Source organism: Indicator indicator, chromosome 6 (genome assembly GCF_027791375.1).
Source record: "Indicator indicator isolate 239-I01 chromosome 6, UM_Iind_1.1, whole genome shotgun sequence".
Taxonomy (NCBI): domain Eukaryota; kingdom Metazoa; phylum Chordata; class Aves; order Piciformes; family Indicatoridae; genus Indicator; species Indicator indicator.
This window is the reverse complement of record NC_072015.1, coordinates 14,790,636-14,932,796: the sequence shown is the minus strand read 5'-3', so window position 1 is coordinate 14,932,796 and position 142,161 is coordinate 14,790,636. Positions and strand designations below refer to the sequence as shown.

General features: G+C 44.8%; 4 protein-coding genes across 4 annotated transcripts; 2 read left to right on the top strand and 2 right to left on the bottom strand.

Moving 5' to 3' along the window:
• Positions 1-6,819: 6,819 nt before the first annotated feature.
• Positions 6,820-24,682, bottom strand: RIPK1 (receptor interacting serine/threonine kinase 1). The gene is made up of 11 exons (XM_054381800.1): positions 24,531-24,682; positions 22,011-22,164; positions 20,583-20,720; positions 19,303-19,531; positions 17,565-17,714; positions 16,260-16,336; positions 13,935-14,025; positions 11,809-12,369; positions 9,961-10,032; positions 8,267-8,419; positions 6,820-7,128 (listed from the first exon to the last, which is right to left on the bottom strand). Exons 1-11 carry the CDS (start codon positions 24,680-24,682, stop codon positions 6,842-6,844), a joined length of 2,064 nt encoding a protein of 687 aa, XP_054237775.1. The 3' UTR covers positions 6,820-6,841.
• A 6,165-nt stretch (positions 24,683-30,847) lies between these two features.
• NQO2 (N-ribosyldihydronicotinamide:quinone reductase 2) lies at positions 30,848-36,527 on the bottom strand. Its single transcript, XM_054381810.1, is given in 6 exon segments — positions 30,848-31,327; positions 32,723-32,824; positions 34,014-34,127; positions 35,110-35,240; positions 36,384-36,503; positions 36,506-36,527. Coding segments are annotated over 6 exon segments (663 nt in total). The 3' UTR covers positions 30,848-31,153.
• Positions 36,528-69,435: 32,908 nt separating this feature from the next.
• On the top strand, positions 69,436-109,624 carry DUSP22 (dual specificity phosphatase 22). The gene is made up of 7 exons (XM_054381534.1): positions 69,436-69,556; positions 75,742-75,775; positions 84,065-84,147; positions 95,996-96,045; positions 101,588-101,662; positions 103,233-103,404; positions 106,023-109,624. The coding sequence occupies exons 1-7, from the start codon at positions 69,536-69,538 to the stop codon at positions 106,203-106,205; spliced, it is 618 nt and encodes a 205-aa protein (XP_054237509.1). The 5' UTR covers positions 69,436-69,535; the 3' UTR covers positions 106,206-109,624.
• Positions 109,625-124,998: 15,374 nt separating this feature from the next.
• IRF4 (interferon regulatory factor 4) lies at positions 124,999-137,986 on the top strand. The gene is made up of 8 exons (XM_054381870.1): positions 124,999-125,202; positions 125,612-125,798; positions 126,800-126,888; positions 127,420-127,561; positions 129,702-129,809; positions 131,182-131,535; positions 135,193-135,305; positions 137,843-137,986. Exons 1-8 carry the CDS (start codon positions 124,999-125,001, stop codon positions 137,984-137,986), a joined length of 1,341 nt encoding a protein of 446 aa, XP_054237845.1.
• Positions 137,987-142,161: the final 4,175 nt, after the last annotated feature.

Sequence of the window (142,161 nt, the reverse complement as noted above, 5' to 3'; positions counted from 1 at the left end):
ATCAAACCACTTAAGACTAAGGTCTTTAGTATGGCTAATTACAAGCAATCCACCATCAGGACAAGCTGCCTTCACTTGTGCTCAGTGACGTCTACAAGCCCCTGCAGTTTCACTATGAGAGGTGACAAAGAGCTGCTTTCGAGGAGCACAGGGCAATATCTCCAGGTGCAGCTGTGGAAGCAGGACCCTTCCAAGATTGGATGCATGTCACAGGTGATCCGGGGAGAAAAAGAGTGTGAATTTACAGCTTCAAACTGTGTTCAACCTGCTCAGCTCACCAGTGATACCAGAAGGTCTTGTGTCTTCAGGTACTTGTATAAGTGATTGTTTTAAAGCAGTACCATGTCTAGCAGAAATGGTTGCACAAGGTCAAAAGAGAGAAGGATTTTAAGGGCAATGCACTTTCACAGTAAGTCCTCACAGGATGCGAAGCTTGAGTGACAAAGGCACTCCTCTCCATTGGGTGCTCGTCGGTTGGTAAATGAGAACAGAAATTACCAAACAAGGAAGAAGCACCCAGAGGACAACTGTAGAAATTCCATCAGGGGTCGCCATGACCCCCTCAACAATTACCAGAGACTCCCAGTGACTACCACGCTTTCATAATAGAAATGTAAATATGGTGATTAGTTCTGGGAAATGTAATGTACATACACGTGTTCAAGAAATGTAAAGCTGCCACCTTGCCTTGTTGGTATGCAAGATCTGAGACACGAGTCTCCTTGCACCCAAGCTCACGCAACCTTCTACTAAAAATGTCCACTTTCTAAAATGTAAAACTGGAGTCTTTGAGGGCTTCCTTAAATAGCCAAACTTTACAGTATCATCAGGACACCCAGTTTTCTTCCTAAAACAGGTTTGGATATTGTCATGGGCATCAGGGAGAATTAAGTGTTTTAGCTCAACCATTACCTCAGAAAAGTTTTCATTAGAATTATTGGCTGAAAGAAGCCAATATCATAGAGTCATAAAATCATTTCAATTGGGAAAGACCTTTAAGATCATCAAGTCCAACCATTATCTAACTACCACATCTGGTGCTAAGCTGTGTTCCTCAGGACCACACCTCTTTTCAGCACCTCCAAGGAGGGGGAGTCAATTCCCTCCCTGGGGAGCCTGTTCCAATGTTTGAAAACCCTTTCAGTGAAAAATTTTCTTCTAGTATCCTCTGGTGCAACTTGAGGGTATTTGCTTTCAATCTATCACTTTTTACTAGGGAGAAGAGACCAACCCCCACCTAGGTCCAACCTCCTTTCAGGGAGTTGTAAAGAGGGAGAAGGTCTCCCCCAAGCCTCTTTTTCTGCAGACTATACAACCCCAGGTCCCTCAGCCACTCCTCACAAGACTCGTTCTCCAGACCTTTCACCAGCTTCGTTGGCCTTCTCTGGACCTGTCTCAGCACCTCAATGTCCTTGTACTGATGAATCCAGTACTCAAAGTGTTGCTTCTTTGGTGCCAAGTACAAAAATATTCTGAGCAAGCCAGACACAGCCTTACCCCTACACATGCTGACAAAGAGCTGAGAGCAACTGGGGCACTACTTCGAGTTCTCTTGTCCACTCCCAAAAATATTGTTATGACACAAAGCTGCATTTCATGGCAGCTTCTGACTGCTGCTGCCAGGAGGATTTTTCTCTGCTATCCACCCAGAGACCTGGAGGACATAAAACTGGTCAGTCACCTGAGATGAACTTTCACAGTCCCTGCAGCCAGGCTGTACTATCAGTGCTGTGTGGATATGTTCCTTGCGGAGCTGAAGAGCAGAGGAAAGGGTGATTCAAATGCCATTTTCTAGCCCACAAGTGTTTTTCCAAACGTCTTGTGAGGGACAGAACTGCATAACAGTGAGATCTTTCAATCTGCCTGTTATTAAGGTTTAAAATACTTTCCTTGTAGAATGTGAGAATTAATTGGGTCATTGCTTAAAATTAAGTTGAATTGAAATGTGTTTTGCTTTACCTAGCAGGAAGAACTGGATTCCCTGAAGCCACAAGTATTGAACTTACGTTGAACTTAGGCTTAGTTACGTGGAGGCCCCAAGGAAGCTGTTTGCTCTTTGCTATTTGAGCTCCCCAAAGAGACTTAGGTGTTGTTGAACTTCCACATTCAGATCAAAGATGTGAAAATGCTGATGTTTCAGTGGTTTGGTGTTGACCTTCCAAACAAGAAAGACTGAGTGGACATGGAATGTTTTTGAAGCTGTGGAGTGTGGAGGGTAGCAGCATGTTGTTGTAGCAGGAGTCCTGTTTAGCTGGAATATTAGTAAAGTTGAGACCAACCAGACTTAGACCACAAAGAAAAGGATGCTTTGTCATAAGCAGAAGAGCTGGTTGAAAAGGATCCCAGATACTTTACATCAAAGATCATTTCAGTCTGAGGAAGAAACAATCACAGGCACACATTTAAGAATTGTTTTATGTTACCTGTTTTTGTCTTATGGTAGCAAAGGGCAGTTGTCTGTCAGCTCAAGTAGTGTGTGTATGTTCATGAATAACTGCAAGATGAATCTGAAGTGCCCAAGTGCTAACATGTCAACGTGAGGTGGTCTCATCATTTCAAAGCTGAATTTGATCTTCATCTTGTAAACATGAGCAGTTGGTATAATTTTTGTTCAGTCAGAGAATTTCAGATTAAGAGACCTGAAACTGCTCTGGTATAAAAGCAGAAAGAGCTTCTGCCTTAGAGAGGCATTCAGAAGATGGTTCTTGGTATGTATATGGAAGAGATTGTATGAATCTCTTAGTGAACTCAGTGACCCAAACATCCCTTCTGGTGCTGCATTTAGTTCTCTTGCCTCGACATGTGTGGGGCATCCAGGAGCTGTGGTTTGTTGTTCAAAATCCGAGCAGTATTACTGGTTTGTTAAGGTGATTAGCCTGGATTTTTCTCTCAAATAGCTCTGATCAGGCATCTCTCTGAGCTCTGTAAGCTTTAATGCTCATTATCTGACCACATCTTAGTTCTAGCAGAAGTTGTGTGTGTACCAAAGAAAAGAGGAAGCTACTAAAGAGAAAGGAAGTGACCTACTTAAAGTGCAGGAGTGGGAGAGGGAAACCCAGTGTACATAGGTGTCTGGTCTCCTTCCTTTCACTCAGACAATGCATCCTCCAGCAAAAAGATAGCTTCAAGACTCTGCATCCTAGACCCAGTTCTGGTCCTTCCTCCCCCAGTCTTTCCACCCAGAGGCTGTGTTACAGGTAGAGTGCGAAAGCTGCAATTTTGTAGTGAGGAACAAATGGGGAGCATTCAGCTGGCTCCTGACGCTCCTTGCTATGCTAGGAGGGAAAAAGGGCATTCTGTGAGGAGCACGGTCCACACTCTGTAGAGACTGGGATAAGGAAGGTAGAAAAAATGCAGACAAGGCATTGGGGTCTAGGAGAGTACTCCTTCCCTGGTGCTGGTTAGCTCTGAGGTGGCCCTGCTTGTCCTGGATAATCCTTTCCACTTTGTTTCTCTGCAGCCCTTCATCACTATGTACAAGGCTAGGCGGGTTTCAGACTTGAAGATTCTTGTTCTGTTTTCCATGTGTCCCCCAAGGCTGAAAGGCAGCTTTCGTTTGTGGCAGTATAGGGATGGAAAATTCGTCAGAGAAAGGTCCCATTTTAGTTAAAACTGCTTGATCAGAGGCCAAGTTCTCAAGTGTTGCCTCTCCTTGGAAACTGGCCTCTGAGGAAAAGGAGCTCTGTGTCCCCGAAAAGGGGAAAAATTAGTGGTAAGAAAGTAACCAAAAAATTAAAATAAATTTAACCAAATCCCTCCCACCCCCTCAAAAAAAAAAAAAAAAAAAAAATTCCCACTCTTCCCAAATTACCCCCCCGTAAAAAATTCCCCATCCAAATTTACCCCCATACATTAACTCCCCAAAACATGGAAAAAAAATCAAAAAGCCCCAACACTCCCCCCAAAATAAACTCCAAAAACCCTCAACCAACTCCACCAATAAAAAACTGACAACATAACGAAAAAATAACATAAATTAAAACAAAGACATTAAGGGAGGAGAAAAAAGTACTGAAAAGTAATGTAATAGAAATGTAACAAAAAATTAACAAAATAATATAAATGCAACATAAATGTAATAAAAAGGTAAGTTTAACAGAAAGGTAACAAAAATGTAACAGAGTATCAGAAAGTAATTACAGAAAAGTAGTAAAAAATGTAGCAAAATGTAACAACAAGAAATGTAACTAAAAAATGTAACCAAAAAACCCCATGGTTAAATAGCAAAAAGCCAACACTCCCAAAATGAACACTCTCTACCCCTGCAAATTAACCAAAAAATGGCATTAAAAACCAAACAAAATTAACAACCTCCTCAAAATAAAGAAAACAAAATCCACTAAACCTTGCAATAAAAAAATAAATGAACCAACCGGTCCCCTAAAACACCCTGAAAATAACAAAATGATTAACAAAAAATTAACCAAGGGCATTTTTAAAAATAACAAAAATGAACCAATAAAAGAGACATGCAACAAGAAAACCCCACAGAAGAAGAGAAAAAGTCAACCAACCAAAAAATAACCAAAGCCCAAACCTCAAACAAATAAATACCAACCTCCTTCTCCCTGCAAAATAACCACCAAAAGAAACGTTAACCAAGAATAATTAACTAAACAACAAAAAACACACACCAGACCAAACCAAAATGGAGATGTTGTAACCCAAGTGCATGACTCAGCACTTGGCCTTGTTGAAGCTCCTCCTGTGGGCCTCAGTCCATCAATCCTGCTTGTCTAGATCCCTCTGTAAAGCCTTGCTACAGAGTCTAAAGCAGTATCAGCCTGTGATGGAATCACAGACTAGTTTGAGTTGGAAGTCACCTTTCAAGGTCATTCATGTCCAACCCCCCCTGTAGTCAGCAGGGAGATCTTCAACCAGAGCAGATTGCCCAGGGGGTCCCAAACAACCTGACCTGAAATGGTTTCAGGGATGGGTGTCTAGGGTTCAGCCGGGAGGAACACAGCCAGGATGGACAGCTGAATCAGCTAATGGGTATTTGATACCATGCTGACATCATGCCTACCATGTAAGGGAAGGGCTGGCTGGGCCAAAGGAGGATGGGACCTGGGCTTCAGACTGTAACCTGTGATGATTCCTGTTTCTGCTGTCTGCTCTCTGTTCTTCAGCTCCTGGACTTCTGGCTTTCCTTTTCTCTGGCTCTGCCTTGCTTGCTTGCCTTTTCTGTGCTCCCAACAAAATCCGGCACCTTTTCTGTCATTCCATTAACCTCTCCCTATCTCAACTAAGTGGGCTTTGTATTTTTCTTTGCTCCCAACCCTCCTTCCTATCCCTGTCGGGGGGATGTGTATGGGAGTTCCACTAGAGCAACCATGTTTTAACTGTGCTGCCAGCTGAGTCAAAACCATAACAATGGGGCATCTACCACCTCTCTGGGCAACCTGGGCCAGGGTTTCGTCCTCTCCAGTGTAAAAAACTTTCTTCCATATATCTAGTCTGAATTTTCTTCTTTTAGTTTCAAAACGTCCCCCTTTGTCCTGTCACAACAGACTCTGCTAAAAAGTTTGCCCCCATGTTTCTTATAAGCACCTTTAAGTAATGAAAGGCCACAACAAGGAAAATAAGGAAAGAAGAGTATCAGCTACATGCTTTTTAAGCCAAAAAATATTTTTTTTGCTTTTATTCACATCACTCTTCTGTTTAATTCCAGACAGCTGTATTTAGTAAACATTATTAAAAAGTTTAAAAAATAATATTAACCTGGAGCAATCTGGGACCATGCCAAGCCTATGGAAGTATTTGCACTAATGGCAAAATTTAAGATTTGATTTTGCTTTCTGTCCAGGTTTTTCAAGCAGTGGGTCAGTCTTTCACATGTGGTTCCTGATTAGCTGTGCTGAGATAACACACTTCTGTGCAGAACTGAAGAAAGGACCAACACAATTCAAGACAGAAACCAGAAATGCAGTATAGCATGTTCTCCTTGAGTCAATACTGGTGTGGCATTTTGGTGTTCTCTTTCTACAACATGTTCTTTTATCTTGTATATTTTGTGCCAATAATGTGCCCTCATGGCCAAGGCTAATGGTTTCCTGGAATGCATTCAGAAGACTGTGGCAAGCAGGTTGAGGGAGATGCCTTGTGAGGCCACATCTAGAGTACTGGGTCCAGATCTGGGCTCCACAATTGAAGAGAGACTGAGATGTACTGAAGACAGACCAGTGGAGGGTACAGAGTTGCTGAGGGAACTGGAGCATCTCTCTGATGAGGAAAAGGCTGAGCTCTTTAGCCTGGAGAAGAACAGAATAAGATAGAATCTTCTCAATGCTGATCAACAGCTAAAGGGTGGGGAACAAGAAGATCCAGCCAGACTCTTTTCAGTGATGCCCAGTGACGGGCAATGGGCACAAACTGGGCGCAAGGAGATTCTATCTGAACGTGAGGAAGGACTTCTTTGCTGTGAGGGTGTCAGAACCCTGGAGCAGGCTGCCCAGAGAGGTCTTTTCCAACCTTATTGATTCTGTGATTCTGTTATGGAGTCTCCTTCTCTGGTGAGATTCCAAACCTGCCTAGATGTTGTGATTCTGGGCAACCTGCTCTGGGTGACCCTGCTTTAGCAGCGGGGTTGACTAGATGATCTCCAGCAGTACTTTCCAACCCCTACCATACTGGGATTCTGTGCTCCTCTGCAAAACCAACTATCTTGACATAATCTTCTTAATTTACTGAAGGTACTCACTGAAAACCACTTGGCAGAAAAAATGCATTCCAAAAGGTCTGTGCAAAAAGGAAAGCTCCAGAAAGTCTGTTCAAAATTACTACTTGGTACTGGAAGGTCCTTGGGGAAAATGCTCTCACTTCACCCCACTTCTCAGTCAACTTATTCCTCATTGATTTCCATCAGACTCGTGAGGAGATCCAGTCTCTGGCAGCCAAAGAGGGCTTTGGCAAGCTTCCCGACCGTGGCGCCTTTGGAGCCCTCCCGCATGCCCCACTTGAGCAACATCTGGTACACTTTCTCTTTCAGTCCATCTCGCTCGTAGTCGTGATCAATTTCATCGATCTCGGGATCACAGAAGCCCAGTTTCCGGGCACAGTGCTTCCACTGCTTAGCCAGATTCTCCCTCACTAGATTCAGATGTTTCTCAGTCAGGACAGTGGTATTGTCTGCAGACAGAAAAAGAGGGTAAGGAAAGGGTGTTGCTTAATGTTCCTCTCCCTATCTCACTGTAATTATCTATTGTCCTCCCCCAGCTATTTATTGCTAATATCTGGGGACAGAGTTTTTGTGGTGGAGTCAGAAGTGGGTTTCACAGAGACGATGCCAGGCAAGAACCTCCCAGTCAGACATGTGTATCCGCAGGCCAGTTTCTGGACCTACTTTTTGAACCAAGGCTGTCATAGTTTATCACTTAAACATCTTCAACATAGAAAAGCTCCTTCCTAGAGCTATTATACAGCTGACTGAGGTCTATATGATATGTTATATCCTAGGACACTATTAATTCCTTACTTAGGAACATACAGTACTGACCAACAAAACCAAATTTCCGTATCTTCTCACAGACAACCAAATGTAGTGGTCATGGCCCCAAGCCTGTCAGTGTTCAAGAAGCATTTGCAAATGCTCTTAGAGATATGGTTTAACTTTTAGGTTTCTTGGTGCCTTTGAGGTGCTGGACTCAATCTTCATGGGTTCCTTCCAGCTCAGGAGAGTCTATGATTTAAGCTACAAGTCAGGTAAGAACCACCAATCCTGACCTTGTTTATACCAACTTGTGTGCTGTTATTCCTCTGGTTCTTGATGCACATACATCTATGCTCGCGTCTGGTGTCACGGCCTCGAGTTGCACCAGGGGAGTTTTAGGTTCAATATTAGAAGGAACTTCCTCACTTAAGAGGTTTTCAAACACTGGAACAGGCTCCCCAGGCAGGTGGGTGAATCACCACCTTGGAGGTGCTTAAAAGATAGAGATGTGGTGCTGAGAGACATGATTTAGCACCAGCCTTGGTAGAATTAGATAATGGTTGGACTCGATGATCTTAAAGGTCTTTTTTCAACCAAAACAATTCTGTGATTCTCTAATTCTACAGGACAAGCAAGGCTCATGGTATCACAGAAAAGGATTAGCACAAGCCTTCACTTGTTTTATATACTCAAGAATGTAGTAGAAAGGACCCAAAAAAAGTTATTTCTCAAATATCAGAGGGATAAAGCTCTGCACTTTCCTACAATCCAAACCAAATGACTCTCAGGCAAATACATGGGGAGAATAGGGTAAAAGTACAAAGATATTTCTTTTACCAAATACACCCAGTGCTTCATAATGCATGTATGGTACTTCTGTGGCAACAGGAGAAGTGCTGATGTGTTGGTTCTGCTCTTCAATCTTCATGTGATTGTAGGATCCAATCTGAATTCCAGAACTGTTGCTTATGTTGTACTTGATTGAGTCTTCTGTATGAAGGAATTGAATACAGTTTTAGGAACAGCAGGCTATGATCCAATATGCCAAGAAGTAACAAGTGGAGGAGGGAAGGAGGAAGAAGTTTCTGCTAATGTAGAAATGGCCACTTACTAACTGGGAGCACACTTTCATTATGCAGTGTGATATAAATGTACTGTAATGAAAGCCTTTCCTCTTCCGTTCTATGGCAGTGTCACAACCAAGGCTTCTATGGTGGTAGTAACTAGATGTTCCTTGTACTTTAGGAATATGTAGCAGCAACAGACTGGTTTTGCTGGCTAACAGCTTCAGCTGGTCAGTCTTTACTGGAAAGTACTCTTTGTTTAAATCTTAAAGCCTTACTCCTGCCTCTCAGCTTTACTTCTCATAGATACTTTCTGGAGAGAAGGAGGCTCAGGGGAGACCTTCTCTCTCTCTAAAAGGAAGCTGGTGCAAAGTGGGTGTTTGTCTTCTCAATTAGCAAGTGTTAGGATGAGAGGAAATGGCCTCAGGTTGCACCAGGAGAGGTTTAGGTTGGAGATAAGGAAAAATTCCTTCCCTGAGAGGGAAAAGGCTGCCCAGGAAAATGGTGGAGTCACCATCTCTGAAGGAGTTTAAAAGCTGTGTAGATGTGGTGTTGAGGTACATGTTTAGTGGTGATCTGGTAGTGCTGGGTTAATGGTTGGAGTTGATCTTAAAGATCTTTTCAACCCTAAACAATTATATGATTCTCTGACTCTAAAGACTATTATCAAGAAGACAGAAACCTGCTGTTCCAAGTTTTCCTTAACCAGAGTGGAAGCATAAACTACTTACAAACTGGACACATCTTGAAAAGGTTAATTAAAGAGTTCAGGGTGCCCCAAACCACACAACTTGAAAGGACCATATAATAACAACTCCTGAAGGACAGGATGGTATTCCTGGTGGAGATATATGCCCAGAGGAAGGCTGATCAGCACAAAGCTTTCAGCTAGAGATGTCTATTACAAATCCAGTGTGAGAAAGAACAAGTGTCCAAATGCATGTAGAGCTGGGTAGAGTCACAGCAATTTGGTGTTTTATGTAAACAGCTGACTGGTTTAGGTGTACAGGAGATCTTACAGTGCCTTCATAGCATCACTTCAGTTGGAAAAGACCTTTAAGATCATCGAGTCCAATCATCATCAAGCCTGATGCTAAACCATGTCTTTCAACACCACATCTATGTCTTTAAATACCTCCAGGGATGGAGACTCAACCACCTCCCTAGGAAGCCTGTTCCAGTTTGTGAATATTCTCAATTAAGAAATTTATTCTAATATCCAATCTTCCTTTGTTTAAAAGCTCTTTTGAATAAAAGATGGTGTCCTTGACCCATCAAATACATATTTAACAATGTGTACAGGTCCTGCTAGAGACAGGAATTAGTTTAGCATGCTGGTAATGTCAGCTCTGGTTAGAGGTATTGAGCAATAATATAAATGATTTCAAGGTCCTGAAGGTTTTTGCTTTACTGATGAGGATGCAATGCCTATTGGCTACAAGGACAGATGAAGGCTACAGCACTTACCTGTGTTCACCCTGGTTGCAGCAGAATAATATGGAAAAGTTCCCCTTGAGAATGAAATGGATTCCTTGTTACCTAAAATAAGAAGGGGGGGGAAAGTACTGAAAAATCATAGAATCATAGAATTGTCAGGGTTGGAAGGGACCTCAAGGATCATCTAGTTCAAGGGTAAGAATATGTTTAAATGAGATGGTTCAGCACCCTGTCAAGCTGGGCCTTGAAACTCTCTAATGTAGGGGAATTCACCACCTCCCTTGGGAGTTTATTCCAATGTTTTAATAGTTCAAATGATGATTTTTTTTTTTCCTAGCATCCACTCTGAATCTCCCCAGTAGCAACTTGTGCCCATTATCCCTTGTCTTTACCATGGGACTCTGTGAAAAGGGAGTCTCCCTCCTCATGATAGCTGCCCTGTATGTTGGAAAAGCCCTTTAATATCATCAAGTCCAACCATTAATTAATTACTTGTACATGGTTACGAGGTCTCTCCTAAGCCTTCTCTTCTCAAGGCTGAACAAACCCAGTTCTCTCTGCTTTCCTTCATATGACAGGTCTTCCAGTCCTCTGATCATTCCCATGGTTCTTCTCTGGACCCTTTCCAGCCTGTTTGCATTGTTCTTGCCTAGTGGGGACCAAAACTGTGCACAGTACTGAAGGTGCAGCCTGACCAGCACTGAGGCAAGTAGGGGAATGTCATCTTTATTCCTGCTTGTGATACCCTTAGTAGTGCAACTCAGCATCCTGTTGGCTTTCTTTGCCACTGCAGCACACCGCAGTTCCTAAAAGTCACATCTTACAGGTCTCTAGTTACCATTTATTTGTACTTCTTGCCAATACTCACTGTTCTCCTCCTTGTCTCTATACCTTTCTACTCCACAGCTCACTAGTAAATACTGAGAGATGCTCCCCACCAACACCACGCAAAGTTCTCTGGAGAAACCATTAATGAGCCTCAGCTCCTCGTTGGTTCCCTCTCAGCTTGCTTCAAGTCAAGCTGAAAACACCCATCTATTTTTGAAAATGCTACACATGTTGTTTCTGCACCAGCTGAACCTACAGCATGAATGTTAAGTTATCATAGAATTGTTTAGGCTGGAAAAGACTTTTAAGACATTGAGTCCAACCATTAACCCAGAACGAGCAGGTCACTGCTAAACCATGTCCCTCAGCACCACATCTAAATGGCCTCTAAATCCCTTCAGGGACAGGGACTCCACCATTTCCCTGAGCAGCCTGCTTCAAGGCTTGACAGCCTTTTTGGGGAAGAAATTTTTCATAATCTCCAACCTAAACCTCCCCTGGCACAACTTCTTGGCAACCTGGGCACAGGAATTAGGTTATTGAAGGTCCCAAGTTCTCCTTTGCTTTCCTACAATGACTGGTAGCAGCTCTTGGGTTTTTGTATCTTCTGTCTGCAATGACTTGGCTTGTAGCTGAAGAGTCAGACATTGGTCTTATGTTCCTCTATGATACTGATGCTTCATAAATGGTTCACTTGAAGTTAACAACCTGTAATCAGTGAAAGTAGAGCAACGAAGTCAACACTAGAGTGATTTGGTGACCCAAATTAACTTCAGGTAAACAAAGAGACTTTCATTAAATCAGTTTATCTTAGCACCCTTGAGCAACCTGGTCTAGAGGGAAGTGTTCCTGCCTATGGCAGGGAATTGGAACTAGATGATCTTTAAGGTCCCTTCTAACCCAGACCATTCTTTGATTCTATGTCACAGATCAGCTGTTAGCAATAAGCAGGTTGTTGCTACAGAAGCTACAACACTCTCTTGGCTGCTTCATTTTTAGAGAAAAAGTGTGCCTTCAGAACCACAGGTGCTGGGGAAGGAGCAATCTCACCTGTATCTGCATCTGCATTCTTTGGATACCAGTTTGAACTGGTCTGTGATGGCTGGTCTGGGGTGGATTCAGGCACAGGAGGTTTGGTTAGGCTGCAGGTGCTGGCTGAACCCAATCCATAGAGACTCTCAGTGTTTCCTGCTAGCAGACTGTTGGGGTTTGACCCATACAAAATGTCCACACCTCCCCGTTTTGGTTTTCTGTCTGACAGGGCTTGAAAATACAGATGAGTGTTTGACCCTGTTTTCTCAGCTCTTGGATACAGTTCACTCCACTGAGGAGCAGGAGATGACTTTGCAAATGGATCATGGGAAACTCTTCTCCTCCTTTCTACCTCTTTCATTTCAGGGGTGTACATGACAGGTGGAGCTGCTTTATCCATCCAGCTCCCAGACACGTGGTAGTTGAATTCACGCAGCAGTTTTCTTTCTAGGTTATCAGCAGGGATGAAAGAGGTCTCGCAGCTCTCCACAGGCTGGTTCTCAAGGGAAACAGGCAGCAGGGCATCGCTAACCTGACTGGTCATGGGCCCTGGGGAGCTGTGCAGAGAATTAGGCTGATCTGAAAGGAAGGAAGATTAAATAATTCCAAATGTAAGTGTATGTAACTTGTTGTGATGATACTAGAATCTATTAATCATCCTTAACATCATGGTAATATATAAAAGTTGAAATGACAATATTACATCATGCATGAATGCCTTCAGTGAGAAGTACAACAGATTTTTATCTAAGAGGATGATTTAAGCTATCAAGTGTCAAAATCTCATTTAGTCAAGCAGTGTCATAACTCACAGCATGGTCTACTTAGATTTTTTTTTTTTTATCTCTATCAATGATCTGGACAAGGGGATTGAGGGCATCCTTAGGCACTTTGCAGATGACACTAAGTTGGGATTCAGTGCTGATCTGCTTGAGGGTAGAAGGCTCTACAGAGGGACCTGGATTGATGGGCTGAGGGCAGTGGAATGAGGTTCCACAAGGCCAAGTGCCAGGTTCTGCACTTGAGTCACAACAACCACATGAATGCTCCAAGCTGGGGGAAGAGTGTCTGGAAACCTTATGGTGGAAAAGGACCTATAGGTGTTGGTTAACAGCAGCTGAATATGAGCCAGCAGTGTACCCAGGTGGCCAACAAGGCCAACAGCAAGCATCCTGGTCTGTGTCAGCAACAGTGTGGCCATCAGGACCAGGGAAGTGATTGTCCCCCTGTGCTGGACAGTGGTGAGGCCACACCTTGAATATTGTATTCAGTTTTGGGGCCCTCACTACAAGAAAGACATTGAGGCGGTCCAGAGAAGGGCAATGAAGCTGGTGAAGGGTCTGGAGAACAGGTCTGGTGAGGAATGGCTGAGGAACTGGGATTATTTAGTCTGGAGAAAAGGAGGCTGAGGGGAGACCACCTCACTCTCTGCAATTCCCTGACAGAAGGCTGGACTAAGGTGGAGGTCAGTCTCTTCTAAAGAACAGGTGATAGGACAAGAGGAAATAGCCTCATGTTGCACCAGGGGGAAGTTTAGATTGGAAATCAGGAACAATTTCTTCCCCAAAAGGCTGCCCAGGGAAGAAGTGGAGGCCCCATCCTTGGTGGGATTTAAAAGATGTGTCAATGTGGTGCTAAGGAACATGGTTTAGTGGTGACATGGCAGTGCTTCATTAATGATTCAACTTAATGATCTGAAAGGTCTTTTTCAGTTATAATTATGTCCTGGTTGTATTCAGAGCACTCACAAGGAAGGCTGGAGCAGAAAAAAGGAAAGTCATCGTGAAATGAAAGCCTATAGACCAAGCAGCTGGCACGACTCAAAGTATGGAAAGAAGGATCAAGTAAGAAAAGTAATTATCAAAAGGAGCACTGCAAAATTTAATGTTAAACCTTCAAGCATGGGAGAGGAAAGCAGTGGAGTGCAAAATGAGATGGGTTCAGAGTGAAGACTGTGGAAAACTTGAAGCAGTATGTGTGACTTTCGGGAGCAAACTTAATCTTCTCAGTGCTTAGAGTTCTCTCTTATGTGCTGAACCACTGAGTCTCTTCATAACCCCTTAATGGTAAGATGACTTACTTTGTACATGGACACAGCTTCAGCTCTAGCAGAAGACACAAAATATGATGGACTAGTGACTCACCTACTTGACCATTACTGGCATCCTCTGCAGTAGCATCGATCTGAAGGGACTGCATCCTGTCCAGCACGTCATTTGGCTCAGGCCATATTTTCTGCACGCAAGAAAAAACAAATGATCAAAATCTTGACCAAAGGAAGTACCTGTAGCAGAGGAAGCAGCACAGCTTCACCATGAAGTGATCCTGTCAATGATAGAATCATAGAATGCTAGGCGTTGGAAGGGACCACCCGTTGTTTTGCTACAGATGAGTGACATTTTCTCATCAATGAAGAGAGTAAGGGCTGCAAGGCAACTGCAGTGTATAACACTCTAAGTTGTCCATAGATGGGACTCCAGAGAGAGTGGGTCTGGATTGTCCGTTTTGTGCTTGGTAGCTAGATTTTCCATGAGAAGATGTTGCTGAGGTGAAGACAGCGAACGTGCATCCTGCTTGTGGATCTTTATTTACTAAGTACATCCAGCAACAGGGAAGAAGTGAGGAAGCAGATTTACATTCAGCTGTGGCCATGCTGAATTTCAGATCTTCAGAGATACAGTACAATTTCCTTTCTTTAAACCCTCACCCTTACGTCACTTGCATGAAGGCAAAAATCCATTCCTGGTCTATACCTTTGCTGTTCCCATTATTCAGACTTTACTGGAATTAAAAAAACTTTTTAATCAGGAAAAATTATTTCTTGGTTTCCATGCTGGTACTTCTTACTTGTGAAATAATTTCTAAATGTAGAGGGTTAGTTTTAATTAAACCCAAGAATTACTTTCACAGATTCCCTTACATTAGAGAGTTTCAAGGCTCAGCTTCACAGGGTGCTGGGCCATCTCATTTAAACTATATTCTTACCCTGAAAGGTTGGACTAGATGATCCTTGAGGTCCCTTCCACTCTGGTACTCTATGAATCTATGAATCTATAAAACTCTTTTATTTTTTAGTGCTTCATAAACATCACATTCTCCAGCCAGAAGCTTTCATTTCCACAACTGGAGACTTGGTAGTCAGAGGAAGTATTTTAAAGATGACTGTAAATGAGTGGTTTCACAAAGGAAGTTGGTTTTCTTAGTTAAAGTCACTGTTTATCCGTACTTCTGAGCCTCGCTTCACTGAAACCCCAAATGCCTTGAGCTCTCAGCAATAGTTGTCACTAGTACTGAAATAAATAGATAAAATCTGTGATAAAAGGATTCCATCATCAGCCCCTTGTTCAACAAGTTCTTGTTCTCTTATTTTCACTCAGGAAATCATTCTTTCTATCATAATCTATAAACCTACAGCCAGAAAAGTGCACTAGGAAAAGCATCTTGTTTTTGAACTTTCCTTGTTACTGCTGCAGAGCAGCTTCCTGCTCTCATGCAGGTTGGGACTCATCAGGCAGAGCTTGGACACAGGACAAAAATCACCAAGAATTTACAGAGTTCTTTATCTTCAAAATCAGATTCTGCCACTTTTGAATTCCATCAAGGCAGAAGGAACCTCTGGAAAAGATGTAATCCAACCCTCCTGCTAAAGCAGGATCACCCACAGCAGGTTGCCTGGGATCACAATGTCCACGTGGGTCTGGAATCTCTCCAGAGAACGAGACTCCACCACCTCTCTGGGAAGCCTCCTCCAGGGCTCTGGCACCCTCACAGGAAAGAAGATTTTCCTCCTGTTCACATAGAACCTTCTGGCTTCCAGTTTGTACCCATTGCCCCTTGTCCTGTCTCTGGCCACCACTGAAAAAAGTCTGGCCCCATCCTCTTGACCTCTACCCTTTAGCTTTGAATAAGCATTGAGAAGATCCCAGATCTCTAGCAATAACGTTTCGTTTCAAGAATGAGAGGTAATGGATATATGAGAACCTCTCACAAAATATTTTCATAGAATCAGACTGTCTCTCAGGTCAGAATTTTCCCTGGGAGACCACAAGTCCACCTCCTGCTCCTGAACTCTGGGGTAAGAGTTAGTAGCTCAGAGCTTTGTGCAATTGGGTTTTGAAAGCCTCCAGGTAAATGAGCCAGAATCATTTAGGCTGGAAAAGACTTTCATGATCATGAAGTGCAACCATTATCTAACTCTACCAAGTCCAGTGTTAAACCACATCCCTCAGCAGCACCTACATGACTTTTAATACTCCTCCAGGCATGGGGGTTCAAACACTTCCCTGGACAGCCTCTTCCAGTACATGTGCTGCTCTTCCCTCACTCACAAGTCCAACCATTTTATCACAGAAGAAAACCAGGTCAGCCAAGCAGGATCAGCCTCAAAGTAGCAGAATCCGGCCAGGACTGGGGTTGGGGAGAGGGGATGCAGGGAGCTGTCACTTTAAAATGCTTAGAAAATGACTCACTTTTAACTCCTTCAGATCATCTTCAATATTTTGTCCTAGATTTTGATAGTAAAATGGCTTGTATCTTTGACTGATTTCTGCAAAGAGGAAAGAACTAAGTGAGGGTGGTTTCCACTGATTTAGACTGTTAATAAGGACTGAATAAAGACTTGCATGAAGTTAGAAACAGGGAAATATATAAATACATCTGGAATCTATTACCATGACTCATTTAGCCTTAATACAGTAACACAAACAGGATGATTTCTAGGGATTTTCATTGCTGTATTGATTTTAGGGATGAAAGCTCTCTATGATCTGCAGAGGGGGTTGGACTAGAGGACCTTTCAACCCAGACCATTCTATGATTCTATGATCTATGGCTGTCAGCACCTTTCCTTGACTGGCTAAAAGACAGTTTGCCTCATTTTAAGAAGTAAGATATATCCAGTTTGATAACTGACTATCCCATCTCTGCTAAAGCTGGAATTACTGAAATCATCATTAGCACAGTAAATAACAGCATTTTGCATGGGTAAAATCCAGATCAAGCTTAAAATTAATCCAGCAGCAGCAGATTTGGTGGGTTAAATATGGAAGTAGTAGCTGGGTTTCTCCTGGCATACAAATTTTCTTTGACTAGTTTAGCGTGTGCCTGTTGTTCGCTGTTGGTGAGCTTGTCTAAATCCAAACCTATATTTCCTGTTACATGTAGGGCTGTCTGTTGGGTTTTGTTTTTTTGTGGTTTTGGGTGTGGTGGGGATTTTTTTTGTGGGGGGTTGGGTTTGGGATTTTTTTGGCACTACTCATTGAGGAAAGAGGAGAGAAAGAATTTCAACTTATCTGCTGAGTGCTCTTAGTCTTCTATCCAGAGCATTCAGTCAAGACTTTTACTGCCTGAAAGGTTTTGGGATCTGACCATCAAAAGGATGATTAAAGGCTGTTGCATTACTTGTGGAAGGTGAAACTGGGCCAGCTTTTGAAGCTAGCTTCAAGAGGGTATTTTTTCAGTCAGATACAAGATATTCCCTGTTCCTTGTTGTTACCTTTTATGTGAGTTACAGCAGGAAGATGATACTGTGCTGAAAACAAATTATCAGCAGGTATAAACTGTCATGGCTCCATCCACTCACTAGTATTCCCTGAACCTGTAAACATTGGACCAGATCCCATTTTCAATCAGGGTACAGGGAGCCCACTTTACTGGGCATGTGAGTTGATACTTGTTTTCAAAGCCAAAACATGATATTTTAAGATGAAAACACTCAAGCTTGTTTTGCTGCATTACAAACTACTGTCACAGAGAGCCCCACAGTGACACGTTACCTGCAAAGGTTGGCCGCTTCTCTGGCTCTTGCTCCCAGCATTGCTTCATTAAGTCAATAATTTCCTCTGGACATTTATCAGTGATCTCCTTCATGTCTGGTCTGTTTCCATTCATGATGCCAAAGCAAATATGAGCTTCGTTTATGCCATCTGGAAAATAAACTTTCTTATCAGGTCCTGCTCATGGGTTTTACTGTCAGTCTGTAGATAAAAGAAATAGCCAAGCAGCATCTTGTTTGTGCATAGCTGAAATAAGATCTCAAAGAAAAGTGACTAATTTCCAGCTACAAAACTCTCACTTCAGTGACTCTGAATCCACTTCCACAAGTCAGAGAGTTATTTTGAGATGAACAGATTTACTTTTATATATACGTAAGACATGTCCAGTATGAGAAGAATTTTAGAATCATAGAATGCATTGGGTTGGAAAGGACACTTAAAGGTCATCTTGTCCAAACCCCCTGCAGTGAGAAGAGACATCTTTCACTGGATCAGGCTGCTCAGGGCCATGTCAAGTTTGACCTTGAATGTCTCCAGGGATGGGCCTCCACCATATCTCTGGGCAACCCATTCCAGTATCTCACTACCCTCACTGCGAACAACTTCCTCCTTATGCCTAATTTAAATCTACCCTGCTTCAAAAAAGCATTGCCCCTTGTCCTGTTGCTACAAGTCCTTCTAAACAGTCCTTCCCCAGCCTGCCTCTAAGTCCCCTTCAGATATTGAAATGTAGCTACAAGGTCTCCGTGGAACCTTCTCTTCTCCAGGCTGACCAACCTCAACTCTCTCATCTTGTCTTCACAGGAGAGCTGTTCCAGCCCTCTGATCATCTTCATGGACCTCCTTTGGACCCACTTCAGCAGGTCTACATCCTTCTGGTGTTGAGGACTCCATAGCTGGACACAGAACTCCAGGTAAGATCTCACCAGAGCAGAGTGGCAGAATCACCTCTCTTGACCTGTTGGTCACGCTTCTTTTGATGCAGCCCAGGATGTCTTTTGCCTTCTGGGCTGCAAGTGCTCCTTGCTGGCTCATGTCTGGCTTCTCGCTCACCAGTAGCCCAAGTTTTTTTCTGCAGGGCTGCTCTCGAGCACATCATCTCCCAGCCTATGTTGATAATAATGATTGCTCCATAGGTGCAGGACCTTGCACTTCACCTTATCAAACCTCATGAGATTCTCCTGAACCCACTTCTCTATCCTCTATAGGTTAGAATAAGGGTGTCAGATCCTGCTCTCTAGAAGCTGAATCTCATTTTGCTCTGCACTGGGTACAAATAAAGTGGCCAGAGGGAGAACATATACTCATCAAAAATTCCATTCCATGTGTGTCTGGAATTCCCTAGCCTGCTCTCCTTGCTCTGCATGAGCACAGTACTGCATGTGGAGAAACAAGTAACTGGCTTTGTGATCCTTCCTGGTAAAAACAAAGCCAACCTGTATCTGGTCTTAGGAAAGAGTGGACATCAAAGTCTCCATTTTCACCTGTCTACTGTTTATCTTACCCTCTGCCACTGAGCACTGATGTCAATAGATGGGGCTCATGCCTGCATTTTGATTTGGATGTTCTCATCCATGCTTAGAAGTCAGGAGTGATGCCACTAGTGCCTCTTAACGGTGCCTAACAGGTGTTGTTTTCAAGCACAGGGAATTTAATTGACTACTCTTAAATTTCTAACTTCAAATGCTTAACCTCTGTAACTTAATTTTGTGACAAAGACCTTCTGGAGTTAACTTACATTCGTATGGCTCCTTGTTAGCAAAAATTGCCCAGATCACTATGCCAAAGCTATAAACATCAGACTTCTCCACAGGTTTGACATTAAGACAGCGCAAATGCTCGGGAGCCATATAGAAAAGAGTCCCAGCATTGTTCTGGCACATGCTCCTGATCTGCTTCTGTCTGACAGTCTCTTCTTGGGTCAGCCGGCTCCAATTCTTGAAGGAGGCAACTCCAAGATCTGCAATCTGAAGAGTGAGACACATCAGAGCTAGTGCTATGGCGAGGAGAAGTATGTCATGTAGCACTCAGTTTTATAATGAACAGCTGGTAATAATAGATCTAAAAATGCCACTATGAGAAAGGAAAACAAATTTCTGGTCATTTTATGGCATTTTTATTCCTAAATAAACTGTCTGGGGATGATTAGGTTGAACCTTCATTATTAACATAACCCCACTTGGAACAACTGCACAAGAGGAAGTAAGTTTGGGTTTGATCATATTGACAGTTACGTTTGAGATCTGCTTGCACGGGTTGTGGCAGAACAGAAGATCCATATGAGAAGAACTCAAGATTCAAACCCAGAAGTAATGAGATGGGCAGATATCCCCCCTCCCTCACTGCTCTTTCCATTTAGACTCCATTTAACACAACTTCCTTATATCTTCCTACAGCTAAAATGATGTGATGTGTGTGGCAAAGAGATATGAAAAAGGAGTGGAAAGAGTTAAAGCAGAGATACCTGGGTACTGTGTGCTTGACAAGGTGACCTTACTGAAACCTAATGGCTGGTGGTGAAGAAAGTAACAGGCTTATAAACCATTCTTTGAAGTAGTCTCCTGTTGCTTTTTTTTTTTTTTTTTTTGGTAGCTGCTGGCTGCCATTTAGAAGTGATGACTAAGGGAAAAAAGAGGCACACAAAAGAGGAAGAGATGAGAGACAAAAGAAGGAAAGGAATAAAAAGGAAGAGGTAAAGGCAGGAGGACAAAAGACATGATCTGTAAGACATCCTGTTTTGCTTCAATCTTTGCTTTTTTCTTTCTAGCTGTTTCGTTATTTCTCGTTCATTAATTCTCAACAATATTTACAATTATTTTTAATACCCTTAGTGATTTTTTTTTCCACTGCAAATCTCAGGCCACCATCCTTCAGTGTCCTACTACTAACAGTTTGTCAGTGATAGCTCACTAGACAACAAAGGAGTTCATCTACCACTGGGCAATACTAACCAATGCAGCTCAACTGGGTTCCTCAACCCTAAGCACAAGCTATCCTCATTGACATTCTAAGAAGTACCTTAATGTGGAAGTCTGTGTCCACAAGAATGTTTTCTGGTTTCAGGTCTTTGTGTACGAAGCCTTGCTCGTGCAGATAAAGCATTCCTTCTGTGATCTCCAGCACAAAACGCCCCTTCACTGACAAAGGCAGGCAGAGCTACGGCAAAGAAGAAGAAATACCATCTGTTCAAAAAATGCTTACAACCAGCAAATTAAAAAGCAGTCTTTTAGAAAAATTTTCTCAGTCCCAAGAGTATAAAATCATAAAGGCTGGAAGACACCGTTAAGATCATCAAGTCCAACCACTGCCAGGTCACAACTAAACCATGACCCTCAGCACCACATATACATGCTTTTTAAATCCCTCCAGGGACGGGGACTCCACTGCCCTGAGCAGCCTGTTCCAGGGTTTGGTAATCAAAGAATGGTAAGGGTTGGAAGGGACCTCTGGAGATCACCTAGTCCAAAACTCCAGCCAAAGCAGGATCACCTAGGGCAGGCTGCACAGGAATGCATCCAAGCAGGTTTTGAAAATCTCTAGAGAAGGAGACTCCACAACCTCTCTGGGCAGCCTGTTCTTAGTGCTCCATTACCTTCACCTTAAACAAGTGTCTCCTTGTGTTGAGCTGAAACCTCCTGTGTTCTACCTTGCACCTGTTGTTGTTCCTTGTCCTATCACTGGGCATCACTGAAAACAGACTGGCACCTTCATCGTGACACCCAATCCTCAGATATTTATAGACATTGGTAAGATCCCCTTTCAGCTTCCCTACTCGAGACTAAACAGCCCCAGGTCTCTCAGTCTTTATTCAGAGGAGAGACATTTAAGTCCTGCAGTCATCCTCGTAGATCTTTCCTTTTGGGAAACAAATTTTTCCTAATATCCAACCTAAACCTCCATTGGTGCAACTTCAGGCCATTTCCTCTCATCCTACCACTTTCATGGAGTTGTAGAGAGTTGAGGAGGTCTCCCCTCAGCCTCCTTTTCTCCAGGTTAAACAACCCCAGTTGCTTCAGCTGCTCCTTACTGTATCTGTTCTCCAGACCCTTCACCCACTTTGCTGCCCTTCTCTAAACATGGAGTACCTCTGCTCAGGCCATAGTCAAAAAGAACTAAGATCTTTCCTGGATCTACATCTTTGCTAAAGTAATTCTAGTCACTCCATATTTACAAATGCTTTCTTCTGTAGCAAACCCTCCACATCTCTCTACAAACACTCCTATAACTTTGAATCTGCAATTGTTGTCTGGTCCTCTAATACCCAGCGAAGTCATAGTTGTCCTCTGCTGTCTCTAGAGAAACCAGGTTGCCACTGGCTCTTTAATACTGAAAAGAGAACGAGAAACTAAAGACTCCGTTCTCTAGAGGTGGCACTAATGTCCTGTGCCTTTCAAGCATCTTATCAACCCTAAGAAATATCAAGGCATGAAGCAAGTCACCGCTCACTTTCTGTAGCACTTTCATCATGTTTCCCCGGCTCACATACTCCATCACAAGTGAGTAGTTTCCATCTTCCAAAATAATACCTAGTAGCTTGACCACACGATCGTGCTGCAGTTTGCGCATAATCCTGCCTTCTTCCAGGAGGGAATCGTTGTATCTGTAAACCAGAAATGACACTGAACTTAGGTGTGTCAGGGTCAATAGAACAGAGTGAGGAAAATGGTGTCGACTCATAATGAAGAACATGGCCAAAAATGTCAACATCCCTAGAGCCACTGCAAGATGAACCATACTTTCAGGCGGTTTAGAACTCATGACAGGTTATGGTCTCTCAGTCTCAGATGCCTGGCACAGAGACTGGCTGCTCAGCCCAATTTCCAGGCCTGCTTTTCAGAAAGCGCACAAGCACTTCAGGACAGGGCAAGGCTGATAGACCCTTTGGACAAGGAGGATGAAGGCACATTCCACTCCTTCTGGTCTAGGAAACTCTACAGCTCTCTTTCCCAAAGGTTCACATTCAAAATGAATTTATCACAAGGGATCCATCCACATACTGGATGGTTATAACATTTGTGGCAGTTCAGGCTGGCTGCCCCCTGCCACTGCCGCATGAGATACACCTCTGGTGTCCTGGGTGCCCACCCACAGGGGTGGACACAGGAAACGACGTATTTCTACCCATAAATCCTGCGCCCTGTAAGGCCATCTGCAAAGTCATTCTCTTCCTCTTTCTTCCCTCTCTGCTCCCACGGGAGATGTCCTCTCTTATCGGGTAATGCCGGGGGAGTATCCTCAAGGCCTCTTAGGCCTGTCTAGGCCTAATGCCAGGAGGAGAATGGAGGGGGGGGCAGTCTCAGACCTGGCCAGCCTGAGACTTGCCTAGCAGCAGGAGGGGGAAGAAAGAGCCCTGGGGGGTTTGGGTTTACCCTCAGGTGGGAAGAAGGGAAGGATTGGGAAGCCTTTGGGAATTCTGTGAGGGGTTCTGTACGCTTTGGGATACTCTTTGTCACTATGCTTTGTAGTTTGTAGTTTTTTTTGTAGCTTCACCAATTGCTTTTCCATTTAAACTTTCCATCACTCTCCAATCCGTTTGTGTGAGTCTCATTCTTTTGTCCCTTTCGGGGCAAGAGACGATCTGTCTGGCCCCAAACCAGCACAACATTTAATAATGATTACTGGTTTAGGATGAATTAAAACCTAACAAGCAATAGGACAAGAGGAAAGAGCCTCAAGTTGTACCAAGGGAGGTTTAGGTTGGACGCTAGGAATTATTTCTTCCCCAAAAGGGTTGTCAGTCCTTGGCACAGGCTGTCTAGGGATGTGGTGGAGTACCCATCCCTGGGTGATTCAATTGCCCTGTAGATGTAATGCTGAGGGTCCTGTGGTGCTGGTTTAGTGGCAGTACTGGGTAAATGGTTGGGCTCAATCATCTTAAAGGTCTCTTCCAAGCAAAATGACTCCATCATTCTTTACCTGGGCTTCAGGCATGGTCACAGGTAATACAACTGGGAGCTCATCAAGGTTATTAAAGCATGGTACCCATAAATAGTCTTCTCTTTACTATTGCTCCTGTTCTAGTCATCAAGCAAAAGGCTGTAAGAAAATCTTGAGACTATGCTGCCAGCTGGTGCTTTCCTACCCTGTGACTTAATAGGAAACTGCTCTCTCCCTCTGTCTTCCTCTAGCACTAGAGAAGAAAGTGGCTGTTTTGTTTGTAGTAGGCTCAGCTGTAAATTTGTTTTAAGATTTTTGGTACATGACTTAGGAGCCTCTGTAGTGAGAAAGTAAAAACACAACCCCAAAATGAAACCAGGCAGACTTGTCCATGTTGTGTTTACCCAAAGCTGTCAGTGAAGTTTGTGAGCTACTAGAAGCTCCTAATTCACTTCCTACTGGCAAAAGAAATGCTCAGTTAATGTATTTATTATAATCCAAACTAGAAGAGCTCAAACTGGGGTTTTGTCTCTCTCTAGTGGATGACTCATGGGAAAGTTTTTGGACTGTTACAGCTGTGAGATAGCAGAGCTGTACTGTGCCCTGAATCCACTGAAATCAACAGCTAATTCCAGTGGGCTTGACTCAACCTGCTTTTTCTCAAGGGAGTGAGGGTATTATACACATGGGGTTGGAGTCCTCCTGATAGCTCCATGGTTTCACTTCTAGTGGACATCTACAGCTGGACAATTGTGTTTGAAATTGATCTGCAAGCCTGAAAATACCATGTGCCCCCTGAACTCCTGCATTTCCTTAACTCCATAAGTGTCTCCTTGATGCCTGACAACTCACAGTAGCGCTCACCTTGCAACAGGAAACAGGAACTGCACTGGAACAGTGAGTTAGAACTAAAAAGAAAATCTCTAGCACAGGTGATACCCTTGTCCTGTTTTCCCCACATACAGTATCTCCAGAATCCAAAAATCTTCAATTATTATACTTTATTTAGACATACTTCCATTGGGTTTGGAGGATTCCTTAGACTAAATGAAATATTAAAGAAAAACAGAACTCAGATCTGTGACTTACTCAGTGCGCGTGGGTCCTGTGTACACTGTTTTTAATACCACATATCCGTGTTTCTTGTGGAAGCACAAAGAGATTGTCCCAAATCCTCCAGCATCAAGTTGTTTTCTTTCAAGCAAATCCTGGGTGTTCATGTGGATATCTTCCAACGACATGTTGGCAGTGTTTGGGGCTTGGTAATTAAACCTGAGTACCTTGGTGCTCCTGGACCAAAAAAGAGTAAAAAGAAGTGTCATTATAAAGCATTTAGCTGTTCTACTAAATAAGAATCTCTTTAAGGAGTGGGACACAAGCATACGCTCTCATGAACCTGATGAGCAAAGGGCTTCAGTTTGAGACCAAAGATGCAGTGGTTCTCACACATCATGATGATTTAGACCTAAAGATCATGATTTATCTTTTTAACCTGTTACGGTTATATGAAGTAGATGTAGAACCATTTCTTTACCTGAGGATCTCAAAGTGCTGTTAATAAACAGTTTAATCCAAATAATACGCAGCAGATTGGTACTATCCCTACACTTATGTGAAGAAACCTGAAACCCAGAAAAATCAAGGGCCAGGGTCCCAAAGGCAGATGGTACCTGATGATTCTGACAAGCAACAAACAACCATAAAGGTTTCTCTGGAGGGTGAAACAAAGAACTCAGCTTCTGTGGGATACTGATTTTCACAGCGTCTGAATTGAATGAGAGAAGTGCCAGGAAGGACTGTGGTGGTGGGGTTCTAAAGTAATTTCACTTCCATACCTCCAAAGAAGAGGAACAAAGAAATTGTGAAGGTTTGCAGCATGTCCTAAGTGCACCACGAGAAAAAGAGAGTTTGTGGGAGCCTATGAGGCTCTGGGGAGACCTTCTGGCAGCTTTCAAGTATTTGAAGGAGGCCTACAGAACAGTTGGAGAGGGACTTTTTAAAAAAGCATGTAGTGACAGGATGAGGGGCAATGGCTTCAAACTGGGAGAAGCTCCATTTAGATTAGACATTACGAGGAAATTTTTCCCTATGAGGATGGTGAAGCATGGGAACAGGTTGTTTGGAGAAGTTGTGGAGGCTCCAAGCCTGGAAGTGTTCAATCTCGATGAAGCCTTAAAGAGCCTGGTCCAGTAGCAGATGTCCCCAACCATGGCGGGGGGTCGGAACTAGATGAACTTTAAGGTCACTTCCAACTAAAATTATTTCATGATTCTATGAAATGGAGAGATAAGTAAAGTCTAGTGGAGGCCCAAATGATTTTAAGCCTTTGATAAAGCTGTGGTGCTCTCTTGCTTAATATATCTCTCAGGAAATAAAAAACCTTAAAAGAAGCCTGGAGACACAGTAGGTACCTCTGGCACATGCCAGCAAGCACAAATGCAAGCCATGATCTCTGGTTTTCGCCTTACTGAACTTTACCTTAAGCTGCTTCCAAGAGATAAGGAAAGGGTTTGCTGAAAAAAAGGACAAAATCCAAGAGGCTGTTTGGTTTCCATTCGTCTCAGGTGACTACAATAGAGATCTGGGAGAAAGGCACTGTTTCAAGGTGCCACTATCAGCAACAGCAGATTATCTCATTTGGGTAATTAAGAGCTCTAAATAGCATGGCAAAGGGATTTCCAAATTTTCTAGACCAACAAGGGGCTACTGATTCCTGTAAACTACCAGGCACTTGCATCATCAAACTCCTAATAGACAAAATTAATTCACATGGTTCTGAGCACCAGCTACAGCCTCTTTATCTGTAGGAGAGACAAAGCAAGAACAACAACAGCTTCCTCTTCCAAGGGTATATATCCGCTCTAGGCTGCTATCATACATACAGGAAACAATTGTTTTGCTGGTGAGTTTGCCTGCATTATGAGTACAGGACTGAGGATATGGCTGCATCCCTCCAGTGAAAATGTAAGTTCTGCTCTGTTTAAGAGCAGATAAGAGGAGGATGGTGTATTTTGGTTGTTGGTTTTAAATTCATTTGCAGTTAATCACATAGCAGAATAACAAATAACTTCTAGCAGTGCCAGGGATACTCACTGCTGCTCTCAAAGCTGAGCTGTTGATTCCCTGGAAGCTTCTAGTGCTAGTTCTCTAGCTTGCTTGGAGGAGTGTGGTGCAGATGGAGTGGATGTCACAGGTAGAAAGGCCTGATTTCAACCACAAGACTTCAGCATAGCATCTTGCTTCTTTATCTGGGGTTTCCCTTTCACAAATTGCTTCAAATCATGTATCCCTGGTAAGTTTTTATGCTAGGAGTAGATGTGTAGATGTGGTGCTGAGGGCTGGGTTAACAGTTGCAGTCAGCGTTAAAGCTCTCTTCCAACCTAACCGATGCCATGATTGTATGTATGGAGGATGTTCCAAAAGCTGTTAATGCATTTCAGTTGCATTGCTATAACCATCGCAATCTCACGCCATCTAAACCTTCCCCTGCTGCTCAGCTTTTTCAGCTGCTGTGAGGAACTTCTCTTTCTTTTGGAAATGGCAAAGAAAAGAGGTATGCCAGGTCAGCAGCCGGTTACAGAGGGGATCCCGTGGGAAGGGGACTATGGAACACGACTGACAGGAGCAGAGGAACGGCGAAGTACGTTGTAAGTTTCACCAGGAACAGAGGGGAGGGGTGACGGGGAAAGGAGGGGTCTGGACAGCGGCTTGCACCAGTACGGCCGGGTCACACAGCTTGTTCTGGTTTAAGACAGATTGCTGGGGAAGGAAGGAGCGTAGGCTGTGGGGGCACAGGCGCTCGTTCTGCGGTGGCTACCGGAGGAAGGCTCTAGCCAGGGCCTCCCGCCAAGCTCGAGGCACCGACTGGCCGGGAAACGCGGGGTGACGAAGCTCTAACCCGGGGTTTCTCCGGCCTAGTTCCTCGTTGGCCAAACCGACGTCCTCCTCCTTCGCCTCCCCGCGCTTCCTGCCTCCGAACCCGCTTTTCCTCGCCGGGCCGCTTCCCATCACAGAGCCTCGGGGGCATGCCCTGCGGGCGGGAGACCCTCCCCAGCACCGGTAACCGGAGAAAAGGACCGGAATGTGCCGCAACCCCTCCGGGCCGCTCTGTCCCGGGGCCCGACAGCCCTGCCCCGGCACCCGCCCCGGAGCCGCAGACGGCTCCCTTAGCGCCGGCGTTTCGCAGCACTGCGGCGGCGGGGATCTGGGTTGACCTCGTCCTGCACCCCGCCCCGGGCCCAGGTGCCTTACCGTGGCTGCGGGCCGCTCTATCCCGTCCTGCCGCCTCCCCTGGCAGGGCCCGGCCCGGTTCGGCCCGATCTGCCCCGGCTCGGCCCGATCTGCCTCGCCGCCGCGCCTGCTCGGAAGCGTAGCGGGGAGGAGGCGGCCCGGGCTTAGCCGAGGGCACGGCGGAGATGCGAAGTGACTCGAGTGAGGCCCGCCTCCACTGGGAAGAAGCGTGTGAGTTGTCCCTGGGGGTGGTACTCAGCGCTCAGGGCGCTGCTGCCTCCCTCTGCTTGCTGCAGAGCTGCCGGTACTGGGAATCGGAGAACGGTTTGGGTTGTAAAGGATTTTGAAAGGCTGCCTAATCCAACAGCCTGCAGTGAGCAAGGGCCATCTGCAGCTAGAGCAGGCTGCTCACAGTCCTGTCCAACCTGATCCGGAATGTTTCCAGGGATGGGGCATCAGCTACCTCTCTGGCCAACCTGAGCCAGGGTCTCACCATCCTCAGTGTAAAAAAAAACCTTTTTCCTTCTGTCTAGTCTGATTTTCCCTCTTTTAGTTTATAAACCATCATCCCTTGTTCTGCCACAACAGGCCCTGGTAAAAGGTCTGTCCCTGTCTTTCTTATCAGTCCTTTTAAGTACTGAAAAGCCACAAGGTCTCCCCAGAGCCTTCTCTTCTCTAGGATGAGCAACCCCAACTCTCTCAGCCTGTTCTCACAGCAGAGGTGATCCAGCCCCATGATAATTTGTGTAGTTTTCTCTGGCCCTGCTCCAACAGGTCCATGTCTCTTGTTCTGAACACTCCAGAGCTGGACCCACCACTGCAGGTGGGGTCTCAGCAGAGTGGAGCAGAAGGGCTAAATCCCCTCTCTGAACCTGCTGCCCACACTGCTGGGGATGCAGACCAAGATTTGATTTGCTTCTGGGCTGTGAGCACAGGTTGCCACGTCATGTGCTTTTCATCCACCCCGGAGTCCCCAGGCTGCTCTCTATCCCTTCATCTCCCAGCCTGGATTGATACCCAGGGTTGCTCCAACTCAGTTGCAGAACCTTGCACCTGGCTTTGTTTAACCTCATGAGGTTCCAGAGGGCCGACTCCTCCAGCTTGTCTGGGTCCCTCTGTATGGATCCTATCTCTCAGGCGTGTTAACCATACCACTCAGCTTGATGTTACCTGCAAAGTTGGTGAGGAAGGAAGGTGAGCTCCCTGTGCCCCCCAAGCCTGTCTGTGTTACTGAAACTGGCAGCAGTTTGGAGTTGGGTGCACGGTGGAAATGCATGCCTGTGTTATGGTTTTCCTGCTAAAGAAGCAGCTTTTTGTTCAGGAAGGATGAAGGCAGGAATTCTTGTTTGTCAGCAGAATAACTGTAACAGGACGGCTGCAGAAATATGTAACCTAAAAGGACCATTGTAAACCATCTAGTCCATCCTTTTGCAGAGGTCATGTGTGTCTTGGGCATCTCTCACAGATTTTCACAGAATCACAAAATTGTTTTGCTTGGAAAAGACCTTTAAGATCATCAAGTCTAACCATTATCAAACAAGGCTGGTGCGAAGTCATGTCACTCAGCAACACATCTCTGTCTTCTTTCAACACCTCCAGAGATGGGGATTCAACCACCACCCTGGGGAACCTGTTCCAGTGTCAGAGAATCCTTTCAGTAAAGAACTTCTAATATCCAACCTAAATGTCCCTTGGTGCAACTTGAGGCCATTTCCTTCTGTCCTATATCTTATTACTAGAGAGAAGAGACCAAGCCCACACTCACTCCAACTCCCTTCAGGGAGTTGTAGAGAGTGAGGTCTCCCCTCAGCCTCCTTTTCTCCAGATTAAACAATCCGAGTTCCTTCAGCTGCTCTTCACAAGACTTGTTCTCCAGCCCCTTCACCAGCTTTATTGCCCTTCTCTGGACCTACTGCAGCACCTCAATGTCTTTTCTTGAAATAAGGGGCCCAAAACTAAACCAAGTACTCAAGCCGTGGCCTCACCAGTGCCAAGTACAGGGGTATAATCACTTCTCTGGTCCTGCTGGTCACGCTGTTGCTGATGTAGACCAGGATGCTTTTGGTCCACTTTGACTACCTAGGCACATGCTGGTTCATCTTCAGCTGCCAATATGTATTTTCCTGAATATTCACTTTGCTATGTTACTCAGCTCACCACCCAAATCATGCTAATGTGTCACTCTGGTTGGGGAGCCAACTGTTAGGTAAGCTGATCAAAGCAAAACATTCTGTTGCTAAGTGAGAAATTCTCCCTTTACAGAATTACAGAATCAACCAGGTTGGATGAGACGTCCAAGATCATCAAGTCCAACCCATCACCCAACCCTATCTAATCAACGTGCCTTACCCAGTCTTTCCTTAAACACCTCTAGGGATGCTGACCCCACCACCTCCCTGGGCAGTCCATTCCAATGGGAAATCACTCTTTCTGTGAAGAATTTCTTTCTAAGATCAAGCCTAAACTTCTCCCTGCACAACTTGAGACTGTGTCCCTTTGCCATTGGCAAAAAAAGAATTAGCAACTCTCAAGCACAAAATAAACCTCTGATAAAGTTCAGTGTAAAAATCATGGATGTTAGATGCCAGCCAGCCATTTTGTCTCACTAGATTCTAGATCATAGCCAGCCTGCAGTCCTGCAGCTTCCCAGGTAGGTTTTTTTCCCTGCCCTTGGAGACATTCAAGAAAGCCCACTGATGCCAGAGGGGATGCACACAGCCCTCTAGATCAAACCAGCAATACTGACTGGTACAAGGGGGCAGGGAATGGAGAGGATTCCATTTTGTACCTAAGGGTAAAAAAAAAATCTCCCTTTTATTTTAGAAAATTACATCCTTTACACATGGGAGCTACATTCTATGGAGAAAGAAAACACATGCACATGGTGCTAGATGATATTTTTTTTCTTTATCTGCTCTCTGTCATAGCTTTAATTACGCTTTGTAAACACATAGAAAAGCCCAAGGCTGTCCATGGGGCTTTCCAGCTAAGTCATCATGTAACCATAAGCCTGTTGCATTATTCATCATCTGGCTTCATAGCTCAAAGGCACAAGTGCTTGTACTTAAAATAAGAGGATTTGCCATAACAAGGTTGAGTATGGGCAGCATATTCTTTGGAAAATAAAAAAAAACAAGTGACAGCTGGTGCAACAAGTGTTAAGCATGGCAATTTATTTACTGTTCCATTAGCAGCAGTGGTTTAATCAACAATTAAATATCACTTGTGTTATCAGTCACTTCTAGGCAGGATGTTGTGTCTATGAGCAAGGATAATTCTTCCCAAAGGGTTTTGCACCCATCATTGAGGAGAATCTCTCAAGAATGAAGATAAGTGCTACTTGTCAGCTAAGCTGCTAGCTGTGATACTCCAGATAGTCATAACACGTTTGTATTAGGAAATTAGCATTCAGATATTGAGATAAAGCACCAAAAATATTGGAAGAGAAAAAAGTCTGTTCTCTGTAGTTTTGTACATGAAGGTCACTTGAAATACCACTCAGATGAGCAGTTTATGGGCTCTTCCTTCCAAAGAGTCTTCAGACGTTGAGCCCAGGCAGTCAGCATCTCCTTCCTCTTCTCCTCAGAGACATGTTCTGGAGCAAAGCATATGTGAGGTGCGAGGACTTTGACACCACAGAAGTGCATGATTCCATGCTGGACTCAAAGCAAACAGAAATGCCTCAGTAAATAGTTGGTCTTCCACTTTCAGTTCAAGCACAAGGAAGACTCAACTCTGAAAGTGTTTCTCTGACCCAATACAAGGCAGGTTTCCTAAACCCTCTAAATCAGGAGAAGGGGAATAAATTGCAAAAGTTCATCACCTATCCTAGCAGGCACTACTGAAGGCTAAGCACTAAACAGAGTAGCATATAATACACTGAAAAACAAGACCAACTTAATTTGTTCTGCTCTGTGGAATTTATTTTTAAGGGCTATTAAACCTGCCAGAGAAACTGGGCTGACTGTGTAAAGCTTCTCATAGAATCACAGAATATATCTGATTGGAAGAGACCTTGAATATCATCCAGTCCAACCTTTGACCCAGCACTGAAAGGTCAACACTAAACCGTGTCCCTAAGCACATCAACTTGAACTCCTCCAGGGATGGTGACTCCACTACTGCCCTGGGCAGACCATTCCAATGTTTGATAACCCTTTCAGTGAAGAAGTATTTCCTAATATCCAGCCTAAACCTTCCCTGCTGAGGTTCTAACCGTTTCCTCTAGTCCTGTTGCTTGTCATCAAGGGGAAGAGGCTGGCCCCCTCCTCGCTCCAACCTCTCCTCAGGTAGTTATAGAGAGCGATGGGGTCTCCCCTCAGCCTCCTCCAGACTGAACAATCCCAGCTCCCTCAGACCCTCTTGATAGGCCCTGTGCTCCTGGCCCCTCCTGAGCCTCACTGCCCTTCTCTGGACATGCTCCAACACTTCAGTGTCCCTCTTGTAGTGAGGGGCCCAGAACTGAACATAACACTCAAGGTGTGGCCTCACCAGTGCTGAGTACAGGGGGCTGATCACCTGTTCCTGCTGACCACAGTGTTTCTAATACAAGCCAGGATGCCACTGGCACACTGCTAACTCATGTTCAGTCAACTATCAACCACTACCCCCAGGTCCCTTTCCAAATTGCGCCTTTCCAATCACGCATCCCCAGTCTGTAACTTGCAATAGTGTTGTTGTGACCCAAGTGCAGGACCTGGCACTTGACCTTGTTGAACCTCATGCAATTAGCCTTGGCCCATCGGTCTAACCTGTCCAGATCCAGCTGTAAAGCTACCCTACTCTCTAGCAGATTGACACAGCTACCCAGATTGGTGTCATCTGCAAACTTACTCCAGACTGAAATCAAGAGAAAGCAGCACAAAACAACTTCAAAACTATGTGGACTTTTAAAGTTGTCTCAAGATTTTAGAACCTAATTTATAATGTGCAGATGCTTGGAACTGACAATTTGTTATTGTATGTCATATAAAACAATAATACAACTGTTAATTTTTATTATTCCAATTATTTTTTAAGGCAAACAACACCCAAATATTCATACATTGTACCTGCATGGGCCACAGGAGGTAGCGAATATCACCATTGATGCTTTCTTTTGTATACATCTCTTTGCTTCCTCCAGTGGTGAAAGAAAACAGGCCTAATTTGTTCTGGAATTAAGAAAGCATCGTTGGAGTTAGGCACATTTAAAGCAGAGTTGCTGAAGGGTTCAGAAGGTGCTCTTGGAAACCTGGACAGGAGAAATTTCTAGGGGACATAATGTCCACTTCCTTCCCAGACCTTATGTGCAGCGGTAGATCTGAGGCAAAGCTCAACAACATGCAACTAGAGACTGGACTGTGTGTTGGGCCTGTGGGCAGAGACAGGTTAGCAAGAAAAGAAATTAGAAGTCTGACAGCTTTGAGCATTTTTCTCCCTGGTGCAATTCTTGGAAAGCTGAAGCTGGAAAGCACTCTGTTACTGAGAACATCCTTATTACAATCCTCCCTGGAATGCAGAAATTGAGCCCTACATCCCCCTTCAAACCTGGGCTTGCTTGTCACTTGCCAAGGAATAGTTTGAGAAGAAATCATTCCTCAGGTGCTTTACACCTCTGTGTTTCTCCTGCTTCTATGATGGTAGCCACAGACTTGTGCTCAGCTTCCATCCTCTCAGTTTTAGCTTCTGTAATGGAAATACCATTTTTCTAGCACAGAATCTGAACTGCCTTGAGCCTGTGCTCAGCACACAGCTATGATCACTGGGGACCTCTCCCATTCATCTGAGTAAGGCAGCTGAAATTTAAACAAATACCTGGAATTCTTGAGATCAGAAATTACAGGGATTAATATGCAGCAAACATAAATGTGAAACTAATATTGATTGTTACTACCTTTCAGACAGTTTTAACGTTCCAGAAAGTCACTCAACATGTTAGCAAAACATTATTTCAGGAGGGCATAAAGGCAGAACTCTGAACAAATATAATGGAACAGAAGGAACAACACCTTCAAGAGCAGTGCACAAATCTTGATCTTAACAAAGCCTTCTCAAAAATAGGAAGAGACTTTTTACAAAGGCATGCAGAGACAGGACAAGGGATAACGGCTTCAAGCTGGAAGAAGCTTGATTTTGATTAGGAAGAAATTCTTCCCTAGGAGGGTGGGGAGGCACTGGAACAGGTTGCACGGAGAAGCTATGAAAGCTCCAAGCCTGGAAGTGTTCAGAGCCAAGTTGGGTGGGGTCTTGAGCAACCTGGTCGAGTAGGAAGTGTCCTTGCCCATGGCAGGGGGGTTGGAACTAGATGATCTTGAAGGTCCCTTCCAACTGAAACCAGTCCATGATTCCATGAAAACATACCTTGAGCAAGCCAGAATCATAACAGTTTGGAAATTCATGAGCAAATCCTTGGACCAAGACTCTGTCCACCCAGCCCTTCATGATTGCTGGCATGCTGAACCAATACAAGGGAAACTAGGAAAAAGTAATTTTTTTTGTTAGTACAGAGTCCTGGCCATCCTTAGGCTTGGTTTGTGTGCAAAATCCTGTTTTCATTTGTTCAGATCTTGCATTTGCCTTCTCCTAGTTCTCTGTCAGGAGAGGCAGTAACTATGCTTGGCAAAAATAACTGAAGTGCTTGCCTCATTCCCCTCTCCTTCCCTTTCTCTTCCCTCCCCTTTTCCACCAGAACATACTCAACTTCATAGGACTGTGCAGACAGGAGGCAGAAAGCAACCACTTCCTTCAGGACTTGCTCTACTATACTTATCTCAGGAGCAGCAGTTTTAAAATTATGAAGTCTTACAGTAAAATGCTGACCTAAGACAAGGTCACATTGTAAATTTCATCTAGAATCACAGTGAAATATATCTAGGTTATGTGTAAGGCCAACAGGCACATATGGGAACATGCCCTGCATGAGCTGCAAGAGAAAGGGATAGCACTGGGCTGCCTGTTAACAGGGCACAGTTCTGACAGTTAGAATTATGGTCTTGTTTTGGACTCTGTGCTCCAAGTTGTTCAATGCAATCATTTCGGATTCAGGTACTGTGGGATCGGTTTTCACAAACCTTACACAATCAGGTCACTTCTGAATATTCATTTTTGAGCACTGTGAATTTTACACAGGTATTTAAGGTTCTGATTTCAGGGGCCTTCCTACTCTAAAAAGGGCAGTATAGTTGTGTGAAACTCTCATACCGTGCAGGCATAGGTAATGTTCACACATGACTCTTGGTATTTTCTAAAATCCAGGCCATATCAGAAAAACCTGACCCCTTGAAACTGCTGCAGACTGTTTTATGCCGATGGCAAAGGCACTGTCTCTTTTTACCCCAGATAGACTGCATGTTCCTAATGAAATCTATAATCTCACTACTGCTTTCCTATTGTTCCACCCCATATTATCACAACTGAAGCCTTTAAAAAATGCAATTTAAAATAATGAAATAATGACCTGAAAAATCAGTAAGTCTGCTTCCTGCACCTTCTTATGCTCTTCTACCAGGTCGCTGGACAGACTTCCTCTCTTATAAGCTTCCCATGTCTCCACACTATAATTAAACTGCTCTGGGTTGTGCAGACAACCTGGATGTAGAAGCAAACAGTCATTCCTTGCCCTGTTTCCAGCATTGCAGTTAAACACAAATTAAATCCACATTGCAATCTACAGTTTTGAGTTGCTGCTATCTGTTTTTTCCCACTTCTCTTTTTTTTTTTTTTTTGGTTTGTGGGTATTTTGCATCATCACAGATGATGGTGACTTGATTTCAAGCTGGAGAGTACTGTCATGTCTCAAAGTACTAAATCTTTCACCTTTATGTAGCAATATGAAGTGCAGTAAGATGACCTAAACATGGCTGTAGACTGATGATGCTGGTGTATTATTTAAGAGGATTTAAGAAAAGTTTACTAACTGTTCTGCCTCCGCGTTCGGAAGGTAACATGCAGCTGCTTTTCAGCCTCCTTACCTGGGAAACTCAGTAGGGGCTAGGGAACAATACTGGCTAGCTCTGCTGACTCCACTGCAGTTGGGTGAGCTGGCTCAAGTGTGTCTGAATTGGACAGTTACATTGACTGCTGATTCAACTCATAGATCATTATCTCCATCAGAAGAGAGACAGTAGCCTCATGAACTAAACTCTAGTAAGTCACAGAATGCTACCAGATGGCATCTCTCATCCATAAGAAATGGACTTCAGAGACTGATTGTGAACGTATGCTGAAGAACGTCCAGAGAAGGGCTACTAAGCTGGTGAAGGGTCTGAAGAACAGGTCTTGTGAGAAGCAACTGAGGGAACTGGAGTTGTTTAGTCTGGAGAAGAGGAGGCTGAGGGGAGACGACCTTGCTCTCTACAACTCCCTAAAAGGAGCTTGGAGCCAGGTGGGGGGCAGTCTCAAGTTACAAATGATAGCACAAGAGGAAACAGCCTCAAGTTGCACCAGGAGAGGTTTAGGTTGGGTACTAGGAACAATTTCTTCCCCAAAAGGATTGTCAAGGCCTAGAACGGTTTGCTCAGGGCAGTGGTGGAGTCACCATCCCTAGAGGGACTTAAAAGCTGTCTTATTAGCTGAGGGCTATTTGTACAAAAGAGGAGCAGCTATTTTTTTTTCTTGGGGGGGGGGGGCACACCTAACAGCACAGTTCTGGGCTGTTAATGCAGCAGGATAGAGAAAGTGAAATTCTGTCTTGTCATTATTGTTGAAAAATGCATATTTGGCTCCTCTCACCAACAATGTCACTTCTGGTGGCTCTTGGCTCAAACTGCATTGCATATAAATCAGACACCATGACACTGCAGCCCTGCTTGCTCAGTTCCTCCACGGCAACATTCTTCAGAGATCCATTGAAGGACTTGGGCTCCTGATGCGCATAGACTATCAGGACTTTTCTCCCTGGAGGCAGAGAAAACCATAAGATACCTTTGACTATAGAAGGCAGACACAAAAGAGCTTGTGGAACCTGTCCTTCATTGCTCTGTAGTGTGTTTTCCAAGCGGCACAAAACTAGAGGGAACAGAATGACAGTGGCAGCATCTGACTCCTGCTGAGCAGCAAAGAGGAACTCATCAGTAAATGCTCCCCACCCAGCAATCTGGTGGGACTCAGTGGAGAGTGGCCATGTTTCCACAGCACATCATGCTTTTCTACATCAGCAGCACCTAGTCCTTTCTCTTGAGTCAGCGTTTGTGTTCATCTGATTCCACTGCCCCCTCCATAAACCTCGCCCAATAGCAAACAAAAGCTGCCTGTTAGTTTAGCTCCCTAGGCTGGGTCAGACAGGCTGCAGCACAAGTGAGGGGCTGGGGTCAAAGCAGTGCCAGATTCCCTCAGACTTGGGACAACAAGTCTTGAGACAAGAAGTCTTGAAAGCTCAGTGCATCTTCCCACAGCAAAGCGGGATCCCCTCATTTTTCAGTGCTGTGCAAATGACAGCGTCGGGGTAGATGTTTAAGATGCCACCATACCACTTTAGCATCATCAGAGTGACTTCAATACTGTGATTTTTTTCATTTTAGAGTGAGCTGTCTAGCGTATCTCCAGCTGCTGACAGAGTGGATTTAAGGTATGCTGAGCAGCAAGATGGATATTTTGGGGTGGAGCTTCTTAAGCTGATGTAACAAGGTGTATCAGAGCTTGCTTGTTCAAAGAAGACCTGTACATAGGTCTTTCAATTGTAATAATTCTCTAAAAATATCATTCATCACTGAACATGAAGGAATAGGTGATCCAAGGAAGAAAGTTTTTACAGTGAGGGTGGTGACACAATGGCCCAGGGTGCCCAGAGAGGTGGTATATGCCCCACCTCTGGAATCAGTCTGGATCAGGCTTGATGAGGCTCTGAGAAACCTTATCTAGGTGGGGATGCCCCTGCTTACTGCAAGAAGGTTGGACTAGATAAGCTTTAAATGTCCCTTCCAACCCAAACCAGTCTCTGATTCTATAATTTCAATGATTTTAAAAAGTGATACCTCCGTATCCCAACTGAACATCATCGATACACCATAGACCAGCATGCCCAGGCCTGAAGCAAACAGCATTTTAGGAGTGTTTGTCCTTACCTGCCATTTTCTGGAAGCACTAGGCAGCTTCTGTCTTGAGACTTAGACGGGGCCTATGAACTGAAATGACAGATATGCTGTGGTGAGAAATGTCAGGAAAAGGTACATGGAGGAATTGCTGCTTCAGTAGGAAATGTGCTCTTCCATGGGGCGTGTGTGTCTGTGTCTGTCTGTCTGTCTGTCTCTCTGCATGTGAGTGCCTCTGTGTGTGTGAGTGCCTGTGACTCTGTATGTGTGTGTCAGTGCTGTGTAGTATCTTCATTGATGATATAAACAGTGGAATCAAGTGCACCCTCAGCAGGTTTGTAGATGACACCAAGCTGAGTGGTGTGGCTGATAGGCCAGAGGGACAGGATGTCATCCGGAGGGATAGGATGTCATCCAGAGGGACCTGGACAAGTGGGAGAAGTGAGCCCGGGTGAACCTCATGAAGTTCAACAACAGAGTGCAATGTCCTGCACCTGGACCAGGACAATCCTCGTTATCATTACAGGTTTGGGGAGGACATGGCAGAGAGCAGCTCTGCAGAAAATGACTTGGGGTCTACCAGTAGACAAGAAGTTGGACATGAGCCAGTAATGAGTGCTTGCAGCCCAGAAGCCAAATTGTGCCCTGGACTGCCTCAAAAGAAGTGTGGCCAGCATGTCAAGAGACGTGATTCTGCCACTCTGCTCTGCTATGATGAGACCTCACCTGGAATACTGTGTCCAGCTCTAGGGCCTCCGATACAAGAAACACAAGATCTTGATGGAGCAGGTCCAGAGAGGACCACAAAGAGGATCAGACGGCCGGACCACCTCTCCTATGAAGACAGGCTGAGAGAGTTGGAATTGTTCAGCCTGGAGAAGGCTCTGGGGATATCTGTATCTCTCTGTGCCTGTCTCTACATGTCTGTCCATACACGTGTGTGTCTGTGCACGCCTGTCTCTCCGTGTGTGCTGTATGCACACAGATACACTGAGCCATACACTGCAACTGCCGGACCTACCGCAGGCCAAGCCAGGCCGGACCCAGGCCCAGTTGCCCCGGGATGGCCGGCGGGAGCCGTATCCCCGCCAAGGCCGGGCCGGGCCGGCCGCCTACGCCGCCTCCCTCTGGGCTTCACCCAGCCATGGGCCGGGAGGCTCCGGCGCGAGTCTGGCCCATGGCCGCCACGCACCAGCCCCGCCGGGTGCCATGCGGGATGCGCTGCACCGAACCCCCTCGGTCCCGGATCTCGGATCTCGGCCCCGGGCCGCGTTTACCTGCTGCCCGCGTCCCAGCGTGTCCCGCCGGCGGGTCTGGGCGGGAGTAGGGGCGGGCTCGACGGCGGCGGCGGCTCTGATAGAGACGCCTACTGCCGTTACTAGCGGTGGCAGCTAATACTACACACTGTGTCACTGTGTATCACTTACGTGGTGGTGGTGGTGGTGGTTCCTTTAAAAGGGTGCTGCTCATCCCTGAATGCCAGCAGGGCGGAACCTGGAACTCAGGATGAGATAAAGGATGAGCAGGGGCGGCTCAGGGATGACATGAAGAAAATTCACAGCTGAATAGCTAATACATCTTATTGCCTCCAGGTTACCGAATCATAGAATCGTTTAGGCTGGAAACGATCTTCAGGATCATCGAGTCCAACAATTAATCCAACACCACGAAGTCACCACTAAACCTTCAGTACCACATCTCCATGACTATTCAATCCCTCCAAGAATGGAGACTCCACCACTGCCCTGGGCAGCCTGTTCCAGGGCTTGACAACCCTTTTAGGTTGCTAAAGCAGGGTCACCCAGAGAAGGCTGCCCATGATCACAATGTGCAGGTGGGTTTGAAATCCCTCCAAAGGAGACTCCACAGCCTCTTTAGACAGCTTCCTCCAGGGCTCTGGCACCCTCACAGCAAAGTTTTTCCTCGTCTTCATATGAAACCTCCTGGGTTCCACTTTGTGTCTGTTGTCCCTTGTTCTGCCAGTGGGCACTACTGAAAAGACTCTGGCCCCATCCTCTTGCCCTTCACCATTTAGCTATTGAGGAGCATTAGGAGGATCTCTAAATCACGTCATCCTGTGATCTGAATGCCAACCATCAAGGTAAAAAAGCTATCAGAGTAAAACTGGTTTAACACCTAGCCTCCTACTCAGGATCAGGGTGAATAACCTGGTGCTGGGCAAAGTAAGCAAGTCAGTGATGATCATCTTCAAGCCTAACACAGCTATACAGAGGGTGTTCCAAAGAATAATCACAGAAAATTGTCCAGTTAGAAGAGATCTCAAAGATCATCCAGTTCAATCTTTGACTCAGTGCTGTAGAGTCAGCATTAAACCATGTCCCTAAGCACTAAGTCCACATGCTGCTGGAACTCCTCCAGCGATGGTGACTCCACCACTGCCCTGGGCAGACCGTTCCAGAGTTTGATAACCCTTTCAGTGAAGAAGTATTTCCTAAGATCCAGCCTAAACCTCCCCTGCTGCAGCTTGTAACCATTTCCTCTAGTCCTGTCACTTGACACCAAGGAGAAGAGGCTGCCCCCCCCCACCTCTCCTCAGGTAGTTGTAGAGAGTGATGAGGTCTCCCCTCAGCCTCCTCTTCTCCAGGCCAAACAACCTCAGCCCCCTCAGCCTCTCTTTGTAGGCCCTGTGCTCCAGGCCCTTCATGAGCTTCATTGCCCTTCTCTGGACATGCTCCAGAACCTCAATGTCCCTCTTGTAGTGAGGGGCCCAGAACTGAACATAACACTCAAGATGTGGCCTCACCAGTGCTGAGTCCAGGGGGATGACCACCTCCTTGTTCCTGCTGCCCACAGTGTTTCTAATACAAGCCAGGATGTCATTGGCTTTCTTGGCCACCTGGCACACTTCTGACTCATATTTAATCAACTGTAAAGCAATACCCCCAGTTCCCTCTCCAAGTTGCTCCTTTCCAACCACACAAGCCCCAGTCTGTAGCTTAACCATGGGGTTCTTGTGACCCAGGTGGAGGACCTGGCACGTGGCCTTGCTCATACAGTTAGCCTTGGCCCATTGGTCTAATGACCCTCTAGCAGATTGACACAGCCACCCAGCTTGGTGTCATCTGCAAATTTCCTGAGGGTGCACTCAATCCCCTTATCCAGATCATTGACAAAGATATTAAAGAGGCCAGGACTCAGTACTGAACCCTGGGGGATGTCACTACTAAGTGGGTGCCAGCCAGACTTAACTCCACCACTCTTTGGGCCTGGCCATCCATACAGTTTCTCACCCGGTGCAGGGTGCACTTATCCAAGCCATGTGCCATGAGTTTCTGAAGGAAAATTCTGTGGAAGACAGTGTCAAAGGCTTTACTAAAGTCCAGATAGACATTGTCCACAGCACATCCCTCATCCCCTTACTGTGGAAGGACACATTATTGTAGGTGGCTCACCTTATTGTGCAGAGGACACAGTTCAAGGCAGAGGTATGGGGGTGGGGTGTAAGGCTCCTCTGAATTTCTGCCACAAAAAGACTCTCTAAGGCTTCAATAGGAGCAAAGGTACGTTTAATTTAGTGTCCCGACACGGATTGATTCAGCAATAAAGGGCGGAGGGTGCTTGCCTGGCCGCAGGCCAGAGGAGGGTGCTGGAGAGCTGAGAACAGCACTATGATACTCTTTTAACTCCTTGGTACACTGTGAGTATATCCTCCTCCATACCAGAGTGGTTTTACTGTGCCGCTGAAGCTGCTAAACACACAGGGAAGCGGTCAAAATCCTTCTGGTGTTTGCCAGATGCAGACGTTCATCCCACACATGTCGCTTTTCACTGCTTCATTTCTATGTGGTTCTTCTGAGAGGCTCTTTTGTTACCTCCAGCACCCTTTCCTGGCCTGTTATATGTATATATATATCAGAGAATCTAGATATCTACACTTTCACCTCTGCATTTCACAGTTTGCTCACAGAAGAGATATTATTGCCATAGTGTTTGATACAAGTGACTAATAATAATAATAGTAAGGTATTGTTGGTAGACAAATTGATGCTTAGAGACTAAGGAAGACAACAAAATATGGAACCACCCCCCATTTGCCCATGTCCGAAATGTCAGCCCTTTAAGTTGTTCTGTTGGCCAGTCTGTGATACTATAAATCCACCTGGTGCAAACTTTCTGACTTAATATTTGTCCAGGAATGTTTTAGGTAATGATTGTATAGCATGAAAAGCAGGAGGCTGCTCCTTGGAGACAGAGATTCAGACTTCTCTCTGCACTGACAGGGCCAACCACTAGGGTCCACACTGGGAGATTTGCTGTGTCAGGGCCAGGCTGGGCAGGGCTCTGAGCAACCTGATCTAGCTGGGAATGTCTCTGCTCACTGCAGGGAGTTTGGACTAGATGACCTTTAAAGGTCCCTTCCAGTCCAAACCTGTCTGTGATTCTGTGATCACCTGTTGCACCAGGGGAGGTTTAAGTTTGACATTAGGAACAATTTATTCCCCCAAAGGGTTGTCAAGCTCTGGAACAGGCTGCACAGGGCAGAGTCCCCATCCCCAGAGCAATTTTGAAAGCCATATAGATACAGGGACATGGTTTAATGGTGAGCTGTCAGTGCTGTGTCAGCAGTTGGACTTGATGATCTTAAAGGTCTCTTCCAACTGAAACCATTCTATGATACTATGAAGTTGTTAATTCAATAATGTGCATGTGCTTAGTGTTTAATGTTTGAGAGTTCTGGTTTGAGAAATATTAAGCTTGTTGCTATAAAGTCGACTCAAATCACCCTAGTCAAATCACCGCACTGCCACATTGCAGAATGACTTCCTTACCCCACATCTGTGCTGCCTGGCCCCTTCCCCTGCCCACTTTGTTGTCTGCTACTTACAGCACTGTAAACCTCCAGAGCAATGAGCAGAGCTGAGAAATCCCCCAAACTCAGTTAACCGTGCAGCTCTTGCAGCACTCAGCATGTGCATTGCTTCCCCACATTGGGTTTTTTGACCTTTTCTGTAGCCCATTGTCATTTAGCATCCTGTGTCACACCACCTTGCAAGCCCAAATAATTTGTTCTGGGATTAATTGCTGTGGTTTGGGGGCTCAGCCTGTAGAGCAACATAGCAGATGCTCTACAGCAAAGCTGACAACACAGAAGGTTCCCAGGAGACCTTACTGAGGCTTTTCAGTACTTAAAGAGGAACTATGTGAAAGATAGGAACAGACTTTTTAGCAGGGTCACTTTCTACTTGGGTGAAGAGTCTGACCCCCATCTTGCTCCAATTTCCTTTCAGGTAGTTGCAGAGAGAAAGTCTCCCCTCAGCTTCCTCTTGTCCAGGCCAAATAACCCAAATTCCCACAGCTTCTCCTCACAAGACTTGTGCTCTAGAAGCTTCACCAGCTTCGTTGGCCTTCTCTTGACCTGCTCCAGTACTTCAATGTCTTTCTTGTAGTGAGAGGCCCCACCAGTGCTGAGTACAGGGGTACTATCACTGCCCTAGTCCTGCTGGTCACACTATTCCTGCTACAGGTCAAGATGCTAGTGGCCTTCATGGCCACCTGAGCACACACTGGCTCATGTTCAGCTGCTGTTGACTAACACCCCTAGGGCCTTTTCTGCTGGGCAGCTTTCCAGCCAGTCTTCTGCAAGCCTGGAATATACATGGGCTTGTATGACTTTCTCCATTTGTCTTCTCCATGTAAATACCACAAAAAAAACCCTCCTACAGCAACAAGCTTGTTGAAGCACCCAGTTTAATGCTGAACCCCATGAGTCTGAAAATCATCTGCAGTGAATTGATTGCATCAGACTGCAGCCCAACACTGTAGCTACTCAGCTTACAGTGCTGGCCTGGAAAAGCCTTCCCAGGAAGACCTTGTGAAAGAGAAGTGGTTGAAAAGTCCTGTGCTTTCTTCCTTCCTCTGTTGGGCCACTGTAGTAGTATCTCAGTCCTGATGCATACTTTGGGGTTTGTTTAACTTTATGTTTGCCTTGCTGAGGGTTGCGCTGAAGGAGTTGGAAGAGAAGAGACTTTAAGCTTGTTCAGTGCAACAGAAGTAGTGGAGGCTGCATGAAGGGGTTAGAAAGGGGCAGCTTCTGAGTAGCCTGACAGCAATGGGGAGGCTGCTCCCAGTGCAGTAGCAGTGTGGCACCTCAGCACATTAATTGCACAAGGGAAGTTGTGAGAGAAAGCAAAGGGACCACATACATAATGAAACCATGTTATGAGTAATGAAGTGCCAGCGAGCCTGGGGCCCCCCTTTCTCCAGGAGCTGTTTGAACCTTCATTTCCTTGAATCCATATTCTGTGACTGGACATAGTTTCATTTCCATGTATGTTCAGAAAACTTCCTTTCTTGGTGGCTCAGAACATCTCACATGTGAGTACTGCCACCACATTCGCTGTGGTTGACTTCCCAAAACAGCATTTTAGTCACATCTAGCCCAGAGATGTCCAAGCTGGATAGAAGTAGATAAAGATGGAGGAATTGGGAGGTAAGATACAGTGGAGCTTAGAACAGACTTCAGCTGCTCTTGGAGCAACAGAAGAAGGGTGGAAGCATCTGCTGTTATTGATTACTGCCTCTCTGAGTATATCCATCCTTTCATCATAGCCTGCTTTGCTTCCTAGAGCTTGGACAAGGACAAAATTTGGCCATTTGGGTGTCCTTCTGGACCTTATGCATATCGTCTTTTCCTTTAATTCTTCAGAAATGGAGTGAAGCTGTACAGTTCTTGTTTTGCTTTTCTTCTGTTCCCTATGGGTTCTCCCAGCATGGTCCCAGTACTGGGGTTCTGTGTCACCTCTTCTAGCAGGCAGCCAGACTTGTATTGTGTTTCTGTGGTTAAAATATCAAGAGCCATAATTTAACCTCAGAGATGAGAATGTCTGCATCGTGCTGTCTGCACCAAATCTACCATCTTCTGGTTGTCTTACTGCTTTGGAAGAGTTCAGCATGAATGAGGAAAGGCTTAGAGATCTGGGGCTGTTTAGCATGGAAAAGAGCAGACTGAAAAAGGATCTTCTCAATGCTGATAAATATCTGAAGGGTAGGGGGCAGGATAATGGGGCCAGACTCTTTCCAGTGGTGCCCAGCAACAAGGCAAGGGGCAATGGGCACAAACTGGAACCCAGGAAATTCCATCTAAACATCAGGAAAAAACTTATTTGCTGTGAGAGTGATGGAGCCCTGGAGCAGGTTGCCCGGAGAGGTTATGGAGTCTCTCCTGGAGAGATTCCAAACCTGCCTGGACATTGCATTTCTAGGAAACCTGCTGTTAGTGACACAGCTTTAGCAGGGGGGTTTGACTAGCTGATCTCCAGAGGTCCCTTCCAACCCCCAGCATGCTGGAATTCTGTGATTCCCATTATTAGAAAAGCTAATTTAATGGATAGCAGTTGGGACATTCAATAACCCAGTTTTCCACTGGTTTTCACAAGTGTAGTAACGTTGGTTAGTTGTGTAAATTTAGGGTGTCCCTGGCAAATTTGAAAGGAATTGTTTTATATTTGTGTAGTCCTGTTAGTTATCAGGGATCCCAATGTTTGAAAAACACATAGGAAGGAGGCAAATTATGTTTACAGCAGTCAACAATGGTGTTCAGTCAGCTGGAGAAGGAAGTTATGAATGGAACTGAAAGGCAATTTCAGGTTTATTAGAAGCTGATTTTGATTAGCGTTTGACCCAGTTATAATCCACACTACTGGGAATCCATAGCTGATGCTTTGAATTTGACCACCATGCTGACCACCTTCACATCTAATATATGCCAACCATCAGAAGATCCCTGATGTGTTTCTGTCCTTCACTGGGCAGCAGCACAGGGATTTCATCTTGTTGTCTCTGAGGGAAGATCAACCCTGTTGTGCTGGTCCCAATGTCTGGCTTCCTTGACATCCAGCAGGGACAAGGTCCAAGGCTGCAGTATGGAATTACTCATGAACAGTTAGTTTCACTCTGAAATGTGCTCTCAAGGAAGAGGAACGCCTTCTATCGATATTTTCTGGTAGCCAACAGCAGCCACATCCTCTGCAAGTGAGAGGCAAGGTAAGGAGGCTGATCGAAGCGGTGTGTGCCTTCTCTGAAACTTCACAGGTCAGGATGACAGAAAACTCCCAAATATTACCACTTGGGCTCCAGTGCAGGGCAACCCCTCTGCCACCCACACAGCCTCTCCTTTTAAAGAGCAAATGAAAGATTGTGAATAGAATGTGATGTTTTCTGGTTTCTGAATGATTTCACTTGCACAGGGTCTGATTGTGCTATAGTCACAGGGTCTGACTGTGCTCTTGTGAAAAATAAGCTGTTCTGGTGTCAGTCTGAGCACAAAGTGCGGGATGCCATGAGGTCTATGGCAAAAAAACAAAACAAATAGCTTTGGAGACCTTGCAAGTTGCACAGATTTGGGATTCTTTTTTCTTTACCCCATTCTGTGCTTTCCTCCTGGTTTCTAGTGGGAGGCAATGGGAGGACAGCAAAATACAGTGTGGCAAAGAGAAATTTCTCAGGGCTCAGTCAAAAGCCAAGTGTGACACCAATTTGGCAGCAAAGAAGATAGATGTGGCCCTGCTGTGGAAGGATTTCTTTTGCCTCCATGAGCTAAGACAACTCTGCTTGCTCTGGTTGTTGTACAGAAAATGTATGGTGTCCCTTTAGCTAGCTGTTGTTATCTGGAGTGTTTCCCTGTCTGAAGTGATTTGAAAATCACTGAAGCCCTGCAACAATCAGTTTAGATCAGATGGTTTGTGTACAACTAAGAGTGCTCACTGGATTCCTTTAGGAGATATTTGACATGGGCATGAAGCAAAGGCACATCCTACAGATACCACACAGGTTCTGGAAAGTGGTAAGCTGCTTGATTCCCTTCATCTGTGTCTAGTGTTTTGTCATTCCCTTCACTATTTCAGGGGAATAGGAGAATGAATATTCAATAATACCTGAAGTGAAGCCAGTTTTGGTTGGAAAAGACTGTGACTTGTCTTCCCCACAGGCATGTTTTTTCCCCTGCTGGTAGTTTCTGGGACTTTCCCTTCCTGGAAAGTTGTTCCCTGGGGCTTGCACCTTAAGGCGGGTTTTCTCTCCATTGCCCATCTGGCACTTTCAGGAGCTAAGCCAGCTTTCTGCTTCATCTCACTGCTCCCACTCACACAAGTTTTCAGAGCAGAGAGAAGTTGCAGATAGAATTGGAAGGAGATCCCTTTTCTTAACCAAGCAGGAGGTCTTCCATGCTGTGGATGTGGGTTACAAACACTTCAAACACTTTGCATGGTCCAGGTGACAGGTCTAGTGTGGGCACTCAAGGGGCTCTTTCTTCATCATTTCCAAGATCTCCATGTGGTGGTTTTGTGTCCATACTTTTGTCTAACCCTGTCCCTTTTTTTTTGTGTGACTCTTGTCAATTGCTACCTGGCTAATTATTTACCAACATGTGGTGGCTGGTGAAAAGAAGCCAGCTTGATGTCTGAGAAGCCCTTTCTTGCTAACAACTGGCAGATGCCTTCTGGAGAAAACCATGTGCAGGAAAATGGAGGTCTTTGGGAATTTGCCCTTTGAACAGGGGCAGTGGTCCACAGGGAGAGGGGAGGGTGGTGGAGACGAAGAGTCAAATCTGTCAGGAAGCTTTGGTGAGGTGATATTGGACTAGAAGCAGCTGCTGGTTTTACCCATAACTGTATTGCACTGGGCAGAAGCTATCTGAAGTTGTGGAGTCCCCTTCTCAGGAGACTTCCAAAACCTGCCTGGACATTGCTATCCTGGGCAGCCTACTCTGGCTGACTCTGCTTTAGCAGGGGGGTTGGCCTAGATGATCTCCAGAGGTCCCTTCCAAACCCCACGATGCTGGGATTCTGGGGTAATGTAAGCATATTTGATTAAAATTATGCAGCATTTTCTCTTGCTTTGAAGGCCTTTAGCATGTGGGCTTGCTGCCCAGCAACATGAAATAAGTTCTATTCTAAAGATCAGTGTTGTGACACAGCCTCAGGCTGTGTTGTGAGACCAACCAAAAGGTGGGTCACTTTGGTGAAGGGATTGACTTGGGTCACTCAGTGAGGTAAAACAAATCATGGCTGTTTGGCAGAAGTTCAGCTGGAATCTAGGGGGGTTTGGATGCATTTGAATTCACAATGCAGCAAGATTCCAAGACAGGGACTACCAAGAGAGTACAGTTGGAAAGGTTTCCATAAATACCTCTGCATTGGTCTTGTTGCACTATCTACTGCCAACAAGAGTCATGTTCCTTTGCCATGAATCCAACTATTTCCTTCGGTTGTTTTGTTTGCTGCTTATCTCACCAAACTGAAAAGAGAGAGAGCATAATATTCTATGAAAGCCAAGTTTCTCCACTCATGTGAGCAAAGTAACCTCCAGTCTTTGTGGTGTGTTTGTTTTTTTCCTTTGGGATTTTTGGTTTTGTTTGTATGTTGGGATGGTGGTGTTGTTTGGTTTGGGTTGTTTGGGTTTTGGTGTTTGGTTGTGGGTTTTTTGTGGGTTTTTTTTTCTTTTTCTTTTAAGAAGTACAAAACAGCAAAATAAGTCTATTTTACTCTGAACAGCGTTTCTTCCCTCTATCATCTTTGGTGACATGACTGATTCAAATTCTTTTTTTCTTTGTGATGAAGCTACTATTAAACTGCACAAAAGAAAAGACTGGAGTTGAGATTCACAGTCTTCTTCATTTTTAATTTCTCCTATTTCCATATTCCTTTTCTTCTCATAAAAGTCAGTCCCTGATTTAATCATGACAAGATGCATTGACACACACCCACAGGAAACTATTAATACAGATTTTTTTTCCCCCCTATGGCTCTTTCTCACTCGTATCTTCTTAAAATAGGGGGAGAAAGTAAGAGCTTAGCATGAATTAGTATCTGTGGCATAAGGATCTTACAGAAGATTTTTATCTCAAGATGCAGCATAGAGAAGGAACAAGTGGGATGCCAAGTGAGAGGCTGCAGGATCTGATTCAGTTACAAGCCCAGATATGAACTTCAGTATTTGTATGACTCTCCATCACTAACACAAGAGAAAAGGCAGAACTGATATTGTGGGTGAAATAATTCATCCCGTGTGATGTGTGGCCACTGAAGAGCAGCTACAAGATTCACCCTTCGAAGGAATGATGCCCAGAATATTGGTTGCACTACTTCAGTAGAAACATAAGATGTCACTATTGGATGTGAAAAGCATTTGAGCTAATTAAAGCTTGTTCTGGAACACTTCAGGTCATGCCATTACAATATAATAATGATTATTTTTAGTTTCTTTTTTTCTACGGAGGGAAACCACTGAAGACACTCCACAAAACTATCTGGAACAAGCAAACAAAACAAAACACCCTGAATTCTGGTTTACAAAGCTCTTTTCTTGATAAGAATGTTTATAGAAATGCTTGCCAGCTTCCTGTAAATGCCCCCACATTTCACGCAGCTCATCATGTGAAGCTGCCCTTGACCCTAAAGAAGATGCTGGTGAATCACAAAACCAAAATGAAAGAAGAAGAATATGGAGAATAGAAAGTTTGTGAATTGTGAAGACAACATAGTATTGAGTGGAATGAAAGGGGAAGTTTTGAAGCAGGAGATATTAAAGGAAAAATAACACTGAGGGAAGAGATTAAGTCCTGCCCTCATCTGTATCTTGGTGAGGTTAAACTAAATGCAGCAGAACAATTCCTAGTACAGTATGGATCTGCGTTTTGATGGTCCCATTGAGGTAAAAGTCCTATTGCCTCTCCTGGAAGTAGAACGGGGTTCATGTTTTGTCTTCAGGCTGAGCAATAGGGCAGCACTTTCACAAAAGCAACATAATAAGAGAGATATATCTGCAGACACTGCAGGATTCCTTGAGAGGCCAGCTGGACTGGCCTATCCTGTCCTCTTTTTCTAAGCTACCTCCTCCAGAAACATCCTAGGCTGGACATCAAAATCATTTACCTGGGCCAACTGTTTCCCACCCAGCTTTCCTGAGAGTTTCATCTTTTCCCTGTGGTTCTCAAGTGTGACAGAGCAGAACATGGTGCTTGCATTTTCATCACTCTTTATTGAAGTCAAACTCCAAGAATCCTGTTCTATTCCCCCACAACCAGTGTTTAGAAGAAATGTCCTCTCTGCACGCATAATACTCTTTATCCTTGCTTCCACTTTGTCTAGACATTGTCTGCTAGACTATTGTGATACTTGTACATATTTTTCACTGTTTGCTGTTTGTTGCAGGTTTTTGTTTTGTATGGTTTTTGGTATTTTTTTCTGAAGCGTGAGCACAAGATTGAGGGAGGAGGTAGTTCAAAGAAAGAATGTAATTGTCCCTCTCTTAGTCCCTTGGGGAATCTTTTCAGTGCTCAGTACAGCTAGAGAATTGCATTCATTTCTCTGTGAGTCCCATCTGCTCTGGGGAACTTCCCCATTTAGGGGGAAATCCACATTCAGCCACAGCTGGGGCAGTCCCAGGGAGCTGGACAAGAGGAGAGAGGGGGGTAAATGACCTCGAAATTGCTTCAGACAAAAAAATGGCATCAGTGTAGAAAACCTTCACTGCACACCAGAAGAAGTAACTGGGCTTGAGCAGCCAATTCCAGTGCTCCAGCACCCTCTAGGAAACAATTTTTCCCTCTTGTTCAGATGCAACCTTCTGGGCTCTAGTTTGTGCCCACTGCCCCTTGCCCTGTCACTGAGCATCACTGAAAAGAAACTGAGCCCATCTTCTTGTCCCCTGCCCTTTAGCTATTGATCAGCATTGGGAAGATGCTCAGTCTGCTGCTCTCTAGGCTAAACAGCCCTAAGTCTTACAGCCTGAGAGCTCCTCCAGTTCCCTCAGCATCTTTGCAACCTCCACTGGACTCTGTCTGTCTCTCTTGAATTGGGGCACCCAGAACAGGACTCAGTTGTGTCCTCACTAGGGCAGGACCTCGACCTGCTGACCACACACTTCTTAATGCACCCCGGGGGACTACTGGCCATGAGGACACACTGCTGGCTCATGGGGAACTTGTTGTCCACCAGCACTCCCAGGTCCTTCCACACAAAGCTGCTTTCAAGCAGGTCAGCCCCTCACCTGTACTGGTACCAGAGGGTTACTCTTCCCCAGGTGCAGGACCCTCCACTTGCCCTTGAATTTCACGAGGTTCCACTCCACCCAACCAACTCAGCAGATCTGTGGTGTTCCATTAAGTCTATACCGTCAGTATGTGATGAGAGCAAACTCAGTGAAATTCAGAAAAAAAACCCTGATTACTGCTGCTTCTTAAAAACTTCGTGTAATATGTTGAATTTGCATTTCTTAAGCTACTTCTATCTTTGCCACCTTGTCCTACAGTTTTGTAAGTGGTTACATGATGTATTTATAGATGTTCCTTGGTTACCAATCCACTGTTTCATTTTCCAGCAATTTCAGGATGTTCCTTTGTAGCTGTGCTTTCCAGTGATGCTGTTGTAAAATCTTACATATAGATCAAGAATCTATACTGGTTAAATAAATCTCTATCTGCAGAAACCCTTTTTTTTTTTTTGTTGGGTCATGCAACAGCATCATCACCTCCCCTGGCACTCATGTCATATTCTAGTACAGGCACATGTGGATGTATCTCTGCATGCTCTGGATAAGGATAGAAGTGTTTAGGGAGATCATCAGAGCTCTTTGGTTTTATTCTACTTGTTTAGATATTGCTTATTAATTTCCCAGGGTGTTTAGGCTGAAAATAGACATTCCCAGAGTATCCAGACTGAAAATAGATGTGGTGTGCTCTTGTGCTTGGAAACTAGAGCAAAATTCATTTGCAGCAGAATTTGTGCGACCCTTTTTAGCAGATTCACAGAATCACAGAATTTGTCAGGGTTGGAAGGGACCTTAAAGATCACCCAGTTCCAACCCCACTGCCATGGGTAGGGACACCTCACACTAGATCCAGTTGCTCAGAGTTCCATCCAGCTTGGCCTTAAAAACCTCCAGGGGTGGAAGTTTTACTGTATAGTCATTTTACTTGGCTATGGTGGAACTAGGGAACTAGTAAATACGTGTGATTTAACTGCAGAATTTGATACACACTCATCTGAATCATGCAAGCATTGGCAAATCTCACCCAGGACACTTGAGGAGCAAATTTTATTTGGAGAGTGTGTCATTTACAGAAGTGTTACAGTGTTCAGGGATACTGTAGCATAGCATTAATGCAAGGATAACATACTGTTTATTCATTTTGAGATTGATCTCTATATATTTCTATTAAAATTAGAATTTTTATGCAAGGATTACTAACCCCACTGCTGTTAAGGTGGTTATATGCTCTTAGAGGATGTAATCTAAGAGTAACTCAAGAAAATAGCAGAGGAACACAGTTTGGTGATGAAGAAGGATCTTGATCTCTCTAGAGCATTATTCTTTAGGACTCACAGCAAAAGACCATTTTAAAGGGAAATATGAAGTTGAGTTTAAGTAGGGTAGAAGAGAATGCAAAGGAAAGTTTGGCAGCTGGTTGTATCACAGGTTATTTGGGAGGATCCTGTCATGCTCAGCACTTCAGCAGCAAACAAGGCACTGACTAGATTAGGGATTGAGTGTGACAGCTTCTACAGACAACCAGTAGGGTTGCACTTCATGTACTAGAAAAAGAAGAATAAGAGGAGAGGTGTCTCAAGAAAGGAGATTAAGTCAAAATATCAAGGTATAAAGTTCATTCTTGCTGAAACATTTGTATGGTGTAAGACTGTTGCCAAAACTAGAAGAAATGACTGGGGGGGGGAACAATTAACCATATTAAGCTTATATGGATGAGTACACAGCCACCATGAGTTGGAAAGACAGGCTGAGTTGTTTGCTGGGCTGAAATGATTCATGTCTACAGCGGAAATATAGATTTGTAGGTAATTAAGTTGTTTAGTGCTCCAGAGCAGTGATTATGTAGGAATAAGAGGCAGAAGAAGAGAACAGAACCAGACACAGAGTTTGCTAGCACACTCTGTCCCCCTTGGAGTGCTGTAATGGAGTGAAGATGCCTCCAAGCAGATTTGTGAGTTGTTACTGAGAGTGGAGGAGAATTAGGAGGGAATGGAGACCCTGAAGGCAATGAGTGCAAATTTTTCAGTGATTATGTTGTAGCTGAGTCCATGAATGGGAAGGCTGCAGCATTAGAATAGTAAGTTTTGGTTAAGAAGTCTCTAGATGCCATGGTGAGAATACTTTAATTGAATTTGAATTCAACTACCAGAAACACAAATGGAGGAGACCTAAGATGTAATGAAAAATCCCCCAGCTTTAGACAGTGCCTGTAGGTGTCATGTCCAACAAATCTGGAGTATCTGACATCATGGGTTAGGTGTATAGGTTCCATGTCCAACAACCTTGGACTATCTGATCTCATGGGTTAAGCTGACTTGTTAAGTTAGACCACATTGCTAAATAAGTGTAAATGAAAGAGCTCTTCCATGTTCCCAGTATAAAGCCTTCAGGAAAGAGCTGTGGCTAGTTAAGAAAGGGAACTGTTAGTGTAGGATGAATCAGATAAAATAAGTTAAAATGAACATAAAGGAAAAAAAAATTAGTAGCTGGTTTGGCAGACTGCACCCCCAATTCAAAAACTTGACTAATGTGATGCAAACTAGACAAACAAACCCAAATTGTTAAAGGTAAATGGTGAAAATGTAGAAAAATAGCACAAGTAGTGGAAATTAATAGCATTAAATAATTGACAGAGTTCAGAAATATACATTTTTAAATCAACACGAAGTGCTATGTCAACATTGCTCTGATTTGGAAGGGATGAATTTGCTGCCCCTGTTTGTATCTATTTCTTGTGTGGAAATATTGGGCAGATTTTTAGGTGTTTTACTTTATTAATAAAAGTAATACTTATCTGCTTCCTGATGGATTATATTCCAACAAAGATGAGAGAGAGAAAAAAAAAAAAAAAAGTTGAATCCCAGAATCCCAGCATGCTGTAAGGCACCTCTGGAGACCATCTAGTCCAACATCTCTGCTAAAGCAGGGTCACCCAGAGCAGGTTGCCCAGGATTGCAATGTCCAGGTGGGATTTGGAAGTCTCCAGAGAATAAGTAACAACCTTGAGGATACAATATATCAAAGTTATTTGTGGTGGAAGGAGAAGCATAGAGAGGAAAACAAGAAAAAGAGATAAGGAGAGTTGGAAGGAGATGCAAAATAGATCAAAAGCTGGAATAGGGAAGCATCATGATGGTGAGAGAAGATGTTAACGAGGAGAGCAGACAAAAAATCCTAGTTGTGAGGTGAGAAGGAGGAGAAAGCTGAAGAAAAGGCTTGAGCAGCTGAAGGCAAGCTAAAATGAAGAGGAAAAGTACAGCATGCTTGATCAGTGATCACTTGAAAGAAGTTGATGGCTTCTGACACGATCTGACACGTAGTCTGCAGCACCTTTGAAGTTCCCAACCAGAAAGGAGACCCATTCTCTCAGACACTAGATAGCTGCAAAGCTTCTACCCAGTAGGATTTTTTGAGTGAAATAAACCTCTTTCCACAACTGTTTTCTTTCTGATCATAAATCATAGCTCTCAGTCTTCCCTTAAGAAGATTAATTGTTTAATCAGAGAAAGACAATTAAAAGAGTTTATTTTGTTTTGGATTATTTGCTGAGTCTCCAACTCTCACTTTATGGACCTACTTTCTTACATTAAAAGGTTCTGCCTATCATTACTGGAATGAGTGAACTTTCCTCACAGTAACTCAGTGAAACTGTCTCCCATCTTCTCTTTCTAAAAGCAGCTGCTGTCAGGATGGGTTCAGTCTGTTTCAGTCCTGTAAATGTTGTCCCCGTTGCCTGTGCTAGAAGATCCATCTTTTCTTCCTTGTTCAGACTAAAAACCTTTTGGAAACCACCAGAAGATTTGTTTAAATGTGGTCTGATTTTCAGATAGAGAGGTAACATTTTAGAGCTAACCTCAGGATGGAAGACAAAAGGGATAGATATGAATGATGAAATGAAACTTGGAAGTACCTGGAACACTGAAAGACAATAAACCAAACCCCAAAATTTTAAGTTCTAATTGGAATGCACCCAAAACTAGCAAAGCCTTTCAGCCAGGAGCAAAGGGTGAGAAAGGCCTTGGGAAGTTCCAGCAAAAGCTGAGATTTGATTAAGGCTAATCTTGAAGTTCCCCCACCCACATCTGTCACCTGATATTCAAAATTATGCAGAGAAAACAGAAACTGTATGGAAGATTTTAGTTTCAGCTTCTATTTCCTAGCCTCACTTGCAGGACCAATATGAGATGACAAAAGTTGGTCTCACTGGTTCTCTTAGGAAGTTGGAATCCCTTCTGAAAGTCTGTGATGTAAAGAGAGATGTGTTTCTTCACAGGCTGGCTTTTAAAAGGTGAAGCAGTAAAAGCTGTTGGTGGTGTTCTTAATTTCTCACTTAAATCCTGAAAGAGTGGATGTGTGGTCTTGCTTTGCCATCATCTAATAAAAGATATTCCTGGCTGCAAAGATCTTCAGAACAGCATAAGCAGATGAAGAAGGGTGAGAGGGAGGAAACAGCATTATCCCCATTGTCCTGAGGTGCAATTCTCAGTGTGGCCTTGGATTATGTTTTAGACATCAGTGGGTAAATAGACAGCAAAGGCAGCTTTCAGTGAAGAATTCTACTCTCACAACACACATGAGGTGTTTCAAATGCGTCTTGTACTACAGCTGAACTCCTGATATCTCTGAATTAACTCATATGAAGCTCTGCACTGTAGATCTGCTGAAATACAGGAGATAACCCCAAGTTCTCTGAATCTCAAACCCAGTTTCTTTTCTGCCACTCTTCCTGTCACCCTGTGATAAAGATGAGATATGAGAATGGGAAAGAGAGCTAAAATCATGGGATTAATCCTAATTTTTATTTTACAGAAATTTAATATTTTTAATTCACAAAATAAAAAATAATGGAAGTGAAAAATCTGTGATACTCTGAGACAAGTTAGGTGAGTCACCAAAGACTGCAGAAAAAAACTATACAAAATGATTTGGTAGACAAAATACCAAATAGAAAACTCAGATCTCTAGATCTGTATATTAGATCCCTGAAGTCTGAAAGGAAAGGATGAGTGCAAAAGATCTCAAGTACAAAAAATCTTCAATGTTTGGATACAGCTTGAATATCATAGAATTATTTAATGAGGTGAAAGGAACCTTAAAGATCATCTAGTTCCAACCTCCCTGGTATAGGCAGGGACACATTCAGGTTGCCCAGGGACACAGACCGGGTTGCCCAAGGCCCCATCCAATGTGGATTTACAGAACTGTATGAGTAAACAATGGCACATAACAGTGAGACTGAGCTGAAGATGTTTGTATGGCTTTGATGATGATGACTGTGGAGAAGGTTTTGAAGAGAAGGTCTTAAAGATCTGTGTTTCTTTCAAGATGACAGCTAGCTACAATAGCTACATTTTGATGCAAGATCCCTTAGCAGTAAGTGATATAAGGGAAAAGGAAGCAGAATCACTGAGTCTAAGACTAACTGGAGGTGACACAGTCCAAGCCCTTTGGTTTTGGTAATGGAGACCTTCTTTCTCTCTGCAACTCCCTGAAAGGAGGCTGGAACAAGGTCTCTTCTCCCAAGTAGCAAGTGACAGGATGAGAGGAACCAATCTCAAGTTGTCCAAAGAGAGATTTAGCTTGGACAAGAGGAACAATTTCTTCCCCAAAAGGATTGTCAAGGCCTAGAACAGGCTACCCAGGGCAGTGGTGGAATCCCCATCCCTGGAGGGATTTAAAAGCTGTGTAGATGTGGAGCTGAGTGACATGGTTTAGTGGTGGACTTGGCAGTGCTGGGTTAACAGTTGGACTTGATGACCTGCAGTCTTTTCCAGCCTAAATGATTCTGATTCTTGTGTGATTTTGCAGATGTTATCTCTTTCCACAGCTGACATACCCATCTTTCTAACCCAGGTTTATGTTGCCAGTTGCCTGAAATGTTCACCTGATTGATCAGAAACATTTCTTACTGTTTAAACTATTCTGAGGAATGAGAGGCAGAATTAGAAAGAGGGAATTAATTTAGCCAGAATTTAGCCAGACTCAACTTGTTGTTTCATCAAGAGTAGGTCTTCTGTTTGGAGTTTCTTTTTGGCTTTCAAGATACAAGACGAAGTGCCTCCTAGTCCACAACCGTCACCCAGCCCCCGAGGTCAGTGAAAATGCTTTTGGTGGAAGCAAAGCTAGGCTGACACTTTGCGGTTTTGAAAATTCTACCCATAGGTGACAATTGAAACTCTTCAGAATATTAACCGTGTTGGAAAAAATGCATAAGTACAATATTAGAGACTGGGAGTTGCATCTCACTATCTGGTAATGGCATGTGCTTGTGTAGGTGCTGGACCAGCTCAGTTTTCTCACCTCTGTGTCACACACACATGGTGACATGCTGCCTGAGGCAAGGCAGAACCTCTTTATTATCACAGGGTGTCTCAGGAGGCCACAAGATAATAAAACAATAACTTGAGTGTCATAAGCATGCAAAGCGTATTTCAGATTTGTGTCTCAGCAGCAACCTGGACCTTTATTCAGCAAGGTGGGAGTTGGTCTCTTCTCCCAGTGACAACTGGAGGACGGGAGGGAATGACCTCAAATCACACCAGGGGTGGTTTAGGTTGGATACTAGAAGAAAATTCTTCACTGAAAGGGTTCTCAAACAGGCTGCCCAGGGAGATCATTGAATCCCCATCCCTGGAGGTGATGAAAAGAGGCAGAGATGTGGTGTTGAGGGACATGGTTTAGCACCAGCTGTGGTAGAGTTAGATAATTATTGGACTCAATGATCTTAAAGGTCTTCTCCAACCAAAACAATTCTATGAGTCTATGATTTATAATAGAAGTTGGACAATTTACATCCCAGAGAGAGACTTATACCTTGTGTAATTTCTAGATGGCCTGCTGCAGCATGCCATAGTTCCTCAGAATTGTGTACACCTAGACTTCACTGCTGAGGTCAGGGAAAAAAGGACTAATTGTGTTTTGAGGTGAAACCCCAGTCAAGCTGATGGTAAGATGCAGCTATGGTGGTCTCAGGAACTAGATAGTTTTCTTCTGTTTTGTAATCTAGAAGTAGATTCTTTCATTTCCAAGCAGTGTAGCACTTCCAACTTCACAGCTGCCCTCCCATACCTATCCCCATTTCTCCTGTATCTCTGCTGAAATAGCCATTTTCTCTTTAGTCAGACACCAAACCAGCATCACAATGGTGTCACTGAAGGCTCATTGAAAAGAGATCTGTGTCTAAAGCAAAGAAGAACCAAAGGCCACTTTAAATGTGATTCTGTTCTGAAATCATCCTGGAAGAATTTCATCCTCCATAGGAACAGCAACATTATCACTTGCATTGGTGACCAGAGAAGGGGTTTTCCCCTGGTTTGATCTCTGCCCATCTTGTAGCTGTGACCAGTTGAGTAGTGGGGTGATGTTTGATTCTGTTGAGTCCTTTGCAGCACGGACTTCAACAGCCTGACTCCATGTATGCAGGACTACTTCCTTTGTTTCATGTGTTACTTCAGTCACTCTGAAAGCAGTGAGACTCCAGGGGAAATATGTCTAGTTTCATGTGCTGCATTTGCAAACTTCTTAAGGTTGGGAAGTCTGCAGTGGTGTTTTAGCTCTGTCTTTTCAGGCACGTTTTCTGGGTGCTGAACCTCTGGAAGCACTTCCAGGAAAAGAGATCTTTTGGTCTAGCTGCTCCAGCTCATTTCTGAAAGCAGTTTTGCTGTAGCAGCTTTTGTCTGTTATATTTCTTGCCTGCCATGATATTCTATGTTCAGTTCTGCAGGCAACCTGGTGCCTTTAAGCCACAGCGATCCTTTTGTTCTGCCATGCTTCCAATTTGCATAGAAAATTATTCATCTTAATAACTCTCCATTGTTCACATCTTATCTTCCTAAGTCAGGGAGCTCTACAATACAAGTCCTGCTGTCAAAAGGCTTCTGTACACTCTAAGGCGTGATTTGCCTTCAAGTGAATTCAAGGCTTTTAAGTACTTTTGTAAAATCAGCCAGAATTTGTAAGGTGGTCTTAATTCTTTCTCAGGTCATGAGAAGTCTTTGGTAGCAGTCTTTGACCCAGTACTCCTGCCTGAGGTGCTACTGCTGAGCCTTGTCTTGCTTCAGAGGGAAACAGCTTATTGTTCTTTATGGTGGTTGAAGGTTTGGCTCACAGCACAAGGGAAGGGTCCTTCCTCAGAATGACTTAGGATATTGATTACAGATATCACCTGAATTCAGCAGACAATATTTGGCCTAATCTTGCACTTGCTGATGCCTGTTCCTGATGGAACCATTGATGGGCATGTGGAGATATTGAGGGGTTTAGCAGTCAGGTCCATGAAAGTGTTTTTCTAACTGTCAAAACCTGCTGACATGTTCATACACAAGAAAACCATGGATGTTTGATGTGTGTAGAGTAACACAGCTAGAAGATGCAATGCCTGCTACATAACTGCAGAGAGCTGTAAGGTGTTTTCAGAGCACGAGGGAGTGCTTCAGAAAACATCAAACCATCTTTTCAGTTGCTGTTTAAAACCACTTGTGTTTCTCAGTTTTTAAGCACTATCACTCAGCACTGGTTTTGCTTCCTAATGCTGATTTGCTTTCAGCTGAGTTTTTGCTTCACAGCCTGCGTGAAACGCACCTGCTTAAGCACTTTGGCAACATGGAACACATCTGAAAATGGCTCAGTATCTATTATTTCATAACTGAAACCCAGTCAGGTTTCTTTTGTATTTTAGTATGATATTGTAAGCCACACAGGAAACCTACCTTCATTTCTATAGTGGCTTATTCTAGAGTATTTGGTCAGATATTATCAACTATATAACATTAAAATTACTCAGTGTTGGCACCACTCCTAAAGACAAGACCATCTACATGCTTTAGAGCTCTGTTCACATATTAAAAGAGTATTAAATGAGTTTCATTTTCTGCCAACATTAAAGTAACCATCAAAGCAGGTGAAATAATAACCAAGTGAAAAAGGCACTGTCAAATTTCCTGAAATGTCTTTATTTACTAAAAGATTAAGTGAAGTGAATCTTTTACGACAAGCGGTGTTGCCCTTCCTGCTGAAATCAATGACAAAGCTTCACTGACTTCACTGGCAGCAGAAGCTTTTCCTATCAGGCAGGAGAAATACAAACCCTGGCTGTGCCTTTGTGGACTTCTGCATTAAACCTTACTCAAGTCTAACTAGTCCCACTGTACTGGGCACTGGTGAGGCTGCACCTCGAATACTGGGTTCACTTTTGGACCCCTCTCTACAAGAAGGACATTGTGGTGCTGGAGTGGGTCCAGAGAAGGGCAACAAATCTGGTGAAGGGTCTGGAGCACAAGCCTTCTGAAGAGCAGCTGAGGGAACTGGGGTTGTTTAGCCTAGAGCAAAGGAGGTTGAGGGGAGACCTGAAAAGAGATTGGAGCAAGGAGAGGGTTGGTCTCTTCTCCCTAGTAAAAAGTGATAGGAAAGAGTCGCATGACGGCAGGTTTAGGTTGGAACAGTTGGAACAACTTCTTCCCCAAAACGGTTGTCAAGCCCTAGAAAAGGCTGCTCAGAGCTTCACCCCATAAGGAATTTAAAAGCCATGTATATGTGATGCTGAGGGACATGGTTTAGAGGTGACTTGATAGTGTTGGGTTAATGGTTGGATGCAATGATCGTAAAGGGTCTCCTCCAGCCTAAATGATTCTATGGTTCTATGATTCTTGCATTCCCTTCAGATGTGTTTGACTCTTTCTGAAGAAAGTTGTCCACAATAAAGAGGAAAAGCAGTTTTGCTTACAGAACCATGTTCAAAGACATGAGTTAATGAAATAAAACTGAGTGAGTTTACTGATAAGGAGAACATTGAGCCTGTGCCATCAGCACTGCCAGATGGGTACACTGCTCATTCACAGGTAGTGCTCTGTCAGTCTGCACCATTTTCTCAGGTTAAAGTGAAGCTGAGACAGAAGGAAGACTCTAGTCTCTAGAGTGAAAACACTCTAGTCTCAAAGACAACTATCTATCTCCTTGCTCCCCACCCTTCTCCCAATTCCAATTTCCCCCAGCATTTGTATAGTGGCATGTTTTAGAAACTTTTTCACAGAATTCCTCAAATCCCCAAAGTTTCATTAAAAAGCCTTAGTTTGGAGGAAGGTTCTTCTTGGATTAGTAACTGGTTAGAAGATGAAAAGCAAAAGTGGGAGCTACTGATCACCCTTCACAATTGAAGGAAGTTGCAAGAGGAAGGCAGGGCAAGGAACCCGTGCCACGTACTGCATTGTCAAACACATCCACAAGAGATGGTGGACAGACAAGGTGGCTGGTGGTATAAAGTTGTTTCCAGTATTCAGAAACAAAATTGCCTGAGAAAGAAGCCCAGGGACCTCATCAGCTGACTGGGTAGCAAAATGGCAGAGAAAAGACAATGATAAATACAAACCAGGAAAATACAGGGGAAAATGCATCCCTAAGGAATGTAGACAGCTGTGGATGAGTGGCTGTCACTCAAAAAAAGAGATCTGGGAGTCATGTTGACACAAAACCACCAGCTTAACATTCAGACCAGGGACTGGGCGTTCCCTTGGCTCACAAACCTGACCTGCTGGCTGCCAGGAACTGGAAGATATAAAAGGGGAAGGAACCCTCTGTACTCACCCTGTTTCTCATAGGTGTCCACTATTTGCCACGGTTGAAAGAAGATGTGGAGCTATGTGGATCTCTGCTGTGACCCAGAACAGCTGCACTTACATCCTTGTGTAATATGAACTGTTTGGAGGCTAGGTCTAACCTGGACTCACAGTAGAAAGTGAAACTAGAGAGAAGTACAAAACCTGAGAACAAATGTCTGAAATCCCAAACAGAGGACTAAAGGATCAGAACAAACAAAAAAGCCTCAGAAAAGACCACAAGGAGACACTGAATTAAGTCTTGACAGGTCAGAAGCTTGCTGGATGTTGCTGGTGCTTTAGCACAGGGGTTGACTAAGTCTCCAAAATACCACAATAAAATGACACAGAAACATCTGAAGAGCTCAGAGGCAAGTATGAGCACTATGTCCTGCAACAGCAAGGTGTCCAGTAGCTGCAGAAAGAGACAGACATCACCTTTGTGAACAAGGTACATACAAGGAAGATGGCATCAGCAGTTCTGATAGCTCTTCCCTTGGAAAAAGACATTGTTTGGAAAGAAGCTGTCAATGAGCTGTCAACCTGTACCCAACTCAGACTATTAATTCCTACTTGCTGTGATATAACTTTATTGATGAATGTGATGGACAAGACATATGGAATATGATGATGTCTAAAAAATGCTTTTAGTTGAATTTCCCTGAATTTACACCATATGCTATTGAGTACAGGTTTAAATATCAACATCAGATGTTAATCTGTCCTTAACTGGGCTACACCAGTAGAATAGATTGTCAGCAGCTGATACTCTGCTTAGCAGAAGGTGATGTCAGAGGTATGGGGTTTTGTAGAAGTATGTGGAGACAGATATAGAGGCAAACAGGAGAATCTGAAGTCCTGGCATTGTTACTGCTTCCTGAGCTTGACATGATTCATATCCCCTAAGTCAGTAAACAGCTGCTGAGAGTAGTTGCAGTCAGACTGATCCAGGGTGCCTCAGGTGGCCATGGAGAGAGAAAACACATTTTGTATTAGAACTTGCAGAAGAGCACTCAGGGGCTCTGAATCTGCTGCTTTACCTGAGAACATTGTGGTACTTTATACCTCTACATCCAAAGAGGCTGTGAGTATGCTCTGAACTCTGCCTCCTGCCTCTCTCCCATTCACAAACCACTCACAGATAGACCACTGCAGTGTCCTGGATGTGCAGCATCCCACATGTACTGCAGACATGCTGAGAGGTTTTCTAGGGAACTAGGTAGCTTGGAAGCAACTTTTGGGGGACTCTATTGTCATGGGCAGATAGATAACTGCAACAAGCCAAAATAACCAAACCAAGTGAAAACTCTGCAAGGGAAATTAAATAACTATGGATGGTAAAACTGTTGTGTCAAGAATGAGCCACTAGTAGAAGCAACAGTGTAAGGGCCTGAAAAGGGACTGGATGTTCTTGGAGAAGGTAGTGAATAAGTTGGGAATGGAAGTGTTTGGATTATGGTGTTCATAAGAGGTATTTAAGAGCTGTTATCATAGATTTTGTCTTAGAAAACAAAATATGGACTGGAGAACTGCAGCTTTAACTGTTTCCTATTTTCTAAACACATGAAATCTTGAAGACATATCCCATTAAGTAGAAACTATTGGGAAAACGTCATCAAAACAAACATGTTTGTCAGCAACATGGACAGTGGCACCGAGTTTGCTGATGGCACCAAGCTGCATGGGGCTGTGGACTCACCTGAGGGAAGGGATACCATCCAGAAGGATCTTCATAGGCTAGAAAAGTGGGCCAGTGCCAGCTGCATGAGGTTCAACAAGTCAAAGTGCAAGGTCCTGCAATGGGTCAGGCCAGTCCCAGGTACAAACACAAGCTGGGCGCAGAGTGGGTTGAGAGTAGCTCTGAAGAAAGAGACCTGGGTTTATTGATGGATGAGAAGCTCAACATGAGCACGCAGTGTGCTCATGCAGGCAAACTGCTTCCTGAGCTGCATCAAGAGGAGTGTGGCCAGCAGGTGAAAAGAGGTGATTCTGTCCCTTTACTCTGCTCTTGTGAGACCCCACCTCAAACCCTGTGTCCAGTTCTGGTGTCCCAGTCCTAACAAGGACACAGCTGAGGGAGAGTAGGTTTAGACTGGATCTTAGGAAGAAGTTCTTCAGTATGAGGGTTGTAAGAATCTGGAATAGGTTGCCCAGGGAGGTTGTGGATGCCTCCTCCCTGTGGATGTTCAAGACTAGGCTGAGTCTAGCTGAGAGGCATCCCTGCCCATGGCAGGGTGGTTGGAGCAGATGACCTCTAAGGTTCCTTCCAACCTATGCCATTCTATGATTCTATGTCTGCCAGCATTTTGGCTGGAGACAGACTGTGAGTACTGATTACCACAGTCTGCACCACATATCATGTTGTGTTGGAAGAACAGGGAACTACCTCCTGGCACTGACCACAGCTTCTGCAACTGATTCACAGAATCCCAAAAAGCCAGTGAAGTCCTGAGTGCCATCCCCAGCAGCATGAGCAGCAGGTTGAGATAGAGGATTCTCTCCCTCTACTCTGCTCTGGAAAGATCTTACTTGCAGTGTTGGGTCTGACTTTGGAGCCACCAACACAAGGAGGGCATGGAACTGTTAGAGTGGGTCCAGAGGAGGCCACAAAGATGATCAGCTATCCTATGAAGACATGCTGAGAGAGTTGGGGTAGTTCAGCCTGGAAAAGAGAAGGTTCCAGGGAAACCTTCTTGTGGCCTTCCAGTATTTGAAGGGGACAACAGGACATCTCGAGAGGGACTTTTTACAGAAGCATGTAGTGACAGGACGAGGGGTAGTGTCTTCAAAATGGAAGAAGCTCAATTTAGATTAAACATTAGAAAGAAATTCTTTATAGTGAGGGTGGTGAGGCACTGGAACAGATTGCCCAGAAAAGTTGTGGTGGCTCCAAGCCTGGAAGTGTTCAAAGACGGGTTGGATGGGGCTAGTAAGAGATGTCCCTGCCCATGGCAAGGTGTTGAAACTAGATGATCTTTAAGGTTCCTGCCAACCCTAACCATTCCATGATTCCTGCTGACTTTGGCAGGTCACACCCTAACAGCTTTCAACTGGTGGCTGAACATCTCAGTGGTGCTCACCAGGTTTCAATGGGAACTTCAAAAATTAACTTTTTCTGTTCTGAAGGGACCATATAAGAGAAGTCTAATGGATGTTATGGTCTGATGGCCTCTTGCAGAGAAGATTTGTCAAGGTTTTGTTTCCTTGGGAGTACATGTACATGAACTGGAAGCAAAGGATAGGTTGTTATAGCATTATTTTTCCATCTGAGGACACTTGTGTGCCCAGAGGACTGAATACATACTTGCCTTATCAAGGGAACACAGATGGACATTTTCACTCACACTCAGCAATGGACTATTCTTAGTAACTAATAATTTCATGCACTTTGCAGCATGATAGCCTTGTTTCTACTCTTTGGGGATCTAAAATTTTGCTGCATTCACAAAGAATCCTGAATTAACACAAACTGCTTTACTCTTTTTATAATGTGGCAGTTTCTCAGAGTGAAAACCAGAGCTGCTTCTAGGACTGATTTCTTACTTATATATGCACTGGAAGTAAAGGTGTCCTTATATATGCCTGGTAAATCTGTGCCAGTCAAAGCAGCGTAAATTAAGGGCTAGAACTGACTGCTACAAATGTCAAGGAAAGTCTGTGTCTTCTAACCACTCAGTGAAACCAGAATTTTCAAGGCTTGTATTTTTTTTCTGTCTCTATTTTCTAAATGCTTAAGCCGAGCACCTCACAGCAATCCCAGTATCTGCACTTCATCTGGAGTCCATCAGGAGTTTTAAGGTGGATTTATCTCTTTTTAAGCCTGAAGCACATACAAACAAGGTGGTTGCTGGCAGGTTTAGAGACCCAGAAGTGCAATAATTTGGTACATGGTTGCCATGGCAGCTAACCTACATCTAAATTATCCTCTAGCTTTTCTCAGCATTGTTCCTCCTGTTTGAATTGTTGCTTCTTTTTTTTTTTTTTTTTTTTGAGACCTGCCTTCCACAAAGCTCTCCATTGTGTTGCTTTGGCTTCATTTGATGGCTCAGCCCTTTCGTCCTGGTGTACTCCATATTGTTGATATTATCCATCAATGGAAGGGAAAGCGAGAGGAGTGTGAGGCTGAAGGAGATGATGGTTTTCCAACTACTCTGCCTTGCTGAAGTAAACCATAGTGCTAATTCCCTTCAGTTTCAGGACTTGTTGCAACATCAAGGGTTTTGATGAAAGCTGCAGACTCAGAATGACATAATACAAGCCAAATTTGGCCTTAAGACAATGAATTTATCAAATGGTGGATGAATTCTGGTCTGCAGCTATGTGGCAGTAAATCAGGAGGCTATCTCTTCTCTCCAGAAAACAGGCTTGGAAATGCTTTAACAATGTTTGCTACCAAATAGAAACACTAAAAAAAAAAAATACCGAGTGCTCCAAGCTACTTCTCTTCCACTGACCTCCTCAGCACAGCTAGAAAACAAACCCCGTGCTATTTGTGAATTTTAAGGTTTTGTTATTAATTTCTGGTGAAACAGTTCCTTTCTATCAACACATTCTATTTTGGAAGAAAAGCATTCCACTCTCTTTTTCTGACCAGTCATCCTTACAATGTCCCTTCTCACCACCTCTGAGAACCAAGTCGTGACGCTGCTTCAGGGGAACCCAGTCCAGGTCTTATCAGTTCCTGACAGATCACAGACTGCCTTCTGCCTATGGGCCGAGTGTGAGCTCAGGCTTTACAGAATGTGAGATGAGAAGATAAGAATTGGAGAGTATTTACTTACTTATTTTTAACATAATAAGCTCAATATGCTGTTGAGGCAGAAGTTTTGTCTAACTTCTAAGAAGGTTCAGTTTCAGTAACAGTTTGGTTGCTTGTTTTCAGGCAATTACCTTGAAGGTGATCACAGCATTGCCTGAGACATTGGCCTGCAAAGTCAAGAAATGGGGATGACTCCATTCATCATCCTCATATCATAAAGAATCAGAAAAATCCCCAGATTTGTAGGATTACAGGCCAGGCTAAAGTGATCAGTTTGCAGGAATACTGACACCAAGAGCTTTTTGCTGTTATTTTCTGTGTTCATTGATTCAATCCAGGATCAGGATTACCTTGCTTGTAAAAATGGACTTTCAAAATATTGAAACCAGATACTAAGTACAAAGAATAAGATCTTGAGAAGTGACAATGAGCACTTTGTGATGATTTAGGTTTGCTGAGGACCTGCCCCTATAAATGCATTTGTCAAGGGTTAGGGCTGGGCCAGCCACCAGCCAAGTGACATATGCTCTCTATGAACCCCTCTCCCTTCCCAAATGGAAAAGGAATAAGGAAGTGATTGGCTGCGAAAGAAAACGAAACCAGCTTGAATGGAAATAAGAACAGTAAAATTAAATAGATACAAACAGATACAAACCAAAATCCAACACAACCCCTGATGGCAATGGCATTACCATTGTCATCACTGATGCTTAGTGTCTCTAATTGGGGACACTTAAAGAGTCCCAGACTGGACTCAGTGGCAGACAGGAATGGGATTCAGGAGCTGGGTTGATTTAGGAACTGGATTCTGGAACTGGATTTAGAAACACATGGGTTGTGACTGAAGGCAGAATGGACAGAGTCCTCCTCAGACACCAGCTATTGAACAAGAGGCTTGATCCTGGTGATCCCTCAACTTATCCACAGGATGGAATCCCTTGTTGGTCAGTTTACAGTCACCTGTCCTGTCTGCTCCTCCCCACAGGTACCACCTCTGATTTCCTGCACACCAACATAGGGCACAAAGTTTAGCAGTGCCCTTGGTGGCACAGGAGTAAGTCTAAGCAAGAGCCTTTCTGCAGCCCAGCCCTTGGTTAACCATTGGAGTTATCACTGCTAGAGGCAGCCACTGTCTGTGAAAACATGTCCTGAACTTCAGAAAGTGCCATCACCGAGCAGAGACTGAGGTGAGTCAAATCCCTGACCAGAATTAGCTCTGTTCTAGCTCAGTCTTTTAAATAACTGGCAAGAAACAGAGGTCAGGCCCTGGTACTAGGAATCCCCTTTAGACAGACCTGAGAGGACAAGGATACAATGTTCACCTTGGTACTTGACACTCTCCCACCCTAATTTTTGTTCTTTCACTGTCAAAAGCTGCATGCATGCACATGCAAGAAAATTCTAATCCAAAAAAGCACTGCAGGATGAGCTATTTGCAAAGGTCAGAGATACTGCTACTTGCATTTTACAGAATGAGAAACTGAGTTATGGGGAAAGGAACTGATGAGTCCAGATTTCCAGCATATTGATTGCAACACCTTCTAGTTATCACTGACCTCTTCACACAACACAGATCCCTGCAGTAATCAGGGATATTATTTATCGCTCATCCTTTTGTCTCACAAGAAGAAACTGTTTGCCAGAGTTGCTGACAAGGAATTCCTTCACTTTAGGAGCAGGATGTGTTTAGTAGTTATTATGGCAAGCTGTGATTCATACCAGTTGGACCTCAGTTATATTTTTCATGGTGTGAGAATAAAGTGAATGATGTTCTGGAGAGGTTTGCCAATTAAATATTAAAGCCAGTGTCTGAGGTAAAGCTCACTGTGATGCTTTTTGGCAGTATTGAAGGGAAGGGAGAAGTGCAGCATATTAAATTGGGTGGCTCACCCTACGGAGAGACTGCGCTGATGTTTCTGAGCTTGATAATGACACAAAACAGCCCCATATTCTGTGGAGCCTCAGGGAGGGAGACGTTCAGGAATGGCTCAAAAGCAAAATCCATGTCTCCCTAGTGTTCCCCTGTTCTGCTGTGTGCTGAGGAAGGGTCAAGCATACTGGTATGTCTGACAGGCTGGGGGCCAGGGAATCATAAGACGACATCAAGGTCCTAATGCCAAACAAGCCAGATTGAAGTATGTGTTGGCTTCCTACTGCCCTGCTGTCACAGTTCCATGACAGAGATCCAGGTACACAGAAAGGAGTGGGGCCTGCTGCACGCCAAACTTCCCACCTAGCTCATATCCGGGCCCATGTGGCAGTCAGTAACCTGGATCGTAGCAGTGGTAGTGTGGCTACCAGGACCGCTGCAGAGATTGTCCCCCTATACTCAGCACTGGTGAGTACATGTGAAGGAGCAGCTGAGGGAGTTGGGATTTAGCCTGGAGGATGCTGAGGATTGAGGTGGGGGTCTGAACAAGGAACAAGAACAGGACAAGAGGAAATAGCCTCAATTTGTGCCAGGGGAGCTTTATACTGGTCATTAGGAGCAGTTTATTCACTGAAAGGGTTGTCAAGCCCTGGAACAGGCTGCCCAGGGCAATGGTGGAGTTCCTGTCTCTGGAAGGATTTAAAACCTGTGTAGATGTCATGCTGAGGGACATGGTCTAGCGGCGACCTGGCAGCGCTGGGTCAACAGTTGGACTTGGCGATCTTTAAGGCCTCTTCCAACCAAAACGGTTGTGTGATTCTAAGATTTGTGTATGTGCCAGCCGGCTGCACCTGCAGCACGGCTGGGATCAAAGAGCAGGAGATGCGGGCAGCACACTGAGACAGGGCACAGGTTGCTTGTTGAGGCCCTGCTTTCCCGGGTCTCTCCTCCGCCTGGGCATCGGCATAACCGGGACGCACGGGCAAGCAAGCGGCAGGCTGAAACAGCCGCTTGACGCCGAGACAAAGCCGGTACCGATAGCGCTGAGGTGGGCGAGCAGCCCCGGCCTCATACCTGGGAGCTGTGAAAAAACTCCCACCGAGGACAGCGCCGACGCCCGCGCTTACTCACCCCCCAAGGCACGGGGCGAGGCCTGGCTGCGCCGCTGCGGCGGCTGCCGCAGGTGGGGGACCAGGCGGTAGCGCGGGGGCTGCTGGGAGCTGTAGTCCCGAAGGCGTACGATGGTTGGGCGGCGGCAGAACGGCGGGGCGGAGCGGACTACAACGCCCAGGGCGGTATCAGACCCGCACTGGGGTTTTAACCGCACGTGTGGCGGGGCGGGAGGAGGTAGTTCCTGGTGGTGCGTCTTCGCTGTTCCCGGTGGTGGTGGGGAGGGCGAGCGGAAACCCGCCTCCGGGAGACAGCCCCGGCCAGGGCGGGCGGGCGGGTGAGGGGATGCGCCTTAGCCTTCCCAAGCCGCAGCCATCATCTTTAATTAGCAATTAGCTCGTCCCAGTCACCCCTGGCCAAGCACTGCCCCATGCGCGCTGACCCGCCGCCGGTAGCTCGGTAGTCGGCAACCGACGACAAGTTCCTCCCGCGGTGCTGGCGTGCGGGTCTCGTAAACCATGGGGAATGGGATGAACAAGGTAACGCCGCTCGCTTGTCGTTATTCCTGTCCGTGAGTGCATGTTGCAGCGGTGCCCGGGTCTGGCGGTCCCTTCCCGGTGACCCCCCTCCTTTGTTTCGCCCCTGGGCTTTCAGAACAAAGACCAAGGGTTAAGATGGTTTTGTCCTTTCAGCTTTGGGGATCGACTTCGCCCTGGCCTGGGGGTGGGGGGGGGGGAGGGGGAAGGAGACCGGGGTTCCACCGTTTCCCCGGGGCGCGCCTTCTTCCCCAGCCGCAGTCCGGGCAGAGAGAAGCGGGGAGTGGGGGGTGGCCCTGGTTTCGGTGGTGCTGGCCTGGGCTTCCCCTCCTCGGGTGAAGTGAGCCCCCAACGGTCGATAACGACCGCCGTCTTCCCCCCCACCTTCCCGCGGTGCTTCAGGCTTTCCTTAGCCCCTCCTCTCTGTGTCCCCCACTGAGAGTGCTTCATGGGGCTGCTTGGGGCAGAGCCGGCACCCGTCCGGCTTGGGCAGGACCTGGAACGTTGGTCTGTCCGCGAATAAATCCTTTTAAGTTTGCTTATTCCCAGTCCCCGAAACACGACTACGGTGGCTGGCTAGACGCCCCTCTGGGCTCTGTCCCGGCAGCCGGCGGGTTCGGGCTGCCCATGGAGGGCTGTTTCGGGTGCTGGTGGGACAGGAAAGCTCTTGTTCCCAGTGGAGATGGCAGCAAGGAAGGAAGGTGGATCTGTTCTGCAAACGGTGTTGGATCTTTGGCTGTGAGAGCTTGTTGTCAGTGCTGATTCCCCTTGCATGTTGTGGTGGTTATTAAGGGACAACTGTGATTTTTCTCATTATCTCCACCTCTGTTTAAACCCCAGGTTTGAAACTGTGGTGGCCACTAGCCTTTTATATATAGCTTGCTATGAGGAACAGAAGTTGAGTCATCTCTTCTAACATCCTGCTTTCAGTATCTTGGGAGTAGGGTTGCTGTGAGTGTAGCCTTTGACAAAGTGGAGCAGAGCTAGAAATAGCAGCTCACAAGTTGTCTAGGTCTTGTCCCTGGAAGTCAGATTGGTGAATGTCCCGACTGCTTAGTATGCCTCCTGAGAGGTGATGCCTGTTCATCCTGTTGGGAGACACGGAAATAGAAACTCCAGGCAGGGAAGGATTATGTTGGTTAGTCCAGGTGGGTTAGTGGGTAGGAGGTAGAGTATCCCTTGGTCCTTCTTGTCATATTTTGTTTCAGTCTGTGGATACTATATTAGGTAGCCACTCCTTGGATGTACCTTGTAGGAGTGCCCAGTTAGGGAGAAACACAGCTGGAGAGACTTTTTGGAGTATGTTTGTAGTATTCTTCTGGGAATGTTTGAATTTATCAAAATGTTTAGAGGGACAGGAAATGGAACACTGTAAAGTTGCAGTCTGGGGGGTAAGGGGCATTTATCAGTGCTTTGATGTTTAGCAGTCTTCATCTGCATTGTATCTTGCTGTGCTACTATCGGGGAAGGAATTGACCCATTTGGTCATTTTAAGCTTGTAGGGCAAGCATAGCACTTTTTGATTTTTCTCTTCCCCTCATTCAAGAGGATGAAATGTTTAGCAATTTGGGAGGAGCTGCCTCCTTTAAGGAGGCTACAGCCACGTTGGGTATCAGCCATCAAGGGTTATTTTTGTAGGGGTCCTGCATTTAGGTCTGGTACTTGCCACTTTCAGAATGTGCCCCTGGATCATCTGCTCCTTTTGATCTTGTGAGTCAGCGAATGTTGGAAGGGCAGGGGGAGGTGTGGGGTCATCCACACCAATAGTGGGGTGGTGCTGTGTGGGTATTTGCTTTGCAGTGTAGTCTCAATACAAATTTTCTTGGTTCCCCACTGAAGCATGCTCTTTGTGGTAGAGCTATATGTGGATGGTAGAAGAAAATAAGCAGCTTATCCGATGGTGGATTATTTAATTTAGGGAATCTCTGTGTACTGATGCCAGGGGAAGAGGATTAGTGGTGACCCATAATGAGCACGATAAGGAAAAGCTCCAGAGATCGTTACAGCTGCTGTGGCTGCTCTTGGATGATGAGCTGTTCCTGGTAGCACAGTCCCCTCCTGTTTTCCTGTCATACAATATTGAAGCATTATTAGCAAATAGTGATCACACCTCACTTAGTGTGGCTGTTGGTGCTGACTGAGGGCTGGAGGCCTGGTCTTTCTAGGTGGCGTTTGTCTTTTGTTGGTAGTTTTCTTCTCTAAAATTAACTGTGCTTAAGTTTTCCCTTAAGCCCACCAAAGCCTCCTGACTTTTCCCAAATTAAACTGAAAGCATGGTAAACACCCTTTTTCTGCTCAGAGGAGGAGAACTGGCTGGTGAGAGTGCATTGACATAGTCACTATTCATTTTCAGTGCTTTATTTTTACATTTTTTTATGTACAGGAGGAGCAATGGGCTCTCACTTAGGAAATTGTCTGGGTGGCCTGATGTGTCTTCATGCTTAATATCTAATTTGACTTCTAGTTGGCAGTTGAAAGTTATGAAGATGTTTTCCAGGAGCTGAAGTCTAGCATCTGAGATGGTGACGAGAGATTGCAGCACTTAGATTTGATTATCTGCAAGCAAGATATGCTTAGCAAAGATCTTTTAGTTTAGGGTTTAATTCTTGTTCTCACCCTGTTACAGTTAACTGCCTGATATTGATGTTAACTTCTGAAGGTTACCTCTGCAAGACGGGCAGATAATCCCTGATTGTTGCAGGAGCTGATTAACAAGAAATGTGAATCAGTGTGATGTTTAGAGATAATGCAACCAGTTCTGTAGAAGCCAGTGAATCTGCATCAGTTCACATCAGTGGCAAATCCCTTTCCCTGATCTATATTGCTATCCTGCTGCACAAGGTAGGCTCATCTGCTCCTCTGCAGTGTTTTGCTGTCCTCACAATAAAAAAAAAAGATGAGCTTTTATGGGGTGTCCAGCAGTACTAGGACCAGTGTTGGGTGCAGTGTTGGGCAAGGATTTAGTCTTTATTATAGGAGACCATGACAAAGTAGTCCCTGAAGGCGTTTTCCAGAGAGGTGTAGTTTCAGAGAGGTCTGGTGAGAAGAGTCAGTAGCTGGAGTAACTGTTGTCTGTTGCATTGATGCACGGTGGAGAATGAGAGCCGTTCTCATGTGAGGCACAGAGACAAGCGTTGCGGTCCTTACCACATTCTCCTACATCTGTTATTTAGTCCCTGGCCATTTTATCAATGTTTCAGATGATAGAAAGAGGTTGCTGTTTTTATTCATAAAGCAAGTGGTTGAAAAGTTCACAAAAACAACCCCTTTATTTGTCTTTTCTTCTGACTCCCACCCTTTCTCTCTCACACGCCCCTAGCAGCCAGCGGCCTTTATTTTTGCACTGCCCAGAGTTGCAGTTACGGAAGGCAGTGTGAGATGACACAGCTGAAAGTTCCCAGACATAGTCTAGTGCTGGAGTGTTAGTCAGCACGGCATGAAGATTCACTTCTTTCCAGGTAGCTTTCACCCATAGTAATGTTTCTTGCTTCTAGAATGACTAGGACAGCAGGGGTAACATCTGGCCTTGGTTGCACAGTGTCCTAATTTCCTATCTAGTGTTCCGTGTTGCTTCATGATGCACAAATAGAGATGTCTGGATTTCTTCTCTCTTTCCAGGGACGATCCAAGAAGCCTCTTTTTTGCAACCCCCTCAAGTGTTTCTCGGTATCTTTAATTTATGATGTCTAACCTTAATGACTGTGACTGCAATTCAGGCATTTATCCTCTCTTGAGAGCATGTATTTGATGCAGGAATGATGTCCTGGAGTCTAAAATACTGTAGTCTGCAGTAGTGGTGGTGTGAGCTGAGATCTGTGCTGCAGACAGGAAATACCAGACAGCTACTTAAAAATATCAGAGAGGCTTTTTTCATGTCTTAATTTTTTAAGCTTAAATTGAGGCAACTGGGTGGGGTGACCTGGTTGGTGAAATTTGTTCATAATTTTTTTTTTTTTTTGCTTTATAGCACAGTTTTTATTTGTAGATTTTGGCCTTTGGTGATGGCCCTGGGGTACTCCACTCACTGTAGCAGCTTCTTGCTTCTGATTCCTTGCCGGAGGTGGTGGCCTTTGGGCTGCTTTGCCAACAGAGTCATCAAGTGTGTTTAAAATAATGAGCTGGTTCATGTGACCGTGAGTCTTGTGCATGTAGAAAGGGACAGCAGGATGCTGGAAGGGTTTTATTCCCTGCTGGATAATCTGGCATTGGAAACTGACCCGGTGTTTTTATTTTTTGCTTCTGGTATATGAATATTGACTTTGTGCAAGTGAAAAAATGAATACTCAAGGAAAAGGGAAAAAGCTGTCAGCACTTATCCATGCAGAACTTAGAAGTGCCATTTTCTTTTTTAGCCTGTATTGTCATGCAGCCCTTAATTTGTAAGAAGTTGAAGGTACAGTGAAGGGTCTCAGAGAAGTGGTCTTTAAATGTCAGTGGCAGACTTGAGCCCATGGTGAGAGCTGGTGTGACACAGCAGGGAGAGAGATCAGCCAGCAAAGCTGAGAGGGAGGAATGTTTGCACAGGGAGAAATGCTGCAGCCTTGCTGTTTTCTGCAAGGCTAGATAGCAGTCAACACAACGGTGCTATCGGCTCAAAGCCCTGGAGTTAAGGCAGGTCAAATGCTGTTTTGCAGCCCTTTTATTGGCCTGCTAACCTTTGCCTGGTAAGCTGGGCTGCCTTTCAGCAGGGAGGAGGCAGTGAAGTGGAGGCTGGGGCGATAATCCCCGCTGAAAAGTCCTTCATGACTTTTGTAACTTCACGGTTATCAGACTGAGGGGGGGAAAAGGGTGGAGTTTTCCCTTGAAATAGCTGCACCCAAGAGACTGTTGCTGCTTTTGTGGTGACATTTGGGTGTTGCTAAGGGTCTGGGAAGTCAGCACTGATGTGTCTGTATTGGTGGTATGCTCTGCATGCACCGAAGAAGTGGGTCCTACAGTCTGACTGTCACAGTTTTGGCCTCTTCAAAGGATGCAGGTGTGGGTCAGAGACCTCAGGTGGCAGAGAATGAAATTCTTTGCCACAAAGTATGCATTAGGTGTGCCTGGGGGTGTTCATGTCCTTACTGCTGTTGCCAAGCTAGGAGGATTGTGGGAGGGATAGCAGTACAGTGTCACCTGCTGCTCTGTGTGTGCATGCACATGTCCTCAGACTGTGCAGCCTGGTTCTCAGACTGACCTTGAAAATCCACATTTAAAGGACTGTGAGACCTGTACAGGCTTCTGGGAGTGCTGGGGTGAGGAGGTAGATCTGGTGAAGGATCTGGAGAATAGGTCTTCTGAGTAACAGCTGAGGGAACTAGGGTTATTGAGCCCGGGGCAAAGGAGTCTGAAGGGAGACCACCTTGCTCTCTGCAGCTCCTGAAAGGAATTTGGAGCAAGTTGGGGATTGGTCTCTTCTCCTTAGTAACAGGTGATAGGACAAAAGGAAATGCCCTCAAGTTTTACCAGGGAGATTTAGATTGGATATTGGAAGAAACTTCTTCACTGCATTAACAAGCACTGGAACAGATTTGCCCAGGGAGGTGGTGGAATCCCCTTCCCTGGAGGTTTTTAAAAGACAGATGTGGTACTGTGGGACATGGTTTAGTACCAGCCTTGGCAAAGTTAGATAATGGCTGGACTCAATCTTAAAGGTCTTTTCCAGCCCAAATTCTATGATTCTGTCTGGGGGAGAAACATGCAACTCAAGGACTTCCATCGGTTCACCTTCTACATGAATACACAAGTCTTTATTTCCCCCGTGGAAGCACCCACAGTGCTGCAGCCCTGGCTTGCACAGCTTTGACTTAAAAGATTTAAAAGATGCTGTTTTGCAGTGCTTTTGCTTAGCAACCTTAGGCAAATCACCTTTTCTGTCTGAAGTGTCTTGAGGGTAACTCTTAACCTGCTGCGGTGGGTAGGGTGAGTTTTAAGACCTGCTTGGTGTTTGTAAACCACTTTCTGTCCTTGGAGAGCCTTCATGATGTGATTCCACATGGCTGTCAATGAATGCTCTTAAAGAGTGGCCTGCCTAAGGCTGTGGAGTTTGAGAGGGTCATGAAGAGGCACAAAACATTGTCAGAGCTTTTTACATCATATTTGACAATAGTCTACTAAAGTAGTATGTTCCATCCTGTATGCAAATTGAACTTTGTGAAATTGTCTTACCACAAGATATCTGTATTTGATGCTATTTTTCTTTCTTGCAGATTCTGCCTGGCTTGTTCATTGGCAACTTTAAAGGTAAGATGAGTTTTAACACTTTTCTCCAGGATGGCTTAGCAGGGGTCTTAAGGTGGTGTTTCACAGGCCTATGGAATTCTGAGGTCTCTGCAGCTTTTTAACCCCATCTTGCTTTGTTTCTGGATCCACCGAGCAGCACTTAAAGAAGAACTTGTTTGCTTTTTCACCTGTGTGCTGTGCTGCAAGTACTTCATGAGAAGAGAAGAATGAATGCCATCTCCTCAGAGCGTGCTTCAGCTGGAATTCCTGAACATTGGCCTGCCTTAAATGATTCCTGTGCTTGGCAGGCAGGCCTGTGAGCTGGGCAGATTCTTTGTGAGGCTTGTTTCAAGCCCTCCTTATAAGTAAAGGCTTAGTATGCCTCTCACTCACTGCTTTCATTATTTTGGTTATTTATAACAATTGCTAAAGAGTTCTGTTATCACTACTTGTGAGACTGGTAGGTCTGTGGGTCACTCTCTGACCACTGATACTCTATGTCACAGAGGTAACATTCACTGGATGTTTTTACCTCAGTTTTTTTGTGTGTACAGAAAGACAGAAAACTGTCTTTAGAACAAGAAGCTTTAGGTAGTCATCCAAACAAATGACTTGTTCTCAAGGCACTCTGTTAGCAGCAGTTCCAGCTGACTGTCCCTGCTCAGAGGTAAACTAGTTGTGCCTGCACAGCTGTTTTGAGAGATGCAGGCTCTGTTTCCTGTGCTTGGTTACAGCAAAAGAGCAGGACTCATAGAGGCTGCTGTGATGTCCTTGGTCTGTCTGATACCAAAACTGGTCTGTAAAGACTGGACAGTGTCTGCATTGGATTTAAATGGTGCTGTACCTCCTCTCTGTCTTATGCTGACCCTCCCTTCCCTGTTCCATCTGAAAACCTATGCATTCAGTGCATTTTTTTGCCTGATTTATCTGCCTGTGGACCTGCTGACCTGTGTTGTTGGTCCAGTGCTTGTTGCCCCTGGGGAAACTGATCACCTTGAGAGGGAACCTGAAGGGGCATGTGGAGTTAAAGCTACTTTTTGCTACACTGGTGTGTGAGAGGAAGTTAAGCATGCTGTCTTAAGCAAAATGAGACAATGGAGGTGAGTTTACACTGGTGAAAGTAGGTAATGAGAGGAGGAAAAAAAAAAGGCAAGCAGAACAAAAAAGAAAATAAAGAACAGGGTAGTTTTGATAACACTTGGACACACCACAGCATATGCCAGTGACAAAATTAATTTCTTCTTTTTTTTTTGGTTGAGGTTTTTTCGTGGGTGGTGGTTTTTTTTTTTTCCCTTTCTTTCCTGTCAAGTAGTTTAGGAGAGGGATGGGATGGGATGGGAGCAGGTGTGATAGTGAGTCCTCTAGGTTCCAATCTGTCTGGCAGAACGGGCCCAGGGAATGTGGCTTTGTCCCTCCTGCTGTGGCTGTCCTGCTTGACAGCCTGTGCAGAGGAGTAAAACTCAGCCAGAGTGTCTGTTTCCTGGTGTAGTTCTGTTTTCAGCTGATGAGGGAAGTTGGTCAAGGTTGTAGAGTGAGTCAGCATCTCTGCCCCTGCCAGGGCTTGCAACCTTCCTGCTCATGCTGCTCTGGCCACTCAGAGCCATGTGTTCCTTGCCAGTGGTCCTTAAATGGCATATCAGGTCACTTCTACACGTGGAGTAGAAATGTGCATGTGGAAGTGGTGTGAGTGGGCAGCATTCCTGGGAATCTAACTGAAAAACAGCAGAGGCTGGGATGCTTCAGCTACCTCCATAAAAGAGTGGGGCTGGGTCGGCTTTAATCTCAGTGTTTGTGTGTAGAGTCTGGTGTGTAAATTTGATTAAAATCACACAATGTCTCTTTATTTATTGCTCTGACCTTTGCCCACATTGCACTGAATCATTATGTTCTACTCTCATGTGTAGCTGTTGTTATAATCTCAAATTAGCTGCTGTACCTGGGGAAGAAGAGAGAAGATTGGTGTTGTAGTACTTCATTAATACAAAAGCAAACTTCTGTGATTTGCTTTCTGTGTCCTATGTCCCTCAACACCCTGCTGCCTCACAGATTGCAAGCAATTGCAGTGAAGTCATCCTGTTTGGAGCAGACTGTTAATCACCAGTATATCTTTCTGGAGTGATTACCATGTTCTTGGGGCCTGTTCTGATTTGTGGCCCTTTTTCAACAAATAACTAATGAATTTTCAGACTGCCATAAAAGAGAATAATTGACTGAGAACCTCAGCAGCATATACAGTGAGGACTGGCTAGAGGGTCTTGATTTAGACAGCTGCCATGTCCACATACTTTTAAAGATGGGGATTTACAAAATGATGTCCTGTAATGCACTTTTGAGCAGCGTCCTGTCTTTTCATCTTGGGGCTGATAGTTTGAATTGAATAAAGTTTCATCTTGTCAGTAAGAGGAGTGACTAAGTCCCTGGCTTTGTGGCACCCTCCAGGTCTCAATGCAGGGAACAAAAATCACAATATGGTTTGGATTGAAGGGACCTTCAAGATCATCTAGTTACAACCCCTGTGTCATGGGCAGAGACACCTCCAACTAGACCAGGTTGCTCAAGACCTCGTCCAATCTGGCTTTGAACACTTCTGAGGTTGGAGCCTCTACAGCTTCTCTGAACAACCTGTTCCAGTGCCTCACTACCCTTATGGTGAGGAAAGGAGGGACCTTCTCCAGAAGCTGAGTCCAGGGAAGCTTGGAAGGCATCTGAAGGATAGCCTGTTCTCCTTTCTCTTCAGGGAGCCTGGGCAGGCTGAGCTTCCATAGCTCAGTCAAAATACTGTGCATGCTCCTGTCTCCCTGCTGTGTGTGGGACCTGTGGGGAAGAGGCACAGCTGTTCTGAGATGGATGCCTACCTTGCTGCTAAGGGAGAGCAGGATGGTAAAGGTGTTAAAATGCTGTGATCCTGGAGGGCCATTGTCTGGAGAAGACATTCAACAATCGGGGAATTACTGAATATTCAGCAATATGATTTTCTTCGAGGGTTCTGAACCACTGGACTAGGTTGCCCAGAGAGGTTGTGGAGTCTGCTCTGGAGAGACTCCAAATCTGCTTGGATGTTGTGATCCTGGGCAACCTGCTATGTGGGACCCTGCTTTAGCAGGGGGCTTGGACTAGATGATCTCCAGAGATCCTTTCCAACCCCAACCATTCGATGATTGTGTAAGAATAGTATTCTATGTATAGGGTTTCTTACTGTCTTTTTAGGCTTAATCAACTTGACAATTCATGGCAGAGGGAGTGCAAACTCTATTTGACTTAGAGATAAACTGAAGTCCAAGAAGAACTTGTGAAATAAGTGTGTGACAGAAATAGGGGTTGATCTTGTTGCTTCTGTCTTGTCTGCTGCTGCTGTGCAAACCTTCAAGTACCTTGAATGAGAGGGGCTGTTTTAACTTCCTTAGGGTAGAAAGTTCTATGCAGTCCTGGTTATGGGAAGCACTGAGATGCATAGTGAAACCTGCCTTAGTCCACAGGACTTGAGAATGTCATTGGAAAGCTTCCTTGAAAAAGTGTAGCTTTTGGCATATGCTTCAGGGCTTGTTATCTTCCAAGATATAGAGGCACTCTGAAACTGTGGCATGTTCCTGAGGGAGTGTAGCTGAGATTGCACAACCAGAGGGCAGAAAAAGTCAAGAACTACAGAGTCCATATAAAATACCAAGACTGACTTTAATCCAAAAGCCCAAAAGGAAACAGAGCAATGGGGCTTCTTCAGTGAAAGTTCAACAGGAGTTAGTTCTTTGCCAGTGAGAGTGTGAGGGGCTGAGGGAGAAAAATGAGTGTATAGAAAAAGGAAAACTCTTCTTCTTGCCTCTAGTTTGGAGGGAAGTTTGGGTTGTTCCAGTTGTAGCTGATCTATGAAATTCAAGTCTCTCAAAAGACAAAGGATTTATTGTGGGATTGCATGCCCACATGTCTTCTGTGCTGGAAACCTGATGTCCATTGAAAGGCATCTGGGCTTATGATGAAAAGAGGTGCTTTGTTCCTTAAGGGACAGATATGACAGGGCTTTTAGCCTTTTCCTCTGCACAAATAGAAAAAAATACCTTTTCTTCTGATAGGTTCTAAGTGGGTGCTGCTTTGGTTCCCACTCAAAAGGTGTATCAACAGCGAGCACCAGAGACTCCAGAGTGTTTCTACCTTGAATATCAAAGAGCTTGTGTCCTTTCTTTCTTGTAATCATATTTGGAAGATTAAAGTTTTTCCAGTGGAATATTTGTGGCCTTTTTTATTTGAAGGGGAAAGCCACAATATGAGGTTTTATTCCCCCCAAAGAGTCCAGTGTTGCTGTGAGTGAGCTGGGGACTCCTGGGAAAGTTCTGCCCTTCCCATTGCTAAGTGTATACAAAGGCAGTGTCCGCCAAGTGGCTCTGGATCCAATTAATTCCTGCTTCATTTCTCTGGGGAAAATTTCCCTTTCCTAAGGCTTCATTTCAGGTACTGAAAGCAGGAATGGATGAAGATGCTGTTCCCTTTTCTCAGGTTCATCTCCTGAAGGAAGACATCCTATAGGTTCTCTCATTAAATGGAGTACTGTACCCTTTCCCCCACCCTACTCTGTCCCCAGGAAGGTCCTTTTGAGAGGGTGGGATAAAATATGTAGTAGAATGTTGAAGTGGGGACAGGAGAGATGGAGGTTTTGTGTGCTTAGTTCTTGTGTCTGAGTCTATAAGGATCACTGAACTCTGGAACAAAGTTCTACCACTGGAAACCCATTCTCAGTAGTAGTTCATAGTGCTCTAAACCACTGGAGAGGAGGTTCTGCCATGGGTATCCATGCCCAGTTCTTCCCAAAGCAAAAAAAAGTGCATGCTAAAAGTTACTTAAATATGATGATGATGGAACTGGGATCTCCATACCTCTGCAGATTGAGACTCGATACTGTTGTACATACTGGGCTGATCTGTCTTTTCATAGTAACACCAGAGTCAGAAATGTGGGCTTTGGAGGGGTAAGAAGGGAGGATGTCTAGTCTGGGACAGCTGGCTAATGGAAAGAAAGGTGACCAAATGCAAATCAACTTATTTTGTGGAGGTCAACTACTCTATATTCATAAGTGAGTTGAAGTTAAATGTTGTAGTAATCACTAATGGTTTTTTGTCCTGTTCCTGGAGGATCATAGAATCATGCAATGATTTGGATTGGAACAACCTTTGAGATTATTTAGTTTCAATCCCTCCATAGCCAAGGACACCTCCTACTGGACCAGGTTGCTGGAGGCACCATCCAACCTGTCTTTGAACACTCGTGGGGTTGGAGCCTCCAGAACTTCTCTGGGCAACCTGTTCCTTGCCACCCTCATGCTGCTTTGTGTTTTCTTGTTAGCAGTAGAGGTGGAAGAGACCCTACAGCTATTTCTTCTCATCTGACTCTACAAAGGGAGAGATCTTTATTTTTCACCTTGCACCTCTGTGGAGGCACTAAAATAGTGAAGTTGGAGAGAGTGGTTGTAGTTATGATTGAGATTTTGTAACTTTAATATTGGAATCCTTCACTTATTGATGTTTTGTAATCGTTATAGAATGAAGTTGAGGGAAAAGCAGATAAATATGGATGTGGGAGAGAGAAAGACCTGTCCAGAGTGAGTTGTGTCCTTTTGTCTGATAGGTTCCTAAATGCTTCACTTGAGAGTCCACATCAGCTGAGAAATGTTTTGCTGTATTATACAGAGAATTAGGTAACCTACTGTGCAACGTAATGCCATGTTAAGGGAAACTTCAGGGATGCACAAGGTGGACCTTGATGGATTTCTTTCATCATTAAATTTGGCAATGGGGTGTTTCATGCTGAGATTTCCAAACGTGACTGTTCTAAAGAAGTTAGAGTTGCTGTGGAAGTGGTGATTATTTCATTTGTTTGATGGTCCTTTTAATAGCCCTTTAATTCTTTTTTGGTCATATATGCTATGAGACAGTGAGTGACAGGATCTCATCTCTGGTGCTGTTTGAACAGCTTTGTCTGTTGTATCTATAGAGGGTTATGGCAGGTGCCAGGGAAACCAGGGGAATTTCCCCTCTATGAACTCTTTACAGATTCAGATAATACAGGCAGTGTCTGGGAAAGTTTTTCTCCTCTGTTTTTGTGATTTGAATGGTTGTTTCCTAAATCTATTGAGGATTTGCTGGGTACCCTGGGGTGCAGGTCTTGGACAGCCATTTTCAGCTTGTTTCTAGGAATATCTGAAATCTCACTGATTGTGTACTTTGGATTTGTTGAAATTTATAGAATGGTTTGAGTTGGAAGAAATCTGAAAGTTCATGTAGTTCCAAGCCCCCTGCCATGGGCAGGGACACCTCCTGCTAGACTGGCTTTTCAAGGCCCCATCCAGCCAGGCTTTGAAAGCTTCTAGTCTTGCAGCCTCCATAACATCTCTGGGCAACCTGTTCCAGTGTCTCACTGTCCTCATGAGGAAGAATTTCTTCCTAATGTGTAATTGAAATTCAGCTTCTTCCAGTTTGAAGCCAATCTTCCTTTATCCTAAGTCTTTGGTTAACTGGAAAGCTAAAATCCTTCAGCCCTTTTGAGTTAGACTGTTGATTGCCCTTTCAGACTGCTTCAACATTTAATTTGGGGTCACATCTCCTTGTAAAGCAGTTTGCCTTGTGTGGCAAGCAATTTCTTACTGTGTGGGTCATACTGACAGAGACCAGCATGTTCTTGTGCTAGGTGCGTTAACCTTGAGGTCCAGCCACCAGGCTCTGAAATATGCCCTCAGCCCTTGGAGAAGAGACAGCAGTGATTTTTAGGGACACAAGCTGATCTCTGGGCTTCCAAACCCTTGCCTGCTTAGGTGTTCCCTGAAAAATCAAGGCTGTCCTATAAACTGTTAACAAAGATGAAGGTCAGGTGGATTAGAAGACCTCTCCTGGCAAACATCAATGTTTCTTCTTGGAAATGCTGACACTGAGATTTTTAGGATATTTTAATTGTTCTGTGAAGCTAGACCTTAATTCTGGTCCAGATGGAATTTGTGTTAATTCTCTCCTGAGGGATCAGGTATCATGTTGATTATGCAGGCTTGACCAGTAGCAAGTGAAATCAATGTAACTTTGTTTCTTCTCTGCATTATATTAGCCTTTGAGAAGGTGTCATCATTGGATTAGCTTTGAATTTGGTTGTCTGTTACTGTGCTTGTGTGGATCTTGTCTACGGGGCAGTATAATTAAATGTCAAATTCCTCTTTGTGATGTAGAAAAGGCATTGAAACCTTATAGCAGAGCAGAATAAGAGGGAGCAAGAGATGCTAATTGAACTCTTGCACGTACATAAAGAACGTACAGGTGATGCTATTGTTATTTTTGTACCTAGAGAGAGCCGGTTTGAAACCTTTGTGGTCAGTGCTCTTTTCTGGTGCGTGCAGCCAGGCTAAGGTGAACAGATTGCATGGGGCAGATTTGGAAGGCAGGTGTTCACATCACAAAACCACCGCTGTGCCGTGCCATTCTTGAGCGAAAAGGCCAAAAGCAAATGGACACAGACTAACTTTTACCTGTCTTGGTGGTTCACTGAGGTCGTTTTCTGGCGTGATAATGGTTTAGCCTGGGGAAAGTTGCTCACTGATGATAGATCATCTCTTTTACCTTCTTTCCCATAGAAACAAAGCTTTGCTTTCGCAATACCTAGCATCAGATTTTCAGTTGCCCCAGTTTGCTTTCCAGTTTTGAATGTTTGAAACCCTTTGGTCTAGGAACCACCTTTTCACAACTGCACTTCCTTGCTGCAGCATTTTGCGTTTTCATATGTTCAATATCTTTGTCATCTCTGTCTCTCTTCAGCCTTACAGTAATGGTAGGTATGGCTAAATGCATGTTTTTCCCTACTTCTCCACTGGAAGTTAAGAATCTAGTTATTTTGGCTTGTCCATTAATACCTCAAGTGAAGTGATATATTTGGCTTCACTTCTTAAACCTCTATTTCATGAGGTCTATCTCTGAGGTGCAAATAAATCTCTTGGAGGGGGGGTTGTGGGTAGAGAGGTGGTAAGCTGCTTCTTGTACAGCTCTGACTCCTTCTTCAGATGGCCATCACCTGCACACAGGCATGCACAGGCTTCTATTTCAGATGCAAAATACATGAAACCTCTGACTTAAGAACACATTCCTGAGTCACTTGAACTTGTTCTTTATATAGTATATCATTTGTTTTGGAGTTAGAAGGGTGTCTTCCTTTTACACTGATGTTCTAGAACAGCTGCGTTTGGGGTTTTGCCAAGAATAAGTGATTTCCAGCAAGCACAATTGAAAGGGCAGTGGACTATTGCAAGAGATTAAATAAATTCTTCCTTTTTTTTCCCCTCCTCTATTGCAGATGCCCGAGATGTAGAGCAGTTGAGTAAGAATAACATTACCCACATTCTCTCAATCCATGACAGTGCCCGCCCTATGCTTGAGGTAAGAGATGGGGGGGACTTGGTGGTAGATCCTCACTTTGCAGTTGAATTTGCAGGGTTAAATTCTCATTTTGCACAATTGGTGTTTTGAGACTGATTTTTCTCAATGTAGTTTTGAGATCCAGTCACAGATTTTGTTTTTGCTGCTGTCGTAACAACAAAAATCTGACAATGGAAGAGATGATGGTGTCAGTCAATATAAGCCAGTAATGGGACTTATGTTACGAATTTAATAGTAAAGGTAAGTGCCCTTCTGTGTGGGGTTCAAGCATCACACAAACAACACCATTCCTTCTCCCCCTTGCCAACTACCAAATCTTCCTTTGTACTCGGGCCTCTTTCTTGAATCCTCATAGCAGATGGTTCTGTAAGAGGTTTGCAGTCCTTTTGCTTGGAATGTGGGAGCAACCCACGAATCCTCTCATAGAATATATCTGATTCAGCAGACCAACTTCAGGTCTCCAACACATGAAATATCATTCCCTGTTGTACTGAAGGGAAGTTGATCTGAAGAGCTGAGATGACTTCACATGCTGTATCATCGTGAGCACTGAAAGAGCTGGGACCAGACTGCAGGTCTCCTGTGTTGGACTATTGTGCTTCTGTGTTGACATCAGCATACCTTGGAAGGAGGGGATTTTGGCTGGGCTTTGCTATGCCTTAAAATCCTCCTATTTGATTTATGTGGAAACAGTTGTTGCCTCAAATTTGCTTCTTCCCTGCATTCTACTTTGCATGAAACATGGTGCAATAGTGGCTAAGGACAGTTGCTGATGTTGCCCTTCAGGTGCTGCTGGGAATCTCTGCTTTTCATTCTCTCGTAAAAATCTCTAGTGAGTTCAGTCCTTAAACTACATAATTTCCACCTCTCCTGGGCACCTCAATAGGGAAGCTGAACAAAAGGTGTCCCTCGTATGTCATGACTGAAACTTAAACCAAGATAAGGGTGAATACAGTGCTGACCTAGAACTTAAGTGTGCTGGAGCAGGGCTTTAGTTGTTGGCTTTGTTATACTGTTTGTTACACCTGAGGCTTGTCTGAAAGGTACTGAATTTGAAGAGTACCTTTAGTTAAGGAGATAACCAGTTGTACTGAGAAGTGAGATGTGTTTTCTCTGGGGTGCTATCCTCTAAAATGAGTAGAAGCTTGCTTTGTTTTACCATCATGATTAGAACAGTAAGAAGACTAATTATGGCACGGATCAGCTGCAGCCTCAGGCCAGTAGTGTTTCCTGTGAAGGTGGCAATTTTGGGAGTCCGCAGGTCACTTCCTCACTTGTGGTGGTGCATCTGGTTGTGAGGCTGTGTGGTGAATAGATCTGGGAGCTTTTAAATATTTAACTCTAGCTACCCCCACAAAAGAGACAAAGGGTTAAATTTATCCAGACCTGTTCTCAGTCTGGTTCACAACAGTGTCCCAAATTTACAATGACATGGAAACATGTAGAGGCTCTTCAGGGGTGGACTTGCTTGATTCACCTCTGCTTCTAAAAAATATTTCTCCAATTGTGCCTTCTACTTTCTCAGCGTGCAGTGTACCTCTTTAGGTGCCAGTGGTCTGGAAAACAACTGTTAAAACTTCTCCCCAGTTCTTACCAAAATTTGGTTTCAGAGGTTATCTCAAAGATCATTTACAGCCCTCATGGATATCTGATTTAGGGTTGGCTCTTAAGTTTGGCCTTAGGAAATTATTTTGTACTTTGAAGCTGGAGTAAGGGGGTAAAAGTAAGTTTAAAGTCAATTGGATTCTGGCAGCCTGCATTAAGTACAAAACACAGAACTGTTTTGTAAGGCTTTTATTTTAAACTGGAAAGAATCTGACAAAATCTGACCTTGCAATATTACAGGTGGTTCTTATCTGCTTAAAGAAAATTTGTCCTCTAATAAAGCCAGTCCTGAAATGAATTTGTATTTAGGGAATATCCTAAGGCTGTTGTTCCAGTAAAGTATACCACTGTTACTCAGGATCTTCACCACACAGGTAAGTTCTGTCATTTGAAGATGCAGGCTTACAACTGCATTACAGAAACCTACAGGTGGTATGTCCAAGAGAAAGGACTCCAAGGTTTGTTATTTCAGATGCACTGAAGTTACCTCCTGAGTAAGAACAGTGTCCAACAGCATCATGTGTGTTCCCACTGAGTCTCAGTGAATCAGTTGGCTCATCCAGAGCACTTTGGACAGCTGCCCGTGGAACACTCACAGATGTGTTGTAAACCCACACAAAAGCCATCTCAGAGGAGAATAATTAGGTTTCTTGCCACCTGCTTTCTGATCTCTCTCAGCTAGTTCAGGTGTTAAAATCTCTGTTCAGAATGTGAGAGACACTGAAAGGTGAACAGCAAAACATATCTCAGAGTGTGCTTTAAATAATAATGTACCTGGCAGTGACCTCTTGGAACTATCCAACAGATTGTCATCCATCTGTACTTCTGGAAGGCCTTTGACACTGGCCCCTGTAACGTCCTTCTCTGCTCCAAATTGGAGAGAGATGGATTTGATGGATGGACTGTTCAGCTCAGCTGAATGCTGTGATATAGAACAGGTATAAGGTGTGAAGGATAAGGCAGTTGCAGCTGGGGAGACCACAAGAGGAAATGCTGGATCAATTTTATGAATTAAAAATAGAGTGGCTAGTAAATTCAGACCTTTGGAGGAAAGTGAAGAGCTGAATGACTGAATACCTATGAAGAACTGAGTGATGTTTCCAAACCTGAATGGTTGCAGCCTTCTGGGCTGGTACAGGAAATCCAGTCATAGCAGCTTGCTTTAAGATTTGTGATCTTGTTCCATGTTTAAGACAGGATGTTGCAAATCTGACTGGAATTGTAGCTGGGCAGGGTAGTCTTCTGTGTTTACAGATGATCTTAGCTGGGCAGGGTAGTCTTCTGTGTTTACAGATGATCTTAGCTGGGCAGGGTAGTCTTCTGTGTTTACAGATGATCTTGAGATTATACTTGTGCAGGTTTTAAACAGGAAAGCAAACTAAGTTATAGAGGATCTGAACTGGTGGCTCTGGCACAATGCAGTCTGCTTGGCATCATTTGTGGGTGGTATTTTAGAGTCATTTGGGTTTTTGCTATGGAGCCTCATTGTATCTGCTGTTAATATGATGGTTTACTGCAGGGGAGCTCTTCCTGATGCTTTGAAGGGTTGGAAGGGACCTCTGGAGATCATCTGGTCCAATGCCCCTGCTAAAACAGGGTCACCCACAGCAGGCTGCTCAGGATCGCAGTGTCCAGGCAGGTTTGGAATCTCTCCAGATAAGGAGACTCCATAACCTCTCTGGTCAGCCTGCTCTAGCACCCTCATAGCAAAGAAATCTTTCCTTACACTTAGATGGAACTTCCAGGGTTCCAATTTGTGCATGCTGCCCCTTGTCTGTCACTGGGCACTACTGAAGAGTCTGGCCCCATCCTGTTCTCCCCCACCCCCCTTTAAATAATGGTTAGCATTGAGATTTCCTCTGTCTGCTCTATTCCAGGCTAAACAGTTCAGATCTCTCAGGTTCTCCTTGTCAGAGAGATGCTCCAGTCCCCTGTGTTTTGTTCCCAGTCTCCTCCAGTTGATAACTCTGGGAGTGCTGAGAAATGCCCAAGTGCTTTTCTTCATTGGTTCTGTAATCTGAAGGAATGTCCTCAGACAGACATCATTCCAGAAAGCACTAGTCTGGACTGAACAGCATGTCACTGCTCAACATGAAATAACTAAATAAGGAAATACTGGGAAACCAACCAGCCCTTAAAAAAAAAGGGGGGCATTTGCTAATTCAGAACAGATGCTGCTCAGCAAGTGAGTGCTGCCAGTCTGTTCAATCCATGATCTGGTGTTGGGTAGTGTGCAGAAGTCTTGAGCTGTGAGAGAAGTCCCTGCTGAGTATGGTCTGGATTCTACACAGGCTCTGCTGGCTTTGGTATCCAGCCCGAAGAATTGTGCAAAGAATTAAAGAGGGAGAGGGCAAGACAGCCTTCGAAATCAGAGTTGCCAATACCATATTGCAAGGTTCTTGCTGCAAATTAATCATTTAGTCAAGTCAAACAGTTGCATTTCCATCTCCAACGCTAAGATGTTCTATCACCAGATCCGGAAGCTGTCACTTTTCAGCCTTTCAGCTACCATCAGGAGGAAGCACACAGACATTTATTCTAATAAAAAAACTTTCTTCTCTGATGTTTCACTGCCTTTTCATGGTAAGGGTTTCCCCTCATGAGACGTTTCAGAAGACCATGCTGAGCGAAATAGTGAACACTTTTCTTTCGGGTGTAGAGCAGCAGATGATTCTCTCTTGTTTGAAGTGTTGCCCTGTTTGGCAATGGCTCTATCATCAGTAGTCCACTAAGGAGCCTCCAAGATGCTTTCATAAGGTGGCTTGTAAAGTGTCAGGCCGGGCCTCCATCATAATGAAGTGCCCTTGGCAGAGAGTGCTGTGGTGATGCACACTGAGTTAGTTGGAATTGTTCGGCATGCACTGGCTCTGTCAGGAGAAGCAAGTTCTTGCTGTGTTGATGGCAGGGAGGAGGGAAGGTGGACTGTTGGAACTTTCAGTGGTGAGCTGTTTGCACCAGAGGTGTTCAGACAGTACCTGGTGTTTCTCATTGCTTGGATACAGTATGGACCAGAGCATCTTTAGCCCACTTGGCACAGAGGAGATGAGTGTGTTAATCTGTGTAACGTGAGCATGTTCCAGAGGTGTAGTAATCATGTTCTAGCATTCCCTAAAAGAAAGAGGCAAGTGGCATATATTGTTTTATTATAGTACTTGAATATCTACTTGATGGGTAGTGGCAGGTTGGATGGGACCTTGCAATGTGATCTGGTATGTGGTGTCCCTGCCTGTGGCAGGGTGTTGGAACTAGATGACCTTTAAGGTCCTTCCAACCCAAACCATTCGATGATTCTGTGTTAGATGTGCTTTGACATGCCTTGGGGCTTGAATCTATTCAAGGCAGATGAAAAGGTCCTTCCTCTCAGGTGGAGTATCTAAATATTCTTGGTGTGGCCTGAAGGAGATAAGCAACAATTTAGTATAAACCCATTAGTGTTTTCTCTTGCTCGGCACTCTCTCAGATGAGCCAGGTTAGAATTGGAATTCAGGGTTAGAATTAGATATGCTTGTGCAAGAAAAGTAAAATCCTTCCGTCTTCAACACTTTCCTCTTCTAATTTTAGAAAGGATGACAAAGATGGGAAAGAAGGGCTTTAACAGGACGCTTTCTATTTGTGATTGACACACTGCAGCCTTAATACAGGCTTTTCAGAAGTGTCTCTGAGACTGCTTCCCAAGAAAACCATGAATTGCAAAAACCCCAGGTCCATGGCTTGTGAAAACTCTTATATTTTTGAAGATAACACAAATCAAATGTCTGAATTCCACTGCAAGAGCATCCTGCTTTCTGTTGTTCCTATCATTCATGTAATTTCCATTTAGTTTATGATACTTTTCAAGCTCCAGCCCGAATGTGTTGTTCTCTTAAAGTCAGTCGGTGGTTGTTTGTTCTCTGAAACACAAGTCTATTTTCTATGAGTCATTAATAAAATCAGCACTGATGGTGATGGCTACAGAAAGTAACTGAAAGGACAAACAAGCGGTTGAACGGTTTTCAGTTCAGCAGCTTCAGTTTGGCGCATTACTGGACAAAACCCTTGATAACCTCTTGTTGGTTTGGCTTGAGGAAGCTTTGTGCTGGCTGTTTCCCACTTAAGCTTTTTTTTTTTTTTTTTTTTTTTTTTTTTTTGTTGTTGAAATGCCCCTAAACAAAAATAAGTCCTCCTGCCCTCATCTGTTGATGTGAAGACTCAAATTAACACATGGTTTTTTGACTAACCTAAAAGAGCTTGCCAGGTGCTGGAGGTTTCTTCATTTGCATCTGGGTTCACAAATGTAAGTATAGGAGGTTAGGTTTAAAAAAAAAATTCTTGGAAGTCGTTGATGGTATCTTTACATAAATTTAAATAGAGGGGTTTAATGCCAAAAATACAATCATGCTCTTCTTAAGTCTTTTCAACCCCTTCCCCCCTCCCCCACCTTTGAGAACAGAAATTTTGTTAGTTGAAGCTCTTTCTCCCCACTCCTTGCCTTTTAATATCTGGAGTTTTAGACTGAGGTTTCCAGTTCTAAGCAGAGCCTTAGAAATGTTGTACATAGAGCAGTGGGGAGGACAATGTTCTGAAGAATGTCTGTGAAAAGCATTACTTGGAAAACCCACTAGCCATCAAAAAAAAGAGTAGTGTTTTTAGTAATTTCTCTTACTCTCATGCATATTGTTTTGCTGGAGTACTCAGTTTTCTTTTTTTTCCTGTCCAGTTTTCTTTAACGGATAAGCTCTTGGTGTGATTTGGAGTCATCAAACTGAGAGCATCATTCTTAATGATGTCTTTGATCATGACGGAGGAGCAAACATCCATTTTAGTGTTGCATTTGTTTCCTTGTCCTGTTCAGCTGAAATTATTGGTGGTGTTTGCCGTTTAAATTTGTGCGTGTTCCTTTCAGATCCTATTCTCAATCACTGACCTGTTATCTCATGTGTGGCACTTGTAGTTGTGTCATTTGACTACTGCACTATTCTGTGTCCTACTAAAATACCCCAAATGCCAGTTTGTTCAAGTTTAGTTAGAATGAAGCTAGAGGTTTTTAAAGTAGATTATAGGTAAGCAGAAGAGAAACCGTGTTCCTGAAGGTGGGCTGTTACATTTCCTGGGCTCTTAATGAAATGCTGGATTTAATAACAAAGATTTAATTATCTTTTTGGAAAAGATATTTGGAACATGTTTTCCTAGAGTTTCACTGACTTTTCCAAACATGAGATGACTTTGGTTTCCAGTCTTAGCAGATTGACCTCTAAAATAAGTAGAAATTAGGAAATGGCTGCGATTTTCTGAATCTTTTATTAACTGTGGTGTAAAACCTCTGTGTACATACACGTGTCCCTAAACGCTTTTGGTTTTCATACCTCACTACTCACTGGGGCAAAACTGACTTCATTCTAGACCCTGGGATTAAATCATGCAAGTGTCATTCTCAAATAGCAGTGAATTTTAGACGTTTTCCTTAACTCTCGCTTGTTTCAGCTTTGACAATCTTGAAATCCCAATACTTGCTCTGGTTTTGTTAGCTCTCACTGTATCGACTTAACTGTAGCATTTAAGTTTCAGGGCCTAAGAGAAACAGAAATCTAGTTTTGGTGGTTACTCTGAGTGCTGAAACAAAGCAGAGGAGTAAATTGTATTTTATTTTACTGATTTTTGAGGGGGAGTAATCCTAATGAGCACACTGAAAGAAATGGGAGTTCTGCTTTTGTTTGAGGGCATTAGTTAGGGTGATCGTGTGAATACTAGGGAGAAGGTTTGGAGCAGTGTGTGTGGTGGTGGTGAAGGTGATTGATGGGGAAAAGAAAGTGAGCAATGATTTAGAAGTAATCAGTGGAAAGTGCTGATGAATCAAGATAAGCAGAAGAAAGGTGAGTTCAGCATTTCACTGACCTATGATTCCCATTTATTCCCATGGGATTGTGTATGTCTGTCTGCTCTGGCAGGGGGATTGGACCTGGTGATCTCTTGAGGTCCCTTCCAACCTCTGATATACTGTGATATGAGCTTGGGTTTGAACACATTCTGTGTATAGAACACATGTAACTTCTGTTTAATTTAAAATCATGGCTTGATTTCATTTTATTTCAAATTAATAATCTGGGGGAAAAGCTTGTTTGGAGAGTTGAGACAATTGGCACAGCTACCAGCTGAAGGAATGTTTGAACAACAATATATTAGCAATATTCAGTAAATAAAGTGGATGTATTATTTCATCTAGGAGTTAAAAAAATACTATTTTTCATTATACTTACAAGCTTTTCTCTTCACTTTGAACAAGTGTGGTTGGGATGAGCAGCTGTCTTTGGCACCTAATTTAGTGTGTGCAGGTAAAGTGGTACAATACCTATGTGCAGTGGTTCTGTCCTTTCTCCACTGGAAAGTCATCAGAGAATTGTCATTTCCAGGAAACAAAGCAGACTGAATTTAGAAATAAATTAATAGCGAAAGGCTTCCGTATGGTTGACAAAATTTGTATTTGTCTTTCCATCTTTATTCATATGTGGGTTTGGTTCAACTTTGGATGTTGCATCTGTTGCCAGACCGAAGTTTAACAACTGCAGTTGAGGTACTGATTTGGAGCCTTTTGAAGTTTTCGCTGGGAGCTGGTCTGTTCTTCCACAATCTTTTGATTTAGCTCACTCTCTTTTAGTTGCTGTTTCAGTGATTGTTGCCTTCTCACATCTTATACTTTGCAGTTTCAGAATGGCAAACAAGCTGCTAGGTAATAAAATGCCCCCTCTGGGGACAGGCTGTGAGAGTTGGGGCTCTTCAGCCTGGAAACAAAAAAATGACTCTAGTAAGACCTTATAGCACCCTTCCAGTACCTGAAGGGGACCTGCAAGAAAGCTGGGAAGGGACTTTTTACCAGGGCTTGTGATAGGACAAGAGGGAATGGATTGAAGCTTGAGGAGGGCAGATTTGGACTGAATATTAGGAAGAAATTCTTTACGGTAAGGGTGGTGAGACAATGGAACAGGTTGTCCGGGGAGGTTGTGGATGCCTCCTCCCTGGAAGTGTTCAAGGCCAGGTTGGAAGAGGCCTTGAACAATCTAGTCCAGTGGAAGGTATGACTGCCCATGGCAGGAGGGCTAGAACTAGATGATCCCCTTCCAATCCAAACCATTCTATGATTCTAAACTAGTGATGGCTTTCTTTCTTGCATAGTTGTACCACATCTAAAATGTTGCAGGTACTGTTACTGGTTCAGTTGGCATGAACAGGCCCCTTTGGGACAGTTCTTAGATGTTATCTGCAGGGTATGTGTGCAGGACGGACCGCAGTATCTTGGGGCATAAATATATAAATAAAAAGCATTCACAGCAGCATTTGGTAATTAAGTATTTTCCTATTGCAAATACACTTAAAAAAGACAATGTGAGGAAAAGCCAATTTCAGCAATCAATATGAGAGTATCCACACAGAAAATCCCCAGAGTCTCATTTATCGATACCTGCCCCATAGAACCTTCTGTCCTTGTTGTATTTTGGGTATCCAATTACGATGGATTCTATTTGATCCTGTTTATTATTATTTCAACTAAAAGAAGAAAAACCTGATGGTAGGGTGGGATTCTCAGGAGTTAGGAAGCCTGGCCAAACTGGGTTTGGCTCAAATTCAGAGTTTCACGGTTGATTTTTGCAGGAGTTGGGCTTAGGTCACTGCACAGTGCTTCTGAAATCCCACCTCTTAACTATTTCTGAGTTGAGTGTGTGATTGTTTCCTCATAGGGAGGAGTCCACCACCACCACAGCCTTCCCAAAACACCTTATAAGCAACATGTTTTGGTCAAAATACTGAATTCCAGTGACTTCAACCACCTCATGCCTGAGAAGTTATAATAATAGGGCTGATGCCAGGGATTTGAGCACAGCAGTGAGAAATGTGCTATGGGCTTCACCAGAAGCTGTAAGGGGTGAAGAACTCTGGCAGGATCAGGCTCTGGATGAGCCATTCAGCACCACATGTGGACTCTCATAGGCTGGTTTCATGCTCGCTTGCGGTAGCGGGAACTGGCCAGCCATGACGAGAAAAGAACATTGTGGGTCTTCAGCTTGTGCTGGTGCTACTTCTGCTTTTCAAGTGACCGTGATCTGAAAGCCCCTCTGCACTCAGCCTGCCAGAAGCACTCAGCGTGTGCTATAGCTTCTGAAATCTGTGGCACGACTAGTGGCAACCTTCTCATTGCTCTGGAGTTGACCCATCTCCTACCTGCAGTTTTCTTCCTGTTCTTTTCCTTGGTGTGGTGCAGAGTTGGTGGCATGGAACTGTCTAGAGGTGTGGGCGACTTTCAAATCACAAGGCCTTCATTCTATCAGTGTGACTCACTTGAAGTGATATTAGTGTCTGAGATAAACCTCTCAGATGCATAATACAAAATGCTTATTATTGTAATTAATTATCACAATATAATTATCATTCTTGGCTCAGCAGTCTGTCAATAAATGTATTACTGCTACATCATCTTTTGAAATGCATGTGTCTGTGGTGGATCAGTTCATGGCCAAGGAGCCATCCTGCTTCTCCCTCTTTTCCTGACACAAGGCAGGAGGGACTGTCATTTGTGGATGCCATTCCTCCAGCAGTGAGCTGCCTTGGTTTGCAAACTGAGCTTGTTCTCGTTTTTTCTCCTCTCAGCTGCATTTTCCCATGTAGCTTTCATGCAAAATGTTGTTACTGGCTTGGTGTTGTCCTGAATGCTGCCTTTTCCCTCCATCTCCACTCACCACTGTCTGCTGAGCCTTCCTGAAACCAGAAGCCTGTAGACTGTAGCATCCTTGCTCTGGCTGTGGCACATGGGACATGGCCTATCAGAGTGAGGAGGTCAGGTGAAGCATGGTGGTGACAGGGCAGGCTCTTGGATCTGTATGGCTGTGAAGAAGACACTGGTTGAAAAGTGTCCAATGCTGTGGTGGTAAAGAGATGGGGTGAGGTATCACTATATGCTTTCTGGATGGTGAAGTCTATGGATTTTGCAGGGAGATGACCATGATGGGACATCATAGTGCTAGGGATCAGGACCTCTTATAAAAGGGGTTGCTCTTTGGTGTGAGGTGGTAAGTGGAGTTACAAAATGAGTGTAGGGGAAATTAAAGAGGGGTTTCTGATCCAGAAGAGCAAGGGTGGTGTTGGAGAAGATGCTGACTCAGCCACCACAGTTGAGCAATTAAATATGTGCACCCTCCATCCCAGCTGTCAAATGAAATGCCACATAGGTGCATGTTGTGTTCCTTGTTGGCAAAGGAACCCTCATGGATAAATGGGTGAGTTTCCATGCATGTTGTTGAACATGCAGGGTGGGGATTGCATTGTTAGAGCAAGATAAAGTACATTTTATGGTGAAGCTTTTGCTGTGAATCCTTATCTCTGCATCTGAAAAATTCATAACTCTGCATCTGAGATTAGTCAAAAGACTTCCAGTGAAAGATTTAGCATTTGTGTGTCTGAGCTGTAATCTTTATTCTTGAAAGTCCTATTTGAGAAGCTAGCTAAATATGCTTTCAGAGTGTCATGAACAGTCATAGGAGCAAAACAAGCTTTGAAAAGAAAATGGCAGTTGAAATAAGCGTTAACAATGCAAAGCAGTAGTGTGTGATTGTAGTGTTGGTCTAAATATACCCGGTAACATTTTTAATGCATCAGACAGTTATCTAACTTCCCTAACTGATTTTGTAACTTATTGTGATAGGTGAGTAAAAGTGAGGATAGCTTTATGGAAGAAGAGTGAGTTTTACAGTTGTCCTTCTTGAAGTTTCCCTCCCCAGTCAACCCCTCCCCCCCCCCCCCCAAGCCATTCTACAAATATCTTTCTTCTCTGAAATGCATTTTGTTTGGTTTGTTGACCAGCTAAAACAAACAAGAGATAGGATGGGATCTGTAGAAATTGCTTATTACAATTTTGGGTTGTATCATCTGTTTACAGAAAGGGAAAGGTGGGAAAAGTCAACTTAGTTTTACTAAAAACAAAAGAATGAGATGTTGAAAAAGGTTTGCACCTTTTCAGTAAAGATGCTTCTATCTTAAAAAAAAAAAAAGCTCACTTTTGGGCCTTGGGATGAGCATGACTAAGCCATGTGCTGGTGTCTTGGCAGCAAAGCAGATGTGAAAATGGTGTTTTAAAACCTGGCTGCATAGAGATGATCTCTGCCGGCCTGAGTGGTGGTGTGCTTTGCTCAAAGGCCATAAAACTGCATTAACCCAGAGCAGGGCTTGTGTGGTGGTTGATGAATGTATTCAGCTTGGCTGTTTTCTTCTCTTCACACAGGGAGTGAAGTACCTGTGCATTCCTGCTGCTGACTCACCCTCGCAGAACTTGTAAGTTTTCTTCATAAACAAATTACAAGGACCTAGAAAATCCTGAGTACTCTGATGCCCGTTTTATCCTGAGCTGAAAGAGCTGACTCTGATCTCTCAAGCGTTCCACAAATGTGGTTTTTGCTCTGTTAAGAAAACACAGTTAACGCTTTATTCTAACTGCTCTGATTCAAACCCTGCTTTATTGTGTGTAAGGCCTTTGTAGGAGGGTCAGTATGTAAACATGTTTCAATTATGGCCTTCAACATGAGGAATTCTACTGTGAATCTGTTCCTAATTTAATCCCAAGTTATTCTAGATGTTGGTTTTTTGAAGTCTTCTTGCTTGGGTGCTTATTTTTTGTTAGAGGTATCTCCAGCCATTAACAATAAGGAAATACTAAAAGGTATGAAGCCTCATGCTTCAAGGCTTGAAATTGAATTCCTCACAGTCTTTGAGATAAAGTGTGCAAACTAACCCTGCAGTGATCTGCTCTGAACTTCTTGAACCTGCCTCCTTGAAGTTGCCTTAGAACCTGCTCTTAGTTGTAGGCTGGCATGGCAAGGAGTTTCTTGCCCTCCAGTGACTCTTGCCTTAAGGATATACATACTGAAATCAGGGTGACCCAGCCTCACTCTCTCTCATCTCTAATGTTCATGAAACACTCACTGACTTGCCTTTGTGTTTGGTGTTAGGAACCATTGAGCAAAACAAGTCTTGATTCCAAAGACAAATCAAAACAGGCTTTGTAAGAGAACTTGGATGTTGACCAACTCTTTCTTCTAGAGCTCACTGTTTATGTTGGGGAGAGGTGAAGGGGGGTTTCAGCCACATCCTGCTACCACATTTTAGAGAAACAAGTAGCTGAAAGAGCCCTGGTAGGTACGGAAGGAAACGCCACACTGCTTTTCTCTCACATCACAGCAATATTCTGGCACATGCTTTCGGGAGATATTTTTAGAGTATGTGTTTCTTGTACCTTAAATTATTCCAGTGAGGCATTTGTATGGTGATTTACCTTTTCATAATGTTTTTCTGTCATGATTTTTTTGGAGGGGAAGCCTATCATAGTCCCTCCCCTCCTCAATCCACAACAAACACCACCTCAAAATGCTAAATTTCAGGGTAGATCTATAATGAGAAACCCGACAGCTACCTGCCTTTGTCATGGACAGTTTTCATGGCCTCAACACTTAGAATAAATCTAAAAAAAACCCATCATTTTGGGAAAGGAAAAAATGAGCTTAAGAGAGAAACTTCACATGTTGTCATATGAAGGTTGATATTCCTGAAAACATTTTGCATGTCTGCTTCCCATGTTACTGGAGGTGTGGATCAATTGGGAATGAGAATAGAAAGGATGGGGCTTGTGATGAATGTTAATTGATGTTCAGTTTGCCTCCCTTACTGTTAAATACCAGGGAGTTATACTGAAAAAAACACCTCCAAGTGCTTGAGCCATCTGGTGCAGTACTGAAGCCCTTAAAGCTTCACCAAGAAGATACAGTATTTGCATGATTGTTTCTGTGATGCTGCAGGCATCTAAAATACTTCCTTTGGTATCAGGTGGTTCTCAGTAAACGTCATTCCTTCTAATACTGATACATTTGATCACTTAAAATAAAACTTGATAACTGATTTTTCTGCCCAGATCTTCAAGTGCAATCAAATTGTGCCACTCACAAATACCATGCGGCTTGGTTTGCACAACAGTCGTGTCTGTGGCTGGTTTGTGAGGATCTGACCCAATCTTTCTTCAGAGTGGTTGGCTGTACTTGCCTGTGTCCTCTGTGGAGGGAGGGATAGCTGGGCAGCAGAACAGAGAAGAGATCCTTCTGCAACATCTTTGTGTATCCACACACTTCTTTCAAAAGAGGGATTCTGTTAGCACCAGGAAGAAAAACCAAAGCAGCGTCCTGTACTGCAGACTATTGTTTCCTTAGTAATGGATGACAGCACAGCTGACCAGGTTCGTGCTTCTGTCTTGTCTGTCTCTCCCAGCACAAGTTTGTTCAGAAGCTTTGCTGCAATTTTACAACCACTGGCAGGTTGATAAAGTCCAGCTGAAATCCTTTAACCACTGAAACCTCACTTCAGTGAGGGAAACTTCTGGTTTCTTGTGTGTAATGCACGTTTACTCCTAGCGAGCTTGTTCAGTGAAGCTCACTTCCTTAGGGGAATGAATTGCCAGGGAAATACAGCAGGGATTCCCCTATCAACGTGTGGGTGTTCACTAATGTGTCTCAGAAACTTGTTTCTACTCCCAACGTTCTGCCTCTGCCAAGCAGAAGAATCAAGCAATTTCTTCTGAGACTCGAAGCATTTCCTAGGTGTTGAATGAGCATTTTCCCTGGGCGGTGAAAATTTGACCTTGGACCACTGACTTCCCCAGAAATGTCATCTTCTGTAGGATCTGTTGCTAAAAAGTTAATTCCATAGAAATCAAATCTTCCTTTCTTGTCCTGTTCCAGCTAATTGTCATAGACTGTATATTTCTGTGGAACTCGAACAGTGAGGCTGTTGGTGGTGATAACGCAGGAGCCAGATAACCTATTAAGAGATTTAGGTGGATCTTTTGTTGCATTTACATTGCCAAAGGAAAGAAACATCAAGGGGCTTCTTATCTGATTCAGATGCTTTCTTTTAAAGCTTTATAATATTCGTAGAAGTCTGACTACCAAGGAATAAATATGTAGATCTGCCCTCAGCCTAGTTTTTGATTATCCCCCTTGCTAATGTGTAAGTTTAGGTAACTCTTACAACATGCGGGTAAGGGTGCTCTACTGGTGGTTCTTCCTGTGGTGTTTTCCCACTGAAGATGATGCTGGGAGATGTAAAAGCCAGATATCATGTAATAAATTGTGTTGAAGTAACTGTTCAGCCCAACAAATAGGCTGTGAATCAACACATTTGTCAAGCACTTTCCTGTCACAGATAATAATCAACTGTTTTGTGGTTAAAGTAAGACTTACCGTTCTTCATTGTGTCTGGCACTTGCCAGACAGCAAACCAGTCCTTAACTTTACTTTCCATGTCATCATAGTTTGTACACAACTTTGACAAGGAGTTTAGCATCTGCTGGAGTCAGCAGAGACCCTGGTACTGGAAGGTTGTGGTGAAGAACATTTCCCCTTTTCTCTAGCTCAAGAAAAGGAGGGACCTTGGTTCTACAGAGCAGCACTCATTCTAAGCTTGGCAATTTCTCTTCTGGTTTTCACGTAAAGACTTTGCAGTGTTTGAGCAGACTGAGTGTCAGCAAGTAAGGAAGGGCAAATAAAACTTAATGAATGCAGTTCACTGCTAGCTGTGGTTAGTACCTTGTCAAGGTGCTTTGCTCATTCATAGACATTTTTCAAAACAAAGCTTTGGAGTGTTTAACCAGGACTTGTACTAGACCATTGTACTGAAGTCACTTGGAGTTGTGCTGTTGACCAGATTTTCTAGAGAGAAAGGGAAGAGGTGTGTGGGTAAGACAATTGGGATGTTGCCAAGCCAGCCCTAACGAGTTTCATCTGACTGAATCTGTTCAGTCTCTGAGAAGAGCTCTTCAGTGTGAGGGTGGTGAGACTCTGGAATAGGTTGCCCAGAGTGGTTGTGGATGTTCCCTCCCTGGAGGGGTTGAAGGCCAGATTGGATAAGGCCATGGGCAACCAAGTCTAGTTGAGTGGCATCCCTGCCCATGGCAGAGGAGGTTTGAGTTAGATGATCTCTGAGGTCCCTTCCAACCTGAGCTGTTCTTTGATTAACAGCATCTCTTGTGCATATAATTCAACATCTCATTTGGTTCTAAGTTCATTGATGTGAAGCTGCTCATGCTCTGCAGCAGACCTGAGCACCAGGACTTGTTAGAACTCAGCCAATGCAAATGTTTCAGGGTGGCAGTCTGAGTAAAAACGTGTGTGCAAGGCTTTGCTTCTCTTATCCCACATATTTGACTGGTTTCTTGAGAAACATGAAATTCCAAGCTGACATGCTGTCTTAAAGCTTGGGCATTTGCATCATGCCTTGAGACATCCCAAACGAGTCACTCAAGTCTCCTCCAGCTGTGTTTTCCATGTTGTATCCAGTGATGCAAGAACTGCCTTGGAGAGAGAGTCCTGGGCTTTAGGATCCCTCTTGTGAGATATTGTTGCCTTTGCAAATTCCACAGGCACTGGCACTCTGCATCACTGTTGCCCTCCTCTAGGTCTTGAGTGTTTATAGCATCAGCAGCTGCTCTGCTGGGCAGGAAGGGAAGCTTCCTTTATGTGGGTATTCCTGACTATTTTTTTTTTGTGTGTGCTACTGAACTGAGGTTTTGTCTTTAAGCCTTGTGGTGTAATATTCACCCTGAGAGAATAAACATCTTGAATACAGGACGTTGTGTTTTGTGGGTGTTGAGTGCAGTGTGCTTTGGTGTTTGGCTTTGCCAATGAGCCTGATGGTGTCTGCTCCTTAATCTTTCTTCTGTGTTGCACACCTTGTGAACTTGAGCAGTCAAAGTCCATGATGAACTCAAGCTCTCTTTGAGCTGAGGTGATGCTGGCACCTGTGATAAACTGCAGGCAGGCCCAAAGGCTTTGCAGAGTGAGTGACTTAGGGCTGGAATACAAAGAGATAATGCTGCATATTTCACAAAATCCTAGAATCCCAGCATGGTGGGGATCAGAAAGGACCTCTAGGGATCGTCAAATCCAACCCCCCTGCTAAAGCAGGGGTGCCTAGAGTAGGTTGCGCAGGATTGCAATGTCTTAGTGGGTTTAGAATCTCTCTAGAAAAGGAAACTGCACAATCTCTCTGGGCATACTAGTCCAGGACTCTCCCACCCTGACAGGGAAAAAAGCTTTTCATTGTTTGTGAGGTGAGGACAGCTGCCTAGTTCCATTTACACCTGTCCCACTTGTAATGAGAGGTTTGTGTAAAGGATAATGAGAGCACAAACCTTCAGTTTTGTGATCTGAATCTTCTCTATGCTTTCTCCTCCACTGCTCTAAGGTAAGCTGTTGGCAGAGGCTGGCTGACAGCCTGGAAAAAGGTAGGAAGAAGGGGTCCTGCAGTCTGAGGGAGGAAACTGGAAGGAGCTGAAGAAGCCAGGCCTTAGACTGAGAAGTATTTTCGTGGAGACAAAAGGGAGATATTTTGTGTTGCAAAGAATAAAATCATAACATTTCAATGTGTCCTAGTACATGGTTTGAAGGAAGAGGTGAAGTGCAAGTTAAGCATGAGCTTAGTTGGTGGGTAGTTGATATCATGCTGAGTTTCATCTGACATCAGATCATACACAAGAACATGTGAGGTCAAATTATTAGTTTAAAGAGGATTAAGACACAAACTGAAATACAGACTTGAGAGTCATGTTTGTCAATGTTTATGATGCTGTGGTACCTAAGACAGCAGATTTTTTTTTTTTCTCCAGGTGGAGCGAAGGGATAACTATGCCAGTGAATCTTGGCAGACACAAGCTTTTACCTTGTAAGACCTGTGTCCTACATTCTAGGAAGTGTTGAGTGAGCTTTTGGGTACGTTTCTCTAGGTAGTGGTTTTACTAAATAGAGCACTTTCCTTATTCCCCTTTTGTTTTCAGGGCAAGACATTTCCGAGAGAGCATCAAATTTATACATGAGTGCCGACTGGCAGGTGAAGGCTGCCTAGTTCATTGGTATGTACAGCAAGAGTTTCTCTGTCTTGCTTTGAATGTTCCTTGTTTTGAATGTTCCTTGGTTAATCTCCATTTTATGGCAAAATTGAAATATCCCCTTTATTTAGAATCACAGAAGGTTAGAAAAGACCTCCAAGGTCATTAAATCCAATTGTTAACCCAGCACTGCAAAGTCCACCATTAAACCATGTCCCTCTCCACTACTGCTGCACGTTTTTGAACACCTGAAGAGCCCTAGAAGATTTGTAATGCTGTTAAAGCCTCATGCTGGGATTTTGGAGTCAGCAGAGTGGGCAGCTGCCTGCACATAAAAGAAGCCCAGGAAATTCTTCTTTACCTTCTCTTCCTATCAAACCTTCTTGGAGGATTGATTGGACTAGATGTGTGTTGACTAGAGGCATGTTATTTATTTCCCATGATTTTAACCACTATATTTTTAGAGGTGGCTGTCATAATCCTCATGATCTGATTTGTTTCTTTAACAGCTATTTTGGTGACTTTGGAATTGTTAAAAAAGCAACTTCCCCTGAAGAGATTCCCCCCCCCCTTTAAATTCCTGAAGCATTCAAACGTCACATTTGTTAATAGCAAGTGTCTGATCGGAGAGGTGCTCCTGGGACTGTAGAGAAGAGAAAGGCAATCCCTGGGCTTTTTCTTGCTCTCTGCTATTGGTTGTAGTCTTTGTGCTGTATGTCCAAGTGGCATAGCTGAGTCTATATCGGGAATCAGAGTCATCTTATGATTTGAATGCTGGACTTGTACACAGGCCCTGAGCATAAATCCTCAGTTTACTACTGACTCATGACAGGGCTCTGTGTATGTAAAACAGGGATAATTTGTCTGAATTCTGCTAAGAGATTTAAAACCCCACATACTTAAATTTGTGAAGCATTTCAAAAGCATGAACTGGTCTCAAAATGCCAAGTGAAAAGATCCTGGTACAAATGTAACTCAGACACATTCTTTCTACTCACAGTAGTCGTAGTTGGGAGTTTTGTCCAGCACTGTCAAACCAGTAGCAATGAATAATTTATCCCAGTGTTCTTCGTGGGGAGATTGGGGTTGTGAGATTTGGAGTTGCACAGTTCATGGATAGCAGCAACAGGAAAAGTTTGAGCAACCAGATGCGTACTTTAGCAGTACAGTTAAAGTTCATTTTGGCCCCATGAAACTGAGCCTTTATTCATGGTGGAGAAGGAGCAGTCTTACTTCACTGTTCTGATCTATGCAGGCAGAAGAAAGTGGGTGACTTGTTTCTAGCTCACTCAAACCTAAATCTCACTTAAACTGTGTACTATTCCCTAGTTCTGTGACAACTGAACACTTCTTTCTTCCTTTCCTGTCTGATAGGATTTACCTCTCAGAACCTACTTTCCCTGTTCTGTCATGGATTTGTTCTGATATATTTTAAAAAAGCAGCACCAATACCCTTTCACTTAGATGTTGTGGTACTTTTTTCCTTGTGACAAGCAACACAGCAGTCTGCTGGGGTGTTGGGAAGTGATGCTTGTTACTGTGATAGATGAAGCACAGCATGGTTTCACTGCATTGCACCTCCTTTTTCTTGCAGCCTTGCAGGTGTCTCCAGGAGTGTAACACTGGTGGTTGCCTACATCATGACCATCACAGAGTTTGGTTGGGAAGATGCTCTGTCTGTTGTCCGTGCAGCAAGATCCTGTGCCAATCCTAACATGGGCTTCCAGAGGCAGCTACAAGACTTTGAAAAACATGATGTTGACCAGGTAAATCAACAACAGACAGATGAGCTGTGAAACACACCATGTCTCAGATCATGGGTTGCTTGCCATTATTTTGGGCTCATTTAGCTAATGACCTGCTTTGAGGAGGTGGCTTCCTTGCCAGGCTTGTTCCACTGGGGAGGTGCAGGTAGAAAGGAAGGTGCCAGGGAATGCTGGATGGGAGAAGAGATGAAGCACATCATCTAAACACTTCCAGATCTTAATCCAGTCGTTGCTTCCTGTGTGCTAAGACACAATACAAGACTGACACCTTTGGAGGGGTAAAGCACTAAAGAGTGAGTTACATAAAGAACAACCCAAAGTACCAGTTGCATAAAACCAGTGGGTTTCCCCCTCAAGGCTTTCATTTGGAATAGTAAGAAGGAAAGAAATTGTAACCAGAAATCTTTGCTATCCAGGAGTTAAACTGGGTTCTCATTATGACTTACATGTCATGTTCTGTGGCTGAGACTTAATACTTTTTCTGCTGTGTAGAACAGTCTCAAAGCTGACCTTTTTTCTTCTTAACCTTTGAAGGCTTTGTTTGAAGTTAGCAAGCTCCATAAGTCTCCTTCTTTGGAGACATTCAGAACCTGCCTGGATGCTTTTCTGTGTGACCTAATCTAACTGATCCTGCCCTAGCAGAGGGCTTGGACTAGATGATCTTTCGAGGTCCCTTCCAACCCCCAATGTTTGGTGATTCTGTGAATTAGGCCTTTCTGAAGGAGAACTGGGGGAACAGCATGGCTGCAAAGTGGTTTTCATGAAACAAAAATGAGCTTCTTACCCATAATAACCATCCCACGCAAAAGACCTGCTCCTCGTGGGTGATCAGTGACTTCCACTTCTGTTAACCTGCCCTGGCCATCCCCTCCGTTTTCCATTGCTCAGCATGTTCTCTGGGCTTTTGTGCTTGTTGCTGCAAAATCAACAACAACAAAGGCAAAATACAGAAGGCAGAGGATGTTGGTTGGTTTTGACTCTGTCCCTGTCATTCTGCCACAGAGAGCTCAGAGTTCAGAAATTACCATTTGTTTTGCATGATGCACTTCTCAGCTGTAAATATTTGTATTTTTAATATTTAACTGAATGCTTCCTGGATTGTTTGGAACTGGGGGTAAATGGTAAAATAACTCTTTTTTTTTTTTTTTTTTGACACAAGTTGGAGGGGGACTTTCCAGATCTGTTGCCTTCCTCCCTCACAGTCATTTCTACTCTAATTGGTCTGGGCTAACAGCAATGACAATTAAGGCTCTATGCAAATAGCCTGATAAAGACAGTAACGTCTCTCTTTTTTTTTTTTTTTTTTTTTTTTCCTTCACCATGGACAGCACATTCTGCCTTTTTTCACTGAGGGGGAGGCAATAGATGGTGAAAAGTCATATCCACCTGTAGTCACTGGCTGGGCTGTAGTTTCCTACTGTCTCTTAAGAGCAACCACATCCTTAGCAGGTGTCTGTTTACACACCTGATTTGGTGGAATAATGCCATCTGCCAAGGGTGTGAGCTTCCTCCTGATTTCAGGGTGTTTTGCTATGCCTTGGTAGGGTGGTATCCTGTGGGGTTTCTGGAAAGGGTTCCTTTAGATCTTGGCCTTAAAAGGAGGGGCTGAGTCGCTGGGTTACAGCACAGTTTGTGACAATTCCACATGGTTGCCTGAGGCTTCAGGTTTGATACAGGACCTTATGGTCTTTTAAGAATCAGAGAGAGTTACTATGTTGAGGTCTTGCCTTCCCATGTTCTAGTAAATCACAGACTGGTGGAGGTTGGAAGGGACTTCTGCCAGTCATCTAGTTCAACCCTCAGCTAAAGGATGCCCAGGATTACAATGTCCACATGGGTTTCAAATCTCTCCAGAAAAGACCCTCCACAACCTCTCTGAGCAGCCTGCTCTAAGGCTCCAGCAGACTCACAGCAAAGAATTTTTCTCCTCATGTGGGTGGAATGGGTCTGGTACAATATGAATCTTTTTTATGTCCAGATATCTTGTGGCAAAGTTTGTGGATTCAAAAAAAAAAAGTCTAATGGCAGAAAAATTCCTTTGTTACTATCAGACACACAAATACTGCCTCAGCCCCTGCAAAGTACCTAAGGTAAAAACTGCAGGAAGATGAGAAAATGACCAGGGAGAAGGTGCTAGCATTACTGCCCTGCATCAGGCAGTGGCCTGATGCTCTCCTGACCATTTACAGCTGGCTGCTCTGGACTGACCTTCACTTGGACCTGGTGCATCTGTTCCCATGTACCAATATGTAATCATTCATGTTAGTGACAGAGAGTCCTGTTCTGTAGCTTTTAAAGCTCCTGGTGTTTCTAGAAATAAATTTCCTGATATCCACAGTAATTTTTTTTTAATTTAATTTTTTTTTACTGCTGGTGTTTGTGGGCTTAGGATAAAAGAATCTGAATGTTTGAGTGGTTTACTCTCTGATCTTCAATCTTGTTGCAGGTGTTGTGACTTGTGTTCTGTGCTGCTCTTGAAGGGTGTTCAGCATTTGGAGCACTTTTCTTTACAGTACTGTTCTTAAAGGGTCTTGGTATTCTGTAGGTGGGACTATTACTTCTGCATGAGTCTTAGGCTATTGCTTCATCTTACTGTATTTCTGTGTTCAATTCTGCAGTTCAGGCAGTGGCTGAAAGAAGAATATGGGGAAAACTCTTCTCAGGACCTGCAAGAAGCCAAAAGTCTTCTGAGCAAATACAAAGAACAGGCAGAGTTGCAGCAGAGTACTGGAGGAAGACAATGGAATAACAACTTCTCTGTGCCCTCTCTCTCATACAGCAATTATACAACAGAGACCTAACCATAGGAGGTGGATTTGGGTTTTGTTGGGTTTTTTTCTTTCTGCCTTTGAAAAGCATCTTGCCGTAATTTCCATCCCATCTTTGAGACTCTCAGCAGTATCATGCAAACACTTGATTTGTAGAAAGCTTCTTGATGCAAATACTACATGATGTGTGTGTGAGTGAGTGTGGTTCACGCAGTTCTACAACCTGGGCAGGAGCAAGCATTCTGTGTGCCCAGAGACATGGTGGTGTCCTGTGGCTGGGCCAGTTCACCAGCCAGCCACAGCCATTAGCCTTGTATGCCCATGTTGCCTGGCATTTGCTGTGAGGTTAGCTCAACTCCTTTTTGTTACAGGCTAGCAGAGGGCTCCCAGAGATGAAGTCTGGTGCCTCAAGCTGTGGCAGTTGGATATCTCTGTGGTGTTAATGTGGCAAAGATGTTATTGCAGCTGCAGATGGGAACTGGGGTATCTCTGCTGCTCCTGTTCACAGTCTGTTGGTAAGCAGTACCATGGAGGTGGGCTTGGACTTGAGTGCTAGGCTGTAAACCGGAGCAGGTGAGATAGGGGCATGTGTCCCTCTCTACCAACAGTAGCATGTGGAGAGAAGTGGGACAGACAGCTCTGAGTAATAGCACCTTCAACTGCCACAGTTTTACTTGCTTCAGTGCATGTGAGACAGGGCTGTCGGCAGAACTGCCACAGACCAAGAGCACCGAGGCAGTTACCACAGCTCAGCTGATGTGCAGTGATTTAAGCCTTGATTGTGCATCTGCTCTCCCACAATAAGCTTCTCTGGAGAAGACTTTACCAGGTCTCCAGTGCCCTGCTGACCTTCATTCCCTGCGGAACACGTGCTTCTTCAGCACACCCCTGCACACACCAGAACGTGTCTCCAAAGAGTGGGCTTGGGTGTGAATGTGAGCACCTGCTTCTTTTGCCTGTGCTGTGGTTTGCTCTTTGACTCCAGCTACCTCAGAAATGCTCTTCTTGTCATTGTGGTTGTCCATGCAACCTTCAGAATTGCCTTCTATAATCTTAATCTGACACTGAGTGAAGTAAGTGCGTGGCTGAGAGTGTGTGTGCATATCTCACAAGTGTCTGTATTGGAGGAGGTTATTGGGTTGTTTTTGTTTGGGGTTGTTTTGTGAAGATCGACCATATTTCTCACTGGTTTCAAAACTGAGTTGTTTGGATTCAAATTTCTGTCATTTTAAAACCACTCTCTGTTCTGCTGTGCTCATGTTTGTAGGAATGCATTTGTAAGATATATTTTAAACTAGGTGAAAACCCGGGGCCGTACTCATGTGAACATGATTTTTGCTCTTGGTGGTGTTGTGTGTTCTGGAGTGGAGCCTGACTCAAGTGTATCCTCAGAGTAACTTCAGATGTCACCAGGGATGCTGGGCAGTGTCTTGACTTCTGATTAAGTCATGGCGGGGTGACACTGATGCCAAGATTGTGGTTTCTTGCTGTGGACTCAGAGGATAAAAGACATGTTTTTCTTGAGGATTCCAGAAAACAAAGAGCACCTCCCAAACAGCCAGGAGCGAACCCCACCCCCAACCCCCTTGTTTAAAGGTGGTGTGTAGCCTGCTGAGAACTGTGCACTGAAGGAGGAGCAGCCAGCACACCAGACAGACAGTCTGTCTCCATTTCCTTGGTGCTCTGACCTCACATCCCTGTAGGATATTCCAATCCATAGGATTTCCTACTTGCTTTGGGGGGCAGTGAATTTTTGGGATGGGAGCAAGGTTTTTGGGGCCAAGTGAGCTCTGGCTGATTAATATCTTTTATGTATGTTCAAAAAGTACATTTTGGCTTGTGAAATACAGATCTTGGGTATCACCAATTGTCTGAAAGGACAAAAAGGGAATGGGGTGGAACTGGCCTGATTGTTTTATCTGAGTTCAAGCCTGCATCAGGGTTCTCATTGCACTAAGTGTTCTAAGTCTACTGGAAATAGCAAGAGCAGGATGATCATATCTGTGTCATATTAAGGGGTGTTGCTGGATTTGGGAAAGGTGCTGGAATTGACTTTGGTTCCAAGCTTTTTAGCTTCTCACTATGTATTTGGTATATCCAGCAACTACTCTGCATTTTCCTGGTAGTGTAAGTCTTTAACTCTTCTTGAAAATATTGATCTGTGTGTAATGGGTGGTTTAGGAGCTCCAGGACAGCAGTGCCCATGTTGGTAGTCCCCTCTGTTCTCTGAGGGTGATTGGGAAATGCTTTCCTCGGTAACAGGGTCTGACATGCACTCAGGAAGCTGGTCCTGTTGTTCAACCCTCTACCCATTCTAGGATGCAGCCAGTTCCCGTAGGGCAGTTTTTTTCAGGAGCATCCTGCTTGTGCTCCTGCAGTATCTAGTCCATCCCTCTGTTGCTGACTGCCAGCATGGTGTGTCCCATCACACTTCTGGCCCTCTCTTTGAGCGCTGGTGGGTCAGCAATGCTGTCTCCTGTTCTGACAAACATCATGCAGAATGGGAGACATCTGTTAATGTTTTTGTTTCCAAGGTGATTCTGTAGTGGATTTCTTTAATACTTTGGTTATCCCCAAAGAGTCCATCCCACAATAGGAAGTATTTTAGCACTGAATTTGGCAGGTACAGGGTATAAAGCAGGAGGATGAGGGACTGCCACGTTGTCAGTGAGTGGAAGTGCTTCTCTCTTTAAAGACAGAAGAGATCTGTGGCCTGTTGCTTCTGCATCTCATTGAGTGTCTCTATGTTCTGTAGACTTCATTTAAGAGTGGTAGAAGAGCAACAGCAGTCTAAGATGACAGTTCTTGCCTTTTGGCCTTTTGAAAGGGAGAGGAACAGAGTGACTGAGAAGGTGACACAACTTGTCTTCCAGCCTGCTTCTCAGCTTTCTAGCTGTCTGGGACATGCCTAGATCCCAGTCAACCTCATTGTAGTTGTCCTTCATAGTGTAGGCAATTATTCAGTATTCTCTTTTTCCGTATTTCAACACACTGTCCTCATTTTGATGTTCACTGGAAAATGTAGAAAGTTTCTATCACCTTGTTGGATACCCAGATTTGAAATGTATGGGGTTTTTTTAATTGTGTTTTTATTTTTTTTGGTGGTGGTGAGGGCTAAAATTGATATCCAAGTGTGATGATAAGCAAATGTTTCATGTAGGTAATGGGGAAATGCATTAATATTTATTATTACTCTGATTTTTTTTTTTAACCTGGAAAGAGTTGCTTCCTTACATTTTGGGGTTGAGTGGGAAGATATGGTCAATCATGTCTGTTTTTTTTAGAAGACAGTCATAACACTGGTTGCCTATAAAGATGTCAGTGAAAAATTATAGTGATTACTTCAGCTGGTTTGAAAACTTTTAAACCTGGTAAGCTTCTGGATTTTCTGTCTTCCTCTTCTGGGCATCTTAGCGAAGCCTCGATTGCTTTTTCCAAATGTTTGTATTTAATACATTCTACAATTTTTTTATAAATAAAAGTAAATGTTAACACCTGATCTGCTTGTGTGGTTCTTGAAGCCAATGAGTAACATCTGGAAGGCTTTTCCTGACAGTTTCCCTGCAGTAGCTGCAGGTACTGTAGGAGTACAAGACTAGCTCATTTTGATACTTTTAGAGGACTTTCTCGTCTCCTCTTGAGACTTCCCTCTCCAGGTTCTTCCAGGTGAGTTCAAGTTGGAGAGCAGTGAAGGAGAAAAGGACCTGGGGGTTCTAGTGGATGGAAGGTTGACCATGAACCAGCAATCTCCTCTTGTGGTCACAGAAGGCCAGTGGTATCCTGGGGTGTATTGGAAGGAGTGTGGTTAGTAGGTCAAGACCGGTTCTCCCCTTCTACTCTGCCCTGGTGAGGCTACGTCTGGAATATTGTGCCCAGTTCTGGGCTCCTCAGTTCAGGAAGGACAGGGAACTGCTTGAGAGAGCCTAGTGCAGAGCCACAAAAATGATTAAGGGAGTGGAACGTCTTCCTTACAAGGAGAGACTGAGGGAGCTGGGGTTCTTGTAGCTTGGAGAAGAGGAGACCGAGAGGTGACCTCGTTCATGTTTATAAATATGTAAAAGGTGAGTGCCAAGAGGATGGAGCCAGGCTCTTCTTGGTGATGCCCAATGACAGGACAAGGGGCAATGGGTAGAAGTTGAGGCATAGGAAGTTCCATGGAACCACGAGGAAGAAATTTTTCACTGAGGGGGACAGAACACTGAAACGGGCTGCCCAGGGGGATCGTGGAGTCTCCCTCTCTGGAGATATTCAAAACCCACCTGGATGCATTCCTGTGTGATCTGGTATATAGGTGGCCCTGCTCTGGCAGGGGGGTTGGACTAGATGATCTTTTGAGGTCCCTTCCAGCCCCTAACATTGTGATTCATAGCACAAGCATCTTTTGAGAGTAGTCCAATGAGTGAACATTTGGTGTTGCTCTCTCACTGATCATTGCTGGCCAAGGCATGTGCTGAATCCAATTTCTTAAATCCTTTTGAGATTCCTTTTCCACAGCATGCTTAGGTTTAGGGCTTAATCGACTGTGAAACTTGGCTGGTGTGTAGACTGCCAGGACTCAAGGCTCTCACCAGTGCTTTGTCAGAGGAAGTCAAAGTGGCAGATGATGATTCTCTGGGGAAAAAAATTAAAAACTTATGGTGTAAGGAAGGGAAAAGCCCCATTTAAATCCCCACAGATAAGACAATCTCTAGTTTGACTCTACCTTTGCTGAGGGAGTCATTCTGCCATTTGAACGTGCAAAAGATTAAGACGACTACATTCAATGCAGCCTCCTATGTAACAATTGAATCACAGAATTGTCAGGGTTGGAAGGGACCTCAAAGATGATCCAGTTTCAACTCCCCCACCATGGGCGGGGACACCTCACACTAGATCAGGTTGCCCTGAGCACCTTCCAGACTGGCCTTAACTTCCAGGGATGGGGCTTTCACCAGTGTCTCACCACCCTCATGGTGAAGAACTTCCTAACATCCAATCTGAATCTACCATTTCTAGTTTTGTTCATTCCCCCTAGTCCTATCACTACCCAAGGTCCTATAAGCTTTCTTGTAGGCCCCCTTCAGATACTGGAAGGCCACAATAAGGTCTCATCAGAGCCTTCTGTTCTCCAAACTGAACAACCCCAACTCTCTCTCTGTCCTCAGAGGAGAGGAACTCCAGCCCTCTGATCATCCTCATGGCCCTTCTTTGGGCACATTTCAGCATGTTCATATCCTTCTTGTAACAGGTGTGCCAGAAGTGGACACAGTACTCTAGGTGGGGTCTCACCAGAGTGGAGTAGAGGAAGAATCACCTCCCTTGACCTGCTGGCCACCTTTCTTGATGCAGCCCAGGATACAGTTGGCTTTCTGGGCTGCAAATACACACTGGTGACTCATGTTGAGCTTCTCATCCACTAGCAACCCCAAGTCCTTTTCTTCAGACGTTCTCTTAAGCCAGTCACTGTCCAGCCTATCTCAGTGCCTGGGATTGTCCCAACCCAGATGCAGGACCCTGCACTTGGTCTTGTTGAACCTTGTGAGGTTGTCATAGACCCACCTCTCCAGCCTGACAAGGTCCCTTTGGCTGGATCCCTTCCCTCCAGCATGTCTGCTGCACCACACAGCTTGGTGTCATCAGCAAACCTGATGAGAGTGCACTCAATGCTGCTGTCCATGTCGCCAACAAAGATGTTGAACAGGACTGATCCCTGAGGGACTCCACTTGTTACTGGCCTCCACTTGGGCATGAACCCACTGACAGCCACTCTGTCAAGCCAGACTGAGTGGTCCATCCATGAAACCCCTATTTTAGTGGTATGATTAACTTCCTTTCTCCTGTCTGTTATCCATACTGATGTTTTAGAGGTGCTATAGCATTAATGAGACAAAGAACATGTAGAATATAGTATTTTATGAACTAGGAATGTCTCTTAAGTTTAGAGGAGGCTTCCCTCTACTCCATAAGGAAATCAGTTTCTAAATGAGAATGCACAACTGTGTTGTCTTCCTCTTGACCACTGAGTACCTCTCAAGGGCCATTTTAATCCAAATCACATGGAAAAATTGTGCTGTGGTCATGGTGCCTTGCTACTGTTCCCAGTTCTCCTTCCTCTCTCCTCTTCCCTGATGATGCCACATCTGGAGTATTGTGTCCAGTTCTGGACTCCCCAGTTCAAGAGAGTCTGGGAGTTACTGGAGAAACTCCAGTAGAAGCTACAAAGATGCTGAGGGGACTGGAGCATCTCTCTGAGGAGGAAAGGCTGAGCTACCTGGAAGAGTTTAGCCTTGAGAAGAGCAGACTGAGTGGGAATCTTCTCCATGCTGATCGGTAGCTAAAGGATGGTGGGCAAGAGGATTGGACCAGACTGTTTTCAGTGGTGTCAGGTGACAGAACAAGAGGCAATGGGCACAAATGGGAGCCCAGAAGGTCATATCTCAGCATGAGGAGAAAATTCTTATCTGTGAGAATGTCAGAGCCTTGCACCAGGCTACCAGGAGAAGTGATGGATTCTCCTTCTCTGGAGAGCTTCCAGTCCCACTTGGAGTTTTGTGATCCTGGGTGACCCTGCTTTATCAGGAGGGGAAGGTTGGGCTAGATGATTCCCCAGAGGTCCTGTCCAGCCTGCACCACATTGGGATTCTGTGTTTTTACTGACATTCAAGCTCTTATTGATCTCTCCATGGTGACCTCTAGCACTAAACTGGGTAATTAAGACTGGTCAACCTACATGGCTTGCTTTAAAAATACCTACTTGTGGTTTTGGTTACAAGAATGCTTTGTGGGCTGCAGAAAAAAAGGCATTAATAGCTGTTTTAAACAAAATGTACTCTGATGTCATGCTTCTAGAAGTCCTGTGAACCTCTGAGCAAGAGAATTTCCACCCATGAGTGTGTCAGGGGAGAGGGAGGGAAAATGGGCAGCAGGTGTTTCAAGTGAGCAGCTGCAGCTGAAGCAAGAAGGAGCTTGGTCTGTGGTGGAGTACATTTGGCTGCTCAGGACACACCATCCCTGGATGTTGTAGATGGTGATGTGGTGTTGAGAGACATGTTTAGATGACAGGCGTGTTTTAGTAGTGACCTGGCAGTCTTAATGCTTGGACTTGATGATGTTGAGGGTCTCTTACAACTAAAACCATTCTATGATTTGTTTGAGAAGAGACAGAGTGAAATGTTAAAACCTCCATCTCAACAGAAGCCAATAAAATGGTGCCTGAAGGAGATACATGGCAATGAAATTGTGTGTAATCACCATCTTCTCCTGGGAAACTGTACTAAGTATGGTTGTGTCTCTACCATCAAGAGTAAAACCTGGGCTAAGCTAAGGAGCCTCCCCAGCTCAGGCTGAGCTCAGCACAAACCCATGATGTGGTTTTCTGATGATAAGCCCTGCCCCAGGCATCTGGGAGCTGACTGCGCAGTGGCAGTACTGAACATGTGCTGTTTGGGAGAGGATTAGCCTTGAAGACCTCGAAGGGAAGCTTTAAACATCACATGCAGCCCTAAGATAAGCCTTCAATGCTCATTTTCAGAAGCCAATGCTATGCTTTGGGCCCTCCCTTCAAATGAGGGTGATCCATATTCTTGGTCTGTCACATTTTCTTGCAGCTTTAGGAACAGGAGCTTTGCATTTTGGGGATGATTTTTATCAAGCCCTGCACATGCAAAGTCATTCCTGGAGGGAAGCAGTAGCAGTGAGAAAGAGGAAGGCCACTGTAAGGATGTGCCTTCCCTCCCACCACTTCAGAATAATTAGGTGTAAGAGGATTTTTATGAAGATCACATTCTAAAAAAGGGATGATTGAAACCAGACTACTGATGAGTGTAGCCTAATATTAAGGTTTTGAAAGAACTTCCAGCAAGGTGGTATGTTTAAAATCTTCTTGGCATCTGATGGATTGAATAATAAACATGGCAGTTTCCACATATGCAGATGTCTGCTGTGATCATCTCTGAGTGTAACACAAAAAATGTAATGAAAACCAAAAGCTCACAGTCATTGTGCCGTTTGGGGCTGTCACCAAATTCCTCTTTTTCCTGTTTTTCCTACAGTCCTCAAGAGCTTTCCCCCAACGCTCTTAGTTGGCCACTGTTGGTGTGTTGGGCAGCCACAGTGCACAATCCTGAAGGTAAACAGATATGACAGCTAACCTGATCTTCAGGGAGTTTGTAGTGGCCTGCCTTGGTGAAGGTAAGATGCTTTTAAAGGGATGCCAAACCAGGCTTTCATTTTTGGTGTGGTGGTTTCCTGCTGCTTCTCTGCAAGAAGATAGGGGCACCTGTGGGAGCTGGAAGGAACTTTCAAGAGCTGCATTAGTTTTCCTGAGAGATGCAGCACCAGAAGGGAATTTTGTCCATGTCCCTTCAAAGGCTGCTGGATGTCCTTCTCTCTGGAGAAGGAAACCTAATTAACAGCTGCTCTGGCAGGATAGCAGCAGCAGGCCCTTGCCTTGGAAGGACAGACTGTCTGCAACAGGCAAGCTCCTAGCCAGGACACTTTGTACCCAGTGAAGCTGATGGGGGAACTGTTCTTGAGCTCAGTGACAGCAGGATCTGGCTATGGGTGTTTTGAGCAACAGTTTGTGAAGGCCACCAAGTGGCCATTTCTTTCTTTCTTCTTTTTTTTTTTTTTTTTTTTTTCCCATCCTACTCAAAGGCAGCCAGCGTGGTGGAAAGGCTAAGGGAGTAATACAGAGATATGAAAAGATTTTGCCTTATATAAGATAAAATCAGGGGATAGCCTAGTACTGCCAGATCACTGTTAAACCACATCCCTCAGCACCCTATCTATGTGGCTTTTAAACTCCTCCAAGGATGGGGATTCCACCACTGCCCTGGGCAGTCTGTTCTAGGTCTTGACAACCCTTTCAGTGAATAAAATGTTCCTAATGACCAACCTAAACCTCCCTGTGGCAAAGCTTGAGGGTGCTTCCCCTTGTTCTGTTCTTCACTCCTAACATGACTTGTTCTCCTGACCCTTCACCAGCTTCATTGCCCTTCTCTGGAGTCCAGCAGAGTGCAGGGCCCAAAACTGAGCTCAGTATTCAAGGTGTGGCCTCACCAGTGCTGAGTACAGGGAGACAGTAATTTTGTGTTCACCTGGGCACATAAATGGCAATGCTCCTCTAAGGCTCATACCATTGCACTAGCACATTTTTTTTTTTTGTAACAGGTACTGTATTTTTTGACCCAATCAACAGTAAAAGGAAAAAAAGAAGAAAATTATGTAACAAAATGAGTAATGCCCAGTGGGTGAGGGAATTTCTTGGTGTTTTCTAGCATGCAGCATCTTCAACAGAAGTGTGCATGGCCAAGCTGTCATCACTGGTAGTGTGAAAATTTGTGTTTTGCTTCAAAAGGGAAGCATTTGCCAGTGCTAGTAAGCCACCCTTCAGAGTATCCTTCCTGTTCATACTACCCAAGGGCAGCCACGCATGCAGAGACTTCTTTTGGTTCTCCCCCAGAGAAGAGCAGCCTGGTCCCAGGGTTAGTTAGGCCATCCAGGCAGCGTCAGCTGCCAACAGTCACTGCAGCTGCAGACTCCTCAGAAGGCAGTGTGGGCCAGTGTCAACTGTCAGGTGAAACTCAGACAATAGTGAGAATTCTCCTAAGACAATGTGAAAAGCAGCAAGTTGGATGAGATGATTTAAAATGCACAGAAAGCAGCACCCCACTGCTGCTGGAAATGTCCCTCCCTCTGTTTGCACATCTCCTTTTGGGGTCCGAAGCAGTTTGCTTCAGCTACAGTGGAGCTGTGGTGTAAAATCCAACTCTGGCCATAGGAAACCCTTCAGATGTGTGTGGCCATGCTCTCACTTCTGCAGGGCTTTTCCAGCTCTCCCTGGCAGCAACTATGCAGACCAGCACCTGATTCTTTTCTGCCTAAATTTCATTGAATCCCAAGTGCTGTTCTGACAAGAGCATTGCAGATGGAGATCTGCAATTTCTGTGGCGCTTCCTTACATGGTGATATCCAGAGCTGCTGTGATCTGGAGAAGAGAAAAATGGGAGGAGATTTAGTAGCATATTGGTGCTATAATTTCACAGTATCACTGTATATCAGAGGTTGGAAGGAACCTCAAGAAATCATCAGGTCCAACCCCCCTGCCAGAGCAGGATCACTTAGGGTAGGCCACACAGGAATGCATCCACGTGGGTTTTGAAAGTCTCCAGAGAAGGAGGCTCCACAACCCCCCTGGGGAACCTGTTCCAGTGCTCTGTCACCCTCACTGTAAAGAAGTTTCTCCTCATGTTGAGGTGAAATCTTCTATGTCCTAGTTTGAACCTGTTCTTCCTTGTCTTATCACTGTGTACCACCGAAAAGAGCCTGGCCCCCTCCACTTGACACCCACCCCTCAGATATTTATACTCATTGATCAGATCCCCTCTTAGTCTTTTCTTCTCCAGACTAAACAGCCCCAGGGATCTCAGTCTGTCTTCATAGGGGAGATGCTCAAGTCCCCTATTCATCCTCATGGCTCTCTGTTGGATTCTCTCCAGCAGGTCTCTGTCTCTCTTGAACTGGGGAGCCCAAAACTGGACACAGTATTCCAGGCGTGGTCTTACCAGGGCAGAGTAGAGAGGTAGAAGAACTTCCCTATACCTGCTGGACACACTTTTCTTGATACATCTCAGGATCCCATTGGCTCTCTTGGCCACAAGAGCACATTGTTGTTCCATGGAGAACTTGCGGTCCACCAACACTCCAAGGTCTTTCTCTGTGGAGCTGCTTTCCAGCGGGGCAGATCATATTCACTATTTGCAAAATCTCAGATTAGTGGATGTTGGAAGGGATCTCTGAGGATCATCTAGTCCAACCTCCCCCCAACATTAAAGCAGGGTTCCCAGGATCACAATGTCCAGGCAGGTTTGGAATCTCTCTGGTAAAGGAAACTCCACAACCTCTCTGGGCAGCTTGCTCTTGTGCTCCAGCATCTTCACAGGAAGGAAGATTTTTACTCATGTTCAGATGGAATCTTCTGGGTTCCAGTTTATGCCCACGGCCACTTTTCTGTCACTGAGCACCACTGAGGAGTCTGGCCCCATCCTCTTGTCCCTTGCCCTTTAGATATTGATCAGCATTGAGAAGATCCCCTCTCAGCCTGCTCTTCTGCAGGCTAAACAGCCTCAGGGCTCTCAGCCTTTCTTCCTTGGATGCGATGCTCCAGCCAGCATCCCCAGCACCTTCATTGCCTCCACTGGAGTCTCTCTGGTAGTTCCCTGTCTCTCTGGAACTGGCAAGCCTAGCACCTGGCAAGGAGAGCTGTAACACAAATGTCTCAGTTTTCACAGGACTGCAAGAGCTTGCCCCAAACCCTCTGCCAACAGCAGCTGCCCTATGATCCAAGCACTGGAGCTGAAGCTGCTGAGGACCCAGGGGTTCATCTGGCACAGAACTGTAAAGTGATGTTTGATTGTATTTGGTGTTGCTGCTCATGAAAACGTTTCATGTTTCTAAAAGCTTTCAGAACATGCTTACTGATTTCTGTAAGTGCCAGTGACCACTGATAGCAGGAGAAACTCTGACTGAATGTCCTCTCTATCCCCTGTTCTCACCCTCCAGCAAAGACCTTGCTTAGCAAGACTTGTTTCCTTTTAAATCATTCTTCAGCACAGCTTAAAAGGCTGACTTGCTGAATTTCAAAATGAAATTCCACCATTCACTCATTTAGGGATTGTGTTCGCTCTCCCTAGATCACAACCAAACCTGCCTGGTGCCACCGTGAGTGATAAGAGAGGATTCTACTCGACCCAGAAACACACACAAATTATTTATGCTGCTGCCCAAGGAAGAGCAATTCATAAGTGGATTTACATTCTTTAAATAATTCAGACTAGAGCCCCCCTTCCTCACTAAATGGGGGCTGTGGGTTCCTCTTTTAAGTCTATCAAAAAGAAGGTCATACAAACTGCTAGACCATTGCCACCACCTCCTTCTCAGAACCATCTGCACCTCCTCACCACCTGCTCAGTAACTCCAGGCTGAGGATTTACCCCCCAGTAAGCAAGATAGGATGAAATCACATGGTGTGTGAGATTGTGCAGGTTGTTACACCTGTTGCTGCTTAAACAACTCCTTCCTAAGGGATGAATGTGCCACCAGTGGTTTCAACCCTCCCGGTTTCCTCAAGGCAGGGAAACCCCAGTGGCAGCCACATCTATCCCTGGAGGTGTTTAAAGGATGTAGAGATGTGGTGCTGAGTGATGTGGTTTAGCAGCATACTTGTTAGAGTTAGATAATGGTTGGACTTGATGATCTTAAAAGTCTTTTCCAAACAAAATGATTCTGTGATTCTCTCTATCGTTTCTGTGAAACCTCCCAAAGGTCCTTCACTTCTGAGCCCTTCATCATTTCAATTCCTGATTTGCATGGCTTTTCACAAAGATGCTCCAACCCCAAAGAACAGAAACCTCAAAGTTTGATACTGAACAGAGGAATGCAGAAGGCAGAGGAGAAGGATGGACAACACACATGCAGTATGTGGAGTTTCTTAATGCTCTGTTTAGTTTTCAGTGATTTTTCTTCTTGTGTCATCCTAATCCTTTGCCTCTCCAAGTAATTTTCTTGGCTCCTCATAGCTCAGTGTCTTTGAAGTGGAAGTTCAACCCCAAAATGCACAAACCGAGGTTGATCTTTTGAACCCAGTAAATGATGTGGGCTTGAGCTTAGATACCAGTGAACATGAGCACAGTACTTAGATGATGCTGGTATGGCAGCCAGCAGAGATTGGCAAAAGCAAAAATGGTCACAAGGTGGCCACATTAGGACTGTTCTTCTAAAAATGGTTCTCTATTCTGTTTTAAAAACACTCAGAACAGGTTGTCTCTCCAAAATTTTTTGTGTTGGGGATGATCCTTTAAAAAGCAGGGACTGGTAATAGTACTTGCTATAATTTGATACAATGTCCCTTAAAGGATAGTAAGAAGCTGAGTTTTTTATTTTTGAGTATTTCCCCTTTCCACAAAACTGTGAGATTTTTGGGTTCTTCAGCAAAAAGCCCACAAGCAAAGGAATAAGAAAGAGCAAAAGCCAGTGGCATTTTCCTCAGACAGCAGTGGCATTCATTAATTACCCCTTGAACCTGCAATAGAAACAATGACACATTAGATACCCACCAGCAGCTTCTGACCTCAAGGAGACACAAACCTACAAATGGATGTTTCCATGGCATACGGTTTGTCACACGTTTCTGTGCACTGAAGAAGAAAGTCCACAAATCTGAGCAGGAGTTGTTCTTCACTTCAGCTATCTGCTCTTGTGGCACACTTTGCCTGAATCTCCTTTCTCAAGCCAAGCTGGGGATCATTGGAACACATCAGAAGCAGGTCAGAGAACAGAATCACAAACTGGTCTGAGTCTGAAGGAACCTTTCAAGTTCATCTAGTTCAACCCCCTTGCAATGAGCAGGAACATCTTCAGTTAGATCAGGTTGCTCAGAGCCCCAAACCACCTGACCAGGAATGTTTGCAAGGGTGGGGTGTCTGCTACCTTTCTGGGCAACCTGGGCCAACATCTCACCACTCTAAATGTAAAAAATGTCTTCCTTTTATCTAGTCTGAATCTATGCCCAAGAGAGGGCTTCAGTTACACCCTTTTGTATCCTACCACAGCACTTTAGTGTGGCACTTGGGAAAGTAGAAATGTTATCAGGGTACTGGTGGGAAAGGTGTTAATAATGATATAAGAATAACCACATATATCTGAAAACATGTGGAAGGATAAATAAGAGGGGAAGGAAACACCCCCATCATTCATCCAAGTGTTTTGGGGTTTTTTTTGTTTGTTTTGGTTGGTTGTTTGGTTGGGTTTTTTTGTGGTCTCCAGTGAGGGGAGAGTCCCTGAATGAGCAGCCATCCTCAAAAGACTTCTGCTGCCACATGTACTGTTCCAACATATGCTTGTGTCTTGGAGACTGGTAGGTTTTGGGGGAGGTAGGACAGCCTTTGCGCCCAGCAGAGCAAGAACAATCTTGCTGAAGGAAAGGAGAAGCAAACTCCAGAGTGCAAGAGCGTTTAATACATGTGTCCTTTGCCTCAGCACCACACTTCTCCACAGGGACCCATTTCAGAAAGCCTCCAGCATCACATCTGATCTGGCTTTGCTTTTCTGGCTGTGCTTTTCTGCCTTGGGTGCAATTCCCAGGTGAGTCAGCTGGGACTTCAGAGAAGTTTGGTGAAAGCAGAAGACAGCTTTCTATGCACTGAGGGCTTGCAAATGACTGTTGAGAAGAAACAGTCACTTTTCCTGGTATGCCTTTAGTCAGTATGACCTTCAGAGTGTGAAAACCAGGGGCCCAGTGGTAGCTGTCGTGGTGAAACAGCAGCAAGAACATTTTCACACCAGGGCTTCAGTTCAGTCACTGATACTGAGGACTTCCATGAAGGCAAGCAGGGTTTTGGGCAATGTTTGAAGGGTCAGGCACTTGCGGTGCTGTGGAAATCACTTGATAAAGATGAACAGGCTTGAGGTGCTGCAAGCATTCACCTCACCAGCCAGGCTGGTTAGGGAGGAATTGTCTCTTCATGTATGCAAAAAGCAGCCAACGAAAGTTTGCTGGCAAACTGCTGCAGCAATTCATGCAGACACCACAGTTGTGTTATTGATCAGAGTTTTCTACTTCACAGGCCAAAGTGGTGGTCCTAAACTTCTCCTTTTTGCCGTCTTCAGCAGTTGAGGTACAGAAAGCCCCAGTAATGGAGTCAGCAAAGCTAATGAGATTAGCATGTTTTACTCATGTTGAGACATCTTTGCAAAAGCTGAGTGTGCACACAGGGCTCTCAGCATTACCTCACACATTTGGACAACTGGAGATAGTGTCCTAATGGAGTTCTTGCTGCATAAAGAGTGCAACGACCCACCCAGCCAGGTGATTCCCCACATATATGCTGTCTGGGGGGTTTATGGTTGCTTTTGTCTTCTCTCAAAGATTTCTGTATGTGCATCATACGATGGTTTGGGTTGGAAGGGACCTTCAAGATCATAGAGTTTCAACCTTCTGCCATGAGCAAGGTGGCTCCGTCCAATCTCGCTTTGAATATTTCCAGCCTTGGAGCCTCCACAACTTCTCTGGACAACTTGTTCCAGTGCCTCACCACCCTCACGGGGAAGAATTTCCTCCTAAAGCCTAATCTAAATGGAACTCCTTCCAGCTTGAAGCCATTACGCCTCATCCTGTCAGTACATGTGTCCATAAAATGTATAACTCATTGACCTCTCTATCCACACATGAATTTCTTTGGATAAGAACAGCTATTTTATTCAAAACGTCCTCCAACATTTGAGGAAAGTGGGGTTTTTACACTTGAAGGGTTTGACCACATGCAGATCAAAATCTTTGTGTTTCACACTAGCCCAGAATTTGCTGTTTTTAAAAGCTGCAAGAGAGAAAAGTGCTCAGAAGTATTTGTTTTACAGTGATGTGTTTCAAGATGATTTTATGCTCAAGGAAATTACAGTTGGCACCCTGAATACCACACTCCTGCCCCTAGGAATGGAAACTGGGGTTTTGGGAAGCCTTTCTAGATGCTTTTTTGGTAAAGTTGTGATTGCTCATCTCGATTGATGGTGGCTTCCAATCAATCACCTCCAAGCTCAGAGGCATAGGTTCATGTTTTGGATGTGCCTTAACTCGTGACAGAGAAGATTTGGGATGGGGCACTGCCAGCTCTTATTTTAGAGGATGGCTGGGGTGTTATAAACCTGATCTCTAAACCCGCCTGCGCTTCTCACTTCTGCCTCCAAAGGCGGTGATAATGACATGTAAATTTCAGAAGATGGCGTTGAAGATTTGCAGCATCCCAAAGCCTGTGGGTACCCTCCAGCCTGCCAGCCAGCGCAGCACCATGACTCGTTTCTTGATCTGAGACGTTACAGCAGAAAGGATGTGGATGGATGTGTGCTGGAGACGTTGAAACGGAGCAACAAGAAGACAAGACTTGTGGCATGAAACACGTGTTTCAAACCCAGAAAGGTGGCAAGAAAGGCTTTCGTGCAAGCCTGGATCTCACACCATCACCCCACAACGATAGGGAAGGGGACTTTGCTGGTTCCCCAGCACCCAGCCCCACTCTGGTACTTAAGATAGGCAGTCGCAGGGCATCATCTCCTGAGCTCAATGGAGCAGGAGCAGCTCCACAGGCTTCAGTTGCCGCTGCCCTATTGGGTCTTGCTGCTTGCAGGATCCAGCACCACTGCTCCACCCCAACGTTGTGTCCTGCTTCACACCTTACAGCCTGCTGGGGGAGACCCTCGAGCTCCGAGCCCGCTGACTTGCCCTCACTTCGGAGAGTTTCTCATCCCCTCCACCATCCCGGCTTGGCGGCACAGGTAAAGTCAGGATGCAAGGAGTGTGGGTGGGAGGTACCACCCCAGGCATGGCGTGGTGGAAAGGAGGGAGGAAGGGATGGATGGATGGATACATGGATGGATGGATGGGCGAGTGAGTGAATGGGTGGGTAGGTGAGTGCATGGGTGGGTGGGTGTGCAGATGTCCCCGCCGTCTCTCCGAGCAGCCCGGGGGCCCAACCGGCGCCGTCTAAGCCACCATTTGTGGTGGGTGTAGCTATCTGGGTCTTTTTACAGTAAAAGCCGCCTGGCTACCATCGGTAGGAGTTTCCCCGTGCTATTTATGTGTATGTGTCTGGCTGTGTAGATAGAAAAAAAAAAAAAAAAACCAGCGCGGGCTCAGCCCTCCCCGCCCCGCCGCCGGTGTTTACCAGCAACGGGCATGTGTCACTGCCTCAGATGTTTTCCAGCTCGCAAAGTCCCCGCTCTCCTCCGCCGGCTCCACCTCCGGGCCGGGGACCGCCTCTCTTTCCCCCCTCCCTTCGCCTCCTCTTGCCCTCCCATCATATAAAGAAACTTCCCGGTGCCACCGGCCCAGTCACGCTGTGCCTGGTCCCAGCAGCCGCCCCGGCAGCCTGCGGCTCCTGCCCGCTCCCGGAGCCGCCACAGAGGTAAGAAGCAGGGATTCCCCTGCCCCCACCCCAGCACCGGGGAGCCCCCTCCGGGACCCGACCAGAGCAGCCCGTACGGCGGGACCCGACGGGCCGGGGCGTGGGACGGGGTGGGCGGGGTGGGCATCTCGGCTGATCCCCGTTTGGGCTTCTCCTGGTGCTGGCAGCAGCTCAGCAACTCCTTCGGCCTTTTTTTTTTTTTAAAAAATAATTGTTTCCCCCCCTAATTAAAGCACAATACTTGCCCCTTATCCGCAACCCGAGGTGAAGTGTGCACTGGCCCCGGCACTGCCGATTCTCCCTTCCCTGGGGAGGGTTATGTGGATGGATGGGTGGACACACTTCTGTGCCCTGTCTAAGGCATAGGAAAGGACTGTCTGGGGTCTTGTGCAGGCTCCAGAGGGGACCTGTTCTGTTCTAGAGAGGTTGTGAAATACCGTTCTCTGGAGAGAATCCAAGCCCACCTAGATATTGCAGTTCTGGACAACCTGTTGTGGGTGACCGTGCTTTAGCAGAGGGTTTGGACTAGATGATCCTCAGGGGTCCCTTCCAACCCCCACCATGATGGGATTGATTCTGTCACCTGTGGTCCTGGTTGCCCCTCAGACACGTTATGTCCAGAGAAGAAACTGGAGAACAAGTTTAGTGTCCTGGGGGATACTGTTGGTGAGGAGAGGTGTGAGGAGTGCTGCCTCCCATGGGTACCTTTCCAAGGACCTCTTAAAGTCACCTTTGTGACTAGAAGCAAAGACTGTGGGTAAGGAATCACTTTTTAATTAGAATCATAGAATTGTTTTGGCTGGAAGGGATCTTCAAGACCACCAAGTCTAGCCATTAACCTAGCACTGCCAGGTCACCACTACACCATGTCTTTCAGCACCACATCTATCTATTAGATGCAAGCCTGGTGATGGTGGGGGAGCCCTACCAAATGAAGCTTTTGGGAGCATTCAAGCACTTTCAGATCAGGGAGATAAACTTGACACCAAATCCCCATCACTGCTGTCGGTGACCTCCCATTAGGACCTTTCCAGCAAGTTGCCCACCACTTAGGGCTGCACACAGCCAGGGCTCTGTGCTGCTGGCTGCAAGCTCCTGTGTTCCTGGAGACAAGGGTCCCCTGCCAGGCTCCTCTGTAGGTTGGTGTCTTCCCACTTACTGGTATTTGCAATCTATAGAATTAGATGCTACTGTATATGTGCATGTTGGGAGCAATTGGAGGGGGTAGGTATGTGTAGGACATAACATGTTCCAATGTGTCTTGCTTAAATGAGCTTGTGAAAACTCCTTTAATCTTACAGTTATCTGCTGTATAAATCACAAATTTGTGTGAATCCCTCCAAATTCTGTGTGTGATACGTATTACGTATGTACCCTGTCAGATGTAAAACATTTTTATGCTTTCTTTTTACTTTTTTTTTTTTTTTGGTTAGAAAATAAAAAAATAATCACTCAGCTCTGAGCAGGACAAGGGCTTTGTTCCTCAAGTTACTTGCAGTGCAGATTTCAACCCCCCTCATGTACGTTCATGCAAAACAGTGTCGGGACAGGGGGAAGTCTGTCAGTCTGCAGCGTGAGTGATGCCTAGGGAGGTGCGTGGGGGACTGTGCCCAGCTTCCTGAGGCTCTGTACCGTGTTTCCCGGGTCCCCCAGGCCCCCCTTGCACACAGAAGCTGCTGTTTGGTGTCATGTGTGTGGCTGGGGGCCGATGGTGGGGCTCTACACGGGGACTTAAGTCAGCGCCTGACCTGTGGCTTTTCTTCTCCCCCTCAGTTCTGCTCTGCTCTCCTTCCTCTGCAGTTCCCTCAAGAGCTGGTGCTTGTGTGTGTGTGGAGAGGTGGGCTTGGTGAGGCACCCCAAAACCCCCCACCCAAGCTTTTGACACGAGTGGCATGAACTTGGAGGCAGGTGAGTGCGGGATGAACTCAGTGAGCTGTGGCAACGGCAAACTTCGCCAGTGGCTGATCGACCAGATCGACAGTGGCAAGTACCCGGGGCTGGTGTGGGAGAACGATGAGAAGAGCATCTTCCGCATCCCCTGGAAGCACGCGGGCAAGCAGGACTACAACCGGGAGGAAGACGCTGCCCTCTTCAAGGTAGGGCTGAGCCTGGGCTTGGGGTCATAGGAGGCATGCCTGGAGGCCTCATCCTCTTTAGTTGGCTCTGCTGGGTGGCCCTGGCTCTTGCCTTGGTGTCTCCTGTGTTTGCGGGTCAAGCGCACATGCCCTTTCCCTCTTCTCCTTGTGGAGCTTGATGCTTGTGGGACTGCAGCACATATATTTCTTGGATCATTTTTCTCCCTTTTCCTCTGCCTGCTCAACTTTTTCCTACCTTACCGTGCTGCTTTTTTTTGTCAGCCTAAACCTATAGCAGTAAATTCATGCACATATAAGCACACAGATAGATGGTGTTTCAAGCATTGTGGATTTTTACCTTGTGATTGATTCTTTTTTTCATTTTTTTCTCCCCTCTTTTTTTTCTTTTGATTATCTCAAATGTTTCCAGGCTTGGGCTCTATTCAAAGGGAAGTTCAGAGAGGGCATTGATAAACCAGACCCCCCTACCTGGAAGACAAGATTAAGGTGTGCTTTGAACAAGAGCAATGACTTTGAAGAGCTGGTGGAGAGAAGCCAGCTGGACATCTCAGATCCCTATAAAGTGTACAGAATAGTGCCAGAAGGAGCTAAAAAAGGTAAAGCATCTCAGATGCCTTGTGTGAGTGTAAATATGTCCCATTTTAAGCAGATGAGGACCAAAATGTGCTTTTCTGGGATGGCCCCACAGTCTTTTTAAGTCTTTGTAAGGAAATAAAATGCAGGGCTCAAGTGCAGCTTGTCCTGATGACTCACAAGGCTGGATCTGTGTGAAGACCACTGGTGTCTGAGTCAGGATAGTGGAAGGGAGACCTTGCAGGAGATGCAGATGAGTGTCCTGCACATCACTGGAAGAACTGCTCTTATAGCTGGAGCATCCCTGCCAGCTCTGTGTAGCTAGAACCAAGTAAGTGCCTCATGGCAAAAAAACTCCATAAATTGTTTGCTAGATCTTGGTTTGGAATACAGGGAAGAGCAGAAGTGTTTTGAGCTGGATAGTGGGTAACTGCTGCAGGGGCAAGAGCTGGGAGTGAAGATTGCCCAGCCTGCAGCTGCCTTGTCTCCAAGAAGTTCCTAATGCCAGGCATGGCCCCGAGAGAGCATTGTGGGTGTACCCACCATTGGGTATGGCTGAGCAACACTCCCTGGGAGACACTGGAGAGCCCAGGAGAACAGACTACCAGAAATTATGTTCAAAACCTGCCCCATTTTAGTCTTCTGCTTGTTCAAAGTCAGGTAGTATGGTTATCTTCAAAGTCAGGTTGTATGGATTTATCTTCAAAGTTGGGTTGTATGAATTTGTCAGTTCCACCTATACAGGGGGAGAAACTTCTTTACTGTGAGGGTGTCAGAGCACTGGACCAGGCTGTCCAGAGAGGTTGTGGAGTCCCCTTCTCTGGAGAGATTCCAAACCCACCTGGATATTGAAATACTGGGCAACCTGCTCTGGGTGACCTTGTTTTAGCAGTGGTCTTGGACTAGATGATCTCCAGAAGTCCCTTCCAACCCCCACCATGCTGGGATTCTGTCTTCAGTGCGCCAACTCCAGATTTCCTTATGCTGTGGTTGACATGTATTTTCATCCTTCTGGTGAATGTAGGTGCAAAACAGATCAGCATGGAGGATCAACCATTGATGATGAACCATTCCTTTCCAATAACATCTCCTTACACTTCACTACCATCTCAGGTATGGCATCAGTTAGCATTTCGCTTGCTACTTGAATGCTGAGCAGCATCATTTTTGTGCTGTGTGCTGTGTCTGTCTTTTCTCTCTGGTTCTCCCTGGGAAGAAGCTTTATTACAAAAACTGAGAATCCAAGAAGCAGCTTTTGTAATGTCATGTGAGGCCACAGGGAATTTGATTTCCCTGGGTGTTGTTTATCCTTTTTCTGTTGGGGTATAGACCCTGGTGCCCTGCCCTTCTGTTGATGCCAGAGTACATGCACCCAGCAAAGCCTTGCTCTTCTGGGCAGACATTTACCAGTCATGCTTTGACTGCCTTTTGTTATTCCACTCTGCTTATTATTTACACCAGTGGTGAGAAGTTCATTTGAAAGCCTCATTCGCGGTGGTGGCCGAGTGCCTGGGCAAAGCTCAGACCTCCATGGGCTTTGTCAGAGAAAATCAAGGAGCTGAGATGTGGAAGCTGATGCCATCCTTGCATCACAGTGGGTTTAACAGCTGCTGAGTAAAATCATTATCTTGTTAAATTGAATAGGTACCAAACTACATGGTGCCCCATGAACGGAACTGGAGGGAGTTTGCCCCGGAGCAGCCACATCCTGACATTCCCTACCAGTGTGCCAGCGTCCCCTTCGCAGCTCGCAGCCATCACTGGCAAGGACCTGGCTGTGAAAACGGTAAGATGCTCCTGTTTAGGCTTGCTTGCTGAGGTGGCTCACCTAGAAGGACAGCAGATTTCAGGCTGCTTCTTTGTGGCTGTGATGGGAATTAGAAGAAGTGGCTGGAGATGGGTGCTGAGCTCCCTTCAAAGAGAGCCATGGGGACGAGGGCAAGAGCTTTTGCCCTCAAGGCTCTTGCTTTGGCACTGTACGTGTGGAGTGTGGGCTCCTCAGTCCTCTGAGCTGACACAAGTCAGCCCCCAAAAGTTGTCTGCTGTCTCCAAAGCCCTGAGCGTAAGAAGGGAACCATACCCCCTCCAAAACCCCAAATGGGAACATGTGTTCCTTAGCTTTGCTTTCTGGTTTTGGACCTTCTGAGGCACACATCAGTGAGGTTTTTCCCTCCAGCCTTGTGGGTTAGAATGGCATTGTTGTCCCCAGAGCAAAGCTGAAATTATGACTTTATTTTAGTGCTGTGGCAATGGGACAACTTGTCATGGATTGAGTCTCTCTTGGGGCTGGTACAGCAGAGACAGAATAAAGGGATGTTCCCTTCCCTGAAGAACTCCAAGAGCCTGACATAATGGTGGCTTTCCAAGCTCGGCATCCTTAGGAAAAAAAAAACCTGAATTGTGAAAACTGCCAGTGCTGAAGCCTGCAGGGGATGAAATATAAGAGAAAGGAAAACGTGTGCTGTAGAGCCTTGCAGGATAATTCACCTGACAACACAGGCATTTGCTTTGTGAGAAGCAGTAGCTGGCCCAGAAGGGCAAGAAGGGATGGAAAGTGAGAAGGAACTTCTAAGAGCAGTTACTACATTTTCAGAGGACAGCTCTTCAGAGATTTCAGTCCAGAGAAGTCTTTGGCTCTGCTAAAAAGTAAATGCTCAATGCCAGGCAACTTTTGCTGACAGAATGTTTGAGGTATTAGGTAGAGTCCCAGAATCCCAGCATGGTCGGTAGTAGAAGAGATCTCTGGAGATCATCTAGTCCAACCCCCCTGCTGATGCAGAGTTACTCAAAGCAGGTTGCACAGGATCACAATGTCTAGGCAGGTTTGGAATCTCTCCAGAGAACCTCTCTCTGGGCAGCTTGGCCTAGTGCTCTGGCACTCTCACAGGACAGAAGTTTTACCTTCATGTTAAGATGGAAGTTTGTGCCCATTGCCCCTTCGTCTGTCACTGGGCATCACTGAAAAGAGTCTGGCCCCATCCTCTTGTCCCATGCCCTTTAGCTATTGATCAGCATTGAGAAGATCCCCTCTTCAGCCTGCTCCTTTCTAGGCTAAACAGCCCCAGGTCTCTCAGCCTTTCCTCCTCAGAGAGATGCTCCAGTCCCCTCAGCATCTTTGCAAGTCTCCACTAGATCTTAAACTGTTGAGCTATTTGCTAATGAGAAATGGAGGTGGCAAGCTGAATGAGCTCTGCCCTGAGGTACATCCTCTGCAGCAGTTATACGTTTGAATGCTTTTCTACGTTTAGAGGCAGTTGTTAGTGGTTGGTTTTGAATTTCTTATTAAAAGTGTCAAGAGGTGTGGGTGGTTTGTATCCACATTGCTCCAGCTCCTGGTTGTGGTGGGTCCTACCACTGGGGAAAGGCAGTGTTTGTTTATCTGCAAGTCATTCCCATCATACTCCAAACAGAAGAAAACATTTCCTGATAGAATCCACTTACTGAAAGGCATCTCTTAGATCAGTCTAAAAATAATCCTAGTAGTAAAACCCTAATAATCTCCTGCTGCACAAATTTCTTACCTATTCCTTAAGCAGTGTTAATTCCAGCTTTATTCTTATACCTGACACTAGTAAAATTCCTTACATGGGATTGATTGGTTTAAGCAGGCAGCTCTTCAGAGCACTGTAGTTAAAAATGTAAATCACCTTTGTAACAGAACAATGTGTTGGGTAAGGAAGAGGACCAAGGGGAATACTGACATGCTAAAAAGGTATTTCATGCAGACCCAAATAAAAATCCAGCCCAAACAATGGGAGATCCAGAGAGATCAGCAGAGCTGACAAACCTGGAAAAGCTGGGCAACAGCATCTTTTTAAGAATAAAGGAGAGAGATTTGCTGGTGGGACCCAAACTCACTTGTGTGTGGCTGTGTGATCTTCTTTGGGATTCAGGCAGCTGTTACTGACTTTTGTTTGTGAAAACAGGTTGTCAGGTGACAGGAACCTTTTATGCTTGTGCCCCTCCTGAGTCCCAGACTCCTGGCATCCCGATTGAGCCAAGCATAAGGTCTGGTGAAGCCCTCGCCCTGTCAGGTAAGGTCCAACCCCCTCCAGGCTTTCTGCAGAGCATGACAACAGGCTCTGGCTTCTGACTTGCCCTGGCACCATCTCTTCTTTCTGACAAAAAGAAAAAAGAAGGAAAACCAAAAGAAACCTTTTCAATGAATTAATTTTGGTGTATAGGCTTTAGCCTCTGTTTTCTGGGATACTTAGGTGTGTGTAGCCCCACTTCAAAGAGATGAAGGTGGTTAAAGTTTGGAAGTGCTTTGCTGGCTCAGTGTCAGTGCTGGGTTTCTTCAGTGAGCCACCAAATGAGGGGAGCTTGGATATTTTTGGGGAGCATTTTGTTTGGGGGATATTTTAGTTCAGTATTTCATTTGGTAGGAGCTCCCAAAACCCTGGGGGGGGGCTCCTTGCTTACCTTGTTATGTTCCTCCTTGTGCCACCTAATTAATGATCCCCAGTGAAAATAAGGCCTTTGGGAAAGGAAAGGGAAGTTATTTCATCCAGGTTTGCAGACATCTGGATGCTGAGGAACTTGTGCCACCTACTTAATGATTCCTGGTGAAAATAAGGCACTTGGGAAAGGAAAAGGGAAGTTATTTCATCCAGGTTTGCAGACATCTGGATGCTGAGGAACTTCCTGAATAAAATCTGGGAGGTGTTGTAGGAATGGGCTTGTCACAGCAATAATGGATCAGCCTGTAGCATGGTATTGAGCAGGTGTCTTGAGCAGGGTTGTTCTCCTGAACCAAGGTCTGTATCTATTTCTATGTGTGTGTGTGTGTACATATATAGAAGCACATTTCATGCACACATACATTTCTATACATTCAGTGCAATCTGATCTTTAGGGGTCAGCCAAGTTGACCAAGTAGCCATTTGAGAGCCAGGCGGGGATTTAAGGTACGTCCCTCCTGGAGCTGGAGCCAGCAGTTGCTTCTCTTCAGTATAAGCTTGCAGGTCCCCTCTGCAGAAACCTCTTTTATGCAAAATCTGGGGAGAAACAGCTACTTCCTGATTAAATCTGAGGAAGTGAACTGAGCCGTGGGTTTAATTGTAATGTGACCTCAGAAAATGTGACCAGCAACAACTTGTCCTGTGCAGACTTTTCCTTTTAAACGGAAACACGAAGTCTGCAGGGTGTTAGTTCCTACAAAACTCCCACGTCAGTAGCCCTTAGAATAAAATGAGAGAGCATTAATTCCACTGTGTCTCAAAAGGTTTAGTATTTATGTTATTTATGTAATTTTTATGGCTGTTGTGAGCCTGTCTTCTGGGTGGTGGTGACTACCAGGCTCAGAAATCTCTTTCAGGCTTGCCTGTTGGTCTTAGTACAGCTCTGAAACATAAAATGTTCAGACTGATGTATCACAATGATGCTTCTTATTTTACCTTCTGGTAGATGGTCGACTCCACATCTGCTTGTATTACCGTGAAATACTGGTCAAAGAGGTGACAACTTCTAGTCCTGAAGGCTGCAGAATATCCCATGGCCAAAGTTATGAGGTCAGCAGCCTGGAGCAAGTAATCTTCCCTTATCCAGAGGATAATGGCCAGAGGAAGAACATAGAAAAACTACTGAGCCACTTGGAACGAGGAGTAATACTGTGGATGGCACCTGATGGCCTCTACGCTAAGAGACTTTGCCAAAGCAGGATCTACTGGGATGGGCCTCTGGCACTCTGCAGTGATCGACCCAACAAACTGGAGCGAGACCAAACCTGCAAGCTCTTTGACACTCAGCAGTTTTTGGCAGGTAACTTCCACCAGGGCTTTGGGAGTGATTCTGGAGGTGTCACCTGGTTGCTCTCCACTTCAGCTTTACAGGAGGGCTCTTTCTGTGTAACCTTATGGCTTAGGGTAAGGATTATCCCTCACTTCTTCTGGGCAAGAGCAGTCAAGGGGTAGTTGACTCCTGAATAATCCTGTCAAATTCTGCTCTCCGTGCACCTTCAGCACCCCTGCACAAATGAGTAGGAGTGAGCTGATGCTCAGATGGGGGCACCCAAAATTCCACATCTCTTTCAGAAGCATAAGGAGAAACCTAACAAAAGAGTTTTTCCACAAACTGAGTGTCAGAGAGAAGTGGATTCTGATGTTGGATCTTCTCATAGATGTCCTAGTCAGGTCTGTAGTCTGTACTCATGGTGCTGTTGACCCAAAGTGAGCCTGAGATCTTGCTCAGAGTATTCAAATACCAGCATGAAGTTCGGGTGAAAGCATCTCAGTTTTTGCTGGTGTTTAAATGATATCTTGGAGGTAAAGAGGATTTCACAACCTTTGGACTTTTGAGATTTCCCAGTACTCTAAGCAAGGAGTTGGTTACCTCTCCAGAGCACTGTGGGAAGGTCTTGATTCGCCACAGGCAGTACGTAGTGGGCAAGGACATTCTTCAGGACAATGTCTTCTTCTTCCAGCCCATGGAGGGAAAGGGCAGAGCCTCAATTCCACTTCCCAGTGCTTCTGAGCTGTTAGAGGGAGGAAAGCTGTCCACCCAGAGAAGCTGGGATCCAGTCATTGTCCCAAAGGACAGCTTGGGCAGCAGGAATACACCTTGGCTCTCTTTCGAGGTTGTTGCATTGCTGTGGGTGAGCAGTGTGCTTATGGGTCAGGATGTTTTCCCATTAGAAGAGGGCATCAGTGCTGGCATGAATCTCTTGGGACAATAATCCTGTCCAGTATGAAATAAACCCACCAAACCCAAGCCAACAGCTTTAACATACATTATATTCCAGGAATGCTGCACCATCCTAGCAAGATGGTCAGGCAATAAATGCATTTAAAGAAAGAAAGCTCATCCTGGATGTGAGAATTGACAGTTAGAAAGGGGAATTCGTGGTCAGGATATTGGCTTGGACTTCAATCACATGCTACTTCGAAGATGCATAATTCTGCTTCTGATGATGGTTTTGGAAATCCCTTTCCCTTTCCTCAGGTGGCTTTTTAGATGTACTCTGGGTTCTTCCAAACGGTTGACAGGAGGTCTCTTTACAGATGCCTAACCCCAAAGATAAGGCCAAGCAATAGCTATTTTTTTGCCTCCTCCTGAGTCATTTGTGCACCAGTGCCTGTGCAAACCCAGGTGTGTGGTTGCAGTCATTATCTGTGGTGTGTGCAAAGTTAGTTTTGGCAGGTGTTGATGCTCAGCGAGGTTTGCAAGCAGCTTGCCATGGGCATATTTGAATGTACTGAGATCTCAGAATTCAAGCAAACATGAGGATCCCTACCTTAGGAAACTGGACCTCCCTTGGGAAGAGTGGCAGGAGATCTCTGCCAGGAGAGAAAACCTTGGACAGTAGAGAAAGGGGCAGGTTCAGAGCTGTATGGAGCACAGCGGGTAGGGTCTCACTGAGGGTCTGGACTCTGCAAACTACTCCAGAGCATCAAGGCTTGTGTTGAGCAGCCTGTACTGTTGAGAAGGCTAAAACAGCAATAAATCTGAAAGCAGGTAGATGGTATCTGGGGAGTACTGAGTAGTAAACGTGGTGAGCTGGGCTGGGTGGAGAGCAGGAGATAGAAGAAGGGAATTTGGGAGCATGAAGGGAGCAGCCAGAGGTTTGGCTTGGCAGAAAGAGCTGGACCTCAAGTATCAGGGAATGGGGAAGGTTTAGCAAGGTGCATGGGAAGCCCTGTGGTGTTAGAGGATGTGCTTGGGCCTGGAAAGGGAGACTGAGTGGAAGGGTTTGGAGAAGTGCAAAGCTGACCTTCAGCCCTGATTGTTCCACTGGTGGAGAAGAAAAAGGGCTTTCTTCTCCAGGTCCATGGAGGATTGCTGAGGCCTAATAAAACTAGGGGGGGGAAAGGATAAAAAAATGAAACCAGGGTTTTGAGGGAGACTCTGAGGAGAGCTGTGCTTTACTCTCTGTTTTAAATGGGCTACTCATCATTTTACTCATATAACTGACACTTCCAGTAAAACCACTAATCCCAAGCCAGGGCTGGGACACCCAGGTGGAAGGCACTGCATTCACACCTTGGTCTGCAAAGCTCTGGTTAGAGCAGAAATGGCAGGGGTGCCTTTTGGAAAGAGGTGCATTTGTTGTGCCAGGCTTGAAGACTCTTCTTCAGGGGGTGCTTCATGAGAAGACACTGCTTTTCACATGAATTTTGACTGTTTCCAGAAAGTATGAACAGAGTGGTCAATGAAAATGAAATCTTTGCCACTGGGCTCTGTGGAAATACTTCACATAACACAGACTTTAACAAGGACATTGCATTAGATGCAGATTTCTTTTATTTTTTTCTGGAAGGAAATACAGTGTCTAAAATACAACATGGTGGTTGTGGTCTGAGTAGAAGCCTCTTATAAAGGTCTCCCCTGCCTCTGACATAGGTCTATTGCAGTGATAGTATAATGTGACCTTTTCCCTCTGTGCAAGGATGTGGTCTGGTGAAGGGAATACAGGAGGGCAGCAGACTGGCTCAGTGCATGGCTTAAATCAGGTTTTTCATGTTTTGATGCCCCCTCATCAACCATGAGGCACAAGGAGAATGGCTATGTCTAGCTTAGGATGAATTCCATGGCTAGCAGCACTTTGAGTCTCTGGCTCTACTAAGAGGCTGTTGGCTTCTGAGCAGCTGTTGGGTGTCCACTTGAGCAGGTTCTGGCTACTGCCAATGTCTGCTCTGGGAGGTTCTGCTGTTGAGGCCCAATAAAAACATCTTGGTTTGTGCACATGAAATAACTTGTGAGGCAAAGCAGACAGAAAAATTGCAGTGCCAGCTGGTCTGTGGGAAGTCTCCAACCTCAGTGGCTTCTTCTTGCCTCTTGTGTTTTTCCTGATCTCTCTCGTCTTCCTCTGGGGTCACTTTATCTTCTCCCACTGTGCTCCATGGTCCTTCATTTAGAGCTTAGCCTTCCACAAAGTCTTCCTTACCAGGCTGTCCTGGTTTTGGCTGTGATGGAGTTAATTTTCTTCATAGCAACCCATGTGGTGCTGTGGTTTGGATTTGTGATCCAGTGAGTGCTGGTTATACAGGGATGTTGTAGCTAAAGCTTGCACAGCTCAAGGCTTTCTTCCATTTCTCCCTCTGTGCCCACAGAAGTAGGCTGGGGTAGACATGAGGCTGGGAGAGGACACCAGCTGGGACAGCTGACCAAAGGGATATTCTAGACCACATAATCTCATGGTCAGCAGTAAAACTGGGGTGGGATTTTCCTAGAGGCTGCTGTTGCCTGAGGACTGGCCAGGCATCGGTTGGCTGGTGGTGAGCGATTGCTTTTTTGCATCACTCGGTCTACTTTGGTTTGTTTTGTCTTTTTTTACCTATTAAACTGTCTTTATCTCAACCCACAAGCTGTCTCCCTTTTGCCCTTCCAGTTCCCTCCCCCGTGCTGCTGCTGGGAGCGAGTGGCTGCATGGTGCTTCCCTGCCTACTGGGGTTAACTCACATCACTTTTCTCTCTTCCCAGAGCTGCAAGCCTTTGCTCACCATGGACGTCCGCTGCCACGGTACCAGGTTGCTTTGTGCTTTGGGGAGGAATTTCCAGATCCACAGAGGCAGAGGAAACTAATTACAGCCCATGTAAGTAGGACTTCTGCCTTACCTAAAAGAAGCATGTTTCTTGGAGGATCTGAATCTGCCAGTAAGGCTTTTCTGCCTTGGGTAGGTAGTGAGGGAGATAACACATTCCTGAAAATGCAGCACCATCCAGACCAGGGTTGAATCTCTGGGTCTGACAAGGATTGACTGGTAGCCCTCGGGAGGGCAGAGCACCTGATTTTAACAGTTTGCCCAGAGAGGAGGTAGATGACCCATCCCTGGAAGCATTCCAGGTCAGGTTGTCTGGGGCTCTGAGCAGCCTGCTCTAGTTGAAGATGTCCCTGCTCACTGCAGGTGGTTAGACTAGATGACCTTTAAAGGTCTCTTTCAGCTCAAAGCCTTTCATGATTCTGTGATTCCGTTTCCCTTGCTGTAGCACCTAAGTCTCGTCGATGATCTCTTGCAAATCGCTTCAGAACCTAAAGCTGAAAGGTACCCTGGAAGAGCTGGAGCATTTTGTTGCCCTAGCCCATATGTGCAGCTATTTAGGCTGCCAAGGTGGTGGAGGATGTGGTGCCTCCACGAGTGGTGCACCTGAAGATGCTCCAGAATCCCAGCCTGCATACCAGGAACCTCAGCCCTGGTGCAGGGGCTGCCTGTGCATCTTTGGGGTTAAGGTATCTGCAAGCTCCTGGGCTGGCTGACCACAGTTCACGCTCACTCAGAGCTAGTGTTTCGGGATGCTGCCTGAAAGGGCGTGATGACAGAGACTGAGACCAGGTACTTTCTAAATTGGCTGTATTGGCCCATAAAACCACAAGAGAGGTGATACTGCACACAATAGCAGCAGGGCTTAGCTTATTGCATCCTTGGGAAGAAAATTGGTGCCTTTCTTAATTTTCTGGAAGTGCTTTGGTAGCAGCACAGGCCCTAGGTCAGGCTTTTGTCCTAAGCTGTGTCCTCCCCTTAGCTTTCATAGTCACACTGCTGCATGGCAGGTCTCTGGGGTGGAAGGTGGGAAGCCCAGAAATCCATCCCCAGCTGGGCAATGGCTGATTAGAGGTAGCTCTTTATCCTGTCTCTCCTGGAATTCTATTCCACCCTCATTTTGGCTTTCCATCTTTCCATCCCTCTTTTCTAGTATTCCCTCTCAAGCCTCCTTCTCCATCTCTTGTCCTGGAAGCTTCTCTGTGAACTTATGCTTTCTGCTCTTTGCAGAACTTTGTTTCCCCCTTACCAGTTGATCCTCAACCTGCTCAACATGTTGGGCTGTCCTGGCTGATGGGCTGGGGAACTCCACCATCTCACCAAATAGCTATGCACCAGGAGTTTGCTGGCTCACCTGCCCCACTACCTTCCCATCTCTTCCATGGTTGGATGGGAAGTGCTCAGCTGCCTCTGAATGCTGATGAGAGGAAGGGAAGGGGGGATCCAACTCCAACATGGTGATCCTGTCTGGGTTTCTCCCTTCCCAGAGGTGAGAGCCATGGACTGTGTATTTTTTATAGGATCATTTTGGTTGGAAGAGACCTTTAAGGTCATCAAGTCCAACCACTAACCCAGCACTGCCAGGTCACCACTAAACCATGTCCCTCAGCACCACATCTACATGGCTTTTCAGTCCCTCCAGGGATGGGGACTTCACCACTGCCCTGGGCAGCCTGTTCCATGCCTTGACAATGCTTACAACCCTTTTGGTGAAGAAATTGTTCCTCACATCCCCTCTAAACCTCCCCGCTGCAACTTGAGGTCATTTCTTTTTGTTCTATTGCTTGTTACTTGGGAGAAAAGCCCAGCCCTCACCTTGCTTTAACCTCCTGTCAGGTAATTGTTGAGAGTGAGAAAGTCTCTCCTGAGCCTTCCTCCAAAATGGTTCCTGTGGCTTAATGTGGAGGGGGTGCCTGACCAGTGGGAAGGGGTTGTGGAAAAGAGTTGTCCACAACCTGTCCTTCCCCTGAGAGTAAGGAGAGCTTCAGGTGTTTGTTCTCAGTGTGCAGTTCAAATATTTCCAGTCAAAGCCCAAAGCCCTGAGGGGTAACAGTGGTTTCTGAAGAGACAGGCAGTGTGAAATCATACAGATCCCTCTTGGTGGCTGAACAGATTCCTCATCAGAGATTGAATGAACAGAAACAAGATTTAGTGTTAGACTGAAGTCTAGTATCAAACACAGCCATTTGGCAACATATCTCAGTCTACTTGAGGGCTCCAGCATTTTGAGCTAAGTCCTCAAAGTACTTCATAAGGCAGATGAGACTTTCAGTGCTTTGCCATGCATTCGAATGGCCATCTGTAGCCATCTGTCACACCCAGGGGGCTGCCCAGGGGGGCTACAATACATCATTTGAGTCGCTGGTGTGTGCCTTTTGGAGGAAGTCCATGGTAAGAAGTGTGCTGGCAGCAGAACAGGCAAGGCCTGGCTTGAGACAGAGATTGGTGAGACCACTGAAGTAATTTTCCCATTCTGGGAAGCAGAACTGGTTTGCCCTGCCTTGTTTTGAACTGAAAACCATCCTAACCAGCTAAGGTGAGGAGCATGGAATGTTGTCACGTGTCTAATTAACCTTTTGTCTGTTCTCAAGGTTGAACCAATGTTTGCCAGGCAGCTGTATTACTTTGCTCAACAAAACAGTGGACATCTTCTGAGAGGCTATGACTTACCAGAACTCGTGACTAGCCCAGAGGATTACCACAGATCTATTCGCCATTCCTCTATTCAAGAATAAGACCCTCAGGAAGAGAGTCTTTAAAGGCACTGTAAAGATGATGCAGAGTGGAGGAGCAGATCTGGGTTGCAGTTTGGAGGTCTACCTGGCAGCTGGATGCGTTCAGGGGTTCAATGATAGGAAAGTGAACTGGGACAGCTGTTTTGTATGATACAAATGATGGGTCTTCAATGTTTGGATGCCACATCTCACACAGGTTCCAGCTGTCACTGGGAATAACTCATAACTGACAAAATGATTGCTGTGTTTACATTTGCTTCACGCTCTCCTGGGGTTCTGAGGACCAACGTGTACCGAAGACTTAAATCCAGAGTTTATACTGTTATATTTGCAGGACTATTTATTTTGGATCACTGATCTCAGGGAAGGTACATAAATTCGTGGTGTTCCCAGTCTGAAACTGTAGCTACTGGATGGTTTATTAAGAGTAGCGAATATATGTTCATGGGTTTAAATTCAGATTCCTAAGTGTGATGCCTCTGTTCTTCTATAGAATATTCCAGTGTATTTTTTCAAACCAGAGCAATTCTTCAAAGACATATTTTTTTAATGCCTGACTGACATTTGTCTTGGTGATGACTTTCATTGCTGCCACTGTTTTTGTTGAATTACCCTCCCCTTTCCCCCGTTAAAGCAGTTTCTAAGGTGATGATGCATTTATGGTACTGTGTTAAGAAAAGTGGAACTAGATGATCTCCAGAGATTCCTTCCAACCCATTCTATGACTATGATTGTTCAGCTAATATTATCTGTGGGTTTAGTGGGTCAGCCACTAAAATTTTAGAGTCCTGAAGAGCAAGTTTAAAAATCAATTACATTTTTCTTATAATGAAAAGCTATGATGCATTTTTTTATATATATGTATATACATATATATATATATATATATATATGTAGGTATGCATTATAATTAAGCTGGGAAACAGCACAGGAATGGTTTTGCCAGCCTATTTTTGATGGCACAGGCATGTGCCACGTTAAAACAGCCACCACTTTTGACTTAGACAGAGCCAGCTCTGCTCTCCATGTGCGCTCCGCAGCTTCTTGCTTCCGCTGGTATGGAAATGGACTTGAAGGGACAGTTCAAGGGGAGCAGTGTTTGGCCTTCCCTATCAAGACAGTCAAGGAAATACTTGTTTGAATGTTTCTTCTCAACAATTTTATAGCCTAAAATTGAATGGAATTGGCAGCTTTTAATGCTAGGGTGCAGGTAGAGAGACAAAGAGTGAGGTCTGCTGGGGATGTATATCAGTGAGATTTCCTTGTTGGTGAGCAGATCCTTTGGTCTGAGAGTCTTTAACTCCAGGAAACCATCTCCCCGTGCTTAGCAGACACACTTCACTTGACTTTCTAAATGAGGAAGAAAAAACTGGTACTTGGTCTGGCAGCAGACATGTTCTAGGGACTTTGAGTTTATACATCTTAAAGATGCATACTCCTTTGGGATATGTTATCCCCTTCCTCCTCCACAGTGCCAAGAGGAATTAGTAGATCATTTTTACTTGGGTCTTCTTTGTTACTTGAAGCATTTTTCCTGGCTTAAACATTTTCATGGGGGAAACCCCCTTTCTTAGACATTAAAAGTACTGCACTAGCTGACCTTCAGACTGTCTGCATATGCTTCTTCCCTGTGCAACCATTTTACTGAAGGGGACTTTTGCATTCAAACTTATCTGCTACAACAGAAAGGTTTTATATGGTTTTTGCCTTTTTTTTTTTTTTTGTGGCTGTTTGCTTCATATGCTCATTGCTTCAGCTCACATCCTAGAATAAAGTCCTTATTCCCTACCAACTCGGTTTGTATGTGTTTTTCTCAGTCGCAGGGCACACCTAATAAGCTTGGTTCTGCACTGCCAACTGGCTCAGTCTATGGGGAAATGTGTTTTAAGGCAAAAGTGCAGAAAAAGGTTAAAAGGTAAGGATTTTTTTCTTATGCAGATGTTTGTGATTCTACAGTTGGTAGAAAAAGAGAAAATATGGAGTTTTCCATGTGGCTGTTGGTGTCCTGGACCATAGATGATGCAGTAGAGCCCTGCAGTTGGAGATCTGTTGCTGCCATGCATGCCAGGGCTCTGCCTGGGGCTGGGGACTGGGGACCTGCTGAGCCACTGTTCACTGAGCTGGAGCTGGAGGTGACAGTTACTGATGGCTATAGCTTTCAGAGTGCTTTCAAGTGAGAAAAGCTGTGAAAAACTGTGAAAGGGTGAAAAGGGGGCTAAAAGGTGAGCTGAAATTGTGAAGTTAAGAATAGGAATTCATTTTCCTGTTTACTGGAACTCAGAATGCTGAGAAGGGTCCTTGGGTGCAGACAAAGTAAGGTGTGAAAAGTGGTTATGAGATTTGTGAAGTGTCTGAAGATGGGAGGGGCATTTTCTCTTGATGTTGACTATATGTACGATCAGTTTTGGTTTTGCCATGAGCTTCTAATTATTTTCCTTGAAGGAGCATGGTTTAAAGTCAGCAGCTGTGAAGAGGGAGGGAGAAAAGTGTTATCTTCACCTCATCAAACACAACTGGCTTATTCTGAATTCAGAGAGATGGAGGTGGAAGAGTAATTTTAACCCAGCAAAAAGGTTGAGATATTTCTCTTGGAGGGATGGGATGGGACAGGGGGAAACGGAAGGAATATCAAGCTATTGTGGAGTGTCCTTCCTGAAGACATTCCAAACCCACCTGAGCATTGTGATCCTGGGCAACCTGCTCTGGGTGACCTTGCTTTAGCAGAGGGGTTAGACTACATGATCCCCAGAGGTTGCTTCCAACCCCTACCATGCTGGGATTCTGTATGATTCTGTACTGTAAATTATCTTGCACATGAGGACTTTAAAGTTGCACTTGACTTTTCTGCCCATCTTTTACTGTTCAAAATAACTGATGTATACATAAAGTGGAAAAACAAAGAAACAAAAAAAAAAAAAAAAAAAAACAAGAGAAAAAACCCTGAAGACATTTTCTGCTTTTAGTGTCTGTTGTATAGTCGCTACATGAAAGCATTTGAAGTACTTCCTACTTCTGTTAAATTCTGTTTATAGTTTCTGAGGTCTACTTCCTTCCTGTTATGATTTCGGTGGAGTTGTAAATGACGTTTCACTCCCTTCAGCACCAAAGGTATAGCTGGTGTTTTCTCAGACAACTTCAGAGGGAGATTTGTGTCACTGTTGGTTTCTGTCATTTTAATACGACCATCCTTAACCTCCTTCTTTGAAAGGGTTTCATGGCAGACCTCCACAGAGCTGGAGTCCCTGCATTCAAAGCTGGGTTCTGCTCTATGGTTTTGCCTGCTGCTGTAGACTGTATGATCCCTAGAAGGGGATGCATTTTAAGCTGAAATACAGGGTAACAGGGTTTGTGGAAAAAACACAGGATTCACGTGAAAACCCCTGTGACCTTTCAGATGGGTGCTTGCATGCTGTTTACATCAGCGTTTGTCAGAGCGTGGAGGTGGGGAAACACCACTTGGGCAGAGAGCTTTCAGGAAAGGGTAAAGCATTTTCTCCTCCATGCTCACAGATCATTGTCTGTGTAGAGAGGTTGGGAGGAAAAAAAAATACACCAACCAAACCCCAAAACCTCAAAGTCAAGTACTTTGAATCAATCATGGTATCTTCTTTCTCAGGCATAACTATATGTAAAGCTTAGCTAGACTCAGATGTTAAGGATTGTCAGGGTGGTTTTAATCCAAACTCTGATCTGGCTAGTAGAAGACTCTGAGTTAATTATTTGCTGTCAAGTTCTGCTTGTGAATTTGGTCCACTCCAAAGCGGAGCTGCCAGAGCCCTGTGTCTCAGAGCAGTGAGGAGGTAGCTGGTGTGCAGCACGTTCAAGCACTCATCTTGGTAAGTACATTCTCTTTGCGTTGATGACATCCATTCCATCCTGCAACCAGCTCCACTGCTATGCTGCAGGTACCAGCTGCCCAAATGCCTGCAAAGTCCTCAGTGCCTTGGCGACGCTGAAACAACCGTCCCTGACTTAGATGTCTACAAACAACACTCCTTGAACTATAGACTTAAAACTGAGTGCGTTCCTGCTGACCTTTTGGCCACCAGCAAGACAGTAAGGTGATCCCTTGTGCTTAGGTGGAAACTGAAAACCAGGCCAGATGGCTCAGATTTGGTTTTCCACTTTGCACTGGCAAAGTCTGATCTGAAAGCTGGTGTCTGAGTGGGTCTGCA

Excerpts from the sequence above, each read along its gene's own strand:
- RIPK1 (XM_054381800.1), bottom strand. The coding sequence starts at position 24,682 with ATGTCGTTGGAAGATATCCACATGAACACCCAGGATTTGCTTGAAAGA. Across the intron at positions 17,715-19,302 it reads TAACAAGGAGCCATACGAAT|ATGGCATAAACGAAGCTCAT; the intron begins GTAAGTTAACTC and ends TTTATTTTCCAG. Across the intron at positions 14,026-16,259 it reads ATGATCTGAAGGAGTTAAAA|AAAATATGGCCTGAGCCAAA; the intron begins GTGAGTCATTTT and ends TCTTGCGTGCAG.
- DUSP22 (XM_054381534.1), top strand. The coding sequence starts at position 69,536 with ATGGGGAATGGGATGAACAAG. Across the intron at positions 96,046-101,587 it reads GACTCACCCTCGCAGAACTT|GGCAAGACATTTCCGAGAGA; the intron begins GTAAGTTTTCTT and ends TTTTGTTTTCAG. Across the intron at positions 103,405-106,022 it reads AAAAACATGATGTTGACCAG|TTCAGGCAGTGGCTGAAAGA; the intron begins GTAAATCAACAA and ends TCAATTCTGCAG.
- IRF4 (XM_054381870.1), top strand. The coding sequence starts at position 124,999 with ATGAACTTGGAGGCAGGTGAGTGCGGGATGAACTCAGTGAGCTGTGGC. Across the intron at positions 127,562-129,701 it reads AGGACCTGGCTGTGAAAACG|GTTGTCAGGTGACAGGAACC; the intron begins GTAAGATGCTCC and ends TTGTGAAAACAG. Across the intron at positions 131,536-135,192 it reads CACTCAGCAGTTTTTGGCAG|AGCTGCAAGCCTTTGCTCAC; the intron begins GTAACTTCCACC and ends CTCTCTTCCCAG.